The following is a 144,179-nucleotide window of genomic DNA, read 5'->3' as shown; positions in this document are numbered from 1 at the left end:
TGGCAATTTCCTTTCTGGCAGCAGGTGTTACCTGAGATGATGCACAGCCATGATTTAAAGGGCTGCTTTTTTCCTGGTGAACACTGAGATGTTCTTTTCTAACAGTGGTGGCCTGTTCAAATCCTGCAAGATTTGCAGCCTGTATGAGCATGAGTAGAATCTCTGCTATGTCCCTGCTTGCCAGTCTGAAGCGTAGTCTGGGTGGAGGCCATAAAGCCTCCCTGTCTTCTGAGATGGATTTTATATCAGTGCCTGGCTTCCCAGGATGGTTGAGTTTTCTGGCACATGCAGGTATGGATGTTGTCACAACCTTCTATAATACATTTCATAGTAGAAGTAAATTTTGTCATGGTGTATAGAATTTGTGTCGTGTGAAGAAATCATTATTGGAACTTGATGTCACCCAAAGACAGGCATCTGAGGTTCCAGAGTCCATGTTGCTTATTTCTAAGAAGCTCCTTATTGCTTTGGCCCTTTCTGTCTACTATGATAAATCTCATGAAGTGACTGAGTCAGCAGTTTGATTCCCATGGACCAAATCAGTGTGTCTCCCATGATCTTCCACACATCTGGGACTCCTTAGTTTCTGTAGACAGAACCATCAACAGAGCATGTGCATCAGTTCAAAAGGGCTTTCTAAAGGATCATAGAATGGTCTGTGTTGGAAAGGGCTTCGAAAATCATCTAGTTCCAAACCTCTGCTATGGGCAGTGTTGCCAGCCCCTGAATCAGGCACCAGCTCAGGCTGCCCAGCCTTGAACACCTCCAGGGATGGGGCATCCACAGCTTCTTTGGGCAGCCTGTGCCAGTACCTCACCACTCACTGAGTGAAAGACCTCCTCCTCACATCTAATCTAAATCTTCTCTCCTTTAGTTTAAAATCATTTCCCCTTGTTCTATCACTATCTATCCATGTAAAAGATTGATTTTTCTGCTGCATAAGGAGGAATCTCCCTTTAAGTATTGGAAGGCCACAATGAGGTGTCCCTGGAGCCTCTTCTTCTCTAGGCTGAACAAGCTCAGCTCCCTCAGCCTGTCTTCATAGGAAATGTGCTCCAGCTCTCTAATCATCTATGTGGCCTCGTTTGGATGAGTTTTTTTTTCATGGTCTTGTTTAATGATTTCTCTCTTCAGTGAGGACTCTTGGCAAATCGGAAATATGACCAAAGCAGAGAGCTGAACTGAGAACTGTGCAGCAAGTGTTATGTTTCAGCTGGAAAGATGTCCTTTTCTGGTAATCCTTGCCCTGTGCCTGCACATTGGTGTAGTTCAGGTTTTAGAAACAGGTGTGGATACTGCAGTATTGATTGATTTCAGGAACAGAACAGAAAGTCCTTCCTCAAGTGGAGGACTTGAAAGCTAGAAATTATTTTGCGCTTGGCTATGGGATGGATATTGCACCTTCTTAGAGCAATCAAGCAGGACAATGACTGCTTTGGAACTAACATCTCAGGCAAGACTTGCACATCCCCTCCATGATCAAAAGGGAATATGTTTGACTGTATTGATTCAGATTCTGCTTACTGACACCACAACAGCCATCAGAGAGCACCATAGTGGTTTCCCTGACAGAAAGTGGGGGCAGTGAACCACAGACTGGCAAGTGCAGGGTTGTAGGTGAATTTCTTTGTAGAACTGTAGAATCATGGAATATCCTGAGTTGGAAGGGAAACATAAGGATCATCAGGTCCCGCTGCTGGCTCCACACAGGACCACCCAAAAATCAGATCCTATGTCTGTGACTGTTGTGCAGACACTTCTTGAGGTCCAGCAGCTTGGGGCATGGGGAGCCTGTTCCAGGGTCTAACAACACTCTGGGGAAGAATCTTTTCCTAATATCAAATTTGATGCAGCTCCACATCATTCTCTTGGGTCCTGCTGCTGCCACCAGAAAGAGATCAGAGCCAGCTCCTCCATTCCCCCTCTTGAGAAAGCCAATTGCTAAAGCAAACACATTAGTGTGAACTGCTCCCTATCTCCACTGTAATAACTTTTGTGTAGCATTTCATTTCTGAGCCGCAGGAGCTCTGCTTTTGATTGTGGTGAGATTTGAGGTGCAACTGCTTCAAGTTTGTTGTTTTTAAGCATGTAAGCAAGACCTTGTTCAGTTTTACTCCACAGAATTCAGCTCTCTACTTCTGTGTATGATTAGACGTGCTCCACAGAGGAAAAAGTAAAAAAGGAGGCTTGGAAAAATTCTCCCTGTATTATAATAAAATAATATAATTATAATAAAACTTGGAAGAAATGTTTCTAGGGTCTCCAGCTATATGGTTAGTTCCAAGCCCAGCACAAAAGCCGTATCTTCCACTGGAACAGTGTGAAAAGTACTCATTTACTGTTCATTCAGTATGCAGTGAGACAGTGGAAGTTTTTATCCATGTGCATATTTTTTTTAATATTTTTTAATATACCAATGCATATTTCTTTAATGGGAAAAGAAGAATATTTGATTTGTTACTTTTCAAAATTTTAGGTTAAGATACACAAGATAGTGTCATGCTTATTCTGCAAGTGTTTTAAGGTAGGGAGTCAGTATCTGGGCCCAGATGGCTTCTTGAGAGAGGGGATGCCTCCTCTGGAAAAGCTTGTGTATTTCTGATGGATGTACCCCATGTCCACAAACACTCTGGAGTGCAATGGATGAAAACCTGGATGATCCTGGGAGTGGACTAGATGACTGTATCAGGAAAGAGGCTTTGGTACCTGGTAGCCAAACTTAAAGTGAGAACACTGCTTAAAATGGAAATCAAATGTTTTTCAAAATGCATATTCCTGGCAAATAAGTTGAAATTTATTGCCTTATTGCAGAGCAAGGCATTCACAGTGATTCTAAGGCAGTTACTATTGGCTTTTAAGCACTGCGACTGCCACTCTGTTGCCTTATAGCAGCAGGAATGAACCATTGAATGATGAAAACTGAATGTAAAAGTTGACGTACATCTATTGTGATTGGAATTCTGCTACAGAATTCCAAATAAAACAGTATTTTTAATTTGCTGCCTAGGGCTATTTTAGTATACCATGTAAGAGTTATGTCCACAAGGGAGAGAAGCTAGAGTAACTTGGGCTGTAAGCTTGATAATATGTAATTATACTTTTTTTCTGGTGTGACAGCAGGAGGTGGCTGGGTCAATATTCAGCATAGGTAACCATTTGTATGTCTGTGCACTAACAGCTAAATGTTTAGAAGTGTCTGATCTAAATTTGGCTGTTCAAACCCCTGATTTGTCCTCCTATCCTTTTACTCTGCTCTGTGTGTGTTCACATTAAGACATTTGTCAACACGGCATTTTCCCACTTTGGACTTCTCATTTTAGTCAAGATGAATGGTGCCTTTTCATTTCCTTTTTGCTCCCTCTGCCCCTTGACTTTACTTAATATACATTCTCTGAACCCAGCACTGAATACACACTTTCATCAGGGGCCTGGTCTATCTTACAGGGAGAGAACTAGGTTCTGCAGGCTGCCTGAAAATGAGTTTTTGTTTTGGTTGTTTGCTCCCTGTGGTCATGTGATTTCTTAAGACTGACTTTAATTCTGAATTGAGCAGCATCTTCCTTGACAAGTAGCCTCACAAGTTCAAAGCAACATGCTACAGACTAGCACTGGTATGGAGATCAGCATCTGGCAAGACTGGCTAAGTCTGTAGAAGAATAGCAAGAAAAGCGCATGCACAACCAGAAGGCCATTTATCTTGCTGGCAGTTCTCCTATATGCTCGCTCAAGCTTATTGTGACATGCCCTGGGGTCTCAGCCTAATAGCAGAAACGTTAAACCTTGGCATTAAGGGAATGGACTGTGTATCTTGGTTGGAAGGGTACCCAAGTGGTTTTATTATTTTCCCTCATGATATTTATGGTGAAGCAGCTGTAGATTTCTAGGAATGCATCTTATTTCATTTTCTTCTGAGAATTCTCTGTTATGAGAAATGCTGATTTGAAGAAGCTGAAATTTGCAGAAACAGGCAAACAGTAAATTTCTCTGAAATGTTTCCATTCCGTTTTTTTTTTCCCAAATGTTATAGGCATCTAGAATCTCACATTGTTATGGGAAATGAGGTGAAAACAAAGTTGAAGATCATTTTTATCTTTGGCAAGTAATACATTTGCATGGGGCTGAAGTGTCTAGGCAGAACTCAATATTGTATCAATTAGGGTTCTTAGTCGGGAACAGAGATACTTCCTTTAAATGCGTTAAGAGAAGAGGAACAGCCAGGAGGTGTTCATATAGTTCCTTCAGAATATTCTAGTAGGTATGAAATTCTCTTAAGAGGATCAAGTCTTGCTCCTGTTTTGTTAGAAAGAGGAGAAACTGGTATTCAGTGTCCCAGATGAGTACCTCCCCTGCTGGAACTACTGGTAAAAAGCCAAAGACTTCCCCTCCATCCCTTCTGATGTGGTGTGAAGTACACATGTGAAAAGTTCTCCTTTCTCATTTTTGGATTCCTACAGCTTGGATTCAAATGTGAAGTCTCATCCAAATTGATTCTGTCCACGTTTCTCCTGAAATTCAAAGTCTGTTTGAAGTGGATTTTTCCCAGTTTGAATACTGCTTCCTCAAGCAGCTGACACAACCCATTTCGATACAGCTCCTTGCAGGGTAGCTGAGCCCTGAGTAGGTGACAGAGAGGGAATGAGCCAGAGCTGCCTTAGAAAACTGTAGTTCTGCACTGCTGCCACGTCAGCTCTGAGCTTTACAAACAAAATGGAAATGAATCAGAACATGAATCAAAGTTATGATGTTCCTGATGCTGGTGGAAGAGGCAAGGCAGAGGCCTTTGGTGGTGGATTGGTGATGTGAGATTTTGTGTTTCATTGGTGTCCATCTACCCTTTTTAAGCATTCATAGCAGAATTTTTTTTCCCTGTCTGTGTGACTCTTTCCAAATACTTATTTCAGGTACTACATCTATGTGGGCTTTTGCAAATCTGTAAGAACTCTCTCTGTTCCTCTGGAGAGAAGCCAGCTTTGACCCAGCAGCTGTTTAGCCACATTAGCCTGTTGAAAACCTGGCCTGATCTCTCTGGCAGGATTTAAAAGCTCATGCTCAGGTTTTGCTAGCTGGCTTTCCATTATAAGAGTGGATTCCTGTGCAGATGGATCAAAATAGAGGCAGACTGAGCTTGCAGTTACTTGCAAAGTAAGGCTGACTTTATCCTGTGAATTTGCAGTATGAAATCCAACAAACTTAAATAGCATGCCATCCTTCATTGCTTATCCTGTTCTGGGGAGCCACTACCTTTTCTGAATATGAAGCATCAGGAGAAAACACCAAAGGGGAAACCAAGCAACATACTCAGTGTCTTCATATTCCATTTTGTGCTGGAACTGTTCCCTGTACTATCGTGCAAAAGATCAAACAGTTGTGTGCAATTTTAATTTGATCCATCTCGTTGCCAGCTGTGTTATGCCAATGTTTCAGTGCTCTGCTGAGTCAGCACTGCCGGAAGCAGCTTGTTCCTTATTGCCTGCTGGCAGGAAACATTGCAGCAGAAGGGTGGACCCCAAGCAGGGTGGCTGTTGGTCACTTGCAATGGGAGATAATGTCCTAAGGGGCATGAAACAACGTGGTTTGCTCAGCATGTAAAAAGCCCAAATCTCACGGCATTTTCCTCTAATCGCTAAGTCCACTGCAGAAGAGTAAGACATGTGACACTTAAAAATAGGATATACCCTGAACTATTGCAAATGCCATCTGTTCTCAAAGAAACAACTGGTAGAAAAAAATAACCTTGGGCTGAAACCTTGCATGATGTTGCCATTTAAAGTATGCGGGGTTGGCAATGACAATTTATTTCTTTATATTTTTGGAGGAGTGGAGGGGGTGCTGTCTGATGGTAACTGAAAGAAAACAGAGATGTGGAACCAGAGTGCATGTGTTACAGACATGCAGAGAAGACACGTTGTGAAGACCTGTTAAATGGCAAATCTGAAATCACAGCAACACTGGAAGGGACCCACGTACTTCTTAAAATCAGCTCAAGCAGATGACTGCAGTAATGTCTGCTCACCACCAGATGTTTTCTAAGGAGAATGTCTGTATTACTGGTCACAAACAGATAAATTAGAAGAAAATTGCATCTTTAAAGAAGTACCAGTTGGGCTCATTTCCCTGGTGATTGATATGCCTTCCTCACCCTTTCTGAATGGTGAAGATCAACCTAACCTCCCAGTTAAAAGCAAGCCAGCAGCCCAGAGAACCATGACCCCATCTCTTATACTGCTCCCAAACCATGTGCACAACTGCTGGCTGCGTGAGCTCGAGAAATGTCTCTTTGGGCTTTGACTGTTCCCAACTTCAGCTCTGTTTCTCCTGGCACTGTTAACTAGATTGAGGTGTGAGGCCACAGTAGTGCTATAAAGCCTGTATGTTGGCAGTTTTATATTGGCCAGAGAACTGAAAATGGGACACCTGCATTTCAGTGGGCTTACTCCTGCTCTGCACTGGTGTGAAAAACAGCAGACTTGTATCCAAGATACATGCCAAGAAACTGCGTAAAGTAAAGGGAATGAATCTCTTGGTGTTTTCTCTAACAGGGTAGTCATGTTCCAAGTGAGTGTCCTAATCCTGTCAGCCTCACTGTTTGTGCTAATCCCAAGTGGAACAGCATTGGTGAGGTAGGAAAAGGGCATTTTAATGAATAGGTTTGATGGTGATATTTCTAGTTCTTTTTACATCTCCCAGCCCAGGAATAGATGCAGTGATGTAACATTGCTATTTAGAATTTTTTCAAAGCATGTTTTGAGTTTGGTGTCTGTGGGGTTGATAATCTTGCTTGCAAGTGAGTGCACCTAAGGTAAAAGCTGTATGAGTGCATTTTCAGGCTCTGACAGTTGATCTGAATTTGGCTTGCCAAACTTCTGATCTTCTTACTTCAGTCTGAAAGCAGAGGATCAGAGTAGCGCTAATTTGTGTGTAGCCTTTGTGACAAGGAGCTAAGGGATGGGACAAAGTTTCTGTAGTGCAAGAGAGCAGAAAAATAACCTATTTGCCACTCTTTTGTCCTAGTCCCCCCCGAGGTTAAGATATTTTGGTAATTGCCCCAGGGAATGAATAATTATTTTGTGATGTTGCTACACCACATTCTGACACTCTGAATATGTGTCTTAATTGTACTGCAGCAAATGATTGTGCATTGCCCCACAGAGTGACAAAGCACTGTGACCTCGAGGGGAAATATGCCTGGAAGCATGAAAAGTGATGTGGCTGACTAGCTCACAGTGGGTGGGAAAACAAACTTCTCATTTCAAAAGTGACAACAAGGACAAAACAAACTCTATCTTATGGGAATATTTTTTTGTTGTTGTAAGTAGTTTCATACTGGAACAGTGCAGTCAGTTTACCTGCCCCAAGAGAAGGGTAATGTTGAGACCTGTTTAATGTAAAAATCACTGTTCTTGCAAGCCTAGAACCTAGAAATATGAGCTGTGTTGCATATGAATCAATTTTAGTTAACACTTTAATAATCTATCAATATTTCAAAAACAATCTGCTTTTGTCTACCAGCTTTTCTGTCTCTTGACAATGATGGTCTTGATCTTCCATGGCAGAAGTTCAGGATCTCTGTGAAGTTGAAGTAAAATCTTCTGTGTTCTGTTATGTCAGCTCAACCTAATTTCTCTCCAGCTGTCAAGCTTAATGCATTTTTAAGGCATGCTCCTACTTTAATGTACAGCTGAAGATGTGAGACATGAATATGTAAAAGTACATGTATGTTTACTGTACACATAATCTGTTCCTGGATTGGAAAAGTCTGCCACCTCCTTAATTTGGTAGAAGTTCAGCTCTGCTCTCAAGATAAATCTAATCAAGAAATGTATAGCTTTATGGGTCTTTACAAGGGGTTAAAAGAAAACTTTGATTTTAGGCAACATTAATTTTTGGACTAAAATGTATGAGTTGGCTCAGACTACATTCCCATCGCGAGTTTATATTTTGTATCCTATTACATTCTTCTCTGTGACTTCCACCTCATGTTAGCTATGCTGCCTAATATTTAAACAAGTTCATTAGTTACATCCGTGCTTTAAAAATATAAACTGTATTTTTCAGGCTATGGACCAACATGTTATAAAACCATCTGTGATATCAGTTGCTCAACTTATGCTCTCAGAAGAGCCTGTTTTACTCAAGGCAACTGCTCTGCACTTAGAGAAAAATTAAGATGGTCATTAAGTACCTCAATTCACTTTTGGATATTCCAGTGAGACTCCATTGTTACAGCTTTTATTGTACCTAACCCCGTAGGCTCGTTGTGAAAGTGGCAGGGTTATGTGCTCCTGTCATTCCTTCCAGTTATTCATGTGCCCCAGTGTGGAGTTAGGTAACTTCAAACACATAACCTTGAAAGCAGGTGATGAAAGTGGTGAATGAAAACTAAATGAAATTCCATAACCTGAGGCTTAGGCAAAATGTCCCTTTGGCTCTTCAGGTTAATATGATTGCCCAGGGAGGTTTCTTTTTCTTGAGTGTATTTCAGACATGCTTCTCCAGCTCTCAGCTCTGCTTGGCTGACCATTTTCAGCCCATCCTTCCTGTTCTGTACATAAATAAGTTAAACTGTTAGATATCAAATTTGGAATTTTCTTCTGCTATCAGAATGGTCTCTAAAGAGAGTAAGAATACTTCTAAGACGAAAAAAATATGTCTTTCTGGGTTGAATTTTGTAAACCATGCTGAAATTGCCATGCTGGGGGTTAACTAAAATTGTAGCTCTGTAAAATCCAGCACAGCTTACATAAAAGTGACCTTCTGTACTGCAGGAACACTTTGAATTGGAATGTTAAGGGTGATGAATCTTAGTTATGGAACTTTTCTCAATTTTAGGTATTTGATGAGTATTCCATGTCATGCAGGAGCAACAAAGGACTCCTTAAAGCAGCAACACTGAATAGTGCCAACTTGAGGCCAAAAATCTTTCATGCTTCCTCATTCCTTGTTCAACATGTGAGTTGTCTGCCATCAGCCACTGTGAGTGGTAGACAAGTAGGTATGTTTTGTGCAGAGAGGAGGGAAAAAACAATGCAGTTAGACTGTGAGCTCTTTAGGGTAATCTGTGAATGTACCTCTTGGCTAACGCAGCCCTCCGTTCACATTCTTCAGTTATGTTGTTTTTAGTGTCCAGAATGAGACGACTTTGGATTTGTTCAGGAAATCCAAGCGGTTTTGTAGCCTGGTTGGAGCAAAAGCAGTTGAAGCAGTGCAAATATGCTACAGCAGTTCCAGCAATACTGCAGACTGTGTAGAAATCTGGAACCATGCAGATGTACAGAGCCAGTGTACAGCACCTGTGCTGCTATTGACAGGTCTGCCTGTGGGTGTAGAACTCACAGTGTATAGATATATACGTTCTCTATAGATAGATACTTCTGGGACAGCTTTATCCTCGGTCCAGGCTTCCGAGTATGTGAGCATGAATAGCCACGGCCATCAACTATCAGTTTGTTTTCTCCTGTTTTAATTGCTGCAATAAAAATTAGTCAGTTACCACTGATCATGAACCAAGACTGACCATAAAGACCTATAGACGTAATTCTTATTTGAACATTTTTTCTATTCATTTGATGTGTTCCAATCAACTTTGCAAGAAGGCTACAATTGGTTTTGACATACATAAGAATAAGAAGCTGACTGTCAGGGTACTGAATCATTTATGACCGTAAATTTAATTACGGAACAGGTGACCACAGTACTCACCATTTCTTTAATGCACTTTGAGCAAAACAGTGTCTGAGAGTACATCCACATCAATAAGAGCTGACAGCCTCAGTTTCCCTGGGCACACTCTGAGAGCTATTTAATTTCCCAGTGCTTCATGTCCAACCCAACCATGTGGACCATTGTCAGTAAGGAGTTTGAGTTTGCAGCTGTCTGTGTATGTGAGTCATTTTGCACCTCCCTGTTAGCATGATAGTCTGTGTCTCTCTTGCAAAGCTGCTGTCAGTCACTCAGAAATGGCTAATTCTACCAGTGAAGCTTCCAACTGCCCAGAACACATCTTCTGTTCTTAAACTTAGCTTCTTGCAATTGTGGAAAATTCTAGTATCTTCATGCAAGCCGCTACTGACCATTACAGCCTGTGTAAGATGTGTTGAAACATAGGGTACAAACTGTCTGGTCATGTCCATGTTTCGCTGCTCACTTTCTCAACCATCTACTTACATCAGTTACTTTCTCAGAAGTCTTTATCAAGTTGTGTTTGTCAAGCAAGACTCTAGGCTCACTTCTGTACTTCTTGCTTTTCTAAGAAGTACCCATCTTCATGTAAAATTAATTTGTTTTTAGGTTGAGGTCTGTGTTCTCTGATTCTTTCTTATTTATTTATTTTTTTACTCAATTAGTATTTTTTACTGAGTACTCTCTTACTAGTAGAACACAAAAGTTAACATACTGATGTGAAACAGCTCTGTGCCAGGAATGGAATGGTCACTCTCTTCAAATTAGCATGATTGGTTTGTATTTTTGTAGAAGTATAGTGGAAAAATTTGTGAGCCTTACATCTTTCATTTCTTAAGATGCAAACTGCACCAAAAGCGTCGTCTCCTGCTTCCTCTGAAACTATAATAGCTACAAAGAGCACAATGATGCTATCTGATAGCATAAATTCTCAGCTATGTTTCTTCAATGCACTCATAAACATTAGCTGTGCATTTTCACCAGTGATGAAGAGCCTGAGTGCTGCACTCATAAAAATTTGTACTAGCAGAGGTGACCCACTATCACCACTGCTGAAACACACCTCCCACTGCCTTTCTGTGCTCACATCCAGAGTTTGGTCTCCATAAACATTCAGTAAGTGCCAGTGAATGTCAATGGATGCCATTTTTGCCACATGAAGGAATTCAGTGACACACTTTTGCTTCATCCACACTTCCATGTCAGATGCCATTCTATCAGACTGCCCTTCTGCTGCCATCTGTCACATGACAACAGCATGGAATGGAATACTGGTAGAAAGGTTTGTTCGTTCTCTACTGCTATACACCAACATCTGTGTCTGATGTCATGGGCCAACAGAATAAAATATGAGGTATTACTTCTGAAGCAGCCCTCATACATTTATTTTGTTTTGCTTTCTGTCACTTTAAAAATTTGCATTTCATAGTAGGTTCAGAGATTATCACGTGTGTGTATCAGCACCCATAGTAAGATGCAACTGCCTCTAACACAACTTTATCTGTGGCATAGTTGGGATTTTCAGATTTTGGTGGTGTAGCTTGTGGCTGAGTTACCAAGATAGCAGATTTCTTTGGAGTGGAGGTACGCTACAAGGTGCTGTGCTCAGTTGATGAGCTCTCTTGTTTTATGACCATGTGGGCACAAAGCATAACAGAAATTAAAAAGGTAAGGGAAAGATTTCCTCCTTCACTTACTGAGAGACTGTGGTGAAGTTGGCTGGTGCAGTTGCTCCCACAACTTCTGTAGTCACTCTTTAGGCATATGAATACCAATGATTCTGTAATTCTTAACAACATTCTGAAATTCCTTGCCAATATCATGCTAGTCATGAAACAACTGTTTTGAATAGTGTAATATTCTGCACACTGAGAGAAAAGGAATAGAATTAGAACTCTCCTTGTATTAAGTGCTGAAGTTGCCCAGGGTTCACAGAAGCAAATGAGAAGCTGAAAGTATTCCCTTGCTAAAGGGAATTAAAAAATCAAAGAGTGCTAGGACTCAGCTCATACTCAGGTATGCTTTTCCAAAATGTACAGTAGTTGTTTCAGCCAAAGTGTATAGTAGAAAAGCAGATTATGGATAAAAAATACTAATTTTTCAATCAAAACTTTTTTTCTAGTAAAAATCAATTTCCTTGAAATTTAGATTTTTTGATACAAATATTTTCTATTTAAAAAAAAAAAAAAAAGGTACAAAATACTTTAGTTATTTCTGCTCATCTTTTTCCTTTCCAGATCTGAATGAGGGAAATTATGTGCTCTGATGAAGAGTTGTGAATAGGACACTAGAATGAGATTGAATATGGTGTGGAAGCCCATCTCAGTAAAAGCGTAAGAAAAAATATATTACACTCAGCTCCTAGCCAGAAGATAATGTCTTTGTGTCTTTGCAGAGAACCCCTTTTTCAGCCTGTATCCTACAGTTTCAGATGTTAATAATGACTCTTCCATATTTCTGGCCAAGAAGAGGAAACATTAATTTTCTTACAGAGAACACACAGCAGTGACTGTAAATTACACGACACACTGGAAGCACAGCAGGAGGTGTTTCCTTCCTTGGACAGTTTAATACTGGGCCTGCATCCCATAATGTATTACCCATATTTAATTTGCATTTTGAGTAATATCATTGTGTCAAATAACAGTGGTGTGGAAGGTATACAGCAGTTCCTCCTGGACTGAGGGCTGGCAGGAGCTCAGGTCTGTGCTGGTGAGCCATCCCCTGTGGGCCGTTGCTTGTTCTCTGTAAGAGCAATGAGATCTAATGTTCAGGCTGAAATTTTCCAAGTCTTCCTAGAGATTTACCTGATGTTTTTAATGGGGTTTACGAGGATTAACTCCCTCTCAGCCTTGAAAATATGTACTCCATTGTCTCCTTTTACTCAGGGCTATGTCAGAAATTTTGAGAAGTTTCTTTTGCTTAACCTGATAACCTGAGGCTATCGTTTAGTGTGTGAGATGTTATCATTAGCAGTTCAGTGCTTGTTCTAAATAATCATAGTATCAGATCAAACACTCTGATGAGGCCCTTGGCCAGACCTCCTGGCTTCCGTCTAGGGGGAGAATGGCATGTTCAGCTGTGATGTCTGTTTTACTGGATATTCTTTTAGCAATTGTGTTTCACCCAGCAGTAGTGAACTGCAATAACTCCTACTTAATTGGGACAAATAAGATATTTGCATAATGAGAATATACTCAACTGAATCCAAGTCATTAAGTGGTGCTTAAGCACATATTATGAGGGCTGCTTGAAAATTAATGCCTCCTATTGTGCTGGCCCATGACATCAGAGGCAGATGTTGGTGGTTTGGAAGTAGAAGTTGAACCTTCCCACCAGTATTTCGTCACATTTTGTTGCCATGCAACAGATGGTAGTAGAGAGACAGTCTGACAAAACGGTGTCTGACATGGAAGGGTGTATGAAGCAAAGGGGTAGAATTAAATTCTTCCATGCAGCAGAAATGGCAACCACTGACATTTGTCAATGCTTGCTGAATACTTGTGAAGACTGAACAGTGGATGTGAGCACAGAAAGGCAGTGAGTGGTATGTTTCAGCAGTGGAGACAGTGCTGTGAAAAACAAGCCGCATTCTGGATGGCTGTGCACACTAGTCATACCATGAAATGAGGAGCGTCTTGATTGGCTTATCCTCAAAAATCAGTTGATTACAGCCAGGTAACTGTGTTTGGCTTCAACGTGTTGGAAACAATGGTGACAATGTTGGAATGTTGCAAAGTTTGTGCCAAGTAGTGCCATGAACGCTCGCAGAGAGCAGAAACAACGCTGTGTGCAAGTTTGTCAGGAGCTATTGATCCAATACAAGACTAAAGATGACATTTTCATGGATCACAGCAGTACCAGTGATGAGATGTTACGTCACCACTACAAGCCAGAGTCAAAACAGCAGTCCATGGAATGGCAACGAGTGAATTCTGCACTGAAAAAATGGTTCAAGGAATGGCCCTGAGAGTAAAGAGATGTGCACTGTCTTTTGGAGGTAGGAAAGCAGTGATCCTTCTGGATTTCCTGGGACCTCGACATACTATCAACTCTGGCCAGTACAGTGATGCTTTCTAAGCTGAAGGCTCAAACTTCTAGAGTCAGGCCAGAGGAGAAAACAACTTTTCTCTTGCAACATAACACTGGGCCCCAGACCAATGTGAAGACCATGGAGCACATTGCCAGTCTTGGCTGGACTGTCCCATCACACCCACTGTATAGTGTGGATTTGGTGCCTTCTGACTTCCATCTGTTCTGGCCGATGAAAGATGGACTGCATGGGCAACATTTTACTAGCAATGACATCACCATAGCAGTTGTGATACAGTGGGTTGCCTCTGCAGGTGCAAGTTTTTATGAGCACATCATACAGGCTCTTGTTCTTGCTGGTGAAAATGTATAGCTGATGGTGGTGACTATGTTGAAAAATAGTTTTTTGTAGCTGAGAATTTGCTCTATCAAACAGTATCATGGTGCTCTCTGTGGCTTTTGTAGTTTCCATGGAAATAAATAGGAGGCATTACTTTCAGAGAGACCTATTGATATATTATTGGAAACTTCCATGTAAGTATTAAATGAAGATGCATAGAAGCAAGTGTAAATTTTACTTGCTTTTTGTTCTGTTGTTTCTGTTTTATTTGGTATTATTTTGTTCTACATTCCGTTATCCCCTAGCAACTGCTTAGACAAGGTTTTTTAATATCCTTCTTTTTTACAGCTGCTAAAATGGAATAATTAACTGTTCATCAAGGTGATTCTGTTCAGATTATTTTAGTTTATTAGCAGGCAAAATACATCTTTTTCATGTACTATTTTACGTGTAGCATCTTCCTCCACGTGTGGTTCTTCTGAAAATTCTTATAAAAGCTGTAAAATTGTAGTGTCTCTGATCTCAGACACGTGATTACTGTTGGTATGAGCTCGAGCAGCATGCAGGTGAAGCAGAAGGATAGGTGCTGCCCCATGTTCAGACTATGGAACCAAAATCCAGCTTTTTACCAGGTGGGAGGGTGGGAACCTCAGTGCATGTGGAAAAAGGCACCAGAGAGTTGAGTTTTGGGGAAAAAAACCCTCAGAGAAGTGGAGCAGATACTGAAGCATTCTGTATTTTCTTGCAGAGCAGCTACAAAGGTTGGGACCTTCCCCACAGGTGCTTGTGCATTTTTAGGAGCTCAGCACCGTGCCAAAACCTTGGGGACTGGGAGAACGACTGAAAGATGAACTCAACGCTGTTACTGTTACTGGTTTGACTCCCATCTGAACTCTGCCAATGAAAGCTATATCATCCTGACAAGAAATCAGCTGCTGCCTGAAACCTCTGACTTTGAGGTAAGGACAAACCCACAAGCTCACACTGGTAAGAATAGGACTGGTGTGTAATCACAGTGTGTGACAAAACGGAGTCAAAAAAAGGTTACTGCAAAAAGTCTGACTTTGTCCAGACCTGTGATGTCTCTCAAGCATGAAAATTGCTAGCAAGATAACAAGTACTTTTGGTCACAAATATTTTCTCATTGACATTTAGGATCACATGCACTGATTGACCATGAATGAGAACCATGAGACATGGTTTAGAAGATTAGATGCACACTTAGAGGAAAAGAATCATAGAATATTAAGGTTGGAAAAAATCTCTAAGATCATCTAGTCCAACCATCCACCTACCACCAACATTGCTCACTAAACCACATCTACCCTTTTCTTGAACACTTCAAGGGTGGTGACTCCACCACTTCCCTGGGCAGTCTGTTCTAGTGCGTCACCCTTTCTGAAAGGAAATTCTTCCTAATATCCAACCTGAACCTCCTCTAGTGTAACTCAAGGCCAGTCCCTCTCATCCTCTTGCTCGTTACGTGGGAGAAGAGGTTGACCCCCACCTTGCCACTTCCTCCTTTCAGGCAATTAAAGAGAAATGTAAGGTCTCTCCTTGGCGTCCTCTTCTCCAGACTAAAAAATCTCAATTCACTTAGCCACTCCTCATAAGACTTGTGTTCAGCTGCTCTAGAGTCTCTTCCACCTTAGCTTCATTTTGAAGCCACATGTCTACAGCTCTCTGTCACTATGAAACATCTGTGGCATTTGGTTAATCTTACTGAATGAGGTAGCCTTTATACTGCCCTTGAAAGATATTGGTCTGGCTTTACAAAGAGAGAAATTGGTAGCTTTGATAGGTGGATTCAATTGTTTCATCCCGCTACGTCATTGAGGGCTTGTGAGTACCTACCCTTCTTTTACATGGTTCTGACACAAGAGGGAAAAAAAAAGATATGTCATACATCCTTGTGGCTGTCAAAACAGAGGTCGGTAATGTCTCTAATTTTATTTTTTTTGACATAATGCTATAAAGCCACCCCCAGCTTCAAAAGTAAAAAATAAACAAACACCAAAACAAAACAAACACAAAGAACCCCTAGTACTGAATTGGTGCTTTGCCATTTGTCTCCCTGCAGGTCAGGCTGGGTTTCCCTGAGGTCTTGGAGGTTGTGTGCAGAATGATTTTCCCAGCCTTGCTGCAGTGTGGTGGCTCAGCTGGCAGAGCATCCTGTTGCCATGGGGCAGCAAGCCAGGTCTGGGGATTTTCACACATATGTCTCCCTTCTCAGCCTGCACATTCATTTATACATGGAACCATGGCCAAGTGCTGCACAGCAGATGAATGTGGGGCTTTCTGGGAGGTGGTGGAGGAAGCTGAGGCATGGGTCTGTGTGCCTGCCAAAAGCCTGAGCTTCTCAGAGGGTTAGATTCTACACCTGTGGCTAATTAATTAATGAGGCCAATAAATGAATGACTTCCAGCACTGCTGTTCCTGCTATGCTGTGAGAAACAGTGGCTGGTTTCCTGCATTAGCTTGTTTTTTCCACGTTGTAATCTCTCTGCTGTGCTGCTCATACTAGGGACAGTGGCACGAGCACTGCTGGCAGTCAGTCTCCCAGTTAGCTGTGTTGTAAATGCGGTGTGGAGAGAAGTTTTTCTGAACACCTTAACTTCTTCCTGGGCAGGCTCCCTAAAATTGGGGAATTTATCTTGCTTAGCACATTCAGAATGTGGCACATAGCTTGAAAGGGAAACTCCTATTTCTCCTTGACTGGAAATCTCTTTAAAATCTCAGCACACCCACACACTGAAGGTCGGGCTCATTTGATGCATACCCAAGATCTCCCTGGGTGGTACAACACATTGCTGCATCTGCACAGTTTTTCTTTTAATCTGCTGTGCTGGACTTTTTGGCAGTGAGGCTATTGCAGTCACTCAGAAACACTTTATTTCTTTGAGAAACAGATAAAGGGTGAATTTTAAAAAAGGACATACTCCTTCTAAACAAGCATTGGGTTTGAGTCTTACTGTGAATTTGTAGCCTTTGCTGAAGACTGTTGATAATGTCAGATATATGAAGAGAGAGCTTTCTCTGTATGAAAAACACAAGCTATCTTCTAAATCAAATATGGAAAGCCTCAAATCCTTTTTAATTCCCATTTTGGTTATTCAGCCTGCTTAAAAAAAAATATGGCGTAATGCTGAAATACAGTAAAGGCAAATTATTTCGTAGCCACAATAATGAAGGACACTTTGCACTGTAATAATGTGATGATCTCTACTTAGTGGCATCGGTACCTTCAGGGCTGCTATCGCCTCTCTTAATAATACCTTCAAGAAATGGGTGCAGTACAAGTGAATGCCATCATTTTGGGAAATTTCTTAGTAATATTCTTTGCTGGAGAAAAATGGTCTTAGCACCTGATGTTCTGACTCACGCTCATGGCTTAGTTCTCCTTAATTCCACCTCTGTGTTGGTGTCTCTTTTGACACTGTTATCTGAGATAAATATGTTAAGAAGAGAGAAAAGGAAAATGCTAAGTGAAAATGGATAAAGTTCTTAAAACAAGAAAATAATGGAGAAAAGAGTTGTAGAGTACAGAAATGAACAGAGTGAATTCACCCTGTGTAAAAAAGTGATTCATTCTGAGGTTTTATGTGGTACCCAGGGTCCACTAGACTGACCACATGTCAGTTTTTCTCCCTTGGTCCTTTGCAAGTCAGAATGAAGTTGGCCAGTGAATTAAAGACTTAAAAGGAGCCAACTAAAATGAAGTGTAAACAAAAAGTGGTTTTGAAAAGAGCATTTTCTTTCCTTCATATTAGGATCTGTACCCAGAACTACTTCAGGTCAAACCACTCACAAATCCAGCTCTCATTCTCAAGGCATCTAATTACTAGAAATTGGTGATGTCAATTTCTACAGTTTGAAACTTTCTTGAAACCTGAGGCATTCCAAGGTCTTTGATTTAATCCTTTCCAAGAATCTCACTGTACTGGGAGTCTTTGAATCCTGTTTGTACTTAGAACTGATCAAATTTTAGGTATGTTGTTACCAAGCAAAGTAATGTAAGACCTGTAGGGCTGAAATACTCGTGAGGAAGACCTGCGGGAAAGTTCCTATTCTTCTGTTTTCTCATGTCCTGACTGAGTTCTCTGAAAACCAGCACATAGCTGCTGCTCTGCAAGTCAAGAAGTCTTGAGTTGGAAATGTGGACAACAATTTTGTCAGAATTTATATTTTCTTCTGAAATATTATTATTGTTTCAAGACTAATTCCATGTATTTGGATAACAGAGCTTGTTATTGATAACTTCTTGGTCATCTCTGCTATGAATAGTTTGTATAAAGAGTGCTGACCGTAACTGGAATACAGGTTAAAGTTCTAGGGGATTAAAGTTGCAGTGTTGGATCAGAATGCTTTTGGGACAAGATAAAAACAATGCCCTATGCTTAATCTATAGCACACCTTTGCAATCCCAGTATTATCTCTCCTCTAAAGACAAATAATAATTACTGTCCTTCTGAAACTCTTGTTTTTCCATGGCAGTACATCTGTAAGAAATGCAAGCCATGGAAGATCTGAATGTATCTTCAAACAATGCCATGCAGCATTGCCCTATGATTAGCCATGACTCGGTCACATCTGGTTTCTAACTCGTGTCTCAGATCTTTTAAAGATCTTGGCATCATAGCGGATGAAGGTTATGAATCATTTTGAGAGGATCATGATTAAAATAGAGAAGTTTTCTCTGAGGAGACAAATTTAAAAACATAAAGTTGATAAACAACAATAAGTAATCTGAATTATCTGAATATCTTGTCTTCTTGCATGAAGTGTAGTCAAGAGCATTTGCTGTTTTTCTAGAGTGGTATATCTAGGTTAGAAAGCAGTCCTAGGTCAATTCTTAGCCTGATGATAATGCATTAAAATCATAATGCTGACCATTTAAGTGCTTCTTCAGACTTCTTTTTTTGAGTATTTCTGACTTTAATGATAATAACAGCCACTTGAAGTTCACGTGAGGAAAATATGTCTATGTAATAGGTCAAATTTGAGTTCTCTTTCTAACATCTCATGTAAATACACCTCAGTCACTGGGTGAATTTACTATTATGACCTGTTAGTGAGAGCTCTGAATTATCCATAAAATGGTGCTGTTTAAGGCCAGCCTTGAAGAGCTAGGTCCCTGGCTGAGGAAATCATATTGTTAATGAAACTGCATCTTTTGGCCTTTTAGTGAAGGCAGTAACAGGCTTCAGAGATTAGGCAAAATATGCAACCTGTCACAACAGGCTGCACTGGTCTTTTTTTCACAGGACATGGTACTTCCAGGAGCAGAAGCAGTCCTTATGCAAAAGATTGACCCCAGTCACATTACGTGTGGGGCAACAGGCTGCTGGTGCTTGTGCAAGGATCAAGTCTCCTTACCTTCATAAGTCCCTCCTCCTGCTCTGTGTGCTACCTGGCTTTTGACCAGCTACCTTTCATAGCGAATCTGTTTCTTTCTCTAGCTCATACTTTTATTGTCAGCAGATTCTAGCAGATTCTTTTTGCTAGAATGTCTGTTTTCATGTCATTGCTTTCCTCCATGTTGTTACAAACTCTCAGCTCTAATGGTGTGCTGCATGTTGAAACCTTCTTACTTCTCTCTGTTAGTTCCAGGTGAAGTTGTGCCATAGGCTTTCATATTCTTGCACTTACAGAGCAGATCTTTAATTTGGCCCACCTTATGTTAGGGGACTTTTTTTTAGTAATGGCCTACATAGGCAAATTTGCAGAAGCATTTGACAGGGTGAGGTGAAAACATTTAATGCTCTTTTATGCAGCGTGTTGGACTATAGCTTTAAAAGAAAGAAAAAGGAAAGGAGAAGGAGGAAAGAAGAGGAGAGGGGAGAAGAGAGAAGAGGTTATTGTAAAATGCTTTACTTTCTATATATCTTCATATATTTACACTAAAGATCAGTCCAAAAATGCTCTTTTAAAAATTAATATTGAATTTGAAAGCTATCAAAAATCCCCGTTTTCCCTTTCTTTTTTTTTTCCTGCTCCCTCTGTTTTATACATGGACATGTGATAAAATGACTAACAGGAAAACAAACACAAACCTTTGTTATTTTCTCTTCCCCAACAGAACAGTGCACATTTTAAAAGAATTTCATTAAGATAGGGACAAATATATATATATGTGTGTATGTATATATATATATATATATATATATATATATAGTAGAACCAATATCCTTCCCCCAGTTCTTAATGAGAGAAGCCTTCAGTGGATAGTGAAAAAACTAAAAACTTTCAGTCCAGCTGCACAGGAGAGGATATTAACTGTGTCAGAATTATTTTATGGCATCCCATATATATAATAAAATTCTGCTTACAAGATCATGAGAAGAAATATTTTTATTGTCTAGAGATTTTTGTAAAAGCTTCATTTTATTTTTATTTTTATTTTTTTTGTTAATAAATTCTAAAGGATTGGGTAGCAGTAGCTTGGCAGTCTTCCCTAAAAATTGAATAGTTGAAGGAATAAAATTGATGCTATGGTTTCTTTCAACTTTTACTATTACTTTGCTTGGAGATTAACATATAAAAATTCCATCAGCTTCACTTGGCCTCACAATCTTTATCAATTCCTCAAGCATATTAAATTAACTTTGTTTTGGCACAAATTAGCTATTATCCAGTATTTTGTCTAAGTAGAACCTGATATTACTAAAAAACAAAACAAAACAACAAACTAATAATAAAAAGCCAACAAAACTCAAAGCAGAGATTGAAAACTTAAAACCTCGTTTCTTAGGAAATGAAATGCCAGTTCTGCAGAAACCTGTATTATTTCCAAGGCATTTGTTTACACTTCAAAGAAGGAGCTGAATATTTTGTGTTTCTTGGAAAAACAAAAATTGTTCTAGTTTCAAGAAAAGGCAATGGAAGTACTTAGATATGAAAGCGCCAAGCAACTCATTCTTCTTTTTTAGCATTGATTTGTTCATTATATATGTATTTACTTATATGCTATATCAAGATGTCCATATTATTAGATGTATGGCAATGGTGTGTCCTAAAAGAGCCTGGTTTGAGTCAAAACTCTGCACCCAGTTCTCCAGTGTACTTTTTTTCTCAGGATGAAACTCTATAAAGGCATCATGGGCTGGTTTGCGTTGCAGTCATCAGGGATAGAAGAAGGATCTTCAACTAATGGCATCTTCTGTGACCTAAGGGAGGAACTTATTAGATATGTGGACAAGCAGCATGGTGTTGAAAATGGTGTGATTATTCTAAAGTAAAAGGTGTTTCAATAATGTGCTAAAGAAGTACTCCGGCTTTTCCTACTATAGACTACCCATAAATCAGTCTTTTCTTATCTCAGTGTGTCTTTTGATATTTCTTTGTTCAGAACATTCTGCAGTTGGAAAATCACATGTACCTGCAACCCTCCAGAGGAGAAAGTGATTCAAAGGCTCTTCTTCGATTCTGATGGGAAGTGGGGAACCAGACTTCAGGTGCAAATTGGAGAGGGCTTTGGTGTCAGCAAGATGTCCTTTGAGGTAGCTGCAGCTCAAACAACTGTTGAAATGAGCAGAGCCAGAGTTTGACTAGAAGCTGAGAAAAAGAGTAGCTTGGGTCAGTTAATCTACCATATTACATGTGGGGGATCTATGATATGATACTATCTCTGCCTGCTCTGAAATAGTGAAAGTGAAGTGATAAAGTCTTTAAATGTAACCTTGACTGAACAATAGCTGTTGGGGTTTGCTCAGTGCTACTGCTATGGGACTTGGGAAACTACCTTTGGAGAATGATGGAAATAGTGAGATAAATACTCATGTAGCAGCTAACCGGAGGGATCTCTGGGGAGGGATCTTTGGGTATGGAAGGGGATGCCAAGTTGTTTAAGGATATGAAACATTTTCTGTCCAAATAGCAGCTGAATAGAGTTGGAGTCTTCAGCCTGTCGCATCAGAGATGGAGCACTGTGGCAGACATTGAAAACATCACGAGTCTGATCTGCAAATCAGCAAGTGACTCAAGATTCAATTCTTAAATAGCTTTTAGACATCCCAAAACCTGAAGAGGTTTCCTGTGCTTTATTCCAGTCCAAAGAGAATTTCAGTGCCAAAGTGGTAATGTTTTATACTCCACTGATGTGGCAGAAATGAGCAAAGTGAACTGTAATTATTAAGAGAGGAAATATCACATGAGTTTAAAACATTAAAAAAACAACAACAACAACAACCCTCACACTTTGCTGGAAATGATCTTGTCCATCTTTTTCCCCACTTTCATCACAAAGAAAATACATGTACTTGCAATATCCTTCCCCCAGTTCTTAGTGAGAGAAGCCTTCAGTGGATAGTGAAAAAACTAAAAACTTTCAGTCCAGCTGCACAGGAGAGGATATTAACTGTGTCAGAATTATTTTATGGCATCCCAGCAAGGGTACAAGGTTGAGATATTTTCTAGAAGATACCTCTGTGTTTTTCCTTTAACTTCCTCTGATTTCTGAGAATTCTGGCATAATTGCTCATTTCACAAATCTTGAGGTGTACCAGAAAAATCTGTTGCCCTGAAGTCAAGATTCAGCTGTGTTGTGTCATTGTAGAAGCCTGTTGTCATTTCTAGTCTTGGCAGGCTGGCTATCTGGCTTCAGTGAAGATAATCGGTGTGACCTCCAGTCCAGATCTGGAGATACAGGCAGAAAGGCCACAAGGTTAAACTGGACCATTTGAGATCAAATCTGAATATCATAAATACTTGTCTGTAGCTTCTCCCACAGATTTTGGAAATGTGATAGAAATTTCTGCTGAAATTTTCAGCTGAGCATAACCCAGGGAGCCATGCACAGTGATGGAGAGCTTGATCTTAAAAATAGACTTATTTTCTATTTCCTTCTATTGTATTTGATGGCACAGCACTTTGGACAGTGTGGCCAGGTAGCCGTGATTTTATTCATGTTTTAAGAGAAAGCACCAGCCAGATTTTTCCTCCAGAAGCAGTCATGCAGCTCAGAGGCTAGCATAAATCCCTTAACTAGTGATCTATATGAAATCATTCTTTTGCTACTGATGTTATTGGTCCTGTGCTGGTGACACATGTCTTTTCTTTGAATAAAGTGACTTAACTAATTCCAGACTCAGAATCAGAAGCTGAGCTCTCCATGCCCCCTGAAATGCTAGAGCTGTCATGATGAGTCTCAAAGAACCCCAGGGAGGAGGAAGAGAGAAGTTCTAAATAATTCAGCACTAAGGAAGTTGTCCTCTTATCTTAACATTTTCTTAGCACTCTAGAGTGAGCTCCATCTGTCTGACAAGTAGATGACTTCTAACTCTTGAAGATTCACATTTACTTTACTAATCATCTTGTAAATAAAATACAATTTATGTTTCCAGTGTGTGATAAAGGAGATATGTCTCTTATGAGACGTATTTGTCCTATGCCCACTTTTGAGAAATTAATCATATGTGGATTGAATTCACAAGGACTTTTCTCCTCAGGGAATAATGGACCCTTTCACAGTGAAATACAAACAGCTGGAATTACATTTGATTTTCATCAACTATATTTGAATGATCTTTCTTACCTTGGCAACAGTATCAGTGCTTCTTGTCAGTATTTCCAAAAGCAGTTTCTCATGTTGTGGTTTCATGGCTCTTTTAATTGCAAATTAGGCTAACCAGATTCTTATGCTGCTTTCATTTGGGGAAAAAAAAGAAAAAAAAATACCTCCTACAGAAATGTCCTTGAGAACTTACATAAGTGAGGGTTCCGTAAATATATAAGCCAAAAGATTTGATTTGGTTAAAGAGCTACAGAAAACTGAAGTTTTCAACAGTCCCATTTTCCCAAATTGCTAATGATGAGCTTTCAGTGTGAATCCAAAACTCTGCCATCCTTCCTTGGATTCCTTCATAGGCTAAGTATCAATCTGAAACTTCTCCCATTCAAGAGCCTTTACCTGTACTGACGTTGTGTCAGTGTTTTCCTTTTGGCAACAGTTCCATCCTCTTCTTGGGAATGGTCTTTTCTGTGCATTACAGTCCTATTGAAGGACTGTGTAAGAATCCACTAAAGACCTTTCATCCATGACCTTGTGGCCCTCAAGTAGGTGTTCAGGGGGGTGTTTTTTACATGAAAACATGCTTACTTTCATTTGGGAACTGCATGTTGCTATGGTTGGTGTAGGTTTATACATATTGTCTGGGCTGTGGCTTTGCCAGTCATACTGCTTGTAAGCCCTGTAAATCTTCCTGGAATGTACATCAGTAGATATAATCAAACAGTATTCTACGTATATTTGGGAAGTACATATTAGAACTGTTTTAATCTGTTCATAAGGACAGGAGCTTTAGTTAAAGCTCAATTTTTTTGAGTTAAAAGATGAACATAAAATCTCAGAAGAATTTAAATAAATGACACTAAATGAAAAGCCTCATAACTTTCCAGAGCTTAAAGTAGGTCCTTTCTGCTTCCTGGAAAAACAAAAAAATAATCCATATTCGTTGTAACAGAGCTCCTGTTTTGGTACTGGCAGAATAGAAGTTGTGATTCCGTCTAAACCAATGGGAATCATCTTCACATGGTAGCATGAGTCAAGGAATATATAATTAGAAGGTTCCTGCAGATCTGCAAGGGACTGTTGCTGGCCTCATTCCTCTCTGATTTACAAACATTTGCCTGAGAAAAGGAAGGAAAATTCCTTTTTTTATGACAAAATATTTTAGGAAAACATGTTTGGAGCAAATACTGCGCAAAATCTGCCCAGTTTATTTTCTGTCATTTTGTAACATTACCTTGTTGTCCTTTTTATCAACAGATGGTCGTGGATGTTGTGAAGGAAGGGTCTTACAGTTAGTGTTTTACTCTGGAAAAGCCCAGATGAATGGACTGCAGTCTCTTCCTTAGTAATTGTAATTTCTTTATAGGCTGTAGCTTCTTCAGGGGTAGTAATTTCTTCTATAACTTTTCTGTATACAGATCTCTGAAATGAATGGATATTTGTCTCTTATAACTTTTGTCTTAATATTTATGCTGTGACTTGGAATGAGAGCTCCAGAAGAGGGCAAGACGGTGTGTCTGGCCTTTGTTGTGCAGCCTTTTTGGCCAGTGAATCTCAGACCTTATAAGCTATGTAGACTGAAGTTTAATGCTGACTTGTCAGGAAAATTGTATCCTTCCTGCACCTTCTCATTCTCTCAAAGAAAATTCAGGAAGGGATGCAGGAATGGCGTGGAATGTGAGTAGGGAATGTTTGAAGAGCTCCAACAAGTGACTTAGATTTCATTGCCTTTTGGTGAAAACTGTCTGACTGCTGTTCCTAAGCTCGCCAGACCTTTTCTGTGAAATAATGGTAGAAGTTTTCTTACAGGAAATCCATTTTTCTGATGCCTGTTTGCACATCTACCTTTGTTTAAGCTTTGTTTCAGTATTAAGTGGTAAATCAAAATGTTTCACAGAATCAGATATTGATTCCATTGACGTTTTCTGTTTACATCTATTATAATCCAGTCAATTGTGCAAAAGTATAAAAGATAATGATTTTATCCAAACAGTCCAGTTAGGCTTTTTGAAATGCATTCAAATGAAATATTTACACAGGACTTTTACATGAAATATTTGTGAGTTTTGACTTTGAAAAGTGGTTTCAAAGGTGTAGATTTTTTATTTGTTTGTTTGTTTGCTTTTCTCAATTCAAAATCTAAATATTGACATCTTGAAACTGCATGACAGAAAATCCATCTTTTAATTACCTATATTTGTAACGAGGGAATTTCCTGGCTCTTTTTCATAACAACGTTGCTCCTTCCAGCTAAGTGACAAAATTCTGTTCTGCTTCTTACAGCATATAAGAAGTACAAGTTGCACGTGGCACTCTTCACTTCTCAGCCTATCATTACAACAGTGCTGTTGTTTTGCCTTTCAGTTGAATACATTTTAGTTCTAAATAAAATGAGTTACTCCATGGTGATACAGAAATATTTGTATAATGTAAATTTAATAATAATGAAATACTAAAACACAGAGCTGTGCAACTCTGTACACTTGTCCTCCACCATTAAATACTTAATTTCTACTTAATCTGAAACCTTCCAGGCCTCTCAAGAAGCCTCAAATATCCAGAGCAAGAGCGAGGAATGGAAATGCAGGGCTGCTGAGAAGGAGAAATAACGAACATTAAAACATCCTGCATGGCTTTTGTTTCTTTTGTTTTAGCTCATTTTCTATGATGTTCCTTGTAGTACTCCCCTCTCACTCCTTCCAAGACATGTGGAGTAGGTTAAGACATGGAGCGTGTTGTAGAAATCATTCCAAGAAGACAAAAGTGATACTCTAAAATTTTCCTTAGTTATTCCAGTTATTTATTTGTAATGTGCAGCTTACTAACTTTGTTGGCAATTGTTTTGGATGCCCTTCCAAATAGTTTACATTCCTGATGAGGAACAGAATCAGAAACCATAAACTAATTTCCTGTAAAATTTTCTGAGGCTCTCAGGGGCCACTACCTGATGCAGTGATAACCCTCTGAATTATGCTGTAATAGGAAGGTGACACTGAAGATTAAAACTTACTGTGAAAAAGAGAAGCAAAAAGGAAGATTGATGCTATCTACAACCCCAAGAAGTGTGCCTGAAGGGATTGGAAACCTCTCAGGATACAGCACCAAGAAATAAGTATCTTGAGAGGATTTTTAAAATTATTTTTTATTTTTAATTATGAATAACATATATGTAATCTTCAATGGATAGCCTACATTCTAGCAGATGTTATAACTGGAGAATGTTTGACTCTTACTTTCTTGACAATAGCCCATGACAATTCCTGCCTATACTTCTGGAATGGACGCTGCTGAAGGGGAGGCAGGGGACTCTGCTTTTCTTCCTGATTTAAATCTCCCTTACACACTTTGTTTTTAAGAGAGCTTTTCATGCAGATTGCACTGTCTCCTTGCATCTGGGTGGAAGACCAGGACTGTTTCTCAGGCTGCTTGTGCCTTGCTCTCCTAATCCTAAGAATGTCAAAAGGGCGTTCTTAGCTGCATCCATGTAACAGCATGTTGTGTAGACAAGCTGGAGAGATTGTTGACTTGAAGAATAACAAGAAATCCCCTTCCCTATCTATCCTAGTGGCTCACACACTGTAGTCCAGTAGAAAATTTGTTGTTCTTCCACATCAGGTGGGATCCTGTGACAGTCATGGAGCTCTTAGAGTAGGTCTAAGGAGGGCCACTAAGGTGATCAGAGGGCTGGAGCACCTCTCCTTTGAGGAAAAGTTGAGGGGACTGGGCTTGTTTAGCCTGGAAAAGAGAAGGTTCCAGGGAGACCTCATTGTGGCCTTCAGTGCTTGAAGGGAGCTTATAAACAGGATGGGGAACGGCTGTTTACGAGGGTGGACTGTGAAAGGACAAGGGGAAATGGTTTTAAACTGAGACAGGGAGGTTTAGGTTAGATATTAGGAAGTTTTTCACCCAGAGGGTGGTGATGCACTGGAACAGGTTGCCCAAGGAGGCTGTGGATGCCCCATCCCTGGAGGCACTGAACGCTGGGCTGGATGTGGCTCTGGGTAGCCTGGTCTGGTGGTTGGCAACCCTGCACACAGCAGGGGGGTTGGAACTCGATGATCATTGTGGCCCTATTCAACCCAGGCTGTTCTATGATTCTATTATATTAATGCATATGGTCAGTCTCTGCCTTTTCTTCTACTGTTGTCTTCCGCAGCATGTCAATGAGGTGCATGACAGTGGCCTTCCTTGTGCTCACTTTGAGTAATAGCATGATTTTCCTTGCTTATCTATGGTAAATTAGCCTGGTTTTCATTCATTATTTTAGTACTTTCTTTATTTCTGTCAGCATGGATAATCTGACAACATATTTTGGTGGTCTGTCGTACTGATTCTTTCTCATGTTTGCTCAGCCAGTAAGTATTTATTGATTTGTTTGGATTTTGTCACAACAGCAAGGGAAGAATATTTGGAACAGTATTTTGGACAATGTCTGTCTGAAAAGCTGCAAAAATTAGCAAGGGGAATTAAAAGACCTGGAATAACTTTTGAATCTGTTATGAGAACATATCCCAAACTGAAGGAATATCTGTTTAGTTAGATGTATAAAACCATGAAAGGAGCTTAAATTCTTTCATGTTTATAAGTAGGACTCACCACCAATAAAGGTATGCAGTCTCTGTGTGTTGCTTGGGTTGGACTCAAATGGAAAAATGTCTTCAAGTTCCCCTTTTACATGTTCAGTAAAAATAAGATTCCTATTGAAAATGAGGGGAGAGAGAAGAGTCAAGGAGAGGAGGAAAGAATATAGACTATAGAATGAGGCTTGAGAAAGGTGAATTCATTGACTTAAGAAGAAGATAATCTTTCCATTGGATGAAGATATATATATACACATGCTATATATAGGGCTTTGAAGATTGGAGTGTTAAAACTGAGGATCAATCTAGGTTTATCTCTTTTTATTAATATTATGTTTTTGTAAACATGTAGAGATTTCTTTCTTACAGTAGGCATGCCCTGTTACTTAGAAAATGATCAAGAAGGGATTCCCTGCATACAGAGAACAGTTACTTTCTAAAATCAAGGTTCACTTGGCAGGGAGAGGGAATCAACTAGTGCTGCAGTGACTTCCTGACTCTTAAAAAAAAATGAAATTGGAAGGGCACGATGAATAAAGAAAGAAATGTTCATAAATCCAAGGTGTCCTTGAGAAAAACAAGGCTTCTAAGGCTTAGAAGATAAAGCAGCAAGCTCCGAGACTCGTGGGGGCAGAAATAATGGCAAACAGGAAAAGAATTAAAAGGCTTCAATCGTTAGTAGTTTCAAAGGAACTGTTTTCTTTGTTTTCCTTAACTTAAATGGACACGGATGTGGATTCTGGAGAACTAGGCTTAACCTTCATGCAGAGTCTGAAAAGAAGTTAGAAATAAATATTTGGAGCTATTGACCTAAATGATAACCTTGCAATAAGCATGATTATGCACAGAACTGATTTCAGCCTTACAGACCAGTGCTGAATATGCACTTATGTTCCTTACAGCCTTCTGGTGGTATCAGAAATAACCAGCCCTCACCCATCAATTTGAAAGAGATAATGGAAAGGAGAGAACATCTGGGTTTCCAAAGGAGAGAAGCTCCTGATCAGTCAGCTGGTCTGTCTTTCAGATCTTTACTATCCATGTCTTAAGGGTGGTGCTCTGAAACTGTAGTAATCTGAATGTGTGCCTTCTCATCTCAGAACTTGCTGTCTAGTCTCCTGCTCTCTAATAAGTAATGCATTCCCACCTCTCTGGCAGATCTGAATACAGTGGGATGAAGGACCCTCTGAAGCTATCTGTCTCCATTTACTGCTGGAAAAGCACAAGCAAACTGAGTTATGGAGGCCATGCCATACTCCTAGGAAGCTGTGGTGAGAGAATACCCCTGCGATACCACTGCCTTCAGAAACCTAGCTATCCTAGCAGGCAGGGATACAGCTGTTGCAAGAGTTACTTAAGGAATCAGCAGAGAATGATATATGAATGGCCACCGCATCTCATTCCCTGGTGCAGCTGCCTGTGATGAACCCCAGGATGGGTCTTTACTTGCAGGAAAAGTTGTGGGTAAAGAGGAGACAGAGGTCTATGCAGACCGGGAGGATGGACAGAATGAGAAACTTCAAAATGAAGAGATGTCCAGAGAAATCAAAGAAAAAAGGTTCCAGCCTTACTTGAAGAAGATTTCTTCAAGCAGGGGAGTTTAGATATATCCGGCTGGGAGAGCCGTGTTTACATCTTGTATCAGGTCCTCAAAGTGACATAGTGAAATAGAGAAAAATGATAACAAAGATGTTTTCAAAATGACATGGCATTGAGATCTAGGATGTTGGTCTGAGGTTTGAAGTGCTGAGTAGCCCCAGGAGAAGGTAGGGGATCCGTGGCAGTAAGTTCATGCTCTCTTTACAAGGGTTTCATTATGGAGAGAGAACACTTCTTCATGGGAGAAGCAAAACTTGTCTAACCAGGTGTTTTGATACCCTGTTAAATTATTTCCTTTTCTTTTGCTCGTGATCTCCAGGCAGTTACCACATGGAACATGTTGTGCTGCCATTGGATTCATATTTTATCCTTGGATATGGGACATATAGAAATCCTATTGAATCCAACACACGTTCCAGAGGTTAGATATCAATCATGTTTTTTTTATCATTTATTATTGTAACTATTTCTGAGCATATCTACAAGCTGAGAGAGATATCTGTAGTTCTCAGTCAATGAGGTGGAATAGCCACAGGATTTTCACAGAATTCACTCTGTACTGAAATAGCCCAGTAGGAGGTTGTATTGTGGATGTAGTTTTCATCCTAATTTGTAAAGAGTCTCCCAGTATCTCTGATTGCTCTGGTCCAAAGCTGATACCTTGGGCCAGAACTCAAATGGCTGATGATCCAACATCAGCTGCATCCATGTGAGTAGAAAAAGTAGATGAAGGTAACTTGGGCACACTGATCCCTGAATGCTAATGAAAAGAAAAACATATTTGGCACCGCTACAAGTTGGAGACTCTTAGGATTTCAATATTGTGTCCTTTTTTATAGCAATAATAAATTTGTCAGTTATGTAGGGAAACATTTTACTGCATTCAGAGCCATTGCTCCAAATCCAGCGAGATAATGGCCAATAAAACTTTGAGCTAGGAGGTAGAGTTCTGCATTGCTAAAGCTTTCATTATGTATGGTTGTAGAGAATGTACACATATGGCAGAGTGTCTCATTGTTCTTTTGTTGTTTTATTATTTTGTCAGTATGAAGTGGCTGTGATTCAATCTATGAAATGCAAGTTTAGCTTCTATTGATCCTGCTGTCTTTGTATAGGTCCTTAGCAGCTTTGCAGAATGCTGTTAAGAGCAGTTAGATTTTATTTGCAGCTGAACCATACTGTACTATGTTCCCTATCAAAATACATCTCATCTCAGTTTGATTGTGCTTGATTTACTCTTTGTTTTGTAGAGGGTTGTAACTGAGAACCCCCAATGGCAGTCCCTGCTGTGGGCCCATAGGATACCATCTGTAGCATGACCAAACCAGACTGCTCTTGTTTTCACAGTGTCGACTGGATTCCATATTATCTACTCCAGCTTCCTGGATAGCACAGGTTCCCTTTACAACTTCGACAAATCCAGTAACTTCTTTGATTGGGAGAAATGCCAGAACCTTCAGTACTCTCTTGGATGCATGCAGACAGTGGGGAGGGATTAGACCTCTTTTTTTTCAATCTAAGTTGCTGCAGGCAAATGCGGCAGGGTGATTTTAAAGAAGAGAACTGAAATCAGATTCAGATTTATTTATTTTAAACCAGACCTTAAGGTTTAAAGGTTGTTTAAGGTTTAAAGATGCAGAGTTAATTCTTTCCTGATGCAAGGTGAAATGTTCAGTCACTATTCTCTTGTTGGAATTGCTTTAAGGTTTAAAGATGCAGATGCACAGATATAGTGAAGAAATTTATTGTATCTGGCTATCAGGTGCAGTCTAGTTAAGCATGGTTAATTTTATTTAACTAAAATATAGACCAGAATCACTTAATAACAGAACCAACTTTCATTCTTTCCCAACTAGCGAATTTGTAAACAATACAACATTATCATATATACCTCTAATTGTGTGTTACGGTTTCTACCGTAAGAATGAGCAAACATTTGCACCCTGGGGGAGCAGCATTCCCCTAAATATTTGGAGATTAGCTGCAAACAGCAAAAAGAGATCCAGATGGTTCCCTGATGTCCGCGTACTTTTGATAACCCAGCACTCTCTTTCTGCTCTGTGGACAAGAAACTGCTTTGTTTATCTCTGCTCCTTCTCCAGGACTGGCTGACAGACTACAAGCTACTTTTTCTAAGCAATTCACCACATTCTTTGCCAAAATTCTGGTAATTCCTCTCAGGCTAAGTGCAGTGAAACCTCATCTCATGTCTGAAGATTTTATGCTGGTCTCTAAAGCACTGGATGTTTCTTACGAACTGGTAGCAGAGCACTTGAATGGGAGCCTTGTTGGGGTGGGAGGACAGGAATCTGCAACAACTCACAGGAGGGAAGGGAGAGAGAGAGAGGGCCGCAGTAGAGGCATATGTCCTCCACAGTTTAGTGTGAGTTAATTCTTTCCTGATGCAAGGTGAAATGTTCAGTCACTATTCTCCTGTTGGAATTGCTTAGCCCATTGTTAATTTATATCTTAGGCATAAGAAACATTTTTGTGTTCAAATAAAAACATAAAGCCTCACTCTAGGGGCAATTAAAAATGAACAGACAAGGTAGTATAATGCTCTGAACAATTTTAAGGTTTTTTTTTTTACCTTTTTTTTTTTTTTTTTTAGAAAAATATGCTTGCAAATCTGTGTACCACTGCAGAGATGAGACTAAAGGGATTTCATCCATCAAACAGAATAATATAATGACTTTTGATCTCCACTAAAGTGGTGAGAGAATGGAAATAAGAAAGAAAAAAAAAAAGAAGGAAAAGAAGCAGTAGAGAAGGTAAGAAATAGTGTAGAACGTACTAGGAATTCCTTCAATATTTTACACTTCAAAATATGTGTGTTTGGGTTGTGAATTCCTTCACAATTGTTATAAGACCTACTGCAAAATGTGCAGAAATATGAGGGGCCTAAGGAGTTCATTTCTTTTTAGAGTGGAGGCTGCCAGTAGAGGAAACGTGGCAGAAAAGCCCCTTGGAATGCTTTGAGGACAAAGCAGCCACATAGAGCAAAGTTTTGGTGCCCATAGCTATCATTTATATGTTTTCAGGTAAGGTTCAAATGTCCAAAGACTGCCTGACATTGGAAAAGACGATGACACATTTTGTGCCAGAGGTATCACAGGTACCAGGACAAGCCTGATATAAATGGTAGTGAAGTGAAGCACTGGAGCAGGTTGCCCAGAGAGGTGGTGGATGCACTGTCTCTGGAGACTCAAGATCAGACTGGACAGGGCTCTGAGCAACCTGATGTAGCTGTAGCTGTCCCTGTTGTTTGCAGGGAAGTTGGACTAGATGGCCTTTAAAGGTCCCTTCCAGCTCAAAGCAATTCTATGGTTCTATGAAATGCAGTCTTCTGACCAAATCCAATTCATGTCAAACTTGTACTCCAAAGCATTCTTGTGATGTAGAGATGTATGAGAGGTATGTTTCTCTTGAAATAGTGCATTTTGGTTGTGTTATGGTAGGACTTTGTCATGGAAAATTAGTCCTGAGGAGAAAGTTCAACCATCTTTCCATCTGAAGGTAAGTGCAGTTATATCAGCATCATCTGTGATGGATGTATTGTAAACCCTTCTTAAAAATGGAAGTGCTGTATTGAGGCTTCAAAGATTAAATAAGCATTCACAAATATAGGAGTCAATAGCTGCAATTACTAGAATTAAGCCTGTTTTTAAGGAGCTGAAAAAATTAATCATCATTTAAAAATACCAGTGTGTGGGCTAATTAGCCAAGTTGCAAAGCTAATTCAAAATTAAGGTCTGGGGAAAGGTGAGATAATAAGTACCCTGGTTGTGGGGCTATGTTTGTTTGTTTGTTTGTTTAATTTAACAAAAAAATCTCCATATATTTTATGATACTGATTTGATTAAAGATATGTAAACATATTAATACTTTTCAGTGGAAGGGAATGAGAGAGGAAAGTACTCAGAATTTGAAGGCATTCAGTGAAGTGTTAGCACTAAGTTATTTTCTGCTTTCATTTCAAATGAGGTGGAGTTCAGTAGGTAGCATAGGACATAGGGGGAATGGTTTTAAACTGAGACAGGGGAGGTTTAGGTTAGATATGAGGGGAAAGTTTTTCACACAGGGGGTGGTGAAGCACTGGAACAGGTTGCCCAAGGAGGCTGTGGATGCTCCATCCCTGGGGGCATTCAAGGCCAGGCTGGATGTGGCTCTGGGCAGCCTGGTCTGCTGGTTGGCAACTCTGCATATAGCAGGGGGATTGAATCTATTGTGGTCTTTTTCAACCCAGGTCATTCTATGATTCTATGATACAGTTAGATAACTCCTCACTACTCTTCAACTTCTAACCTGCAGTGACTTGGAAGCCAGTAAGTTCCTGTCTAAAGATTTGCTAAAACTGCTACTGAAAATCTATATTTATTACTAACTTGAGTTTATCCAGTTTTAATATCTGACCAACTGTTTTATCTCTTTTGTGCTTACTATGGCCTTCTGTTAGCATCCTTTCTGTCCAAAATTGCTGAGGGATGTATGAGGAAAGTTATCTGTGAACTGTAGTTTTGGCTTCTGAACTGGGTCATGAGTTATTGTCTGAGAATTTGGTCCTTAAAACTGAGCTGTCAGCAGGAATCGTTGAAATCGCTAGGAAGTATACTATTAAAAAATTCAGTTTGTTTTTACCTGGATACTTTCTTACCAAGTTCCATAGGGATTTAAATCCAAGTCCAGTACAGCTAAAGGAGACCAGTGTTTTTGCCTCACTAAGGCTAGGATTTGAACACAAGTTACACTTTCTTTATAGTGCAGGCTTAGTTCTGTCATGTACCTTCTTTGCTCTCTGGTATTTTGCTCCAGAGCTAGTGTAGTTAAGGCTACATTGTTTTGAGCTAAGTGCATTCTTTACAGATATAAATGCCCTTTCTAAAAGAGGAAAAGAGAAGGATATTATGACTGACAGCTTAATCTGAGCTTTGCATCTAAGCAAAACTCCTTGTGCAAGGCAGGAAGTGAATTATATAGCTTCAGAAATAGAGCAGAAATCCACATTCTGCTTGCAAATGTACAGTTCACGGCTCCTGCAGGGGCTGTATCTCAGCCCCCTGCAACACAGGCAGCAATTTGGGTATGGAATAACATGCTAAAGCCATGTTCACAACAGCACTGTGTTACAGCAAGTAGGAAGCTTGTGATTGCTTGGAATATCTGTTGGAAAGTTGCCTAAGTGTAGTTTGCGTGGAAATGCAGCCAAATGCAGCAGAGCAGGAATTTGAAGGTTTGGTCTCATCCTTTGAAGCTGCAGTTAGATTGGGATTGGTGCATGCAAAGGGGAGTTCTTGCAAAATCCAGCACTTGCATCATGGGAAGTAGGACCTGGCACTTACTGCTAAAGAATCGTAGAATCACAGAATGGTTTGGGTTGGAAGAGCCGTTCAAGATAATCTAGTTCCAACCCCCTGCTATAGGTGTCCCTGCCTCTCTCTAGACCAGGTTGCTCAAAGCTTCATCCATCCTGGCCTTTAATGCCTCCAGGGATGGGACATCCACAACCTCTGTAGGCAGCCTGTTCAGTGTCTCACCACCCTCACAGCAAAGGGAGAAAGGGAGGCAAAGCATCCCTGGACAGTCTGGATTCTGTCCAGCACAGTTTGCTTTGCTGATGTGAAGCAAGCTGTGGGAAAACAGCCTGATAAAAGTAGGTTTGTAACTCTTAAAAACAGAATGGCCCCCAGGACGCTGCCATTTGCTATTCAGAGTGAATGAGACAAGAATAGAGTGTTCAGGGGCTAGGCTGATCCTCATCAGTACCTCATTATTTGCTATAGTTTTGGGGGTGATGGTGATGATGGTGCTCCCACCCTTTCTATGACAGAGCTGTGCAAGGATACACCTGCACTATAGACGGGAATAACTTGCTCTTGGCATTTCCAGTAGTAGAAGTTTTGAACTTGGTTTCTTACTGTGCATAACAGCTTTCACTGCCAACATCATCATTGACCAAGGTGTAAGTGAAGGTAGGGAGTTGACGTGTGCTATCCTCTCCTTAGAGAGAGGAATGCAGGCTCTGCAACCTCACAAAGAAAAAAGAAATATGAAACCCCATTGTTTTTTAGAAATCACATTCCTTGGGATTCACAGATACAACTACTATTAATGTTCAGAATGAGTGTGCACCTTCCTGGAAATGTAACCCTGGCAAGAAGAGGTTCCAACTGTACAGATTGATCCCAGAGGGATGGAGGGCAGTGGGGTTGGAATTGTTTTCTATTTACAAAACAAAGATTAAAGCTGTTAACGATAGGGGAATATCTCATGTTTTCATTTGTAGATGTTCTCAGAATTGTGTGTCGATTTCAAGAGATAGATGTATATGTTCAGTGGAAAGGATAAAAGACTATTTGCCTATGTTTTAATATGATGCTGTAATAAAATAACATTTTCCAGAGCCAATCATGACTTTAAGCCAGATAATGGCTAAAAATATTAAGGGAAGGATCACCACAGCAACAATCACTTTGCACTCCTTCTGCAGAGGAAGTGAAAAAACACTCAAATTTTGCCAACCTGAATAAATTACCCAGATCATCAGAACTGTAAGGAAAGCTGTACACAATCAGCTTTGCATCTTTGTGTGAGCACATGCACCTGTATTAACTGGGTTGCAGTACATTAAATACAAAGGGGAGAACTCCGAAAATACACATGAGATTTAAAAGTTACCTTGGTTGTATCATAGTTGATCAGAAGTTCCCCTGCCCGGCATGATTCTCACTGCAGTCCAGCTGCTGGGCTGGACTTTCCTGCCTGTGGTGGCCCAGAAGTGGGATGTGGCACACGAATGTTCTCTTGATCTTGCTCCAGTATGAAGCTGGAAAATGGAGCTGGTAAATGGCTAGTTTTCTTGCCCAGATTAGAGAGTACAAATGGAGTCTTACTCCCCTCTGGCAGCTGTTTGTATGTGCTGTGTGCTTGGTTTGCTTTGCCAAAGTGAATCGTCTCATTAGTCAGGGAATAAAGAACGGGAATGGACAGGTGGTGAGCAGGAGCAGTGCGGACACTGCTTGACTTCGAGCACCTTGTGCAGGAGGCAAAACTGAAAGCCTCCTCTCGAGAAGCTGCAGGTATGGCCAATGGAGGGAGGGTAGAATTTTTAGAGGCAGGCCAAAGCAAGGATATGAGTTAGTTGTGGTAGTAACGCCAAGATCTTTGGGAGTTTCAAAATGCATTAAAGACTCCAAAATGATGTTAGGGGAACCCAAAACCAGGGGGCTTTCAAGCACAGAAGGCAGGGTTAGGTCTGGGGTGCTGTATCTCTTTCCATGTCATCTCTCCTGCTGTCTGGGAGTCCATCTGTTTAGCTTTGTTGGCCCTGTAGTGAACCCTGGATTGTTGACTACCTACCATGCTGCCATCATTTTCTGGCTTGAGTTTCTAGCTAGAAGTATGCCTCAGGTTTTCTGGGGTCACATGTTTACAAGAAATGGTGTGTCATTAAACTTAGCCTATGTCTTTAGCCTTTTATACTGTCCAGTCTCATAGATGTTTTGCAAACAAGGTGCATACTGCTGCTGAACAAATTTAAGCTGACTGCTAGATGACTTTCTTTTCTTAATTCTTTTCTGTGTAGGTCAGTGCAGACTTGGGCTCAGCTAGAGGAGCTAATGAATGCCAGCTGTATCCTGGCCACATTTGGAGTATCTAATAAAAGGTGAGCCAGTTAGTACTGTAACATCAATGTCTGTGGTATAGAGTGACCAATGACTGCTGTATTCTGTTTTTCTGCTTTTTTAAACTGCAAACTTTAAAAGTTGCTTGGAAATTCATTAGGAGAACCCTATGGGCCAATCTACTCTTTAGTGTCTTCTATGTCATTTGCTATCTGCCACCTCACTGTTCCCACTGTGGCAGCCCTGGCAGCCTGCTGAGCTGCAGAGCCTTGCCACATGGCAAATACTTTGGGGCAGGGTTTTGTGCTGGCTCACAGTGACACTGAACCATTTGTAGTGGGAGAAAGCTAGCAGCAGCAGCTGGAGTTAATGAATCCTATATCACTCTGGAACAGGGTCAGGAACCCTTGGAGTTCAGGGTGTTTTCATTGAGGCCTGCTGCAATTTTGATGTATGAGTGACTCAAGGAGATGAAAGCACTTCTGGATGGGCTGAGGAATATGTATGCACTAGGAGTTTTTGTATTATCTTTAATTTGCTGCTTATACACTAGGATTTTTTCCCCTGTTTCTTTTTTAGCTTCACTTGTTTTTTTCTGAGTAAGAAAAGATATGAGTGGTGCGGACATTTAGATGAATGCCTACCATGATTCTGTTATTGCGTGCTGGATCTTTAAAAATGAAGTGCTCCCTAGGCTGTTGTCTAGGAGGGATTGCTATGCATCAGTGCAAGATGGCCCTTACAGTGAGTTACATGCTTGTTTCTCTCTTGTGTAGTTGTTATTTTCCCTTTGCTTGTTTGATTTAATTTAGAACGTAAGCCATTCTGGTTGTAGGCAATTTTGATTTAGGTGTTCACAAAATGGATCATGATTAGGTCTGTGGAAAAGATCACTGAGGAAATCCTGCAAGAATAGTACACTACTTCAACCACCACCCCACCAAAGCAAGGGCAGGATATCTCCTCTTGTAAGTCAAGTAAGTACCTACTTGACTTACCTGTCTGAAACACAGACTCTGGACTAGATGATAATCCACACTGGTTTTCTTTCACCTTCAAACTGCTTTCTTCTGAACTAACATACATAAAGAATTGTAGAATCATTTTGTTTAGAAAAGACTTTCAACTCATCCAGTTCCACTAAAAATGAAAGATTCAAATATTAGGGCCTTGTCTAGACCTATAGTAGATTAGATGCCTCTACTGAGTATGTATTTTTTGCCATGGAAGCTTGCTTGCATTACAGTATGGGAACGAGACTCAGCAGCCACTGAGCTGAACTCAGCCTCACAGAGTGCCTTCATGGAGGGCTATTTTATTCTCTCCGTTGTACCTTCCTGTAAAATGTGGTGAAAAAATCAATAATGAATAGGAAGTCCTTAATCTCCATGGATGTTTCTCCTTGCATGGTGTCAAAATCTGTTGGCTGTTGATTTTCTCTTATTTTACATATGATTAATTTACTTTGGAAGAAAAGGAAAAAGAAGGTGGCTCTTTGTGGTTGATTGACAATTTGGCAATGATTCTCAACTTGAGATGCTAGGATGCATCCCCAAGCCTGTCCTCAGCTCTCATGCTTTGTTCTGTGCTCGCAGCAGGGTCTTGGGAGAGCACAGCTGCTGCAGCTGCTTGTAGACCAAAAGGTGACCTTTTGAGTAGCTGAAGAATGATGCATTATTTAGTGCATTCCTGGCTAAAATGGAAATGAAATGATTTCGTGAGCAGAATGATTTGTTTGTTCTTTCACTTAGATGCACAATAAAAAAATAGTGTGCAAATCACTACTTGAGGTTTGTTCTGGGCAAAGCTTTTGATAGGACAGACGTAGCACTGGCTGATACTTAAAAGATCTGTGTTAGCCAAACACAATAAACTTTAGAGGCAGTAAGTTTGCAAAACTCAACTTTAGTTTAAATAATGTATAGGAGTGAAAGCTTCCTGGTGAAGCCTATGTCACTGGACTGTCAATTGATACTAGTAAGTATCATAACCAGCTGCTATTTCATGATGAAGTATTTTACTTCTTTCAATTAATCAAGAGTCTCTTGGAAGGTGCCAGTGTGGATCATTCATTATAAGAATGCGTAATGAATAGAATGTTTGTCATTTGCATAGACAGAGACTTCAACAACTTCCTCTCAGTGATCTTTGATAGCCAGGTAAATATGCACTCTGTATATTTGTTGAGGAATGGAGAGGAGAGAGGCAGATGGGATCATTTTTCAGTGTCTATAAATTTCCTGTGTGGTCTTCTAGACAGAATGAAAGAAGTTGAGTCTGGAGACTATCTTTCCTGCTGACGATGAATGAAGACTGCAGTATTCTCTGCTGCAGGTCCATCTGCTCTTGAACCTCTCTTAAAAAGATCTGTCTAACAATGTTTTTCCTTTGGAGTTTCCAGCACTACTTATGAAGACTTGAAAGCAGACTATTCATGTGCTATAGATACGAGAGCTGAATCATTAAGGTAACAAATTGTTTGAGAATGGACAGTTTTCTCTAAGCAGTGAACATATGGAGGGAACTTGGGGAAGATCCAGTGCTTTCCAGTGATTTCACTGAGCTCAACAAGCACTGAAATACATAGAATAGTGGAGAAATCTGCATAAACAGAAGTGCCCAGAAGACTGTGCTGTGACATTGAAGAGCTCAGTAGTGAAAATATCCCACGGAATAAAAGGTGTCTGCTTTTACAGAATTATTTTTATCAGGACAATATTAGATATGGTAAGAAAAATAAGCAGGATTCCTTAAGCATCAAACCAGTGTTTGATGTTGTCTTGGTTTTTACAATAAGCAGCATAAGATTACAAAAAATGATCACCTTCCTATTCGTGAGATAAACTGCCTTTAAAAACCCAGCTCTATTATTTCTAGGATTTCTATTATTTTTTTTTATTACTATCATTATACTATTATTATTTCTATTATTTCTAGGATCCAAGTTAATAGAATTGACCATGACTTCAGAAGCACAAACACATGATGAGTTTTCAAGACATTTACTTTGTAGAATTATAGGATCATGGAATTGTTTAGCTGAAACAGACTCTTAAAGGCCATCTGTATGGGAACTGCTGAGTAACGGCCTGAACCTCTGATTGACCACCTGAGGCGAGCCATGAGTCAGCCAGAGGAGCACAGGTGAAGGCAATTCTCCTGTGCTGCCGGAAGGGGGGGAGCCAGGCTCCACCCCTCCTGGACCTATTTAAGAGCTGGCTACCAGAGGGGAAGGATCTCTGCTGGAGATCACCCCTCTTGGTGTCTTCTGGTGAGCTCAGCCGAAGGGTAAGCTCTTCCACTAGTTCTCTTTTGTGATTGTTGTTTACTTTGCCTAATTCTCTTGATTATATTGTAATTATAACATCTTGATATCTATTGGTTATACAATTATATTGTAATTATAACATCTTGATTATACACCATCTCATCCAACTCTCTTTCAGTGAACAGGGTCACCTACAGCTACATCAGGTTGCTCAGAGCCCCATCCAACATGACTGTGAATGTCTCCAAGAACGGGGCATCTACCATCTCTCTGGGCAACCTGTTCCAGTGCTTCACCACTCCTATTGTAAAAAACTTCTTCCTTATAATCAATCTAAATCTCCCCTCTTTTAATTTGAAACCATTTCCCTTGTCCTATCACAACAGACCATGTTAAAGAGTTTCTTTCTTATAGCACTCCTTTAGATACTGAAAGGCTGCTATCAGGTCTCCTTGGAGCCTTCTCTTGTTAGTTTGAACAGCCTCAGCTCTCTCAGCCTGTCCTCACAAAGGAGTTGGTCTATCCTTTGTATCGTTTTTTTTGGCCCTACTTTGGAGAGGCTGGATGTCTCCCTCATCCAGGCCTCTCCTGTACTGAAGACTCCACATCTTGACCTGGTACTCCAGGAGAGATCTCACCAGGTCAAGGTCACCTCCCTTGACCTGCTGGCTGCACTTCTTTTGATGCAACCCAGGATATTGCCGGCTTTCTGAGCTATAGCAGCTCATTCCTGGCATATTCTTACTGAATTGAGGCCCTTATTTCCAACCACAGTGTTTGCTTGTCCTCTTGTACCGCCTTTCAAACCAGTCTTCTCTGAAGGATTCTGTCTGGGAGAAGATCTGAGCACAAGCTGGGAAGCATTTGCAGCAGGGAGCTCAAAGTTCTGTGGGATTTAGTTAAACAGCAAAGTGCAGGCTTCTACCATGAGTCATCTGGTGTAAAACTAGTGCTAAGTATTGTACATAATTAAGACAACATTATTACAGTGAGATTGCACTTCTTTTTTTGGCATGACTAGAGTCTTGAAAAAGTGCAATGTTTTCTGCCTTCAGAGCTGTGAAGAAGATGAAGAGTTCTTATGAGCGTTCATTCTAAAAGACAGCAAAGCAACAGTGATCTTAGTTTGTAATTTGCATTATTCCTGAAGCTATCCACACAGATTTCACTCTTCTTCATGAAAGACTGTGCTTTTCTGAGGGAAAAAAAACCACAAACCTGTAAGTAGTATTCATCAGATAAGGCTTGCAACAATGACATCTGTAGATATTCAAAGTTTTTGCTGTCTTTTGTACTCACAAATCACATATTTTATTTTGGGCCACATTTCTTTAAGAGGCATTGTTGGTATTTCAAGTAGCAGATACAAAAAGTCATATTTGCTATCATATGCAACAGAAAATCTTGGCAACAGTGGTGTCAGAGAGCCACAGATTCAAAGTTTGAACACTCACTGTCAGCAGGTATAGAAGTTTTAGTAAGCTATTGGCTCTATGAACAAGAAAAGTTATACAAGCAGCTCAGAATTTGGCCCAGCTTTTTCTTTCAGAGGTACAAAAATTAACTTCATTTCCTAATGTGCTGTTTGTGCATCATTTTCTCACACATCTCAAAGGGAGTATCCAAATGAGTCCCAGGGGCTGCAGAGTTTCAAGACGCGAGGAAAGCAGAGCACATGGGTCAAGACATCTGAGCCACAGACAGTGAGCTCCTCCTCTTTGTATAACTTGAACTGAACTCATGATAGGTCTGAAGATTAAGAATTCCAGAAGCCTTTCTGAGAAAGTGATTGTGTAATATAAAACTGATAGATCAATTCCAATTTTGTTGGCATTGCTGTTTTCTGGACGAGTTTCTAATCTATCAGTAAAGGAGTAAACACTCCTACCACAACAAACCATTGATGTTCCGAAAGGAAATCAAAGCAATGTAAGACTGTTGAAGAAGGTGACTTGAAAGAAAAAGAATGAAAGATTAGAACGCTGCTTTGATAGCTTTAAAATTTTGTGAAGATTGTATATGGGAGAGATGGGCCAGAGAATGCTCTGTAGCTGTAGGAGGAAAATCAAGGAGAACACAATTTGTTTTCAGGGCTTCATCCTAGCATGCATTCTTGCAGGCTCACAGCCTAAAACATAGACGAGGTTGATATGGTGGGGGCACATAGCCGACAGTGGAATCGTAGGAGAGGAGGATCAAGGCAAAAATGAAGAGTGTACCTATTGGCTGTGGTTATTATCTTGAATTTTGCACTACTTTGACAGAATTTACACAGCTTCTGGATAAGTGAGAGAATTACTGTGCAGACCTACTCCTTATAACAGTGTTACAACATCAGCTGAGCTGAGGGACCTTGCTGTGTGTGCTGGAGCTTCCTTCATGATGCAGTGCCTCTCAGCAGTTCTTTTATCTTTACTCCAACCGCAAGCTTGCTCTGAGCACAAAGACAAAAGTTATTTGTATTCCACTGTGTATGTTGACAGTATTTTTGTGGATGCAGCACAACACTTTAGAGACAGGTATGTGGAGAGTTTGGAAGGCATTAATTTTTTTTTTACGTTCTCCTTTCTCAAACCACACTGCAAAAGGTTACAGTGGGAATAGCAAAGGAAAAAACCTGCAGACTTCACAAAAATCAAAGCCTACAGCTTGTGCTGGATGGGTATATTTGGCACACATCTGTGATTATGAAATGACTTTTAAATTGCTTTTGAAATTCATCTGAATAATGATTCATTCTCTCAATTTCCTTTCTCCCCCCAGAACATCTGCCATTAACAAACCAACCAGTTGTGATGTTTTACAATCTGCATTTGAACTTACTTCTCAAAATGATGTACACTTCCTTATTTAAGCAATTATTTGGCTCATTAACACAAAGATATGGTCAGTCTTGGGACTGAAAGATGGATCAACAGCCCTATTTGGCAAACATATTTGAAATGAATCAAGAAACTGTTCCACTAGAGAATTGCCAAAGTGGTGGAAATGCAACAGCAACAGGCAGCTTAAGAGTTTCTGTACACACAGTTATTGTATATTGTTGATTTTGTTGAGGTGAGCGCATCACAGGATTTAGGTATATGTCTAAAGATGGCATTATACACTTGAACATGCTTCAGGTTTTTGTTGTTATGAATCTACATGCTACGTCTGTGTTTGTATTAACAGGAGAAGCTGTTCTACAAGACTTTGGGCATTTTAAAATGTGTTTTTGTTCTGAACTGGAACAGGAAGTTTTACCCTGAAATGAGATTGAAGAAATCTTTAATTCTAAACATCTTGTAATTGAGCATACTTGAAACATTGTGTTTCAGTAACACTGAAATGCTCTGTGAGATTAACATTGAAATATTGCATGTTCACATATGGTACAAAATTAATGAGAACCAACTGTCAACTAAGCATGCTGGGTCTGCCTGGGTTGTAAGTAACCCATCTCCTGGTTGCAGGAAGAGCTCTGATCTGAACTAGCTTCTCAACTGAGGTGCAGTTCTCTTTTAACACAGTCTAGCACTAACCCAAGGATAGCCATCTAAGACCTGTTCACACTCACCAGCTCTATGTAGGGACATCTACAGTGTTTTGCACCAGGTATCGGGTACGAGTGCCCCAGGGGCACAGAGCACAGATTTTATGTGTTTGTATTGTAGCTTGTTTTGGTCTACTCTTGGTTTTTCTGTTCTGGCCTGATCCAAGGTGACTTCACACTGTCCACAAGAATGATAGTATGGGCACAGCACAAACAGATGACCTCCATTTACATCTGGGACTGTGTGTGACAAGTCAGCCCCTCTGGAGATGAGTGTAAGGGACAGACTGAATTGCAATTACTGAGCTCAACCTTGTTTTAGCAGGGACTTTGAAGTTCTCTTCCCTCTGCTCCCCGGTCCTGCTGTGGACATCCTAACATCTCATATCTGGGGGACTTCACCCTGGCTGTAAACATACAAGTTGAAATAACCAAATCAAATCTAATTATGTTATGGTAATTTCTCACAAACTATTTTTTCAATTGATGATTTTCTTGCAAAAAGTTTCAATGTTGTGAAATCAGCATTTGGTGTAGGGAGACTGACATGCTGGAAAAAATTCAAACAGGTCTGGAAGTCTGTAGAAAGGATCACAGAATCACAGAATGGTTTAATTTTAAAGATCATTCAGTCCACCATCCCTGCCCTGCCATGGACAGGGACACCTTTCCCTGGATCAGGTTGCCCAAAGCCCTGTGGCTACCCTGACCTCAAACACTTGAATGGGTGGGACACCCACAGCTTCTTTGGGCTACATGTTCCAGTGTTGCGCCAGCCTCATAGTAAAAAACTGTCTTTCTTATCTCTATTCTAAATCTATTCTCTTCCAGTTTAAAATCATTACCTCTTGTCCTACCACAACAGACCCTTGTAAAAAGTCTCTCTCCATTTTTCTCTTCAGCCCTCTTTAAGTATTGAAATAGACTGCAATGATCTCTCTCTGGAGCCTTCTCTTCTCCAGGCTGGACAAGCCCAGCTTCCTCAGCCTGTCTTCTCGGGGAAAAATGTTCCAGCCTTCTGATCATTTTGTGTGTCCCGTGTCTGAACCTACTCCAACAGATTCCTGCCCCAGAGCTGGATGCAGTACTGCAGGTGGGATTTCTCAAGGGCAGAGTAGAGGGAGACAATCACCTCCTTCTCCCTGCTGGCCACCCCTCTTTTGATGCAGCCCAGGATACAGTTGGCCTTTTGGACTGCAAGTGCACACTGCTGGCTCATGTCCAGTATTTCATCTATCAAAACACCCAAGTCCTTCTCCATAGGTCTGATCTCTATCCATTCATGCTTTCAGGTGGTACTTTTACTGGAAACTGCCCTAACCCAACTGCAGCACTTTGTGCTTGGACATGATGAACATTATGAGATTGATATAGGCCCACTTTTCAAGCCTCTCTAGATCCTTCTGGGTAGCATCTCTTCCTTCTGTATCAGTTGCACCACTCAGCTTGGTGTCCTCTGCAAACTTGCTGATAATGCACCCAATCCCAAGGTGTTAATAAATATACTGAACAGTACCAGTCCCCATACAGATCCCTGAGGGATAGTGTTCATCTCTGATCTTCACCTGTCATCGACTACAATTCTCTGGATGTGGCCATCCAGCAAGTTTCTTACCCACTAAATAGTCAATCCATCAAATTATTTTCTTTCCAATATAGAGAAAAGAATCTTGTGTGGGATTATGTAAAAGGCCTTATAGAAGTCCATTTAAATGGCATTGGTTGCTCTTCCCTTGTCTACTTACGTAACCATGGTAGGAGGCCACCAAATTGCCAGGCACAATTTGCCCTTGGTAAAGCTATGTTGATAGTCTTGAATAATCTCCCTGTCTTCTGTATGCCTCAACATGATTTTCCTGAGCACAGAGGTGAGGCTGACTGTTCCTTTTTTAAAAACTGAAGTGATGTTTCCTATTCTCTTGTCACCGGGGACTTCACCTAATTGCCATGATGTCAAATATGATGGAGAATGGCTTTTGGCTACTACATCATCCAGCTCCCTCTGATATATCTGATCAGGCCGCAGAGACATACATATGGTTAGGTTCATCAGGTGATCTCAAATCCAGTCTTTAAGTATAGTGGGAGGAACTTACTATCCCAGTCCCTGCCTTGATCTTCAGAGGTTTGAGAGAAAAAGAAGGGAGAAATTTTGGTCCAACTCCTCAAATTCCTATCTCTTTTCTCAGTCTTGTTGCCTGACAGATCAAGTAGAGTTGGCCTTTAGGTCAAGAGCTTCACTTTAGGTAAATGGCATTGATTAGACGATGTGATACAGAGGGATTTGCTTTAGAAGAATCTTTCTCTTTGCCGTATACATATGATATGTATGGTGAATTTTTTTCAGAGAAACACTTTCCATGAAGAAGCTTTCCCTCCAAAAGTTCATAGCTTTGCTTTGATAACCTGTCCTTTCATTTGGGACTGAAATATTAATCTAAGTTCTGCAACCTTTGTGCCTCTATCATCTTCAGGCTCAGCTGGCCAAAGCAAGGAAGTAGTCCACCCCCATTTTTAAGAGATGTTTCTTCATTATTTAGGACCTCAGCTCTAGCAGAACATAAACCAGTAAACAAAGCTGGAGCCCCTGAAGATCATCTCTTATGAAATACCTCTTTGGCCTAGTTTGGCTATCTTTCTGTGAGATAATTAAGGCAACTCTGGTACAAAAACAGTGAAATGCTTTGAATTCAGATGTCAGTAGGAGTAGGAGTGGGAACCTGGATTGTATGCTCATAACAGCCAACGTGATTCTTTTTTTGTTGCAGTTACTACATGTACAGTTATGTTTATGTCTCAGGAAGAAAGATGCCTTCACATGAGTACAAAAAGATAAGTGTCTTTTCCAACCTTTAACTCATGAGCTGGCATGTGCTTCAGTGTAATCTGATACTTATTGTTGGAAATGTATTTTACATAATTGGCAGTGGCAGCCGCATAATCTGAGAGGGAAAAAAAAGTGTATTGAACTGTATACTATGTATCACTGTTAATGATTTTGAGTGGCATCTATAAAGGATAATGTAGCACTTGAAAGTTATGCTTCAAAACCTAGATAAAATTCTTTTCTTTTTTCATTTCTAAGCTGCATTTCTTCTCACCTCGTTGTAGACGTTGGCTGTATAGATGCTTACGGTGGGATCCATCACCTCAGGCTCCCTTTGCAGTCAGTACAAGAAACAGGCACTTTTAGGCCATGATTCATCTGACCTATTTACATGTGTGCTGTAGGAGGAGATGAATCACTGCCTAGACTGCATCTCTGTGGAGGATAAAGAAAACCTAAGATGGCCAGCTCAGACGTAGATGCTTATATGGATCTACAGATTGAATTTAAACTTGTGGTTTGGAACAGTATTTTTCAGAGAAGAGTTAAAATTTCTTAAGCCACATTTTCTTAGCAGAATGTGTGTATGAATATATGTATATATATAAAACAACCATATATATGTATATATATAACCACATATATATGTTTTTTTTGTTGTTTTTTTTTTTCCCTGCAACAGAAACATTTGCAACAATATCTTTTGAAAACTGGCCTTATATCCCCTGCTCCAAATGTTCCACCATCTGAAGATCTGCCATTTTGTCTCTCTCTGCCTCTGCCCCTCTTTCACACATACTGTCTTGTACACATGCTGTATTTCAGAGCTGGGCCTTCTGAACGTTCAGCATTAGTTCAAAATATACTCCTCTGTGAGTGGTAGCCAGAGCTGCTAAACACATAGAAATAAATGAGCTGGTTTTGGTTTTTAAAAAATCAAAAGCAAAATATGCGAACCAAACCACCAAATGAACAGTTCTGATATTTGCTTCTGTTTAAAAATAACATTTTTGTTCATATTTTCTGCTAGAGTCTGCTCTACTCTGCCTCCTTGGTAAGGCAAGGCATTATAGGGAGAGAGATATTGGTTTCTGGAAGACAAGTAACGATGTGGAAGGAAGAGGAAGACAGACTTGGTCATCTAAGAAAGAGTGCAAGTTTCCAAGTGAAACTCCAAGAAGAAAGAGGTAAAGGTGTATTATATGTAGATTACTGGTTTATGGGAATAAGAATTATTTCCTTCCAGGGATGGTTATGCATGTACATGTAGTACCATGTCCCAATGCATCTGAATTCACAACTAGACTGCAAATGGGCCCAAAGGTAATATTTGAGGGAGTAAAAAAAAGAAAAAAATTAAAAGAAGAAGAAGAAAAGTAAGAAAGGAATTCACTGTTTTGCAAAGCATTACAATGCTCAGCTGCTGCCAAGGAGTTCTCAGTGTAGCTAAAACAGTGGTAGGCAAAATACCCCTGCCATCCAGCCACTGGCACGCAGCACAGCAAACCATTTACATAAGCACCTGGCTGAGGAGTTTGCTTATGACAGATCTTCACAAACTCTTCTTTCTGTCTGTAAAGCTTTACTGACTCATGTTTTGTGGGGTTTTCCCCTTAAACTTGTATCTAGCATGGAGTAATGCTGACCCTCATGATAACAGAAAACTGAATTTGGGATAACCCTTCGCAGTGCAAACTTTCCAAACATTTAAGAGCTTTTCTGTGGTGATCATGAGGAAGGGCTGTCCATCATTCAAAGTCTGTTGTGATCAATGGGAAGAGCATCTACAACTGCAAAGGTCTTTAGCAAAAGCCACAAGCATTTGATGGCTGAGTAACAAGCATGGTCTCAGCCCTTTAGCAATGCAGGAGTTTCTTCATGAAGAAAGATTGCTCTTTCACCGGTCATTCCAGAACACCATTCATTAAATATAAGGCCCTACAGGAAAAACAGGCCTTTGTGTTCTCTGTGCCCCCTCCTGAATCAGCTCTGACGTCAGTAGTTTCAAACCATAGATGCTAAATTAAGGCCAGTGCAGTCTAATAGGCAAGGAAGGGCAAATGCTAAAAATTCAAGGTAATGAGAAAATACCTGGCATCTGGAGCTGTCATAAGCATGAATTTACATCACTCCCCACAAAATAAATAAATTACAGCCTATGAAATGTTACTCTCCCTGGATGCAAAGCTGCTGCCAAAAATTTTTCTCTCTGTGCTTTCTCAGTGATTGTCAGCTTCTGCCAAATGCTCCGAAGAGACCTGAAGGGGCACAAGGAGAGACATCTACAACTGCTGGCTTCTGAAGCATGAGGGCTGGGATCATTTGGCTGCATCCACTCACTGCCGTTCCCACTCTGACTGAAAGTTTTCCTCCTGGCTCTGACAGCACTGCAGCCACTTGGGGAAGCACATAACTGCCTCGGGAGATGGAGTTTCGTTTTTGTGTTGCAGGCCTCCAGCAGGCACGGCACCAAGGCAATATTTACTTCAGTTTCTGTAACGTCATCACAGCAGCTGCAGTTTTGGGAACTGAAGTACTGGCTGGAAGTAGAAGGAGAGGCACACCATGCAGAAATCAGAGTGGAAAAAAGGAGAATTGGCAGCCAGCCTCCTCCCCCAGAAAGCTCATTGTGTTCCTGGGTGTCAGGGGCATTGCTTGCCCAACAGATGGTTACCATAAGGACCATCTGCAGAGAAGAGAGTCCGTAGAAACTGCAGTTCAGGACAACAGCAAGACCAGATCTCTCCTGATGGGGTGCTGGCACACTTGGGGGAGCACAGCAGAAGAAGTACAGTGCCCTGGCCAGGTGGCTTTCTGTGCTGTTTGCCTAGCAGTCTGCTGCAGGAGATAAAGGAGTGTTTGGGGCCCTTTGACTCTGAGGTAGCATAGTAGCATAGCACAATGCTCATGTGCAGATAGTGAAGCTGGCTCCAAAACCTCTGCAGTCTGAGTCTCAGCAAGCAATCCTGGCAGTCCCCAGTTACGTTAGAGCTTAGTGAAACTGAAGAAAGTTGGTCTGTAGGTAAAATGCTTTCGTCAGGTACTGCTCCTGACACAGGTTGTTAATGATACACAAATTATCATGGGTAAGAGCAGAAGGTCAGTTGCCCTAAACAGAACTGATTGGAGCACAACACCTTAACTCTCCTGAATTGCACAGTTTCTCATGGAAAAGATCTTGTTTGTTGAGCTGGCAATGAGCTTTCCATGCTCTTGTGTCCCATAGTCTTAAGAAGGACTGCTGTGAGGCACCATGGAGAGAAAGCGTTGCTGTTTTCTACCTTGGAGTACTCTGAAAGTCAGCACCTCAAGCTGCAGTGCAGGCATCTTGAGATAGAGACACTATTAAGACTGACAACTTTGTGTCACTCAGAGAATCTCTTCCACTTTCTATGCTCTTGTACCATGAGAAGCTCTACTCTATATCACTAAGGACTGAAACTTCAATGCCTGAGTTGTTTCCTTAGCCCAAGAACTCTGAAATACTCCTGATAAGTGGTTCCTGATGAGAGGTGGGGGAAGGTAGGCAGGCAGAGGGAGGGGAAGCAAAGACGTGCCAGCAGTGGTGGCAGATCCTTGGAGATGGTGTGGGGAGGGCTTGGCAACCCTTTCAGCACTGTCCTATTGCAACAGGAGGGAGGAGGATATACAGAAGTTACTTAAAAGCCCTCAACTTTTTCAGGCTTCTATTACACATCAGAAAATCTGCAAGGGAGAAGACAAAATTTTTTTTTTTAAAAAAAAGACTATCTGAAAAGAAGGTACCCTTGCTAACTAGAAAACTTCCTTTAAGAGCTTACTACTACTAAATAATTGCTGTATTTTGAATTGATGTTTTCAGGAGCTTTGGGAAGAAGCTGTGTTCTCAGCCATGAATATTTTCTTAGATGGATGGTGTGGCTCTTTCGTTACTACGTGCTTTCACTGAAATAGATGTGAAAGCAGTTTTGACTAGCTCAAAGAGAAGTCTCTGATCAGCCTACATCTGAGATTTCCCTTAAGGTTGCTTGTGGGAGAGAAATAAGTGGATAAGTGCCTTTTTTTCTTTCTTTTTTTTCCGTCTCTCTTTCTCTCTCCTCAAAAGTGGGTTCTCTGTGTGTAGGAAATAGTCCTTTGGATATTGGGTGTTTGTGTGCATAGAGACAAAAAATACAGTATTTCAGTAATCATCTGCAGAATGTTGTGGGCTGTAGTATTTGAGATGATTGCAATATAACTTAGACTGTCGTTTTTATTAGAGAGAGGTGGTATGCAATGTACTTCCTAGGAATATAATTTGTTATTTAGGGTGCAATAATATTGTTTTAGAGGGTGGGAAAGATGGTAATTTTCCACCTTTTTACCAGAAATTCCCAAATGTTTTTAATGCCCTGCTTCTCCTAGACAAATACTTCTGTGTTAAGTTTTCCTTTCCTCCTTCCACCCCCCTTCTTCTCTTATTCATGTGTTTTGACAAACACAAAATGGCTTACAATCCTCAGAGAGCTGTACTCCATCATTAGACTGATGTTTTCTGCCTCTCAGTTTTTATTTATGTGAATCTAAAAATGTGTAGCTCGCTGGCACCCCACACTGTTTCCGGTTTCTCCCATCTTATATGTGCCACGCTGGCTCGTGTGTGCTTTTTCCTTGCACTTTTTCTTTCTTACGTGGTATTACAACGTCTCTAATACAGGATGTCTGAACCAACGAGCACCAACAGAGAGAAGAAACAACCTCCCCTGAATGGGCGAAGAGGCCTCCCATCAAACAACTCCAATGCTGAAGAAAATGATGTCCCTGAAATGGATGCTTTTGGTCCGATACCTCGAGGATTTAATCCAAAAGGTACAGTGTAAAGTTTAAGACATACGTCTGGTTTTGCTTCTAACCTTAGAGAGTGGTTTAAAGTTGAGAGTATTTTTTTTTCCAGTTTGATTACAATCACAGAGTAACTTTAGCAGGACTTCCTCGAGTCTTTAAGTTTGTGGCTGACTGTTCTCGGGCTGGGCTGGTTGAAAGCTCCACTTTGCAGGGGCGACAGAGGGGTGTCACTGAACATCTGGAGTGGGAGAACGCATATATAGATAGAGTTTCCTAACCAAAGTCATCAAAACTTGTCATTGCCCTCAGTAAAAATCCTGTCTCTGGTCGCTTTTTCCTAGCTCTGGACCAGCCCCTTTCCTTGAAGCAGCTGGTGGTGAAGCAGGGCAAGACACTGATCTGGGTTAAAAGCAGGCTTTTGGACAGGAGAAGTAGAATAGAAAGTTGAATTTAGTACTTTTTAGTTCCACTTCAGCCTGGCTCACCTGTTGGCTTCAGGAATGGGATGAAGGAAGTAGAAGCATCCCCTTTTATTGGCACTTCTTTATACAGGCTTAAACTGTGAATCTGCTGCAGAATGCTTTTACTAGATGGTCAACTCACTCATAAAAATGGCTGATAAACCCAATAATTCTCCTGTGGAAAGTGTTTTAATGGTTTGGTTGGAGAGACAAAATATAATTCTGGGGCAAGGAAAATCAGAGTGACTATATTTGGAATGAATCTGAAAAGCACAGACAAGATTTAGAGGAAAATGGAATTGGATCCTGAATGAGACACCAACACAATGATGGGGTTTTTTTTGTTTTTTTTTGGTTTTTTTTTTTTGCCTAAGATTAACAACAGAACCTGCTGCATGTAGCAACTCACAAATGTGAGATGTGATGATACTTAGTACTCATACGGAGCTTTTCATCTGGGGTTGAAAGAGTGTTTAATAAATGTGGATGAGCATTAACTGCTTCATTTTACACAGTAGAAAACAAGCAATGAGATTTTCGGTGACAAGCGCAGAGTCCTGTTGGAAATCGTTATTTCTGTAATCTTAATCATCTGCTTTGCCCATGTCCTCCCCTTTTATTACACACATGTTGCTTTAAAAAGCATTTCTTTAAAAAATGCCTGAGCAAACCAACTGGAATGTTAAGATGGTAGGAACTTTGCTTTAACTTTTTCAGACAACCCTGTAGCTCTGGGAAAAATATGAGTGTTTAAATTGTCAAAGGTAATATAATACAGGTCCTGACTGTGTATATTTTCAAATTCAGTACACCTGGTGCAGGATACCTTGGAGGGAATGCAGTCTGTAGCTAAAATGCATCAGTTCTGAAGGAAGGTTCCTATTAGCCTGTGGGGAAACCTCATTGCAGCCTTCCAGTACCTAAAGGGAGCCTACAGAGAGGAGGGGAGCCAACTCTTTACCAGGGTAGATAATGGCAGGATAAGAGGAAATGGTTTTATATTGAAAGAGGGAAGACTTAGGTTGGATATAAGGGGAAGTTCTTTACCAAGAGAGTGGTGAGGTGCTGGAACAGGCTGCCCAGAGAGGTTGAGGATGTCCCATCCCTGCAGGTGGTTGGGGCCCCGGGCAGCCTGGTCTAGTATTAGGTGTGGAGGTTGGTGGCCCTACATGCAGCGGGAGAGTTGGAGGTTGTTGATCTTTGAGGTCCCTTCCAACCCAAGCCATTCTATGATTCTATGAAGCACTTAATATCAGGCTCTGAATGAGTGTGGTGCTGGGAGACAAGAGCATCTCTGTTTTCTGAAGTGTAATGGGAACGGGAATGTGAGGTCAAATGAGTTGAGGCAGAAGGCTGCCTCATAAGGTGATGCTGCAGATGAGAAAACAGCCCTTGTCCAAAGCAGGAGTTTGTGTGGCCAAAGGATCAACTTGACTATGGGACTAGTATGGCTGAAAAAATAAATTTAATTATTACAGCAAAACTCTTATGGTACAGCTGGGTCAGCTCTGCTATACAGTTCTGCTCTGCAGTGCTTGTAGCAATAATATGCAAGGGTGACCTAGGTGGAGGAAAGGGAAGGGACGGTAGCAGCATTCCTGCCTCAGTGCACATCAGCTGTGATTTAAGCCTGTAACACCAGCTGATGTATATGTGTTCCCTGGATACTGTTTTGCGGTAGGATGTTTAAATCACCTGTCAGAGAATGTTAAATGTATATTACCAAATGTTTTCCACACACAACTCAGATTGGCACTTGTGTTTGGAAGCTGAGCCTACCAAGAGCAATTGCAGCACTGGGGTTGAAGTGAGAGCCTGCAGGCAGAGCAGGAGCAGCAGGGTACTGCAGGGTGAACATGGACTTTGCCATGGACTTCTTGCACCACCTTCATCCTCTTCTCCTTCACACTTCCATACTTGTGGGTTGTCCAAGCCTTTTGTAATGGTTTGTGTATTTCACTTCCACATCACCCTGAAAAAAAGCAGGCCAATGCTTTTATCCCTGCTTGTACAACTATGGTGCTTTCTAAGCTCTGTGGTAGGATGGGACATTTGCTGTAAACATCTAAATGTTGGTGTCTTCATCCGTGTCAGATGTTAACCAACACAGAGCTAGCCCAGCCGGACGTGAGAATACAGTTCTTACCAACAGGCAGTGAGTGTCTCTTCCAGGGTGTCTTTCTCAGCTCCAATGGCTGCGGCAAGCAGATCTCACCGGCCATAAGACATTACATGTCTGGCTCACAACATTTAGATGCCTATGTTTAAAGGACTTTGTCTTGAGCTGAATCCTGCCCTTGTTCTGTGCAGTGTAGGTGTCTACAGCTGAGCTACTCACCCTCGTTTCCCTTGACAGCCAATAGAGAGAAATAGGCATTTTTAGGCTGTGATTCATTTGACCTATTTTAGCTACTACTCTAGGATGAGGTAAACTCTGTGCTGAACGAGCTCTCTGCTGACACCCACTTCAACTGCACTGAATCACAGCCACATTAAAATTGGTGGAGACCGCAGGGACTGCTGCCTCCCCAGCCTGGTCAGCTGGCTGCCTGCTGCAGGCTTCCTTGGCAAGAAGCCTGTGTTTCTTTGTACACCTGTGCTGTGTCCTCCCCATGGCTCTTCCTAGCCACCTCATCTCCCCACACTGTTATAAGTGGGCCTGACGCACGCAGACGGCTCGGTGGGAGGACACAGCCTTGGGGCTCCGCAGCCTACAGGCTGCCCACATGGCCTCCTTTACTAAGCGTGGGGACTGCCAGGGAATCGTACATCCCCTGTTGGCAGAGACCATCACCTCCTTTAAAAACTCCTTGGTATGTAACCCGGAATCCTTTCTCTTTTGTCCTCCAAGAAAACCTGATGATTGCTGGTTATTTTTGGAATTGAAAAGCAGCACAAGACTGTGCTCGTTTATTCATTTCCAACCAAGGTTAACATAGAATCATAGGCTTGTAGCATGGCTTGGGTTAGAAGGGACCTTAAAAGCCACACAGTTCCAACCTCTTGCTGTGGGCAGGGCTGCCATCACCAGTGGAGGCTGCCCAGGGCCCCATCCAGCCTGGCCTTGAGCATCCAGGGGTGATGCACCACAACTTCTCTGGGCAGCTGATGCCACTGCCTCACTGCCCTTTGAGTAAAGAACTTCTTCTTATCATCTCACCTCAATTTCCACATTACAAAAGCTTTAAGAAAACATGAGTCTGCTAGCTCTTGCACAGGAAGCCTACTTGCACTAAATAGTGGATGAGGCTGTGACAAACCATCACATAGATCTGACTTCAAAGGAGACCCCTGATGTCCACCCATCCCTCACAAACAGACAGGCAGCAATGTGTGCAGCGCGTGGACCTTTTCTTTTGATTACTTCACCCTACCCTGGTGAAGATGTTTGTGTATCCTGTTACCCTGCTCACTTTTGTCCTCTCTAATTACCATTACTGTAATTAGCACAGGCTCAGTCACAGGTCATCTTCATCTGACGAGCTCAAAGAAGTTCATTTTAACACCGAGAGAGAAATGTGTTGTGTGCAGATGTGTATGATTGTGTTTTGACAGCAGCCTTGTAAAGTCCTGGGAAAAAAATGAAGCAAAAGCTGAACTGACACCCCAGAGTGGCTGAGCTTTGTAGTTCCTTGAAGGGGTTAACTTGCAAAGGAAGGGCAGGGTCTCTTGCCTTTTGTTTCAGAGCATGAGATGAAAACACAACAAATGTTCAAAAGAATTTTTATGCCTCCCTGGAAGCAGGGAGAAGCTGAGCCAAACTTACTGATGGTTAGATCTCTCACAGAGCTGTGATGTGCAGCTTTTACATGGGATGTTTCTAGCCTAAGAGAGATAGGGAGAGAAAACAGCAGAGGCTCTCCTGTGCTCTCTTTTTACAGCCCTCCAGGAAATTTCTGCCTTGCATAATTTAATTATGACCTTTGTCAGCATTCTTGTGAGTGTGTGTGGGTAAGTTTTGCAAGGAGGGAGGTGAAAACGCTCCCTATTTCATAGAGGCACATTGAGAAATTATTTCTGAGCAAAAAGCATTTGAAGTTTCACACAAGATCCATCTCTGTAGCTCCAGCCAACACTAAGGCCAGTGGGGATCTACAGAAGTTATTCCAGAAGCCTGGAGAATTGAGCACAGAGTTACAACAACACTGCCATGAAGTTTTACCTTGCCCAGAGCCTTCTTGCCTGCTGTGGCTTCCTGCCTGCAGGAGAAAGCTGCCTGCAGAGCTGTGTTCTGAGGTTCTGTGCAGTGGGCTGTGTTTAGCTGCCAGTGACTTGACTATCCGACTCATTTGCTGAGTGTATCACTCGTGCTCGCAGTGTACTCAGCAGCAGGCCAAATGAGCCACCATGTGAGGACACACAGCTCTGCCAGCTGCTGGAAGTGTGCTCCTCTTCCTGCCAGCCATGAGTTTGGCTCTGTATTTGTCACTATAAAATGCAGAAATTGGCTGGTTTCTGTCAGCACCTGGAACTGCAAGCTGAGAGCTGCAAATCAAGCTTTACTTCTCTGTCTCTCTCCTCATGGCAATAATGGGCCTCCTGGCAGAATTTTCATGATTATCTGTCCAAGCATGAAGGAGGAAGAATGATGTTTGGTTCAGTTCTGTATGATTGCTCACTGTTACAAGGAACTGGCTGTGAAGCTACTGGGTACAGCTTCAGTGTGTACAGGGACGGAGCTGTTGTGTGTGAAGGCTTCCACTGTGCAGTTTCTCAGCATGGTAGTCACATAGTTGGTGGTGACTGCAAGTGCCTTTGGCTATCCAAGTGCCACCACACGCTGGTCATGAGCTGAGCAAGCCAAATGCTGACAGCTATAACCCTTTAGATAGCCCTGATTTGAAGGGAGTGAGTTTGCTTGTGCATGTTATAGATACCCTCTGCTATTTGACTATGACTTTATACTGTAATTGCATACTATAATGTCATATTGAGTTTTCATAAAAGATACTAATAGCAGTGGAGGTGTTCTGAGAAGCTGAGTCTAGACATGTATAATACACCAAAGCCTTATTTAATACAGGCACCCAAGCTCACAGCTGAAAGCAAGATCATTAAAGCCTCTCAGGCTCTGCAGCACTTGGTAGCAGTCGTGCTTTACAAACATTAACGTATGTACTTAAGCATCAAAAAATCCCTCTGAATATGCATTTTACATGGAGCCACAGCTGTCAAAGACCCTGATTGTGCCCAGACCTGCAGAAAGCTGATGCAAAAGGAAGGACAGAGCACAGCTCTTCCTGGCATCATTCAGCTTTCCACCCGTTAGAACCTGCCCTTTTTGTCATTGCTTTCACCATTTGTGAGAACCTTATGTCCTCTGCAAAAGCAGCAAGTAGGTGAAGAAGTTTCAGCCCATAAAACCCTGCTCAGGCAGAAAGGTGCTAGCCCCAAACAGATCCAGCACACTCTTGCATTTCTTGATGGAGCAAAACTGGAGAGGGGAGGGACAGGGCTTCTAATGCTGATGATGTCCATAATGTGACTGCTTTCTGTTCATTGATGTGCCTCTGCAGATTACCTGCGTGTTGTGGATATTCATATGTTCAAAGAACCCAATGAGATCAACAAGCAGCAGCACCACACCGACAAGTACTACAATCCCAAGCTGATAGTGCGTCGAGGACAGCCTTTCCAAATCCAGATTGACTTCAGCCGACCCTATGAGCCAGAGAAAGACCAGATCTGGCTGGAGTATTTGATAGGTAAGCACCAGGCAAAGACTGTTTTCTTAGCGAGTAAGGTAGAAAAGTCTGACAAACAGGAGCACATCAGTACTTAACGGCTGGGTCTTTTCCTATTCTCATTGATAAACCATAAACCATAAACCATAAACACGCGCTTAAACAAAGCCAAATAAATGGTTTTCTAAACAGGGTCTGAATCCTTGAGAAGTCAACAAAATTACTTGTGAGAGAAGGAGCAATACTTGGAGATTTTTATTTAGCAAGAAGCTATATTTTATTGAGCTTTCAAGGTTATTTGCTTTATAGCATATGGCAATGCTGAGAGGTAGATGGAATGGGAAACACCTATCATTAGTGTTCAGGAGATGAAGGGAGGAGGAGTCCGTTGTTTGCGGTGGGAAAGATGACCATGAGCTGAGATAACAAAATGTTGGATACACAAGGGGAAAAAAAAATAAGCAGAGCGGAAGAAAAGAAGGCCTTATCACTTTGTAGCCTGCATTTAGAGCCAACCTGGTAGCAAGAGAAAAAAAATCAGAGATTTTAGCTTTGGACCAGAAGCTTACTCAGATTCACAATGGATTTACTGCAAAAAGAGCAGAGAAAGCATTTTTTCTTCTTACTGAGAGATCTTTGCCAGAGACCCAAATCCAAATCTACCTGTTGTCTTACTGACAGTACAGGACTAAAGGAAGACATGACCTGGATAGAGAAAGGGGAAAGGCTGTGTCTTCCCACTGTGCTCCAGAGATGACCCTCTATTCATCACAGTTCTGGGAAAGCCCTTTCATCTGGAATAATCTGGGAGTTTCTGTGTTAAGACATTGATGTTCTGTCTATAAACTCTCTAAAATAGATTTGAATTGATGTTTGCATTTATTTTCCTTAGAGAAGAGGCTTCAAAATTTGCAACATCAGTTTGTGTTTTTTTTTCCCACTGTTGAATTATAATGACGTGGACATTTATTAGATCTGTTGCCTTTTAAAGCTAGATGGGCATTTATCTCTTAAACATATATGCAAAGAAAAGGTTACTGTCTGCACATTTTTTTCCATGAGTCTCTTCTTTCTAATTTAAATTAAGGTTGGAAGGCATGTTATGACAGTCCAGTGAGTGATTGGCTGAACAGCCACAAGTGCCTTTAAAAATTTAATATGCATAAATATCATTAATTCTTTTGGGATTTAATTAAATTCAAGACTGTTCCCTTAATCTTTATATGTTTAAAACAAACAGCTGTAGCAGAAAAGAAGTGGAAAATGGAGCATTTGTTTTTTATTGCATTGTGTGCTGTTTGCATTTGTTTTAATCCGTTATTCTATATTGGAAGAAGAAATCTAACACTTCTTTAGACGATGCACAGACCACTTGAGACAAGCTACTTGTTTATTTTACCTGTTGCTCTTTCCTAACACATATTTGTCCATGGTTTTCACTTTGAAACTCTAAGCTAAAAACCCTTTCATTCTCAGCCATGGAGGGAGTAGAGTTAAACACAGCCTGAGCTAGGGGAGATTTTGCAGCAAACTCAGTTCTGAGTGATGATTTTGGAGTTAGACTTGGGTGTGTGGTTGTCTTGTCTTCCCCTTCCCATTCTTCACCACTACTGTCCTTTCTGTGAAATGGGAATAGTAATGCTGAAGTCTCATGTGTAGTGGCTGGAAAACAGCTGAAGGAAAAGAGTTGTATATACAGAATAGTATACAGTACTACTGTGCTCTCCTGCTTTCAAATGTCTGCTTCTGCGAGCACCACTACCTTCTTGCTAGAAGGAATGTAGCTCACAGAAGTCCAGCTGGGAACCGAAAAGTTCAGGCTCCTCTTCTATCCTCTTCTAGGGATCAGTTAATACTGGATGCTCCACATCCAGTTTCTTGTTATGCACATTTGGTGAAAAGAAAGCGCATGTATTCTTAGAGGCTAGTAACAAAGCAGAACAAAAACAGTCCACAATGGACGAGGTAATAAAGGGAGTTGCAATCACATCACGCAGAGACGGTCTGCTTGACTCTTGCTATTCTCATTCTAGTGGCAAGTCCAATATTTGGTGCCCTGGAGGAGAATTCTCTTATTTAGCAATGGGTATCAAATGCCAAAGGTTTCAGTGCTGAGCTTGCAGACGTTTGTCACAGAGAGATTTGGCACATTTACATCCAGTACTTTTTTTATGTTTGTCTGCCTGAGGAGTGGACATTCATCTCCTGTAATGCAAGGTGCCTGGAAACCCAGTCCAGAAACACTGCCTCTCCAGCAGAGGAAGGAAGCAGGCACCTCCAGGTGGCAGTTTAGCCCTGCTGTCTTAAAATGGGACAAATTCTCTGCTAGATTTTTTTTTGTCTTCCTCTGTTGACTCCACTTCATAGTCTAAGCTTTGACCTTAAGATGACTGAAGGCAGGAGAGTTGAATCTCACCCTTCAGTACTGTCAAGAAGGAGCTACACCTAAGGCATGGCTCAGGCATCAACCATACAACAAACACAACCTGATCTCAGAGAATCTTTTTGAACAGAAATCGCACTGATGCCTGCTGGGAAAGTACTGAGTAGGAGAGTCTGAAGTGATGGATATGATGAAATATTGGCAGACTGCTGCAAAATGACCTTTCCAAGGAGCTCCTTCCTTGCCCAAGCAGTGGATTTCAAACAGTGCAGCAGAACCATAGAATACCTGGGTTGGAGGGATCTCTGGAGGCCCCATGTCCAAGCCCTTGCTGCAAGTAGGTCTAGCCTGATCATGCTGCTCAGAGCCTTGACCTTGGAGCAAGTTTTGGCTGTTTCCAGGGTTAGGAAGATTACCCTGAGCAAATGCAAACTAGGCTGTCCATGAGACATGGGCTCTTCAGAGTGTTTCAAGTTGCCATAAAGTATAAAGAAAGTTTTGGGAGGGACAGCTAGATTGTGTCCCAGATAATTTGGCTGAGAAAACTCAAATTCTCTCTTTGCAGGGCTGTGCCTGCAGTGAGGGCTGTTTACACAAAGCTGTTTAGAAATGATTAGTCCCCAGCACTGGAAATTTCCCAGCATTGATGTTAATCCAACACAGAATTTTTATCCATTGAAGATTAATTGTGCTCTATTACAATCCTGCTACAATGATAATGTCCAGATCTTTTGTGTATGTAGAGCTATTCTATTTCCTTTACTCCCTGAAATTTCGTTTTACATCTCTTTTTTGTTCCTGGTTTTCTTCTTTTGAATCATTAAAAAGATGATTAGTGAAGCACATAGAGACTGCTTAATCCTTCTAATTGATAACGAGTCGAGGATACCTGGGATAAATGCTTCTCACGTCACGTGAAATCTGGTCTCAAACACTCACAAAGCATTCAGCATCTTTTGTTTTTTTAAATCTACAGTCCATTTGAGACTATTCACACACAGCCTACAGTCCATGGGATAAATTATATATATATAGAGAGAGAGAGTAGAAGTAAAATAATTCTATACATAATATATATATATATACACACACTTAAATATATGTAATTATAGAATTATTTTGTAAATATATATATATATATATACACATATTGAATTATTTTACTTCAATCTCTTGAAGGTCATTTTGAAGTCCTTCTGGGATCATTCCTTATGACTAAAGTCCTTAACAGACTGTTTTCCATAGGTAATCATTGGTGAAAATGGCTGGAATGCCAACGTGAATTATTATAATTCAATTTCTCACATAATGCTTCATTAAATTAGAACTGTACATATGTATGTACATATGTATGCCAAAGTGTGGGAAAAAGATTGAGTGTACCAAAAATCTACATGGAAAAATATCCATGTATAAAGATATTGTTCCTGTTCTTGTGCTGGACTTCAGCCCTTCTTCAGTACCTGTGTTTTGGGAGCTGGTTCATTACTTCATTTATTTCTTTTCTTGCAACCCACTTCCTGTCTTTAAGGAGAAGAAAGGTGAACATGACCTCTTAGGAAGAACTCATTTTAGTGGTGTGGGGATGAGATAAAAGAGCTGTCTGATTTGAAGTTTCAGTTTACTTGCACCCTTGAGGAGTCTGGAGGAACCAATGAATCCTTCATCCACCTGATTCCCCCTGGTTGCCACCCTCGTGGTGATGTGGGGTAGAGTTTGTGCTGCTGTTGGCTTTCCACTGTCTGAGCTCTCATACCAGGGGTAGCCAGGCTGGCATGACTGCTGTAAGGTTGCCCCAGTCACTGCTGCACTGGTAGTGATTTCACTCAAAAGCAGACATATGATTAGATAGGCCTTCAATCTTGCTTTAATAGCAGTTTCCTATATGTGGCTGTAAATTCTGGAATGGCTGATAAGTTTATATGGTACACCCTTACTCTAATGATATATTTCCCCACACCCTCATAAATTGTTGACTATTTGTATTTTACTTCAATGGTTTCATAAATCTATATATATGGGTCTAGTTCTAAATATTATTATGAAGCTTCTATTCATTGGCATACTTCTGAAGTGATCATAAATTTCAATCCTCTAGGCTACTGTCACCTTTCCACACGTGTGAATGTGTGGGCACCCACTGACCTGCCCTTCTGTACCTCTCAGGCCATAAATCATCAGCTTCTGGCCTGAGATGAGAGCAAATGTGTACTGCTCCCTTTACTGCAGTCTTCCTAGACCAGGTCCAGAGGAATAATTATAAACAATGAAAGCAACTAAGGACAAAAATATGTTAGACCTGATCCCATATGGCTTATTTAGTTGACATTAAATTCTAACCTATGATCAGAAGGGCATTTGAGTATGACTGAATAGCCAGGGATCCAATGCAGATTGCCTCAGAATCAGCAGCGCTCCATCTCCCTGCTTAATGAAAAGCTACAAAGAAATGAACAGTTACAGAAACCTATGATGATCTAAACAAGGAGACCAAGCCCACATGGTTTTCTATTTTCTCTGGAAGGTTCCATTTGGAGGAAGAAAGGGTAATTTATTAAGCCCCAGAACACATTTCCTAGAAATTAATTCTAGGGAGAGAAAAGACATGTTTGCCAACTCCTAACAAAGAAAAACAAAACTCTCCACTTGCTGAATAAAGGCACTGGGGTATTTATTCCCTTCTGGAATTCCTGCCCAGGCTCTAGAGGAGCAGAGAGAAGGGAGTTCCTCAAGATGCTCCATGAATTCTCTCTTTCAAAAGGTTCTTTTATTCTTCCTTTGCATCTCTATAGCAGCATCAAGTGGCGTTTAAAATTAGCTGTATTATTTAATGCTTTTAATAGCTAAGGCGCATGACTCAGATGTATGTTTTACAACTGTAAAGTACTCATAATATTCACTCCTGGGGCAGAGTGGTCAGATGTTAAGGATTTCTAACTGGAGCTACAAGCAAAAATTATTCGAAGATATTTGGGTTTCCTACATTTCCAAGTTTGTTCTGCTGCACTTCTGAAGGCAATGGGACTAAAGACACTGGGATTTTTAGGAAAAAAATGTTTCTCCTAGCTTGTTATGTTTGAGAACAGCTTCTCTCTCTCTTTTTCCCTTTTCCTTTGTTTTTCTCACTCTATTTTCTTGTGTTTTCTGTCCCTTTGCCTTCTTTCTCTTCTCTCTCTTTCTCTCTCTCTCTCTCTCACACACACACAGCATCTTTCTCTTCTCCTCCTCTCTTCTCCTCTTACATTCCTTCTTCTTGTTCTTCCTTACAGTGGCTCCAAGCTCCAATTTGTTTATCAACCTGTCGCAATTATTATTCTTCCAGGGCCAGCACTGAAATAGATTCTTTACCCTTTGTAAGAGTGTATCCAAACAAAAAAAAAATGAGCTTTTCGGGGGAATTGTTAATCTCACTCTGTATAATGTATTTCCCAAAGGGCAACAGATTCCTCAACTCTTTTAAAAAAAAACAATCTTCTAATGAGGGTTCCTAAAAAACCTACTGAGAAATAGCTTTGCTCACCTCCTTGTCTTTTGAGGTGCCCTACTTCCATCAGGAGGGAGAAGTACACTGATGTTAACTATATCTTTCAGCCCTTTGCTACCAACTTTTCCCTCCTTGCTTCCTGCAGGAAAAGAGCCACTGACTTGCATAGGGCTTGCACTCATCAGTCCCTCCATGTTGTGCTGACATCGTGGCACTAGCTCACTGATGGCCATCTAGGAGCTACCTCATGCACACACATGTAAAGCAATGCATGTGGTCCCTGGGGATCAAGGGAAATACTGAACTAGGTGGAGACAGGAACTTCCAGGTGGCTGGGAAGGGAGGAGGAAGAGTGGTACTTGAGCAAGCCATGGTCTTCAGTAAGTGACTAGGGAGTAAAAGCAGCAGGGGGACTTGGCAGACTTGGGGAACTGGGGGAGGAACACTTGTGTTTTGCTGACTGAACTTGCTGTACCTCTCTCTCGCTCTCCCTCTGTTGCTGTAAATCCCTCACGGAGGCAGCAGCGTTATCCAGAATTAAACACAACTGATGGGCCCAGGAGCTGACATGCTAAGGAGCTGAGGCATATGTTAAGAATAACTCATTTTGAGTGCATCTGTGTGTAGCCATAGTCTTGTGTTTTAAATATCTCTTTCTTCTACTGCTGCGTAAATAGATTTTGGCGAGTTTTAACAAACACTGCTCTCTTCTTTCTGCACCTATAGAGTGGGTGGGGGGATGGGAAGACTATTGCATACATGCCTGTATTCACACAAGCTTCAGTCATGGTGCATTCACTCACATACTTATTTACTTTTAAAGCCTTGTGATGTAGCAACGAGGAGAAAAGAGCATTGCTTCTTCAATAGTGATTACAGCTATGTTGCTCCACTTCCCATGTACCTGGAAACCCGGATGTAGAGCAGAGCTGAGCTGCATCTGAAGTGAATAGGAGCTTTAGGAGCTCAGCTTAGGTAGCTACAGAAACCAAGGTGAGATAAGAAAGAAGAGAAAAGAAGTGCCAAAAAGGCCTGTGCACCGTGCTGCAAGAAGAAATCAGCATGTTTGTACCATTACATTTTCTGTAACTGGGATTTCTATAGAAGCAAAACAGCCGTTTGGCAGTGTCATGGTCAGTGCTTAGCCCTGCACTGAAGTACAGAGTGCTGGAGGCTCCTGAAGGAGGGACGCTGGGAATTCTCTTCTGCCCTGCCGTTCCTGGAAGGCAGGGCATCATCAGCTACCATTTAGTACTATAACTCTTCTGGGATGTAACAAGAGCCTATAAAAAGGAGACTCTCTCTATGCCTGATGGCATCAGTGCAGTGGCCTCCAGGCTTTCTGAATATTCATCTGTTTGCTGTTAGAGAAGAGGAGGTGGGGACATCCCAGCAGCATGTCATGCAGCAACTTTGTCTTTCAGATATAAATTTGCTGTGAAATGTCCTCATGTGAGGGCCAGAGCCTCCTATACCCAAAGCACAAGTGAGCACTGGGGAATGAAGCAGCCACAGAGAACTGGCTGCATATCATGCCTCAAGCTGCCAGCTCCCAGAGCAAATCAGAGCATGAGGGATGCTGAGCCAGCTGATGCTGCTGGCAGAAACGCCCTCCTGTCAGCATAAAAAGAATTTATCTTCACTGTGTGGCTCCTGGTACTGATATGCACCCAAGCACACCCTCCTGCCTCTCTGCATGTTGAGTTAGCATGAGAGATCCTGCAGAGAGTGCTCTGCCAGGAGTTCACAGGCTTTTGGTAATGAGTTTTTAGATAACACTGAATCTTATTCCTTAGAGGCTCTCACCTGGAATGTGCAGTCACCATTGTGCATTATTCCTTCTGAGAAAGAGCTGACAACTCAGATATCCCAATTATAAGCCAGAATTGGCCATACTTCTCCACTGCAGCCAGAAATGTGTGCTCAAGATGCAGAGAGATTCAAACGGCCAAGCCATCTTGAGAAACATCCCTACAGTGTTGATAAACAAAGTATTGAATCTATGTAGGGATGCTTTTGCCAGCAACCTTAGCATGTGATGCCAAGTACACTCAGCTTCATAGTGCTCTAGTATCAAGGCACCAGATGTGTGTATGTGAGACTAGTGTGGTTGGTGCTGTCAGGTGCCTGGATGTGAGATTACAAATCAGCTCTACAAGCTCCTGTCAGAAGCAACAATTCTCCTGCTCTTCCGTTTGCATTTTGGTATTCATTTCAGAAAATGAAGGAAGTTGTCCTCTCTTCAAAGAAAATGTTGGAAATGCTTCACTGGGTGCTTTTGAGAGCCCTGACCATCATCCCTGCCTTCCTCCTGGATCAGAGACTTATGCAACTGTTAGCGAGCAGCCAAACCCTGACTGCCAAATCATGTTTGCTTGTATATTCTGTTTGTAACATCTGCAAATTGTCCTGACTTCTAGGATATTCCTTCCCTGGCATCCCTGCTAAGTCTGCAGGTATGTAGGCAATATCCCATGCAGGACAGTACAGTGGCCTGTCTTTCTGCATGCAGCTGTGGGGACTGGCATGGACGCTGGGATGAAAGAATGTTGCTTACTTCTCAGCAGCAGCTACAGGTGCTCCTTTGTCAAGCAGCAGATAGATAAAGGTATCTTGTGGCTTTGCATGAAAGAGAACCTTTGTTGTTTTGAATGGTAAATGGGATTTTAGACATTGAGTCTTCAGATACCAGAGATATAGTACCTTGCTAAGCCTGGTAAGAGGTGCAGGTTTCCATAAAGATGCATTGCAGAGGCCCCATGGCTTCTTTGGGAACCTGTATTGTTCTTATGGGCGGACTCACTGCAGAGGAGTTCTTCAGCTTCCTGATTTCCAGCACACATAAGACATGGTCATGTGGGAGCGGAGTCACAGTGCAGTGCGTTCTGTCCCTGGTAGGCTCCTACAGCAGGCAACCTTCAGTGAAAGTGACAGCATGGGTTCCTAAGCACGTAAAAATACTAATCTTTCTCTCCCTCCTTTTTGGAAGAGATGAGGAAGATATTTAAATAAAAGTAGCACTTGTTAGTGGTTTTAAGGGATATCAGTTCAATTACTTGATTTGCTCTGCAGCTTTGTTTGCATGAACTGCTTAAAAAACCCATGACAACTATTCCAAAACTAGAAACGAAACATCTACTGGGGAGACAAGCTGGGTCATACCCAGTTCTGCTACAAAGAACAAGAATGTGTTCAGCTCTCAGATCACAATTGTTAGCAGAGGAAATACTCTTATCTGTTACCTCTATAGGCTCTTCTCTGTAGACAGTCTTTCCTTTGAAGACTTATTTTTGAAGTGTCCAGTGCTTTATCTTCTGTTGTTTTCTATTGATTTTACTCTCTTATTCCAGTCCGTCTTTCTTCTGTAGGCCTCTTCTTTCAGTTGTATCCCTTGCTGATTTGAAGGGGTTTCATGGGTTAGAGCATCCCTGGCCTTTAGGGAAACTGGGATATTTATGTGCACTGAAAATCTGCAAGATGGAAGTTTTTGTGTTCTGAATAACCTGTTGGATGAAGCTCAGTAATCCCAAATATCTTAGAAACATGGGGGGTCATGGCAGATCACAAGCTTCACATTCAAAGTTAGAGTTGCCCTTTCCCAGAATGTGACAGCGTTCAGATCTGGGTCTATCTCTGCATCAGCTGTATAAAAATAAACAAACAGGAAAATCAGTGCCCTTGTGCATTACATTTTTAAGCTCTAAAATAGTAGGAATGAAAAATAGAGAAGTCTGTCTCTCCCTCTGTGCTTTTCCTTACGGTACCGGTGAATGAGAATAAAACTTTAAGCCTAAAATCTGAAATGAAAAACAGACTTGAGAATGACATAAGGAACTCAGCCTTCTCGCAAGCATTTTTTTTAATCTCTAGCACTGGTTGGATTCCAGTTATAATTTGACTCTACCTCAGGCTCAAAGGGTATAATCCTTCCCATCTATTTTGAATTCTAGCAGTGTACATGTTTACATTTAGTTTGTCTGTCTAGATGCTTTTTATGCTTGACAGAGTAAAACAAGTTTCTTTCAGTCATGATTTGTCTGACTGTAAGGCAAAATACGAGCAGTACTTTGAAGGTGTGTCATACTTTGGGGCCCACTGCTTGCACAGACCATTTAGCTACCCAGCCAAGGTATGTTCATCCAGACTCTGGGGATCCGGAGTTGGTTCCCACACCATCTACAAGGTTCCTGGGGAGTATCCATTGCATGGGCTGCCTGCTGGGAAGTGGTGTATGCCTTCTGTGGCAGCAGCACCAGCAACTAAGTACTGTTGAAAGCTCTACAGAAGGCAGGTGGTTCCTGCCCACTAACATTTGCCATCTCTGTAGGAAATACACAAAGGGACAGAAGACTGTTGGTAAATGAAGAGATGCTAAAGCTAGATGAACCACATCATGGAGTTATCCCCTTCTCTCTCCAGGTCGCTACCCACAACCAAACAAAGGCACCTACATCCCGATCCTCATAGGTGATGTGCTGAAACCTGGAGAGTGGGGAGCCAAGATTACCCACAAAGACAACAACTCCATTCGCCTGTCCATCATGTCCTCTGCTACCTGCATCATTGGGAAGTTTCGCCTTTACGTTGCCATCTGGACTCCCTATGGCATCATCAGAACACACAGGAACTCAGCAACTGACACTTACATATTGTTCAACCCCTGGTGCCAATGTAAGTAGTTTCTTATCAGTGTCAAAGACTCACAGTTTTCTCCACTGGGCTCATTGGTTTGTGAGAGGGTGTAGTCCAGGAAAGGGAACTTGTGCCAAGGTGGTTGGAGGCCAGTCTGTATGAATACAGAAAGGATATGTTTACATTTACCTAATTGCCCAGAGCTAAGTATTACACTCTTGAGGTTGCCTTATGAGTGGGGCTACAGGAGCATTCTGTAGTTTTATGAGGCTGAGTTTGTGTTTACCAACATAGCTGGCATGGCATTGCTCCATTTTTGGTATTAAATATATCCCAAGGCTTTGCTCTGGTTTTAATAAACATCAGTGTGAACCTTCTGCCTGCCGCCATGTTCCTTAAACAGATAAATCAGTACGGGCATGTTTTTTTCCCAGGATTTGGTGTGGGGTAGGATGTAGTGGCACCCCATTCACAACAGCTGAATTACATTGCTGGTTGCCACATTTTAGGATGGAGCATCTGCAGCCCAAAAGCCTGCTAAAACTCAATGGAAGCTGCTGTCCTGCACAGTTTGGATGCACTCAGTCTGCTGCAACATGATTGGTGGCACCTTGCTGTTACACAGGATTTGACCTTATAACTTACCCTTAGCAGTGACTAATTACCAGCAACCTTGTCCTCTTTGACGAACAGAACATTTTGCAAATTAGCCCTTTTTGTAATCCAGTGTGTTAAAGAACTTTTGTTTTTTAAATCTCCCTGGACCAAGGTAAAATCAGCCCTTCTGCTGACAGAATTGCTCTTTTACCCGATGAACTCAAAGTGTGGTTTTAAGGAGAAGGCAAGGAGGACTGGTGAGGCTAGGTTCACCAGCCTTCTGACAGGATTTAGCACCGTGTCTCAGCTTCTGATGCTTGTAAGGCTCCATATCTGGCACATGTACTGCAGTATATTTAGGTCACCAGCTAACTATACAGCCTCCTGCCATCCTTCCATCATCCTTCAATTTTTTACCAGAGGATTTTCATCAAATAACCCCATACCGAGTACGGGCCGTCTTACCATGTGATGAGTAAGATTAGCATTATTAATAGAGCCCATTATTCAGCCACGCTACTGTCAGTACGTAATTTGTGCTGACTTCATTACTTACCCCTGGTCCAAGGGAATATAAGCAGTGATTAGCTTATGCATTATTTAGGAAGATATATGTTAATGCTGAGTAAAGTGGAGTTAGTTAAGCAGGAAAGGGAAGGGCAGGGCCCAAGGCCTCACAACACCATGAGGGACTTTTGAAAGCAACGTAGAGTTGCATACCTTAGAGACACATGGTCAGTTTATTCTGGGAGTAAGAAGAGTGGGTAACAGAAAACAAGGGATCATTGGCAAAGCTAAATGAACTAATGTGACACCCTGGCGAACAGACAAAGCCTCTCAGTGTTTTTAAAGGCAACATCAACATGTGCCAGTTCCAGCACCGGAGGTGTGATTCTCCACCCCAAGGCAAGAGAATCCTTTGGGTGGAGTCCTGGTTTCTCAATAGCCAGATTGTTAGCCAACATCTCTTTAAACAGGAAAAAACCACAGAGGAAAATTTTAAGTCACCTCATGACAATTATGCAGCCAGTTGGGGCTGAGGGCAGTCATAAAATGTAGAAAAAATGTGGTGGGGGGAGATTGGCTGCCACAGCATGTGTGATGGGGACCACAGAAGCTGACTTGAGGATGAGGTGAGCAGTAAGAAGGGGAAAATCAATCCCTCATTCACATCTCCTACTCATATCTCTGTATGCCCATGACACATGGGTGCTTTGCACTCACTTCCTGAGCTGAATGGGATCGAAAGCCAGCAAAACAAAATCCACGGTGTGGGAGCTCACATGTAGAGCTCAGAACATGCAGCAGCATCCATCAAGAAGGCTAACAGAGATGTCTACTGCAAGAAGGCAAAAGAGAGACTCAGAGCAGCAAGGCTGTGCTGTGGGGGTCACCCGCAGAACATCATGTCCTTGTCCCCAGCTTACGTGTCCAGGTGTGCCACAATGGATTCAAGTCCTGACCCTTGCTAACTATTGTAGCTTTCTTTTTTTGTGCGCTTCATTTGGATGTGGATTTGCTTTCTTTCCCTCCTAAGCAGTTTGGACTAATTGGTTCCTGTGTCTGCCTTTTCTCCTTTGTGTTAGAAGAGCAAGGGCAGTATTTCTCCATGCTTTGTCCTCTGGCTGGGAAAGTTTGTGCAGTGGAATGACAAAAGGGTATAAAAACTCAGGCAGTTAAACAGCACAGAAAACAATAGTTTGAAAATCTCCTGGACTTGTTTGCTGGGTTAATAGTTAAGAAGCAGAGTCTGAGTAAAAAACCTCATTAAAAAGAGAGAAGGCTGGGGAATGAGTGAATGGGGATTGTTATCACAGGGAGCAGAGTGCAAGCTCCATCAGTGTCTAGTGCAGCTACCCAACTCATCATTTTAGAGAAACATCAATGTGTCTGTGAGCTTTTCTTTAAGACAGAGGCACTTATGCCCTTTCTTGTTACTTCTTTTTTCATTGTAATTCAGTTTTGACATAATTTCCCAGGCTGAGATGCGTTTTTTTTTTCTACTGTTTCAGAGCAAGTCTGCATGCTTTACCAGTTAAGCTACAGAGCAGCCTCTGTTCTTCGCTTCCAAAATCATCAGATGCTTTTATATGGTTAAGGCTTATCACCAAGAATACTTTACAGATGCAGACGTGGGGCCCTATCTTGCAAAGTGATGTGCTTCTGCCCCAAACATTTTGGAATTCAGCAAGCAAGTGGATTGGCATTTCAGATACTCATGTGAAATTTCCATTAGTTAATAAGCAAAGTAAAGCCTGCAAGGATAGGCAACATCTTCCCTTCAGCTGACATAACAGGGAAAAACAGACATGCTCTTGGGCACACAAAGCCCTCTTCAATTCTGAAACAGGAGATACAAATGGCAAGTCATTAAGGATAACTTATTTGAGTATAACTTGATTCTTAGCAATATCAGACTACATGAAAGTGGAGAATGGCTCCTTTGATCTAGGTACTGTGAGCTCCTCTCTCTGAGGAGGTGCTGAGCCAGCGACATTCTGCTTGGGAGCACTCAGTGTCTATCAGGAAAAGACTCTGCATGTCTCTTGTGGCTCTCCTAGGTGGAGATGCATAGCGTGTCTGTAAGTTGCAGACTCATGGGCTGAGAATTATGTTTCATTCACAGAAGCTTTCTGCAAAGTGTTTTAGATTAGAGCAATTAAATATGTTGCAGTCTTGGTGACTCAGTTGACCCTGCTACCCATGTCCTTCAAACATCCTGTTACAGTTTGAGGATTAGTAGCATGTGGTTGCCTTTGGACATCTCTAATATCACAGAATCATGGAATCATTAAGGTTGGAAAAGACCATTAACATCATCAAGCCTAACTGTTCACCCATCACTATCCATCATCAACATGCCTATTATACTGTCTCTAAAACATTAAATGTGATCAGGCATCCAAGTTTGACTCGGTAACATTTTCTGTTATTTGTAGCCATATATTAAATTTTATGTCTGCTACCGTAGATTCCAAAAAATTCACAAATTCAGAGCTTCGTATCTCTGCTACACTCACAGAGACAAGAACCAGCCATTGCACAGCATCATCCAAAGTGGAGTGGACTTCGTAGATACCTGTTTTAGCTCTCGCTGCAATGTGTTTGCCACAGTGGTGTTCTCCTCCCAGCAAGAGCTTGTCCAGGTTCCCATGCTAAAGGAAGGCCAGATCCTGAAGGCAAACCACCTTCATCCATCTGCAGGTTCTGCTGTGCTCAGCTGTCACTGTGTGCAGGAGAAGATGACATTTCCAGCTCCAGTGGTTGCTCTGCTAGGGCAGGAGTTTCCCAGGTGCATCAGTACCAGGAGGGGCCTCTCATGGCTATTCACTTTCCTAAAGGGACATAGCTTTTCTGTACTTCTTACTTCTTTCATAAGGAGTTTTTTTCACACAGAGGGTGGTGAAGCACTGGAACAGTTGCCCAAGGAGGCTGTGGATGCTCCATCCCTGGAGGCATTCGAGGCCAGGCTGGATGTGGCTCTGGGCAGCTTGGTCTGGTGGTTGATGACCCTGCATGTAGCAAGGGGTTGAAACTAGGTGATCATTGTGGTCGTTTTCAACCCAGGCCATTCTATGATTCTATGATTGCATGAGCTTTTGTACAGTGGGATTTCTCACCTGCACTACTGTCCTCACGTGGAATGTGTTTTCACCTTATCTATCTTCAAACAAAGAAGCGTAGAGGATTATTTGCTTCTTTGTAGCACTGCTAGCTAGGGTCTTAGTAATTTCCCAGGATAAAAGAAGTAAGTAGAAAAACCTTAAAATGCTAGAGAAAAAGAACAAACAAGCCTGGTGCTTTTTCTTGGAATTCTTCTGTTTGTCAGATGTGAAATTCTGCTTGCACCAAATAATTAGGAGTTGTACTATGTAGAGCATGCTTAGCATCAAAGTAGTCACAAATGCCTCGTATTTTCTTCTAAACAGTTCTCAAGGGTAGTGAGAGCTGTCAAAAATCAAAGCAGCTGGCTTTTATGTGGAACACAGAGGCCCGTTTTACTTTATCAAAAAATAGAAATAATTTAAAATAATTGACAGAGAAGTTAATCAATTTTCATCTGATTTAGCAAAGATCATGCAGTCTTGAAATAACGTAGGCATCTCAATTGATACCAACGAGATCAATATTGATATTTATAATCCCTCAAAGAAAACAACAGCTGTCAAGACGGCATGTGCACACACTCTGCTGAATGCATAACTGTACTGAAGCAGGTGTGAGTTGTACTCCTTGAAATGCATTTTCTGTATTGTTTGTATACACATGCTCCAATAAAACCCAGAGCTCAGTGAGTCAATACATGTAATTGCTCCATAAGCAAATCAGGCACATCCATCCTAATGACAAAGAGCCTTGTGTGATTTGCAACATCCACAACATTTTTGATGGGATGTTGTGCAGAACTTGCTTAGAGGTGGGAGGTGGACCTCAAGAAAGTCATGTAACATGGTGCTTCCAAAGTATGCATGTCACTGCTGGCATAAATGGCTGTAGCCTTTGGATCCACTGTCAGGTCTTAGCACTGTTTCTGTCACCTGGTATCCTCTCATTGTAAACTCATGATCTTCTGCTTTGTGCCTGGGTGCAGACTGACTTGGTTGTAGGGAGTGCCAGGCTTATGAACAGCCCTTGTTGCAACCCAGCCTTTAGAGGCCAGATATGTAGCACCCTGCCTCTGCACAGAGAGCCTCAGACCTGCCTGCCTCAGGGAAAGCCAGGCAAAATCTGCTGCTTTTCCATCTGCTCTGATTCTGATGTAGCTTGCTGAGCCTGTATGGCAACCTTGTCAAAAGCACAATGGAAAGCACTGATCTCTTCAAATGCAAAAAATCCTCCTTACATCCAATACCTGCTTGAATACCAGTGTGAAGCTCTTGATGTTATATATATATACATAATCCCTTCTGCATATGTAGATGTATTTATATCCATCTGAGAATAAAGATTCCAACAGAGTCAGGTGTACAGAATGGCAAAACTTTTCACCTACTTGAAGTCAGTGTGAGTTTTGCCATTGATTTTTCAGATTTTAGCTGTTTTTAGCTGAACTGCAGTTCTGTGGGTAAATGGAGAAGAAGCTCTTGAAGATGAGTTTTAGAAGGAAGTACAAATCTGATTTGAATTTCAACAAAATACAACAAATCAATAGGCTTTTAAAGTGAAATAATCCCATAGTAATTTGTAGTAAGATGCAGAAGAAAGCCTCTATGACAGTGGTAAGTGGCAGTTTTGCACTTGTTTATATCACACATTCACAGGTTACTGCTTCTCTTTAATTTGTTATCTGGTGCCACATTACTGATTTCCTGAAATTAATTAATTCCCAAACCATCACATGTTAAGTGGTGCCTCTTAGTCACAAAATACCATTATTGGCACAGGAAATAAATCCTCAACTGTTCTAACATCACAGAATTTCCCATCCATTTCATGTCTGCCATGAACATCTGAATAGTTTCATGTAGTTCAGGGTTATTTATATATATTAACTATGGGTTATTTAAGTATTTGAATCTTTGCAGGATGAGGATCCACTTATATTCTCTTGACTCATTAAGCAAATCTAGGATGTATGTTTAATATATGTTTTGATGAAGATGTCTTCCAAATACTTCCAGTTTTCATTTGGACAAACTGAGAGACCTGGGTCTGTTTGGTCTGGAGAAAAGAAGACTGAGGAGGGATTTTATCAGTGCTGATAAATATCTAAAGGGTGGGTGTCAAGTGGGTGGAGCAAGGCTCTCTTCAGTGATGCCCACTGGCAGGATTAAGGGCAATGGGTACAAACTGGAACGCAGGAAGTTCCATATGAACATGAGAAAGAACTTTACTTTGAGGGTGACAGAGCACTGGAACAGGCTGTCCACAGACGTTGTGGAGTCTCAGTCCATGAAGATATCCAGAACCCGCCTGAACACTTTCCCATGCAACCTACTGTGGGGAACTGCTTTAGCAGGGAGATTGAACTTGATGATCTCCAGAAGTCCCTTCCAACCCGTTTGATTTTGTGGTTCTGTGTTATTTTGTAATTTCATATTGGCTGGTCGGTCAAGCTACATCAGGGAGGAACACTGCAGTCAATAGCTTATGTACAGGAAAAGCAATCAAACTCTTCTGTTAATGCACTATAAAGGTGTATTCCAATTTTTGTAATGTGCTACAGATTTTTTCTTTAGATCTCTTGATTTGATCTGTTTTCTGTTAATCTTAATAGGCTAGAAATTGTTCTTTGATCTGTTTGTACAGATGCAGAATTGCATCACGGTGCCCCAACTTTTAAATTAGTGGTACAGAGTAATCATAAAACTCTTGATAAGATGTGACATTTTAATCATAGTTCTCAGATCTTGAGAAAACAGGCAGGATTTGTCAGCGTTTTTGCATCTTTCATGCTTTTAAGTTGTGTATCATATTTCTAACCGGGGTCACTATCTCCTCATGTTTGTATTCTCTTGAAGCAAGTGATGTTTTGTTTGATGGGTGATGGGCACATCTCATCCAATATGGCTGTAGTATATGCTAATTATTTTTATCTTCCCGATATAAAATCTAAATGGCAACGTTGATGTTTGTTTTGGATAAATTGATACAGTGGATGCCGTGTACCTGGATGACGAGAAGGAAAGGGAAGAATATGTCTTGAATGATGTTGGTATTGTTTTCCATGGAGACGTCAATGAAGTGAAATTCAGAAGCTGGAGTTACGGTCAGGTGAGCTATTTGGACCTTCTCTGACTGCTCCCAGTAGGACAGCAAATGAATTTAATCGACAGCAGACTGTGGTTGAGACTGTGGGCTCTGGAGTGCATTATTGGTCTCTACTTCAGAGTCACAAGGGGGTATAGTTTTTTAAAATTGTATGATATGGGTATATACCTAATCCAGAAAAGCAATGTTATAATAGCTAGTATTTAAAGATCTTGTTGTAGGGGCACATTTCAGATACTAAGAGGCTTCCTGTTGAAAGCTATAATCGTTAGCTGAGGTTTTCACTATGCAGCAGCGTTTCTGCTGCTGTGAACTGCTGCTTTAGAATCAGACTGATTTGGTGAAAGACAAGAAGCTTATTTATTTAGCAAGAGGTTGTATTCCCTTTTGACTCTTCTTTTCAGTTCTAGCAGAAGTGGAAGTAATTCTCATTTTTCCAGAAGTCAGCTTTTCTTAGGGTTCCTGTTACAAACAGAGGTTTGGTCCCAGAGTTTTACATTTCCTTACCACAGTGACAAAGGGGGGAACTTCTCCCTTTGCTGTCTGGACTTGACAACTTCAGCCCTCTGAAGATATGGAAAGCACAGTCCTGGCTGGCTGGTGTGTGGTAGTGATATGCCTTCAGCGTTATCTATCCCTTACTGCTTACATGTTTTATCTCAATCTGTTTGTATCACTAGACAGCCTGAAAGTCCCTGAGGGATGAAAGAGTTAAGTTGTTGTGTAAGAATGGGAAAATAGCTTTCAATAGCAACATCAAAATTAGCAAAGCTAATTTTCACTCAGGGGTATTCCAATGGGCAGTTATTGGACATGGTTCACCTTACATCCTGTTTTTTCACATCAGCACCACTAAGTATTGAAGTACTTCCTTCGTGCCACAGTGATGGATCCCTTCAGCACTCTGCACATCCCCAGCACAGCCTTGCAGAAGGAACCCTCTTGCTTTGCTTTCTGTCCCTCAGCTGAAGACTAACTCAAAGTTTAAGCTGGCTGGATTGCCACTGTGCTTGCACTAGAGAGCTCTTTGAATTGACATTGCTCTTGCCTCATTGTCTTTCCTCATTTAAGGATGCAATTCCATGTTTTTTCCCACAGCAGTGCTGCTTTAGGTAGCTCATGCCTTTGCACCTTTCCACTGGTTGTCTCAGCGCTGTGTTTGTGGGGTTTGAAAGAGATCCTGTCTAAGCTAAAAATAATCCTTAAATAAGGTGAGGGGGAAACAATTCCATAAACTGAGGTGCATCTGAGAGAGATAGGAAGAACCAGATCCTGAGTTCAAAGCTGGGTGTGCATTTAAGTTGACCAAAAATGCCCCCTCCTGGCCCTTCCTTCCCCCTGCAATGTTTATACAGCCGTGCAATGAATCAGACCAGAGAACTGACCTAGCTGAACAAGCAGCTCCTTTTTTTTTTTCTTCTTTTTTTTTTCTTTTTTTTTTCCTTGGGTTGTTATTCAGGCATGCTGTGCTCCTACATTTAGGATTCACTCTGTGACAGATGTAGGGGAGGGAGAGAGGAGAACGAGTGGCTGGAAATGGAAGATGTTGCTTCATCCAGCTGCTGGATTTATATCCTAAGACGCTGAATTTATGGACTATAGTGGTTTGGCCTGAGGTGCTTATATTCTGCAAATCCAGCACCTTCCTGACACAAACACCAACCTCCCTTGAGAAACTGCATTATTTATTTGGTTTTGCTAGGAGGCAGCTCTGTTCGGGAGGTTAAAGCTGTTCCACATCCCTTTGTCATACGCTTTTCCTTCCAGTGTTGTCTGGCACTGGAGAGCTTGATTTCCACCCTCGGTGGTGGTGCACATTTTGTTGCCCACATGACAGCTTAGTGTGGCAAGTGCATCAAAGCCAAGAGTTATCCCACAGCCCATCATTATTTTTGTGAGGGTGAAATGGACATCTTACATCTAAACACAATGGAGAAATATTCTTCTGGTTCAGAGTGATAGAGGATGGTTTCTCTGATGCTACCCTACCAATTCCCAGCCATTAAAACATAAGCTTTCCTCATTTTTAGCAATCTTTTATGTTAAAACTAGGAGCATTGACAGCTGAAATCTTTAACTGAAGGTTGTAAATTAAAAAGGAACATGCAGTTCAAAACTGGATTATTAGTGGAAGATCATTTTCACAGCTGCCCTCTTTAATGAGCAGCATCAACTTGAGAGGAGGAGAGGCAAGAAAAATGGACCCAGGAAGAAAATACAACAGGCCACTTGAAACATGGCTATAATGACTGAGGATTCAGGATGAGAATGTTCCTTGTAACATGACTGCAACTCCTTTCTTCTAAGGGTGTGCAAATTGCCAGTCACTCAGAAAAGCCCAAGGGAGATTGAGGAGAAATTTTGCTTTAGAAGAAAACTGGGCACATAGGAACTCTCCAGCTAAGAAATATTGGAAGCTATATTGGTGCTGTATTGATCTTTTAACTCTGCCTTTTTCTTTTTTCTTTTTTTTTTTTTGAGAAAAGTAAAATAAAGCAGGTGGGCATGGTGCTCTTGTTGTCATGTTGAGCTTAATCATGTCCACGTGAGCCCAAAGCACAAACAAAACTTTGTGGTATGTGCATTTCTTAAGGTTAGATCACTGCCTGTGACCGGCTATGGGAAACACAGACCTACTTCCACCAGTGCAAAAGGTGATGCAGCCCCTCTTACTTGGATTTAATTGGTTTGAAGTTTTTCTACTAGAAGAAGGTTAGCATCAAAGGGGAATGTCCACTGAAGGCCAGTCTCACTTAAATGCACTGCTCTATAATGCAATGCAAACCAGTGTCCAGGCAGAGCCTCTTTTCCTGTGTTTTCCCATGCCTTGTCTTCCTTCCACAGACTTTTCCAGGTGGCTTTGCCAATCCTTTGTCCTGAATTTGGGTTGTTCCCATTTCAGTCTGTGTCAAGCAGACAGTGCCAGTGCCTGGCCTACGTCTGCTGATCTGTCCTGGCTGCCTGCTTGTCTTGGCTGCTGTTTCGTTTGATATATCAAGGGTACTCAGCCTTATGTGTGCTATGTGTCTGTTCTGCTTCCCTCTAGATATTATTTTCATGCCACGATTGAAGGCAGGAAAGTAATTTAGTTTGATTTAATGTTTTTAAGAAGTAATGGAAAGCAAAACTGGCTTTAGCCCATGTTATGGTGCTTTGCATCCTACGCTGCTACATTAGCATAAGGCAGCTAGACTTTACAGCCTGTCCTGTGTCCCTCCTCCTATTAATCCAATTACTTCACAGTCATTTATATCATTTTGTAAATGCTAGGGTGAAAGACAGCAACTCCGATAGTAATTTCTTTCTTCTTTAGTCTTCCAGTATGTGCTGGCAAGATTGACAGTGTCTCATAAACTGTAGATAAGAGAGATTTAATTTGCAAGCTAAACTTCTTATTAAGTCAGCTCTTAGACGCTGCTGATGACTTGAAGAACAGAAAGCTCTTTTTGATCCTAGTGAAAGTGATAAATCATTAGCCAGGCCAAAAGAAGAGTGAACCTGAAGCAGGAAAGGGCCACTATGACAGCCCAGAGTTTATAGTGTCTGTCTGTTCTCCTTGGGAAGCAGAGTCTCCACAGCTCTGCCATTCACCTGACTTTGCTTACAGACATATCACTAGAGTAGAGTGGAGACCAATAGCATGCAATTATTCAACCTCCTGGAAATTATACAATACAAGGAGTAGGACATTTGGAGCCACTGACCGGCTTTCTTGCTTGCCTGAACACTGTGAATTCAGTTTTGCTCAAGAAGGCTACGTAATAACAAACTTCCAGAGAAAGTAATTCAATGCTGGATTGCATGAAAGAGATGAGAAACAGTATGAGGAGAGAGGATGCTTGCTGGGCTCATTTAGCTTGGCGAAGTGAAGGCTCCAAGGTGACTTCATTGCTGCCTTTCAGCATCTAAGAAGAGCTTATAAACAGAGGGGAGATCATTTTTTACCCTTTTTTTCTTTTTTGCCCAGAGAAGCTGTAGGTGTCCCATCCTTGGACATGTTCAAGGCCAGGTTGAATGGGGCCATGGGCAGCCTGAGCTGGATGGCAGTGCTGCCCGTGGCAGAGATTAGGACTGGGTGGGCTTTAAGTTCCCTACCAACCCAAGACATTTTATGATTCCATGATTCTTTTGAAAGGATAGATACTGTGGCAGTTTGCTGAGCAATGAGAGCCAAGCAGGCAAAAAAAAAAAAATGTTTCTTGAACAGAAAAAGTCTGAGAGTGAAGAAATAGAGAGGTGCTTCTCTTATATTTATGCCAGAGCTCAGCTGGTACCTATAAGGGAGAGGCCAAAGGAGGCATGGACTCTCTGAGGACGTTATCCCCATCTCTCCCATCTTTTTTGCAGCACTGACAGTTGTCTTGATTCTTCAGTGCTTCCTCCTCAGCTCTCTGGCCTCACCCTGCCTCTGCCTTTCCCATGCTACCAGGCCAGCAGCTTGGCATGGGCATTTGTTTGCCTTCTGCAGGATGCGAAACTCAGATCACCCTCATATGCTGAGGAGCCTTAAACCAGGCTGGAGGTGGTTTCAAAATCAATACAGCTCTAGTTGCAGCTGGGCACAAGAGCAAAAATCTTGTTAGCATGAACCATATCTCTAAGGATGCAAATGAAGGACATAAAGCTGAATATGGCAAGGGGACGAGCTGAATGGAGTTTCTGTTACAGCTTTGAATGCTAATATAATACTGTGTTTTCAATGAAACTGGAAGACTTTTTTTATAAATGTGTGTTTCCTTGTCCCCTACCATTTTCCAGGGGACAGAGATATTTTCCTTTGCTATGCAGTTTCTCCTAAGGAAAATGAAATACATCACAGGGCAAGTTCTGTGACAAATGGTTTCTGGTCTATTTAGGCACCTCTGCCCTCAATTCATTCCTGTGCTTGTTCATGCTGGATCGAAGAAACTGTACCTTTCCACTCTATTTTTGAAGAAGACTACTTTAGGTCACTTGGTATTTTTTATGTCTAAGTTTCAGAGACCAGGATTAATCCATCTCATTAGCTTTTGGCTTGTTAATTTTAAACATTTTACTATTTTAGTCTAAAATTTGAACTTCATATTATCTGTGGTAAATCATTTATTGGTCAACTTCTTAGCGTTGTGCTGAATGTATCAGAAAAGTTCTGAAATTAACAGGTCTGGAATCTGTGAAGGACATGAAGTCCTTAGCGAGCAGACTAGCTTATTGTAGTTATTATTATAATACCTTCCTATTATATACTTGTTAGCACTTAAAATTTTATGTCCTGTCAGAAAGGCTATGTTGTCATTTTAACCTTCTGGAAACCAGACTGAGTTTGAATTGAAAATGACGCTCTCTTTTCCCTTAAAGTGTCTCACATTTTTTTGCTACACGTGGGCAATTATTCTAGAAGAAAACTTGTATTTTATACATAGAACTTTGACCTGAGCAACTGATTTTGAAGCTGATCAGCTATTATAACAACAGTGAAAAATAACTTTGCCTTTGCTTTTCAGAATAAAGTGTGACTTAACTTGCCCTCTATTTCTCTCTTTCTTTCTTTTTATCTAGTTTGAAGAAAACATTCTGGATGCTTGCCTTTTCCTGATGGACAAGGCAGAACTGGAGTTGTCTGGGCGTGGAAACCCAATCAAAATCTGCCGTGTTGCCTCTGCAGTGGTATGCAATAGATGCCCAGGATGTGTCAGAAGTGGCTCTCTAATCAAAGTCAGGCTGGTTTAATGGCCTCTGTGCCCTCACATCCTCACTGTAGCAGGTGCCAGATCTTTTATCCATTCTGACCTCTGGGGTCTGGCACTTTATTTCATTCCACTAAAGGTGGAATCTTTATGTCGGTTCAGCATCCTGAGAGTGGGGCCTCATTGGCATGAAGGCCGCTTTTAAATGTTGCATTTTCATGCATGCTAGCATTTTGTATGACACTGTGCTTATTTTTTGCTAGCTGAGATTATTGAGAAGGCTATTTCTTTCATGGATGGTGGGGCACCATGATGGGTGAAATTTGGGATGAGGAACTGAGAGACTTTGAGATTTGCCTAACCTCAAAAGGGTCTTAAGACACTGCAAAGCTGGACAGATCTATGCCTTATTTTCAAGCTTCAGATGGCCTCCTTAAGCTGACACCATTTATGTGAGGTACCTTAGCTCCAGGAGAATGCAGTAGGAGATCTGAGCTCTTAAGTACAGGGCCCATATAGCTTTCCATACCCAGAATGGAAGTGCCCAAAATTTCCAGAAGCAAAGAGTAGAGAGAAGGCTTCCTGCATCTCAATTCCTTTCCGCTGGCAGGCATCAGGAGTCTTACTGTGTGTAACTGCAGCCCCATCTCCAATATTCAAACTGGAAGACTCATCCAGGATGAGTCCATGAGTCCACTCGTGTCTGCCTTTTGGAGGTCTGAACTGATACCTTCTAGTTCCCAGAACAGTATGCTGGTCATTGAGCTATTATCATTAGATGTTCTCCCAGGCCAGCTGCTAAAAGAGTCTCCACAAAACATGACCACTGAAGATGACCCACTTATTACAGCATTTACCCAGATTGTAGGAGAATTAACTCTTAGATAACATTGAAGCAGGATGTCTAGCCTCTCAGTTAGTGCCACATGATGAATTCTGCGTAACACAAAGTTAAGTAGGATAGCTTCAACAAGGAAGACTGAGATCACCTCTACTTCCCTATTTTGTTTTGGCCTTCTGATTATTTCTTTTACTCTAGACATTAGAAATGTGGCTTCAGACTTCTTGCAACAGAATGTGATTCCTTTACAATTGCTGCATTAATCACTGGTCTCTTAAATAGTCCCTCGTGCAGATTCCCTGGAAACCCTATGAGCAGAAGAACATAATGTTATGAACCCAAAATGGGCATATGTTTTGAGCCAGTCAGCCATTTTATGTAGGTGGAGACGTTTCCAGTTGGAAATGTGGGAGTCAGTGGATTTCAGGTATCTGAAGGATTAGGCCACAGCTGGGTTGGAGTTCTGGTCATCTGAAATCTGAACAGCAGTAAGAAGTAGACAAGAGCTACCGAGGCCTCACCTGAGTTCCTTACCCTCATTCCTGTTCAAGATGTTATGTTGTAGAGCTGAGCTTGTCTGGGGTGCTGCCCCCATGCTGTGATTTTTCTGAAGCTCGGAAAGCTCCAAAGCAAACAGAGTTGCCCCTCTTCTTCCACTCCTCACAACAAGCAGAGAGCCTGAAGATCGAAATGCTGTCCTGTCCTTGAAGTGCCTCTTTTCTTGGCATGTTTTCCACAACAGTGAGAGATGGGCACAACCCCTTAACCCTTTGGTTATGACTCTGAATACTTATCTCATTCAGTCCTAAGGTTCACAGGAAGTCGATTTTCTAATTATAAAACAGTAGTTAATCCAGCCAAAAGCTTTTAAATGAGAATTGTGATTTATTTGGCTGGCATGTAGCTGTTCCACATTAACATAATTAAAAGGTACAGAGCGAATGAGCTTTTTGCACAGCCTCAACTGGTTTGGTTCAAATTGCAGCTTGGAGATGTATTGCTCGTTAATGCCTATCAGTATAGCCATTAGTCAGCAAAACTCCATGCTCTGTGTAATCTTACCAAGGGAAAACCTGCACAGAATATTCCTTCTTATTTTCACATGTGCCGGACTGAAGAAATTAGTTTCCACTCTAAAAATAACAGTGGACTGATTCTTCTCTTTGTCCACTGTAAATTGGGAGTGATTGTATTAAAATATCTGGGCTGGTACAGGGAGAAAAACAGATAATGTTAGGAAGGAAGCTGATTTAACGTTTCTGAGGCTTGCTTATGAATTTAAAACTGATCGTGTTTATTAAAAATACATAGCAATGAGCACGTATAGTGTTAATAAAATGTACTAAAGTAGCAACATGATTGCTCATTGTGGTGATTTAATTTCACTATTATTTTAAAGTGCCTGACCTTGATTCAAAATTATTCAGTGATGGCGAATCCACCACGGCCCTTAGCAAGATTGTTCTGTTCATCTCCTACCTTCATAATTAAGCATTTCTGTGTTATTTCCAGCCTAAACTTAGCTATATTCAGTCTCTCTTGTCCTATCTTGGTCTGCTAGGTTAAAGATCTCTTTATAATTCAGCTTCTGACACCCCTAAAACTCATTTCCTTTGTCCACAGATCAATTCCAAGGATGATAATGGTGTTTTGGCTGGATCATGGGACAATCTCTATGCTTATGGAGTCCCACCTTCAGCCTGGACGGGAAGTGTGGACATCCTCTTGGAATATTACAGTTCTAAGCAACCAGTGCGATATGGACAGTGCTGGGTCTTTGCTGGTGTCTTCAACACATGTAAGTATCAGTGAGAAAAGCTTCATGCTGCTATACAATTCTTACATAGCAGAATGAGCTTTTAGGTTAAACTAGCTAAAATTGTTCCTGGCTCTGTGATGATCAGGAGTAAATGGTAGAGATACTTAAAAATGCATGGCCAAAATAGACTCAATAGCTGCACTTCCAGAATGATGTACTATTTATTTGTACAGAAAAATGTATTTATTGAATCACAGAGATTAAATTTGGGGTAAGTTAGTCTTTAGGTATGTTCTCTATTTCTGTTAGGAATGTGAGATGAACAAGGTACATAGTGTCTAAATATGCAACTTAAAACTATTACTCAATATGGGATATTGTGAAGGCAATTTTTTTTTTTACCTCAGAAAGGCTGAACATGCTACATGACAAGGGGTGTTTTTAGCAAGACTAATATGTACTGTCCCAGCACCTACCTACTCTGCATTTTAAACACTTCCTATGGAATTTTTGAGCCAGATCATTGAGAAAAATTCTGGCCTGTTTTATGAATTATCTGGCATTACAAGGTTAAATCTTAATAAGTTTGCTCAAACTAGAACAAATGTATTCCAATGCTGCAGCAAAGGAGACATTTCAGGTTTTGAAACTGAGTAGAGAAAGCAATGTTGGGTTGGTCTATTTTTTTTTAATTGTCTAGCACTTGCTAACAGCATCATCCCAAATGAATACTCCCTGAACACTGGAGCACACTAAGGTATAATAGTGGTAAAGAAAGACACTGTTAATGTAAAAAATACATTTATACAGACAGTGGGGACAAGACATTGGAAGCAGTGCATGTGTAAAAAGCTCTTTGCTGATATAGAGACAAACAGTTCCTTTGCTTATGGGAAAAGCCAATAGAGGAAAATAAAAGTGAGTCTGGCTTAAACATAGTGATCTCCCCTTGAGGCATTTACAGCTCATGTATTTAAGTGTCAGACTGGGGGGGCCCCAGATCAGCCTAGGACCAAAGGGATACAGCGGGCATTTTTGCAGGCTTGGACTCTACTTTGCATTAAGTACTTCTCAGTCACAGCTGAAGGTTGAAGCTTTGCTTCTTGTGTTTAAGATGTGAAAAGAAACTTGCAGAAAAACTGCCCATGAAACCTTCAGTTTTTCATCTCTCTGTTACATGTTACTGTCTTCAGAAATAGCATCATACTTTTCTCTACACTGTACTTTTGACAAAAATGAAGTAGATTAATCACCCATCTTCTGCAGCAAAAATGGAAGCTAAATAATTAACATGTTACAAGTCTAGGCATCCTTGGGCAGCCCTAGGTATCTTTGTATTTTCACTTTATTTTTGTCTGTCCCGTATACGTATATTTCATTCAATGCATAGTTTTCCTTCTGTCCAGGTAACAGAATTTTGTAACTCATTTTAGTTACCTGAGGTAGTTCAGGAGCTATTCAAAACAGTAGAGACCTCAGAAATAAAGCTCTATTCTGACCACCTATCCTTCTGCTGGCACACACTTCTCACAGCTCCAGGGGAGGATTCCATTTCAGGTTTCTCTGCTTCTCTTTCATATACCTGGAGAGTTTTGTGCTTTGATTTAAGGAGACTCTGGCAGGTACTCTATCCTTTGACATGTGAAATAGTTCATTTTATTTCTGGTGCCATGGGAATATCAATCCATCCAAAGAGCCTCAGAGATGTCTGCTTCCTTCTCTGCCCGAGGTCGTATGGTCTGTACTTGATACTCCTCCATCTCTGCACAACACAGTGAGTTCAGGAAGGCCCTTGCAAACGTTTCTTATAGATGCAGTTCATCATAGTGACTTTCAAAGGCCACTTTCTCTTGCTGACAGTGCCTCTTCTGTCTGTCCCTATATCCCAAACATACAGACGGCTTCTCCCATTTTCCCCCTGCCCTGGCCCAGGATCTCTGTTACGCGGTATTTTGCCTGTAGGCCTCTGTGAAACTGGGGCAACGCCGTGGAGGTCTGGAGCCTACTGTGTTAAATGGAGAGGCATATTTATCAAGGGCAAAATTAGATTCACTTTGCTGACTACTTTGGTCAAGCCAGAGACCTGGGACTTCATACTGTGAGGCTTACGGAACTATAAAGTTTGTTGAGCATTATGAAATTAAAACATTGTTCAGTGGCTAATCTGTTGCTTAGCCATTTACACGTCCAGCTGAGAGGACAGCAAAGGCCTAAACAAACATGCTGAACTTAAAGTATTGTTTTAAGTTGCAGTTTGCATTTTTTTTTTCAGCTGCCAATGTTTTATCACTGTGACCAGTCCAGCTTTCCAAGGTTACTATTTTGTAAACTCTGAATAGTCATCCATTAAAAATGCTAAAACGTTCTGAAAAATGCTCATTAATCTTGAAATTGTCAGACAAATTATTTTCAATGAGCCCTGATGGCTCATGTGGCGGATACCTGGGAGCGCGCTTGAATTAAGTTTAATCAATAGGTACATATGGTATTGGATGCATTCAGGTAATTTTTCATCCAGTAACTTGAAATGAATGTGCAGTGCTGCTCTGTATTGAGAGTCACAGTTGTGACACTAATGAATATACAAAACCAAGCAGTAGCAGAAAGGGTTTGTTCAACACTGCAGCATTGGAACTATTTAAAAATACAGTTGTTGACCAAAATGTTTCCCATCTGCAAAAAAAGTCCTCTGTTTTCTGCAGAACCATGCTGGCTGCTAAATCAGAACCCAGGATCTTTTTTTGAACAAAAGTCACAACATGTCATCTGGACAGGCTGAGATTATATGTCACCCTGTGTCTCTGCTCCCCTCTTGGACTGTGCTCCATGTCTACCAGCCAGGGTGCACCACAAATACAGAAGTTTAGTGACTCACAACTGCACTTCAGATATAGCCATAGCTTCCCCATGTGCCCCAACTTCACCTCTTGTCAACTGAGGGCAAGTGTTGTAGCTACGTTACAGTGGTTTGAAATTTAGGGGTAGGAAACATATTTTTTTTTATCACAGAACTGTAGGGGTTGGAAGGGACCTCCAGAGATCATCGAGTCCTCCTCTTTAAGATTCTTCATGAGAAGAGACCATTGACTCCAAAGTACTATTGCCTAGAAATCAGTACAAATTATGTAATGCATTTTGTTCAGACTCAAACTCTGATATTTCTTTTGCAAATAATGCAGTTTTCTCTCTTGCTAGCAATCAGATTCTGCGTTATTGTTTCCTTTCTCCAGACCCCATCTGACAGCATATTCCAAAACAGGGAAACTCCAAATCAACTAGGAGACATTTTACGTTCATCTTCATTTTAGTACAGTCTCTCTTAATTCTCCTGGCTTACTGATAATAGGAGTTCTAATGTATTTTGCATTCCATGGAACCTCAAAATTATTTTTCTTCATACCACATTTGATCTATTCCGTCCAGATTTGACCTGAAAAGCTGCCGTGTGGTCAGAATGCAAGAGTATTGGTAACTGGCCAATTAAGCAATTGTATCACTATATATATATATCTTGAATGTTCAGTCAAATTTGGGAACCAAACAAAATGTTTAACATATTCTATATAAAGAAAGATAGGAGAAATTATTTGGGCTGATTTGTCTGAGTTTTCCCATTTTACTCCTATTATTAATATTTTCCTTTACTCATCATGTTATCCATGAACACAGTCCTCATATTTCATTCCATTTCTATGTTTGACACAGTTCTGAGGTGCCTGGGGATACCTGCAAGACTCATTACCAATTATTCTTCTGCTCATGACAACAATGCCAATTTACAGTTGGACTTCTTTCTGGATGATGAAGGGCAGGTGGACAACAGATTGACCAAAGACTCTATTTGGTGAGTTTTCCTGGCAAATGACTTTAATATGCCAACTATATGCATAGTCAAAAACATAACAAGAAATGTATGTGTTTTATTTATTTCTCTTTTCAGTAAAGAATATTGCTAGCTTGCAGAAAACACAATGAACTGGTGATAGGATGATGAATTTGAAGTGCTTGTCATTTAAAGAGACAAGCTGTAGGAGATCTAAGAGATCACTACTAATATTACCATTCAGTAGTGTACATTTCAGTGCGCTGAAGAAGAGTTGACATGCATTTGTACTCCTTAGGGCCAGGTAGGTTCCCAGAATGAGAGAAGGTGGTAGATTGGGCACTTCCATCAGTTTTGATCCAAGTTCAAAGAGATACCTCAATATCTACGGAAAAGCAAACTTCTTGTTTTACTCCCACCTAATTCTTGCATTTGTAAGATGTTTTTTTATGTTTCGTACATGCAGTCAGTGTCATAAATGAGTGCTTTCCCAAATAATTCCTGTTTGGTTGAAAAAGAAGCAAGCCAAACTATTTGACGTTACTGAAATGCTATCACCAGATTTATAAAAAGAAATGTTCCTGTGAACAAGAAATGGACTACCTATTATTTTAGAGAAGACAGTCCTCTACCTTTCTCCTCGAACTCTTGCTGTCTCCTTTCTGACAAGAGAAGTGTAGCACATATTGATTATATGCTCTCTTCAGTAAAAATTATGTGAGGGTTATCGGGCCTCAAGCCTTTCCTCCTCAGAGTGAAGCAGTGAATGTGACCTCTGTATATATTGCTATATTCAGGAGATACTTGTCTTATTCAGTGTTAATATACTTGATTTGTGTCAATGATACCTTCACCTCATCAGCATAGCTACTCATCAGCTTGTTTCATTAACAACTTAATCCCTGGAAGTCTTTATATTAAAACTTTAATAAATCCATTCTGTGGTGGATGAAATGACTGAACCTGTTGCAGTAACCTCCTTATGTAATTTCCATAATCTGTTACCAAGATGCAATTTAAGGAAAGCAATTAGGTTCATTTACATCTGAAGCCTGTATCATAACATTACAGACAATAGGAGAGGCTGCAAGGTACCTCTGGAAGTCATCCAGTCCAGCTCCCTGCTAAAAGCACAGTCAGCTACAGCTGAATTTGCTCTATCGCCTTCCCAGGGATCAAAGTGAGACTGCTAATTTGGTTGTTCCCTGGATGTTGCTGCTTCTCTGTCTTGAAGAGAAGGATCATATTTGCTTTCTTAAATTCCTCAGGAGCCTTCCTCTGTCACCAAGACCTTTCAAAGGCAAATGTGAGTGGCCTAACAGTAACATCAGCCAGCTCCCCTCACTGCTCATAGGTCCATCCCATCAGGTCCACTGAACTTCTGTGTGGCCACAGAATTTGTTCGCTGCCATGTTTCAGACTCTTCACCATCTTATCTCTTCTTCTACACTTCTCTTAAGCTGACCCATGAATCAGCTCTCACTCAGTTTTGACATTTCCTTGTACTTTCCTATCTTTTCCTTTCCCAACTGTTTCCCATGGCTTCTGAAATCAGTTCCATATTTTTCCATTCTTTTAGGGCAGAGACATCATCTGAAGTCATCCTTGCTCTATTGAAATCCGTACTCAACTTCACAACAGCATTTCCTCCTGCCTTCCGTCTTTTCTTTGGCTTGATTACTTTTTGAACTGCCTTGTTTATCCCTTTTATCCTCCTGATGCATTTATTAGTACATGGTGCACATCACCCTTTGGGCATAAGTTAATATATGTTCCATACCCTTTTTATTTCTCCTCTGTGTCCTTTCTCTTCATTACTTTGTAACACTCCGTGGTAGCCCACATGCAGACTTTATATGGCTTGTGTCTTAACCTTGATTTTATTTTTTGAAGTCTTTTGTTACTTTCTGTTTTTTGTTTTGTTTTATTTGCTTTAAGAGGACAAGCTCAAGGTACCTATAATGATTTTTTAAATGTATTTCTCACTTTTATTTATAATCTCTTGCAAAGTGGTAACAAAGCTATTTTTCTTTGTTAATATATCATTTCTATTGCCTCGTACTGCTGAAGCTGATCTGTTTTCAGGTTTTAAATACCCTCAGACTTCAGGAATACTTGCAGCCTGGATTTTTAGTCCAATCAATCTCTGAGTGCGTGGCTCCTTGTGAATGCTATCTGACATTTATTTTTATTAAAGAGCTTTTTCCCCCTTGAGATAGGAAACAGCAACAACAACAAAACACGTAGACAAAATTACACAGACTTCGCAAAAAGTTATTTTTATAAAACTGGCCAGATTTGGGACCCATCAGTACTGCTTCTGTCCCCTTACTTTGTTCTCCTTGTCTTTCTTAATGATGATATAAAGACACTTAAGGAATACTGCTCTTGGATGGGAATCAAGACTACTCCTACTGTGAAGTCCAAGCAGAGTGGTGTCAGTGCCTCAGCAGGACTTGCTTGGAGTCACCCATACCCATGTGGGTTCACCCGTGTTCTGTAAATTGAGCCCTTCCAAGACCTCTGCTCACCCATTCACTTCCTGCTCACTTTTCTCTCTGTGTTATCAGTGTCTCTCTCAAACTTCATGCCCAGGATTATTTGCTAATGAAAGAGCAGCAACTGTTTTCGGCATGTGCCTGCCTCATAAGCAATACCAAGTACCCTTCTTAAATTGTCTTCCAGGCATAATATCTACCTGGTCATCTTTTATTAATTTCCCCATTGCTTTGTTTAGTCTATTCGTAATTATCTCTGTAAATATTTAATGGTCACTACATTGATCTGTGTAGCCATTCTTGCTTTCTGTAATGTCGCAGGCTTGCTGTAGAATACAAGAAGTACAGATTCAATTTAAGAAATTGTGGCTGCAGAGCGAGCTCCTCAGTTGTGCTCACTTCTTCTAGAGCAAATTTTCTGCCGCTTTTTGGAGAGGGAAATGTTCTCCTCATCCTCCTTTCCTTGACACTCATGTGCCTTACGAACAACATATTTCTTTTCACTCACATTCAATGTCTTGATGTGCATTTGTTATTTGTGTGGCAGCAGACCTAGAGAAGTTGCTGTCCTGATGTGCTCAACACTACATAAATAAAAAACAGTGAGAAAAGTCCTGTCTCCTGGAGTGAACAGAGAAAAGTAAGATGCCGCATTATCTAATTACGGATTCGAAGCCGAGCTGCCATTTCCCCGTTGTTATCCCTTCTTTGATTTTATCATCTTTCCCTCCTGCCTGCTTTTCAGATTATTCTTTTTCGGAACACAAAGTCAATGACACATCTGAGTTTGATTCAAAGTGGACTTTCAGGGTAGGTATTGTCTCTCTCAGCTTTCAAAAGCCCACCTGCCGTAAAGTGCTCCCCCATCCTCAGGTAGCCCTCAGGTGAGCTCTGTTAGCATGATTCAGCATTGACTACTCTCAGCAGCATCAAAAATTCTCTGAGTGTGCGTCATTTTCCTTGAATAATTCCTTTTTCTGTGGTGGTGCTTCATTAACACTCCTAACTGACAAGTTTTACCCTGATCCAAGCTTTCATTTCCACTTTGAAACGTCTTGTTAGACAAGCCTCAGATCCTTCCGACTCTGCTATGTGGCTGGTTTTCACCTATTATTAATGAAATGGTCAGAGATTAACAGTCCCCATTCCTGTTGCTAATATCACTGTGTGTGCTAAGGGCTATATCAGCAGCTACGCTGATGTAATTTTATTCATTTCTACTGTAGGATATGTATAATTTGAAAGCAAAACTGCCTCTTCTCTACTCTTTCTTTCTCTTTTTTTTTTTTCTTTTTCTTTCAGTAATGAAATTCAAATGCTTTGCTGTCTTTATGTACAACTCCCATCCTACATGGCCTTTCTTCTTTGCTTGTGCTCTCCCTGGAGCACAGGTAACACTGCAGGAATAAAGTCACAAGATCCATCTTGCCTACCCATCAATGCCTTGCAGTATGAGGCCTGCCCCAAAAGTAATGCCTCCTATTTTATTATGTTGGCCCATGACATCAGATGTAGATGTCAGTGATGTGACAGTGGAGGCTGGACCTTTTCCACAATATTCCATTATATTTTGCTGCCGTGTGACAGATGGCAGCAGAGTAGTAGTCTGACAAATTGATGTCTGACGTGGAAATGGACAGGAAGAGAAGATTTGGAATTGAATTCCTCCATGTAAAAAAAAGTAAAAAACGAATGCACCATTGACATTCATCAATGCTTGCTGAATGTTTATAGATACCAAACAGTGGATGTGAGCACAGTGAGGTGTGTTTCTGCAGGGGCAACAGTGAAAGACAAGGCACATTCTGGATGGCAATGCACAACTGTCACACCACAAAATGAAGAGCTCCTGTTCATCAGTGGTGAAAATGCTCATCTAGTGGTGATGACTGTGTTGAAAAATAGTGGTTTGTAGCTGAGAATTCGCTCTACTAAATAGTGTGATTGTGCTCATTGTATCTGTTGTAGTTTCCATGGAAATAAACAGGAGGCATTACTTTTAGAGCAACCTGTCTCTTTTTGCTGCACATCCAACTAAATAAAGGCATTTCAAGTCTAAGCACATAGATTAATCTTTCTGATAAATTCATCTTCCAGTGATACTGTCCTATCCCTAAGGCATCACCTGTTCTAGGAGTGGTCATTAGTGGATTTCATGGAAAATTGTACCTTCTTGTAGTGTAACCTCCCTCACTGGTCTGAGAGACAAGAAATTCCCAATAAAGATAGTCTTACAAAGCCTGTCTTTTTCTCAACCAACATGGAAACCAGCTGAGCATAATTTTTTCAGCCACGAAAACAAAGCTACACACTATATTCTTGAATTGATCCTGAAAGAGAGGTACCAAAGCTTCAATTTTACTAGTTACAAAGCATACCAAGTTTCAGTGGCTTGAAGAATATTCAAAGCTTGCATTTGTAGGCATATTAAATTGGAGATGTCTTCCACTGATGGAAAGGATTGTAGCCACCCTGACGTCCATCTTTAAGGACATCAGACTGGAAAGAGATTGTAATGTGGGTAACTCTCCATATACCCCAACAGTCTACAAGCACTGGAATCTTTTCTTAGTTATATTTGCATTCAGCACACAGTAGAAGAATAAAATCTTCTTCAACTTGCAGGCAGAGATCTATAATGACAGACTGTGGCCTTCAGATGTTAACTGATAGTCATCAAACCAATAGACTTAAAATCTATTCTTTAAAAAGAGCAGACATTTTCACCCTAAATTGACAGGTGTTGTTATTGGAGTAATGACAAGTCACAGATTTGTTGTGGTATTTCTGCTTCTTTCCAAGAATTTAGTATTCTGATCTCATCTCCTTTCTAAGGAACTATCATTGCTGGAATGAAGCTTGGATGACCAGACCTGATCTTCCTGTTGGTTTTGGAGGATGGCAGGCTGTTGATGGTACACCCCAAGAGACCAGTGATGGTAATACTGCTTGAAGTCTTCCTTAGCTCTCTTTGCAGTGCTTGAGGGTTGTTGTTGTTGTTGTTTTTTTTTATAAATGAATAGACTGTAGCTAAGCCAGTGTCAGCACTTGGACTGTGAAAACCCCCTACACCAGATAACCACACTCATTTGTGCTCAGGGCCTTCTCCTGAGTTGTTCTGAGCTCCAAAATAAGTCCTTGTTTCAACACCGCTCATGGCATATGTGCACAAAATCCTGCATGAAGATGGTCTTATGAGAAATGTAGTTCCACTGCCAAAGGATGGCTTCCAAATTTTTGAAGAACCTGTACAGGAGCCTGATCAAATGAATTCCCTTTCATTATGTATCAGCCGTTCAGTACAGCCCTTGTTAAACTGCCTGAGCTGCAGGCAGGAGAGAAAACATGAAAAACCACTGCTGTTTCTTCCCAGTCTTTAATTTTGCAATTCTTGAAATACATTTTTCAGCAGATTTGCAGTGATATCTTTCTCAGTTTAGCTGATCTCGCCCGAAACTACCATATGCTTTAACCAAAACTAACCTTAACTGCATTTTCAACCAGTTGAGACATTCAGTGGGTTTCATGATACCATTAAGTTACCAAGTCATTAGGTAGTTTCATGCTTGAGTCTTTGTTGTTTGGGGGACAGCACAGAAATGAAGCTTTGAATTTCTCACTTAGGTGTCCTGGTAAACTACTGAAAAGCTTCACCAAACCCAAGGATTATTTCTCTCCTTATCTCTTTTCCCCACAGGTATGTACAGGTGTGGCCCAGCATCAGTTCTAGCCATTAAGCATGGTCATGTTTGCTTCCAATTTGATGCTCCTTTTGTCTATGCTGAGGTATGTTCCTGAAAAATTTTTGTCCATTGAGCGTTATCTGTGGGACAGTAGCTGAGACAGAAGAAAGGGCTCCACTGCAGTTTGTAGATTAAGAAGTTATTTGACATACTCACTGCATCAAAGACTAATCTCATTATTATATTTTGGCATGCAAGCCAGTAGGTGTGGTATGGCTCTAATAGGTGATATGGATTTCTCTCATCTCAGCTCACCAATATAGAAAGCAGAAAAAGTTGTTCAGATCAAATTTCAGTATGTGGTCATCCAGATTCCAGCTATGCTGGCAAATGAGTCACCAGCTCTAGCTACTCATTCTTGTTAGCTGTGACCTCCTCCTCAGGTAGCCAGCAAACCTGGTTATGTTAAGGCTTCATTGCTTATTTCAGTCAAAATTAATGTTGTGATTTTAAAGACATCATGTTCCTTCGGGCTGCTTTGGGTCAGGGAGTGCTCACATGGGCAGTCTGACTGACAGATCTGAGAAGGTTGTATCTCCATGAGGAACTAGGGAGCCTGGCCCCAGGCTTACCCCACCAGAGTTGTGCCCAGGACTGCAGCAGCTGTAGAGCAAGTCTTGCTCAAATTGAGTTGTATATAGCTTAGCACAGAAGAGAATAAGTACATTTTATCTATGAAACACTCTCCTCTGGAATAAATCTTTTGATGTGAGGAATGTGTAATCCTGCTCCCCAAGTCTAAATGATATTTCTGTAGCTTACTCAGGTTTACTCTGACTGATGTTCTGGGGTTGCATATAGTAAAATGCATCTAGTAATTATTGTAGAGTATGTCTAATTTTAAACATGGTATTTCAGTATAAATAGTAGGACTTCAAATCAATGCAGGGAGAGTAGCCCCACAGAAAGAGATCTGGGGGTTCTGATTGACAGCAAACAAAATGTGAGCCAGCAGTGTGCCCTTGCAGCCCAAAGGGCCAATCATCCCTGGGGTGCATCTGGCCCAGCACTGCCATTGGGCAAAGGAAGGGGTTGTCCTGCTGTGCTCCATACTATGCTTTCACACCTTTAGCACTTGGGACAGATCTGAGTACCACAACATAAGGAGGGCATCAAACTGTTAGAGAGCATTCAAAGATGGTGAAGGGTCTAGAGGAAAAGGTGTATGAAGAGCGGCTAAGGTGCCTTGGTTTGTTCAGTCCAGAGCAGAGGAGGCTGAGGAGAGACCTCGTGGCAGCCTCGTTGGATTTGAATGTTGGATGGTCCTATGAGGAGCCAGGAGTATGGAGCCAGGAGCTGGACTTGATGATCATTGTGGGCCCCTTCCAACTCAAGACATTCTCTGATTCTGTGATTCTATTATGTGATTGTTTTGAGAGGACTTACAATGGCTTCCTTTGCTCTCTTTACTTCCATATATCTCAATCCTTTCTCATTTGATTTTATAGGTGAATAGTGATGTTATTTACTCAAGAATGGGAAAAAATGGATCCCAAGTGATAGAAAAAATTGACACAACCCATATTGGGAAGCTGATTGTGACCAAGGGAGTTGGAAGTGATGATATGGTAGACATTACTGAGAACTACAAATTCCAAGAAGGTAACCTGAAAAAGAATGGGACCATGCCAACATAGGTTTGCCTGAATCAGATCTTGAACTGTGAACTTACAGACTTCTGGCACTTTTTCCACTACATGGAAAGCTGCCAACATGCCCTCTGGAACTCTCTCATTTCTAGCTCCACCAGCCTTGCAGATGTCTTGATAGGAACACAAACTGTTTGCTACTAGAAATGCTTCATACTGAGTAAGCTGTGGTCAAAACAAAGAACCATCATGGAATAACTTGAAGCATACAGAGCGATTCAAAGGTTTCTATACAGTTGTTTAGGCATTTCTTATCCAGGCCTGAGAAGGACAGATGTTTGCAAAGAGTAAATCAGTGTAGCTTCATTACTATTAACTAAGCTATATTAATTTGTTGGGTATACCTTCAATCTTCAAGACCATCTCAAATGGAAGTTGTAAAGATTCAATATTAACTTAGCCACATGAAAGTTCACAGTTCTCATCCATTAATTTCAAGTGCTACGAATTGTGAAACAGGCACTTCTGTGAGTGGGCTAATGCAGTATTCCTGGTTCTCTTATTAATTTGATTTTCTTTTATTTTTAGGCTCAGCAGAAGAAAGACTGGCTTTGGAGACAGCTGTAATGTATGGTGTTAAAAAGCAAACTGCACAACCGAGCACATATCAGCCACAAAAGGATGTTGAGATGGATCTCCAAGTGCAAAAGGCAGTTCTTGGCAGTGACTTTAAAGTCACTATAATATTCAGGAACAAGAGCCGCAACTCCTACACTGCTACTACATACCTTTCAGGCAACATAGTGTTTTATACTGGTGTCACAAAGAGTGAATTCAAGAAGCATTCTTTCAGTGCAAAACTGGATCCTCTTTCGTGTAAGAGTCACGTGGTTGTTTTCAAACCTACTAACCTTATTTCTTTGTGTCATTAACTGTCATCAACATCTCTAACCATGGAGAGAGCCAATTCTAGTAGCTAAAACTGAGGTACTCTACTGGGTATCAAGAAGCCCCGATTCCATGATCATTTAGAGCTGAGGCAGTTTTCTTCAGGCTGTTGCTCCCTGCATAATGCTCTCCTTCACTGGGCTGCGTGACTGATTGATTCCAAGTACAAATCTGGCTTTGGAGGATTGAGTGTTTCAGGCTTTGTGTATTTAAAGTGATCTAAAAAGTGCACCTATAGCTAGACTATTCTACTATGCAGCAGGGGCACTTGTCAGCTGAGGATGCACTCTGAAGGTGACTTATCTTCCTTGTGTAGTGTTTGCTTTTCCCAGTGCTTTCTGGACTGTGGTGGGGAGATCATTCCTCCACCTGTTCATGAGAAAAATTGTTCTGAGCGTCCTAGCTCACACTGCTGAGGGCAGGAATTCACACTTCCCAAAGTAGGGAAGAGGGATGTTCTCTTTTTTTTTATTTTGGTCTTAACTGACCTATGTCCTTTTGGCCACAGCAGCCCCATTTGGAAAGCAGTCAGAAAGTGCTGAGGATCTGCCATTCTCCAGTTCTATGGAGCAAGCTGGTTGCATAGCCCTGGTTTCTCCAGCAGCAAGTGTCTTCAAATCACTTGTTTTTCTGGCAGGCCTGTGCGCTTAGTTCAGTGAGTCCAGATCAGGAAAAATAATGAAAACATGCTCTGAAGCAAGCTAAATCTGAGTCTTAGACTCTTCTTGAGTTCCCTACTGAGACAGTAAGGAACAATGATTTTGCCTTCTTGATGCTGCTACTAGGAAAAGCAATTTCTGCTGAGTACAGTGGGAGTGGCAGGATGTTGTAAGCCCATAGGATGGATCTGGTGCTTGATCACAGCAATTCTGGTTGACATCTGAGCATTCTCACCTGTCTTCTCTGTCTTGTCCCAGTTCAAGAGGCACTGTGAGTCTTCTCAAAGAGGCCAGGTTTCCTTTCAATGAGAAACCTCTGCGGAATCACGGTTCTGTGATTCTGTGATACTGTGTCTTGAAGCAACCCTTATGCTTTCTTCCTCACTTTATTTATTTACTATTAATATTTACTAAAACTGCGTATTTTGATTTGGAGCTGATTAATCTCCATAAACTAGGTGTCCATTTACAAGGATCTGCATTGTGAAAATCATTGAAAATTCCACCTCCAGGCTATAACAGAGCTCTGACAGCTGTTTTCTAACTCCTCCAAATCATTTGCAAGGACTTTGGATATGGACTGCCTGGGTTGCACTGAATTGTTCTGATGTTCTGTTCATCAGAACCTATCAAAACACAGTGTGAGGTTTGAAATTTCATTGCATGAGTTATTAAATATTTTATCTGAAATACTGCAAAACTTCTGGAGATTTGGGTAAGCACGGTAAAAAGATCAATTTCAACTGCTTAGTCTAAATTCCACACTACTTCTCTAACAGGGAATTCAGCCATATCATAGGAGATGTGTAAATATCGATTATACTTCTTGCCTGTGCTTCGTGCTTGCTTTCAGGACTTACAGTGAAGTTAAATTCTCTTGCACTAAAGGTATACATAAGTTATTATCACCCCAAATATGGCTTCTCTAATGTTTTGAGGTTCGTCTATCTCCTCTGCTCAAGAAGTGAAATGAATAGGTAATGTTTTAAGCATCACTAAGCTTTATTGTTCATTTTTTCTAAGTAAATTGTTTCTGAAAAGCTTCTTGAAACTGCCTTGTAAGCTCTAAATTGACCGCTGGTGAGTGAGCACAGACTGGAGAAAGGCACCTAAGAGAATGGAACATGCATTTTCATTTTATTTTATGTGTATACAAAAAGTGTGTGTCCTTACTGCTGCCTCTGGCCAAGGCAACATGTTTTAAGGTATTACCACTTTTCAACGTGGAAATTAGCTCACCATTTAACTACAATCACCAGCTCACGGAGCTCTTTGTCCAACAACAGGTCAAAAAAAAAACCCCAAAACCCCATAACTCTCACAAGTTATGTCTTCTCTGAAGGTACTACATAAAACCTGAACATAAATCCTTTTGCCTTTTCCTTGCAAAAGAGTACACATGCAGGCAGGAATCATGTCTGAGCAGATGGGCAGTGTGAAGGGAGGCAGCTGTGTGAGCACAGTCTGTCAGAGGTGTGTGGTAAAGGGATACCTCCTGAGGCCCTCAAGCACAATTTGTAGGCTTCATTCATGCCAGTAAGTGTATACGTATCTGGAGGTAATACAACACTACAGTATAATAAAGAAGTGTCAAAAGCATTCTTCCAGACTGTGATATTAAAAGAATAAAGCAAACTAAGTATTCAACCAGGAAGTGAATGAATGCATGATTTTCAGGGTAATGATTAAAGGAATTGTGTGGGTTGAAAACATCTTTGAGGATTTGAATAGCTTAAACCTTTCAGAGCCTTCAAAGGTGCTCTGTATTCAGTTATATTTAGTTTTCTTCTTCCTTTTTCTTTTTCTTTTCTTTTTTTTTTTGGAAAGGCTGTAAGGCAGCTTGATTTTGTGTCTCCCTTGGCTTTCCCGGGTGCTGAAAGTGGTACTGGCAACTTACCAGCACAGCCAGTGCTAAGGAAATGGAAGTCTATTATTCTTTCTTTTCCCTGCAGTGATTAAATTTAAACAGAAAAATTCTTCTCTCCTTCCACTATAAAGCAAATTCTACTGAGATTGTAACTAATTTATTTATTTGTTTACTTATTTGTTTACCTTGCATGGATGAGAAATGCCTTGCCTCATTTATAATTTACAATTTGGGGCATTATGGGAATTTCTTTTAAAAGAGATGCAAAGTGAGACGGAGCTGAGGAGAACATCAAGTAAATTTGAAGCTGGCCTGGTAAATCCAGCTCAGGTGGTTACCGAGGAAATTAATCCGAAACCAAATCAGGAACCTGGTTTTGATATGAGCAGATCACAAGTGTGAAAAGGGGTGAATGCGTTTAACCAATTGAGTTCAATTATCTCAGTGTACCATGTCACAAATGTGATACAAATGATGGATAACAATAATAATTATAGTTAGCAGATGGGAGATCTTGATATGTTTACTTGGGTCATACTGAACTTTTTTAAAGGCAAGATCTCCAGATCTATATATTCTGCTTGGTCAGTTAGCAGATCTGCCTGTCTGCATCACATTCTCACACCACTGTTGGTCTGGGAATTGCAGTTCAATATGGTTACATTAATGATTCCCTGCATCTCAACCATCTAGCCCAGGGGGACTTGTTCCTTCCGATAATTATTGTCAGGAAGCACATGAAGGCTCTCTGGAGGGCATGCTGGAGACAGGAGGAGTCATTTGCTAAATGTTGCATGCAAGCCCATTACAGGACAAAGGCAGATATCCAGACATGTCCTGGGGAGCAGGCAGTCTCCCAGGTAGCCTGCAAACGCCTAAACATCTGCTCTGGTGGCTTCCTTGGTGGCATCTCTCTGCAGGGAAGAGAAGCAGAGAAAGCTTGGGAATAAAGGGGAAAAAGCAAAGATTTACAAGGGCAGCACTCAGGACTTGTTTTAACCTTTGTGTCAACCAGCTACTTACTGCCAGTGTTGCTTCTCACTTATTTTGTGATAGTGTCTGGGAACCTTCAATAGTGTCCTGGGCCTGCAGTGACAGGCAGAGGCAGAGGCTATGCACAGACCCAGGCATTACCTCAAGGAGCTCTCAACTTAAATGCAAAGAGAACAAAACATGAGAGCAAATAATGACGTGAAGGAAGAAAGGTAGTTTGGGCAATAGGAGAAAGTCATTCTTTGGTGCTGGGTCACCTTTCTCCAAGGTATTCATGTAATCATTGAACATGATGAGAGAGTTCAGATGCATTTTTTCTTTTCTGTTTCTCCCCTCAGCTAGTGCTTTCGATGTTATGATCACATCAGCTGAGTATCTCAGTGACCTGCTGGACCAAGCCTCTTTTCACTTCTTTGTGACAGCACGGATCAATGAAACAGGGAAGGTTCTGGCTATGCAGAAGGCAATGGTCCTGGAAATTCCCACCCTGAAAATCAAGGTATCTCAGGACTGTGAAGGAGATAAGTGATCATCACTGTGTGTGGGCTGTTTGTTGACTTCTGGGACAGTGAGCTGTGCATGTGTGCACGTTAAACCTCTGGTCTAACATGAACCTTATAAACAGATACCCCTTGGAGTGTATGAGAATGTATATATCTGTTACATATTGCACTGAGCAGCCTACACTCAAGTCTGCATTACCTGTAGAAGAGAGCTAGAGTGATCTCAGCGGAGGAAGGAGAGGAAAAGATGTGAGAAAACAGGAGAAGCTCAAAGGGTGAAAGAGAAATTATTTGCTCAAGTCACTCAAGTCTTCGAGTACTTCAAAAGTATTCTATTTAAAGCAGTGTGATACAGAGACCTCTTGCTGAAAAACAGAATAATGCTATTGCTAAGGTGAATTTGCTTGGAAAGTTTCTTCACTTTTTATGGAAGCTTCTTCCAAACATGGATGGGTGGTCTGCCTTTGGAATGGTACTTTCAAAGTAATGCTTTGCTGCTGTCCTATGAGGGTACTGTCAGTAGGGTTTTAAACATTTCTGCAGTTGGAGGCATGGTACATCTGAAACTAGAAGTGCAGTGACTGATAGGACATGGACTCTATGCTGTATTGCAAAGACTGTTTCAGAAATGGTCTGATAAGAATATTACTATTTTCAAACTGAATTTTTTTTTAATTGAGTATTCCAGAGACAAGATAGACAAAATAGGTATTTGAAGTAGTGTTTATCTAAAAAGCAGAGCTCTTTCAATTCAATATTTGAACAGAACATCTTACACAGGATCCTCTGTTTCAGCTTCGAAACATTTATCCTCCCTGCTCTTAGGATGATTAGTATATGGGATTTGCTGTTGCCCAATAACCACATCTTCTAGTAAAACTGAGTTTGTCTCCTCTCTACTTCTTTTTAATATGTAAATACAAGAAGAAAATTTAATAGCTGATTTTTTTTTAAAGTATGCTTGTATGTGCATGTATACGTATGTATTTTTTAGGAAAATTTGCTGTATTGCTTTTTTAAGAAACCTGAGGAAGCTATCTCCCTCGTTTTCGTCAGATTTCTTCATTGAACATGTTTGTCAAACTGGAGTTCTTAATGGGAAAGTAAAGGAGAAGAATGAAAAGATTCTTTCCTTTCACATCTTTGGATACACCTTTGATCTTTCTCTGGTTGTCTAAGGAGACTGTCAGAGTTAACAGTAGAGGAAATTACATTTTATTCTAATTTAGCTTGACACCAGATTACAGAAGTAATCTTGGCAAATACAGGTCACAATCTCAGTTACATGTGTGGGAATTCAGGACAATTTTTAATTCCCTCATGTATCAATGATCTTCAAGCATCTAAATGGGCAATTGAAATAAGGAGGACATAAGTCCCTTAATTGGGCTAGAGCTTCTGAATATGCCACTTTTTTTGCTAATTCAGGTGGCTAAATGCTAATCAAGCACTTAGCTGTAAGCGTCTCATCTGTTATCCCAGTCAATATATTGGTATTTGTCATGGAGTGATCCCTTAGACCAGAGTCTTTCCAACTTTTTATAACTGCAAGACTCCTTAACTATTTGCAGGAGGACCGCAGACTCCATCATAGCATTTTAGTTTTACTTAGAAGTTACTTCTTTTTTTTAGCTACCTTTCTCAATGCCCTTTCAAATCTTTTGTGGACCCGCTAGCATCTACCAGTTGTAAAATGAAAATCCTGCTGGAGCCAGGCACGTCAGGGCTGGCAGGGAGCCTGGGGAGAGGGTAGAATAAGGGAGAATGCCTGTGTTTATCCAGTTTCTCCCCCACTTGGACCTCAGGTCCAGGACAGTGCAAGCAGATTTCTACTTTTCCTATAGAAATGAGGAATTTCTACCTGTTGATCCATCATGGGTAAAAAAAAAATGGGTAGAAAAATCTGTAATGGTAGAGTCTATGGGCCCATCAAACTGTTTTCCTCTGGCTAGACGCTCTCTGCTTTGTGTTCTTTTGCTACATGCTCCATTTCCCCCTCTCTCTTTCCTTACAGGTACTGTATATTTAACTGTATGGATTTCACTGTGGGGCATTTTATTGTTATGTGCTTGCAAAGCTTGATCCTTACTTTGTTCTGCAGACTAAAGGCGAGATGGTCGTTGATAGAGAAATGTCTGTGGTTGTGGAGTTCACCAACCCTCTGAAACAAACCCTGGAGAACGTCACACTCCGCCTTGAGGGCCCCGGTGTGCTGAGGACAATGAAAAAGGAGTTCAGGTATGGAAGTAAACAAAATGGCCTCCTTCTTGCTCATGGGATGCAGCTCACAAGAGACTCCTAACTAATGCAGTGCTGAGTAATTCAGACACTCTCTTTACTTTAAAAATCAGTACATAGGGGAGCTGTAGGTCTCTACCTATAAGTCAGGAGTTACGTTGTCCTTTGTGCAAAGGGGGACTGTGATTACATTTCATCTGTTCAGCACCAGTGTTGGAGAACTGTGTTGTGGCTGGAGGTAGCTGCTAATGCAGATAAAGTTTACTCTTTCACTGCATTACAGAATTCTTAGTGCTTGACAATAGCACCTACAAGTCGCTATCACTGGAAGACAGATTTATCAGACACGTGAGGTATTTACTGCCCCTCACTCAGTGTGTGCAAATCAACTCCAGTGGTGCTCTTCAAAAAGGGCTTTTCTTCACTCATGTTAGTCATGCTTATAGAAGATGTTCAGATATCTCAGATGATCTTTACAAACTTAATGTCAAGACACAAAATGTGTGCTGTTTGCAGTAGAGCCTGCTGAGATAGCTGTGGTGGGTACACAAGCAATTCTTCCTCAGCTGTGGAAAAGGAGAGGCTTCAGTGGCTTTCATTATACACAGTTGTGCTTCACACTGACATGGGAGTGCTTCTACATGAGCAAGTACTTTTCTAAACCCTCTTTCCATTTGAGTTCAGTGTTATAAGATTGTCATTAACCAGGTTCCAGGATATATAACTGGGATCCTTGGAATATTTTGCAGTCAATGCTTATTCTTGGACAACCTAAGTGATGCTATCTATCATTACCTGTGCCAATCATCTCCAGGTCTGTGCAAAAGGAGTTTGAAAAATTGCCTGTGCTTCAGCAGCTGCGTAATTTGTCAGTATTATCTGCAGCCAGTAGGGGAGGTCTGAGCCTGATGGCACCTGGGCCAGGGATAAAGAGATCAAAACCAGTCTCTAGAGTGGAGCTGGACAGAAAAATGGCTGTGAAAGGGCATCCTACTGTGCTTGCTTTGTGCACGTGGTATGTCACAGATGCTGCTGAACATGACTCAGCACAGTCCACAGGAGTTACGCAAGTTGCAGCAGTATCCCTCCTTGCTGCACAGCTGTTCCAGCCCCCCTGTCATTCTGCATCCTTTGTGTTCCAAGAGAATGCAGTGGGCTGTTCTCACCTTCAAGGATGCAGAACTTGTTGTCAGGTACATCAAAGGCACAGAAGTTAGGGAGAAGCATGACTCACAGAACAGACGTCATTTTCCCTCAAGTCACCATGTTTTCCCCTTTGCAGTAGTGCCCTTGGCATCATTTAAAAATGGAAATGGATCAGCTTAGTCATTTTAAAATCTGTGATTTAACTTCTCTTAGATGAATGAAGGCTGCAGGTTATACACACAGAGGACGGAGCAGGGAGCAGTTGTAGTTTATTTAAATAATAATCACATTTGCCTCCATGCATTCAGAGTGATAAATGGCTCCTGTGTGTGATGGCTCAGCATATTACACAGAACCATTCATCACTGAATTCTCTCTCAGGAAAATCGGATTGGGGTGGCTTTACTATACTTGCTAAGGGAATTAAACCTTTTCTGGGCCTTCCCTCTCCTTCCACTTTTTCCATATCCATCAGCAACTGTCACAAATGGGACTTGCCTTTAGCAATTGTTTGTGGGGATGAGACTTTTGACCTCAAGGTATTTTTAACATAGCTTTTTTATATCATATTGGTCACTCCACAAAACCGATACGTGTGATCCAGTTGATACAACATTATTATGAGTATGAAGTCGCATGGCAGCTTCTCCCTTCATTGTTCACGAGTCATATTTTGCTATTAGCTGGAGGCAGATGGAGAACATTACTTATGGAAAAGCCTTTGGCAGCAGCAGTGCCTACATGGGGCATAGTCATTGCACAACAGATGAAAATTAACCAGGCATTGATGGATATCATTAAAAGGATTTTAGCCAAGCACACATTCACACTAGCTTGTAAGTCACTTAGGTTGTTTCTACATATCAGAGCTCGGCTAGCATTAGCATTTGTAGAGGGAAGTAAGTTGTTTTATTAGTCGGACAGTAGAGAAACAGGAAAAAGTGGGTCTGGTTTCCCAACACAGCTGTTGTCTTCCTGCAAATATATGTACATATATATGCAGAGATAATAGCAGTATAAATCAGAGATGATAGCACTGTGTCTTCTCACTGGGGCACTGTGAAGAAGTGGTCTGAGAACCTTCATCCTCAGAGAATCTGTCCCCCATGTGCACATGAAAGTAGACCGAACCTTGCTGCACGGGAGTCTGGTATAAAATCTTCATCACTTTCTGTACAGATCATCCCTTGCAGATCATTCACATAGCTTCCAAAATAAAAATAGCATTTAACCTTGTGCAGCAATTGAAGTCATCGCTTTATGATGCTGCCATTTTAGTGGGCATTTGATAAAGCAGCTGAGGGGAACAGAACATCTCTCATTAAGAACAAAGATAAAAAGAAGGAAGGCACTCACTAGAATCAGTCTGCACGTGCTCACACTAAAAATGTGAGCTTCCTCTACTGCTGCTTTTCTGAAACTGGGTACCTAAGACTGTATGTGCAAAATGTAATGCAGTGTCATGTAGAAATATCCAAGCTAACTGCTAAGGAGCTAGAATGGCTTATTCTAGCAGAGACAGACTTACACTAAAACAGTAATCAGGTGGGAGAATCCTCAGCTACCTCATTTAATGTTAGTAAGGTTTCTTGTCTTGTCACAACTTGTGCTAAGCCTGGGCAGCCAGACTGTGCTGATTCTGGCACAGGAGGTGACATCTGTATGGGAACTGTTGAGTCACAGCCGGAACAACTGCTGGATCACCTGAGGCAAGGACTGAGCTATGGCAGCACAGGTGAAGGCAATTCAGCTGTGTGACCGGAAGGGCTGAAGCCTGGTTGCACCTCTCCTAGATCCCATTTGAGGGCTGACTGCCACCTAGGGAAGGGTCTCTTTCTGGAGATCCTTCCTCTGTGGAGTCTTTCCTGCAAACCTAGATCTTCAGATGCAGGTGGGCGTTCCTTCCCTGTTTGTTTCTTTTCCCATTTTTACCACGATACTCCTTCCAGCTATAGCATCAACTGTAACATCTAATAGCTAAATCCTACCAGATGAGAGTTTGCAACGCTGAATAAAGTTTAAGCTTGCTTTATTCAGCTATTTACAGAGTACCATACCCATGTGAGATGTGAGTGCTGTCTCAATTCATAGTCTTCTTAGTGCCAAGAAAAATAACTTTCATAAAATAGTCCTCACTCTGCCACCTCCTCCTTTGGTTCCCTTAACACAGCTATATCTTGACATCCCCCTAACATAATTAATCAATATCAGCCTTCAGAGTCTGTACACAGAAGGTAGTGAAGGAATTGAGAAAATGCGTATCAATTTTCAGGGCTCTCTGTGCATGTTAATTGAAAATTGGAAGCAGTGCAGAGTATGTTTGGTTTCTACTATGGGTTATGAGTAGTCACACATAACATAAAAGAGTAAAAGTAACAGCAGGACTCCAAAAAATGCTGTCATCTGAAATGTGGCTTGGTGAGGGGATCTCCCAATGTTACGTCTGTGACAGAGGGTCTCAGCAGCTCATCAGTGCTCTGCCAGGCTCTCATGGGAATAGCCAGAGGTTATTTAACTATTCAATGAATCACCGAATGTGGCCTACAGTACACATGTGAAAAGGAAATACAGAGTGGAAAAAATACATGTTGGCTACAAAAAAATTCATTCTGAAAGCAGTCATGAGAGGAAGTGGCAGGAGACAAAGGAAACCTGATTCATTTTGGAAATTTAGAATCAGCCTCGAGGAAGGGCTCGAAAAGGTTTTGACAGAGCTAGTGCTGAGAGGAATGGGAAGTGGAGGAAATAATTTGTAGGACACTGAAGAGAATGGGTGAAACATAAAAAGATCAGGACATGTTATACTGTCCACCTTCCGTTTCTCTGGTTCTTGATCAGGTTGAGAGTGTTGTGTGACTGATGACTATACTGTTACTTTTCTTTTTTCCTACAGGCAAATCCCAGCAATGTCTACCTTGATCTGGGAAGTGAAATGTATCCCAAAACGACCAGGGTTACGAAAGCTGATTGCAAGCCTGAATTGTGATGCTTTGAGGCACGTGTATGGTGAGCTGAATATCCAGATTCAGAAACCATGAGGCAAGATGCCATCTTCATCCTTTCATTTTGTTCTCATGTTTCAAAATACCACATTAGAGGAGAAAAAAGAGACAGTGGTAGAAGTCTGCTTTTTGTTATTTTTATCATCCTTGGTTTCACTAGATTCAGTAAGGAAAAGTAAATGGCGACACAGGGGATAGCATAAAAAGAAATCTGTATGGTGAATTATTCAAAATTAGATACACGTAATCAAAGGCAATTCTAGGCCATATTATTGCTGTAGTTCACTTGTATTTATGGTCTTTTGCAGTAGTGCTGCAAGGGAATCTGAAAGGCTCCATTCACCAAAGTAGTCTGAACTTTAGTTTTAATTAAGGCCTGATATTTCACTGAAAAGAAAAAAGGAAGAACCCAGTGTTATAAATTCTTAGAGTGAATTACACAACCTTATGGTAGATCGTTCAGGCTGCAATAAAAACAGGTATTTCTAGCTAACAGGACTGCTTTATCTTACAGTGTTATAATTTTAGTTAATGGAGAGCACGTTTTGCTGGAAGCACTTATTAAGGTGTGGTATCTCCCAAATATTCCCAGCTCTCACTTCTCACTTGCCACTTCACTGTGCTTTTTCTCCTGGTTTTTTTTTTTTAATGTGTCTCTGCACCCATTCATAGTCACTCTTTTGCTTCATACTATTCCTTTTGTTTGACTGATTGAAAATTCATAGCTTTTCATGCTGCTTCTCAGAGTCTTGCATTTTCTGGTCACATCTCTTGCATATGGTATGTTCTCCATTCTTTTCTGCCTCTTCTTCTCTCCCCATTTCTCGTGTGTGTATGTTCTGGGAAGCTCACTGCCCAAAGCATTCCAGGCTCTGCCACCTGGCACATGGGGCAAAGGAAAGTGGAGTGAGGAGTAGCCAGCCCACAAACCTAACAAACATCCCATGTGAACTGTGCCCAAGAGTCCCCAAGAAATCATGGCCTGGGAAGGCTGAGGGACAGAAGCTCAGCTTACAGGAATGAGCATGCATCCTGACGTTCAAAAACTCTGCAAGCTGGTCAGTTTACTGCCTTGCTTGCAGCATGTTCCTCTGTGGGTGCCATGACGCCTCCTAAGGCCTTGATCTTCCCCTGAAGTCTTTCTAGCCTGAAGAGTGCTCTGAGTCTGTGGTTCACACTCCGCTTTGTAGAATCATTCTGAGCTGTGGACTCCCACGTGGTAGGGAAGCAAGCTGTGTGTGTGTGGTAACTTCTCATCCCTCCTGAACTCTTTCTCAGGACCTTTTTCCTTGTGAAGCAAAAATGCACATGCTGCAGTCCCATACCCAGCTGTGGTCACTCTCTGCTAGCCACAGTGGATAAGAGCATATCCAATATGCAAGGCACAGGTGAGATAAGTGTTTCCCAAGAGGTTAAAAGGAACCTTGTGCTCATAAAACACTGTGACTTTACTGTGCCAGGTCATTTTGTGGTCTCATTAGTGAGAGAGCAGGGGAGACAATTTACCTTCTGCTCCCCTTCTTGCTGCATATGGCTTCCTGCAAAACTGGTGACCAGTTGTTAAAAATAAGAAAGCCCAGGAGGGGAGAAATGCAGGTTGCCCTTTTGCTGAAGTATGTGGAGCAAAGCAGAGATTCACACCACCTCACCTGTTCAGTGAATAACCATGGATTCAGGAACACCAAACCCTTTGGAGCTTTTGCTTCAGACATGGTGACACTCTCATTTTGTACAGCTTATGGGGACTGCACTGTGTACTCTGCAATGTCAAAATCTCCTGGAGAAGTCCTCTGGGGCACAAGGGACAGAACAGTATGTTGTAAATGCACAGTGACCATCCCTGTTAAGTGATTCAGCAGTTTTAATGGAGTGTACATCATCTAATACAATTATCCACTTTTTGCTCTTGTCTATAAACCTGCTTTCCATGCTAATCTTTTATTACTACAATGTAATAGGAATTTACAATAAAGTATATCTGACTGCGCTCACATTGTGTGTCCTATATTTTGATCAATTGCTTCTTCTATGTTGCAGCACTACAGACACCACTTGCTGCATCTTAAGTAAAGCTGAAAAATTTGCCTCTTGGCCATACTGATAAAGGTGCCTTCTGGTACTGAGGAAGAAGTCTTGCCTTTATTTCAGAGAAAAAAAAAGGGGGATGGGGGGGTGGGGGAAGCACATTTACTTACAAAGAAAAACAAAAGCAAACAGTCAAACAACCTGTCTACCTAATGTGTTGGAGAACATAGCTGTGCTAGCAAAGAGAATCACTGGTTTCTCCTGGAAATTTCAAATGCTTTCATATGTCAGAGCCCATTAAGAGACCTATGTTCTCCTAATGAAATCTTACCTGCATCCCACTCCTGTAGTGTCTTTCTCTCAGGTAAATATTCTAAGGCATTTTACTATCACCCATTAAACTGAGTTGTAATCACAGAGAAGTAGGAAATAATTTACTAGATACTTTGCAGAGGGATATATGGGAGCAAAGATGGGTTCAGTGATGGTTGTGAAGGCAGCCAGGGTTATCAGCAGCTCTTGGCAGTGCTGTACAGAGCTGCTTACAGAAACTTAAGGACAGAATAGGAATGGTCTCTAGGATTTCAAGTGCTCATCCTGCTGTGTATGGATTGTTGAACAAGAAAACCTGGACTGGAGATGCAGGGAGTGCTCTGATAATACCATATATTTGCATAGAAAATTATAATCAGGCTTTTTGCTTCTCACCCTGTGATGTATCCAAGGTCATTGGAGCATGTGTACTAATAACATCCTACATATTGTTCTTCATTGGCTCACAGAACCACAGTGGATCTGAATTTGTTGTATGGGATGCATTTTATTCACATTAGCTACTAGTTTGTTCTCCTTCGTCATCTGTGCACAGGTACTCATGTTGTACTTCTGTGATGGCCAGTAGTTAACCACTGGAAGATTATTTGCTGCCTGGGGCCTCCAACATCATCCTGTTGGCTTCTATTATCATCTTATGTAGTGAGCGTTACATTTTAGGCTCAGAAGTAGTTTATTCTCCACAGAATGGCTACCTCTTTTTCCTGTCTAATAGTTACTGAATGTACATGTAAAAATAAACATTTCATCATATAATAGTAGAAAGCAAAGCAGAAGCTAAAACAAAATCAGTAATAATCATCAGGTCATTAGATAATTGCTCTTACAGCTAAACAAATCACAGACAAATCCTGACAAGTCCCAATGCCCATGTTGTTAGCTTATCAGCAAGCTGTGACCTTTCACAAGCAATGACAGCATCTTATTTGTGGAAAAGAATCAGAAAATGTGACTAAGCGTTGGCTTATGACTAGTTCTGCCAGTGATAATTAGTTTGAACTGAAAATAATTAATAAAGTACTCTGCTGAATGGGTGACAGCTTCCTTCCACCCTTTTCTCTTTCCAGGGCCTTATATACAGACCTTTTATGTCTACCTTTGAATTTCTTGAAGACTGTTGGTGTTGGCTGCTGAGTGGTTGTGTGATGGAGGAAGATGACTAGGTTAAAATTGGATGGGAAATGTACTTGAACTTGTTCAAGGCAAAATTAATAGCCCTATTCTGAAAGAGGAAAGTCAAAGCATGCCATGAGTATTGTTTTCATTTGTTTTGCAGCTGGCCTGATAGCTGGTACCAAGCAGGGACACAGAAGGTTTATTAGAGAAATATACATTGGAGTAGCACCTTTAGTGCAAGATAGTGCCAGAAAGAGGCTAGGGGGTTTTGGTGTATAGATGAGACAGTTTGACTCTTGCTTAATGGCATGATTGAAAAGATTTGAGATGAATATTGAAGAAAGTAAACAAGGCCTACATGCTAAACAGGGAAAATATGGCCAAAAGTTATTCAGAATTGAGATTCCTGGGGGATCATGGTGGGCAATGAGGGAGAAAGCTGTAAGAGAAAGGCCCCAAGGTTGTTTCCCTAAGGACATAGAAGTGACAGGAGCTTGTGGCAGTGGTGGCAGAAGGCAAGCCTCCTGGTGGCCACTGGAGCAAGGACTACCAGCATGGGATTTTGTCCCCTCCTCAGATAAATCTGCATGCCCATGGCCAGGCTCAGGAGCAAGCTTGACTGCAAGGCTGGCAAATCACATGGGTACGGGAAACCCAGAATGTGGCTTGGAGTCTCAAGTTTTGGCTAACACACAGCTCTTGTTAAGGCCTGAGGTATGCGGGGAGCAGTGCCACTAGGTCAAAGCAAGAGCAACGCATGGGCAGGGCGTGATGGAAAGGAAGATCTAAAGGTCACTATGTAGCCACCAGCACCTGCAGTTTGCTGTCTCCTGCTGCCATAGTCCTGTATTAATTTTTGTCCTGTATTAATTTTTGGGCAGTTCTTCAGAATCCACTTCATTATGGAAACGATGCAGACCGAACTTTCATGCTGGAAGGTATAAATACACCAGGTTTCCCAAAAAGCTTTTGAAGCAGATTCAGCAGCAGCTGGACTGCTGAGGGTTTGTCCTTCTGCTGGGATACAGGGGATGCTTGCACTGTTGTCCTGTAAATTTGAGAGATCCAAATGGACCGTGACACACCTGAATGTGGGAAGTAAGAAACTTCTGGCATAGTAAAAACTGCAGCAGCAGTGACTGGCATTGCAGATACAGGTGTTCTGCTTATGCTGAGGTAGCATCCTGATAGGGCACAAATGCATTTTTATCTCTGCATGTTTTGTACCTTTAGTACCACCAGCAGATGTGATGAAAGATCTCACATTTGCTTTGAACCTAGTTCTCTTACCTCTTTTAACACTGCATAGCTCTGGTAATGAAAGAGTCAGGGAAAACCCAATTCTCCAGCATGCTGTCTGTAACTTTATAGACCTGTCTATGACTTCTCCCAGCTGACAAATCTTTTTCAGACTTAGGAGGTCTGCCTTGGTCACTTTCCTCATGGAAACTATTCATACCTCTGTTTGTTCTTGTATCTCTCCTCTGTACCTCTTCCAGTATCATGTCATTTTAAGTACCATTAAAAAAACAGAACAGCTGTTTTAAACATCTGTATTTTGAAAGGAAGTGCTAATGAGTGAATAGCTTACCTGTACAGGGAGACTGTTGGTCTACTGGGACCCAGGTTCATTAGGAAGACAGCCAGGAGATCAGCATCTGTGACAACCACATGGCCAAGGTCTACATATGTGATTCAGTCTGATGGTGTTGAAGCCTTTAATATTTTCCTGTGTAGATGCACTGGTACAGAAGTACCACCACTGCTCACTCCATAGGAGGCCCAGGAAAGTGTACTCCGTAAGCAACAGTCAAAATGCACCTTCAGATGTCATAGTGTTAAAGAAAAGTTTCCATTCTCCCACAAGTCCAGTTTCTAATCAACAGGACATGCTGGTGCTGTCCTGTGGTGTAACACATTTTAGTACAGCTTGATCATTGAGGGCATCTTTACAGTAATCTGGCTGTATGTGTGCATGTGACTGTACAGGATGCAGCTGTTGGGAACTTGCCTCCTGTTAACCAAATACAATGTGCACCAGTGCTGATGTGAACTGGCTCCAAATCCCACTGGCAGCTGTAGAAGTTCAGCCTGCTGTTTGCTTAAAGTACCACTAAGTTTGTTGGGTTTGTTGTCCTTCATGTAGCAATCAACTTGAGCTAATTTAGGTAGTTATGAAGATGGAGTTTCAAAGCCCCTGCTGCCTAAACAGTTTAGTTTATAGGAAACATTTTCATATAGTAAGATAAGCTTTGCAGAGAGCCATTATAAACCCCAGAGTGACATGCTGGTGAATTATCTTCTGTCTTTCAGCTGGTTAAGTAAGGTAGTCCCAGTTTTTTACATTACAAAACAATGTATTCCAAACAGCCAGCTCCAGAAGAGCTTTTAAGTAATAAACCTTATTCCCAAAGCTATGTTGGTCTCATCAACATTACTAGTGCCCAATGAAAAAAAAATGCCCTTGTGTTCAGAGATGCTTAGCACTGGGGAAGTGCCATCATCAAACTGCAAATTAACTTGTATCCAACTGTGGTTACAACTGAAAGCGTGAAGTTAGGCAAATGAGAAAAGCCATCATTTAAGGAAAAAAAAAAAAAAAAGGAAAGAAAAAAGCACATTTCACACTGTGAAGGGTCAGGACTGTAAGAAAGTAGATTTGAAGTGTCATATCACTGTCTTTCTAGTGAAGTTGTAGCATCAGAATGCCATTGTAAGACATCCCTTTTCTGAGAGGGACAGAGCATGTAGTTTGTTCTGCCTTTTGTTAGTCTGACCTCTATAAATCCAGTGAGCCAATGGACCAGGTACAGACATGGCACTCATCTCTGCAGCACTTTGACACCTTATACACACAAGATACCAGCTTCTTCTCTCTGCATCGTGTCTCCCACTGCTCTCTCCATCCCTGTTCTGTATCTTCAACATGGCCCTGGCTACTTCGCTACTAATAGGTAAGCAGAGGCCTGTTTGGGATCTCCCATAACAGACTGTATAATTTCTGCTTCTGATCTGGTATTATTATGGTGTCAGAGAAACTGATGAGAACTCAACGGGTACCTGCTGACCAGAGTGCTACTGCAAGGTTCACTTAGTGGGTTGGTTTGTCAAATAGGATGCTGTTTGATCAGATCTTGAATCAGATCTTGTGCAATTACAAAAGACAGCTGTGTATAGGATTTGCAGAAAGAATGAGTTAAGATCTCATGGAAAAATCTGAGTATGAAGAGGAGAAGTGTTCCATTTCACTGATCTACCTTGGTCACAGTGCTCACATGTTGATCTCCTGCTGTCCCAAATAGCCTGATGTTATTAACACTCGACAGAAACACAATTACCAGTGCTTTTTCCAAGCTGAACTGCAAGCTTTGGGAAAGATATTCTCCCTGCTCCTAACAACCCAGAGCAGTGGTAATCTCCCAGCTGGACAGCTGGCAGGTCTTGCACTGATGGAGGAGGTCTGGGTACGGGCTGGTCCCATCATGTCCACGTCACCCAGCAGCCTTCTGGATTCCCTGCTGCCTTGGAGGTATGACACACAGGCCAAGCATAGGAACTGAAGGGCTTTGAAAAAAGTAGTATTTAAAAGGGGGTTTCAATCAATGCAGATCGTTCAGGCTGTAGGTCTTCTTATTTACACCAAATTCATGCCCAGAAAAGAGATGCTGAAAAACAAGCCAGAAACTAAAGCAGGGAGAATTATCCCTTACTTCACAGTCAGACCTTATTCACATCATCACTTCTGCAGTACATAAACTTGTGAACAACTTTTTCCAAAGATGTTTCAACAAATATATATTAAAAATAAGGTTTGTCAGTTACATATGTTAACTGTTTTACATGCAGCCCAAGACAACTCTTCTTCACTCAGTGCAACCCTGACAAGCCCGTAGGTTGGACTACCACAGGCTAAAATGATGGCCCTGATGGGCCACGAGTTGTCTGTTCAGACATAAGCTAAATGTGCAATCTTTCCAATATTGTAGCAGCTGAATTCCCCCTGGTTTTGCCTGTTTTGTGCATGGCTGCAGTTTTGAGTTGGCAGGTCCAAGCATGTAAAGAGCAGCTGAGCAGTTTTCCTGTCCTAGGTACTCACCTATGTTTTCTGGGTCTACGTAGGACAAATCAGCAGATCTTAAAGTCAAGTGCTCAGAAGCAGGAGTGCACGGCTGATCTTTAGCCACCCAGTTTGCAGTGCTGTTGTGACATCTGTATATACCAATCCACACACCTTTTCTTTTTCTTTTCTTTTTTTTTTTCATTTATTTTTCCCCACAGAAGTAGTCTTTCCATTGTCCAGAATGACTGGAGCAGGAAGGAGTATGGGAAAGTGAGTGCAGCTCTTGCCTGCTGCCTTCCCATCCCATCTCCTGCAGGAGTGGGAGAAAATGTAGTAGGCAGGGGACAAGATTAGCAGAACAAGATGAAGGCAATGACTGTTTAGGCTGCGTGCTCCTTCTGGCACCATGCTCCTCTAGCAGTGGGCTGGTGACTCCAGCTGGGATGACTGATGAGGTGTTTGTGGCTCTGGATGACAGATTGCAGGCACGGGGTTCCTGTTTGCAGAGGCAGCGTACTCATCACTGTGGGAGAAGTTAATGAGGGTCACATGCTGCATCCATAAAGCGCAACAGGAAATCTAACTCCACAAGAATACACCGTTAATGGAGCATCCTGGTTTTGGAGGTAACTTCTGACTTCTCACCACTCTGTGGGATGCAGAACATACAGGGAAGGTGTGGTCATGAATACCTGTGAAGTGTTTGGACTCTTTGGAGAGCAGTGCAACAGAAAGCCAGTGAACAAAGGTTGACTGCCCTCTGAGCAGTGTTTGAAGAGCCAGCAGGTGGAGGAGCACAGAAAGTCGGAGCTTGTGGTGCTCCCCCCCCCTCCCCAGTTCTTGACCTTGCTGAATTTAGGGCAGAAATTTCAAAGATTTTGCAATGCCCACAAACAGCAGAAGGAGGGATTTTCACAGAGATGAGAGAGGCAGAATTCCTGGTTGAGGCATGGGGTATCTGTGAGCACTTTTCTGGGAGTGAGATCCTCCTTTTAGCCTTGAACATCTGCGGCAGCATGCATGCAGAGTAGGTTGTCAGCATGAGTAGCTGTGGGGTATCCCGTTCTGCTTGGATGGGGTAACAGTGGCTTGAAACAGTGGGCTATTGCAATAACTAACTTCGCAAGAACTTCACCATCAAGTTCTTATTTTTTATTTTATTGATTTACTCATAGATTTTTATGTATCCAGATGGTTGTGACACAGGTGACATTTTTGTGACATTTTTCTCTTTCAGTAGGATCAGGGTTTTAAGACCAATCCCAGCCTGGTGAGCTACAGAAAGTCATCAGTGGCAGGGCAGCTAACTCATGCAGTCTGGATGTGCATATGTAATGGAGTCCAGAGGCAGTCAGTCCCTCAACCCCACAGCAAACTGGCTGGATTGGGGCTGGGCTGCTACAAAAAGCCAGACTGAAGCCTGGGTTTGAAAGTTGCTAAGGCTGGGATGCAACTGAACTAAGTTTGGCAAATCCATGTGCCAGCTGAGATCAGAAAATCTGTTTCTGTCACTTGGCCATAAAAACCCACCATGGAAATCAGGGAAGAGAGAGAGATTGGGCTTTGGTCTTCCCTGTCCATCTCCTGAAAATAAAAATGAAGAAACATCTGAGAATACCAAATGATTAAAACATGTTATTGACTGTCTTCTTTCTCTTTTATTTCTTCAGCTTTATGAATTTTGAGATACATTGTCAATGTATGTCTAGGTTACAGTAGTTCTCATTCCCTTTTGTGATAGAAAATTGCAAAAACTAGAAAATAAAAATTGCAAATCCAAAATGCTGATTGTTGGGCATCCTCATTCTCTGTTTTCTGATGTTTCTCTGGTGTTGCAGCTGCCATTCTTGCTAGTGTGGATCAGTGTTTTTCAGCGGGGACAAAGTGAGCCACAGCCTCCAGGAAGTGTCCTTTGCAGAGTGGTACAAGGCTGTTTATGAAAGGTACTGAGTAAAATGTGCTCAGCTCCAGTTGGCTTCAATGAAAGTACTTGGCCCTTCTCAGGACAAGATACATTTATAAGAGCGTATATAAGAGCATTTATAATGTGCCAGATTCTAAAAGAAATGCTGTTAACTAAGTTTTGTTGCATCATAAGGATGTGTGAATGCAACATCAAAAGCAGCCGTGGCATTAGAGTTGGAGCAGCTTACAGCAGGTCTTGGTCTGGCTCTATGCTCTTTATTGACTAAGAAGTACCATCTGATTACAGCAGACATCCGCTTTTAATTAGACAAAATTAGATGCTTATTCCCTAAATGAGTCTTTGATAAAATTGGTTTAATGCTAGTGCAAACACTGAGCTCAGCATGCTGAGTTGTCATATTTGTCTCAGAAATTTGAGTATCTCAAATTATCTTGGCTTGTCACAATAGGAGTGAAACATCTTCATACTCCAGCCAAGTTTTCTTCCTCTATCAGAGATCAAAATTTTTACTTCTGTGTCAGCCATGGAAACACCTTTTCTCCCTTGACACATTTGTACATCCCCTGAATTGTCATGCTGCACTGAAGGCTGCTCTGGAGTGGCTCAGAGTGATCTGTAGCAACGTGCTGGCACAACTCTTTCAGCACTCTGCAAGATCGTCCAGTAAGATTTGATGCCTTTCATTCAAAATTAGCCACAGCCATACCTTCATTAAATCTTATTTCCTTCTATTGCAACAGCCTTGATGATTTTCTACAGCCTTTGTCAGTCACTTTAGTTAACGTTGATTGTTAGGAATTACCAATAGTTTTTCCTTTAAACTGATACATTGATTTTGAAATGTTAACGCATACAGGGATTGCTGACATAAAAATGGTCAAAGGTACCTCTGGAGAACATCTGGTCCAAACCCTTCTGTTCAAGTGGGGTCGCCTAGGACATGTCTATGCCCTGTGTTTCTTCATCTTTCATGAACAAGTGAAGGGTTATTCAACTGCTATTGATAGGAATTTATCTAATTGAACACATGGCAATGGTCAGGCCAGGTCTTCATGTGAGCAGCACCAGGATCCAATCAGTAACAGCAGGGTTCAATTTATTCTGTTAATTCCAGTCTATACCATAGGTTTTGCTGATCATTCTTCCTCTTTTATTACAGTGCACATGTTGCAGAGGTTTCTGTCCAGTCTCTCCTTGCAGTCCCAGAGGGACGCTAAGATACCCCTTGCATGAGAGTTGTCACCTGGGATGGAGCACTTTGGGATCACTGCTGATTTGCTGAATTCCCTGTGCTAGTGAATGTGATGTACAGACTGCTTGCCAGTGTTTGCAAGACCTGTTTATGTTTTAAAAATAACTTTTTAAAAAACAATTCTCCTCTACATTCTCCCCTAAGCCAGACAATTCATTTATGTCCTTAGTTATATATTGCTTTTCCTCATGCTTTCCTAATAATGGCAATGATATTTTTCTGAGAAAAACACCATGAGTATTAACCATTCCTCTTCTCCCACACCTTGTTTCCTCATTGGGATCATAATTCTCTGCAATATATTCCTTGAATTCTTTTGGAAATGTTAATAAAATGTAGTTCTTTATATCCAGTGGTCTGCAAACGTAAACAGTTGAGATTTTCAAACCTGAATCGTGACTTTGCAAGTTCCATCTGAGATACTACAAGAAAGCTAGTTGGTTTTTGGGTGGTTTTTTTGTTTGTTTGTTTGTTTGTTTGTTTTTTTCTGGAAAATGTTTCTCTGCCTTCTAAAAATAAGGTTTGCTCCTCTGGTTCGAGTCGGATGCCCATAACAAGTGACCAAGAAAATGGATGCCTGTGAAAAGGTAATCAAGTAGCTTCTAGCCACTGGCCTAAACACAGAGTCTTGTGTCCAGCGTGACATGCAGGACACACCTGCAGCAGTCTCCACCAACTCTGTGCCCCTGGACTCATTGCTGCATCATAGAATCACGGGATCACAGAATCATTAAGGTTGGAAAAGACTTCTAAGATTATCTAGTCCAACCAGCAATATTGCCCACTAAACTGTGGTTGTTTGTACAAGATCTACACATTTCTTGAACATCACCAGGGACAGTAACTCAACCAGCTCCCTGGGCAACCTGTTATAGTGCCTCACCATTCTTTCTAAGAAATTTTTCCTAATATCCAATCTAAACCCTTCTTGGCACAACTGAAGACCATTACCTCTAGTCCTATCACTAGTTATCTAGGACAAGAGGCCGACCCTTACCTCACCACAACCTCCTGTCAGGGAGCAGAAGAGAGCAATAACATCTCTCAAATAAACAATCCCAGGTCCGTCAGCCACTCCTCATCAGATTTGTGCTCCAGACCCCTCACCGGCTTCACTGCCTTTCTCTGCGCACCCACCACGGCCTCAAAGTCTTGTAATGAAAGGCCCAAAACTGAGCACAGTACTCAAGGTGCACCCTCATCAGGGCTGAGTACAGAGGGACCATCACCTCTCTGCTCCTGCTGGCTACATAGTTTCTGATAGAAGCCAGGATGCCATTGGCTTTCTTGGACACCTGGGCACACTGCTGGCTCACGTTCAGCTGAGCATCAACCAACACCCCCAGGTCCTTTTGCTTTTCCCACTCTTCCAGCCATTCTGCCCCAAGGCTGAAGTATTGCCAGGGATTGTTGTGGTCAGAGTGCAGGACCCAGCAATTGGACTTCATCCATTGGCCTCAGCCCAGAGATCCAACCTGTCTAGATCACTTTGTAGGGCCTTCCCTGGCAGAATGACACTTCTTCCCAGCTTGGCGTCATCTGCAAATTTACTGAGAGTGCACTCAATGCCCTTGTCCAGGTCATCAATAAAGATTTTGATCGAGACAGGCCCCAGTACCCACCCCTGGAGAATACCACTCGTGTTCCCACACCATTTAGCATTTAACTCCATTTGCCACCACTGTCCGGGCCTGGCTCTTCAGCCAGTTCTTTACTCAGCAAAGAATGTACCTGTTCAAGTCACAGGCTGCCAGCTTCTGCAGAAGGATACTGTGACAGACAGTGCCAAAGGCTTTGCTGAATTCTAGGTAGACTATGCCAACAGTCTTTCCCTCATCCACCAGACAGGTCACTCGATCATAGAAAGAGATCAAGTTCAAGATAGTCCTGTAGTTCCCCAAATCGTCCTTTTGACCCTTCTTGTAGATGGGAGTCACGCTGGCAAGTCTCCAGACCTCTGGAACCTCTCTGGTTGACCAGGAACATTGAAAGATGATGCAAAATGTCTTGGCTATCACCTCTGCCATCTCCCTTGGGTGGATCTCATCTGGCCCATGGACTTGTGGCACTGAGGTGGAGTAGTAGTTTTTAAGTGTTTCCACCTGAATCATGGGGGGGTTTATTCTGCTCCTCACCCAAGACTTCCAGATGAAGGATTAGAGTACCCCAAGGATAAGTGGTCTGACTTTTAAAGACAGATGCAAAGAAGGCATTGAGAAGCTCAACCTTATCCTCAGTGGTCAAGTTCCCTGCCACATCCAGTAAAGGATGGAGATTGTCCTTAGCTCTCCTCTTAATGTTAACATATTTGTAAAAATGTTTTTTCATTCTTTTACTACTGTGGCCTGGTTGAGTTCAAGTTGGGCTTTTGCCTTTCTAATTTTCCCCGTGCATATCCTGGCTAGCAACTTCTCTGTACTCTCCCTGAGTTGCCCATCCCTTCTTCCACAGGAGGTAGACTTTTCCTTCCAGAAGCCACCACATGTACCTTCTCTATCTCTTGTACAGAGCCTTTAACACTGAACTTCCAGTGTCGGTCAACCAGTCAGTCAGGTTCCCAGGCAGATGGTCAGTCAGTGAAAAGAATTTATATTTCCAGCCCCACTTTGCAGAACACAAGAGCTCTGGAAGAAGCTTGCTCATAGCCATGCATTGAAATCTCAGATCTGCAAGTAGCAGGTGAAGTGGATGCTCTAACCTCCCAGGTGCCTTCTTCTGTCCTCAAGTCCAGACTGGGGAACTGTTGTCTTGCCCAGAACCCTCCTTCTTTTCAAACACTGTTAGTCAGATTTCCTGGGAATGCAGGGCTTCACACAAGCCAGCTGGCATGCTTTTAAAAAAAGAAATGTCCACAGGCCATATGATATGAATCTGCAGGCTGTGCCTGACCTTTAGCCTTGGATTTCAAATCCCTACTTCAGACTTTGAACGTATGGAACAAAGGCATAAAGAGTAAGCAGAGCATCCAACATAAGTATGCATTGCCTGAAGCAGAGAGTGGGGCTTTCCTCACAGTGTGGTTTGTTTTGGTTTGGCTCCCCAACCCATTGATATTGTGCTTCTGCTTGCTGGCAGAAGCAGGACTCTTCTCTCTCAGAAAGTGAAAGACCTTAGGCACTGTGCAGAAGCATGACAGCTTCATGCTGTCTCTATTGCTTGGGAAGTTGTTTAGTATATGAAGTTTGACAGGTAGCAGTCAGTTACGATGTTGGGGCTGAAAATCAGTGCAAGGAGGTCCTCAGTCCAAGATATCACCCAAAATAAGGGTGGATATCTTTAGACTCTCCATGCAGCCTGAGCAGGATGAGAGAAAGGAAAATGCCACAACAGAGCTGTGAGAGACTGTCCTATAGATCAACTATAGGGCAGATCCCACATCTTCAGGCAAAAAGGGACAACAGTTTCTGGAAAGGAGTGTGGATTTAGATTTGCCAGGAAAGGTTCAGGTAGGATATTAGGAAAAATTTATTCTCAGAAAGAGCAGTGAAGCAGTGGCACAGGCTGCCCAGGGAGGAGGTAGAGCAGCTGTTCCTTGGAGGTGTCCAAGAAACATATAGATGTGGCATTGAGAGGCATGGTTAGTCGGCATGGTGGGGATGGGGTTGTCAGTTGGGCTAGATGATCTTAGAGGTCTTCCCCTACCTTAACGATCCTATGATTCTATGAAAGCAGCCATAGTCTGGGAGAACTGAGAATTGCCTTGTTAAGGTCTTCTGAATAGGCAGGACACAGTTTCTGTTGGGTGCTTTGGCCCCGACTGGTGAACAGATCTATTGTTTGGACCCTGATACAGCTCTAGCGTGGGAACTGTTCCCATGCAAGCAAAGAAACACACCTGTACCACAGTGGTTTTAAAGCAGGTGTCCTGTGGGAGTGGATGCTTCACAAATGAGCTTTTCCTAGGCTGTTTTAATAAATCAAGAAAGAAAGCATATTCTGACCAGCAAATCCTTGTTATTATTTCAGCTAACTGCGAACTATGCTACTATTTTGGCTCAGCCACCTGCTCGCTAAAGCTTAGTTTGTTGCTAAGTGTCAAAATACCCTAAATCAGAAGTGGTGTCTCAGCTAGCAACCAAGCAGCAGTAGCACTAATGAGTCTGCAGCATGACTTACATGCAGGATCTCATTGCCTGCTACTAGAAGAGGAGCAACTGTAGAGACAAATAGGTCTGCATAAACACAGACATAAAAATCTAGCACTATTCTGGTCATCTTTCTGTCATTGTTCAGAACGTCTATTCAGGAAAATCAGAACATTTCAGCATCATATAGCTGAGTTACTGAAACTTTATAGTCATGCTATGGGGGAAGTCCTAACTTAAGTCAGTATTGTTCAGATATATTGCAGAGATCATCGTTTGATTTTGCAAAGGTGTTTGTACTGGAAATTAGTATTTTGACACAGCAAAGGCAGAAGTAATTTTGAAGCATTTAACTTAAAGCATTAAAATCAGCCAGTCAGAGCCTGGCTATCAGAGTGCTTGGCTTGTGGCAGCATGTTTCTTTGTTCCTGTTTGATTCACACACTTTGGCTCTGAGTACGCTCTGGTCAACAAAGATGGGTTGCAGAGATCATGAACGTTACTGAGAAAGTGTTCCTACATGGAAGCAGATGAGGCTTCAAACATTCAAATACTCATCAGCAGTGACTCAGAGACTGGAAAATATTAACTCATAATAACACAAACCATGAGGCCAATATTCCTGGTTGCAGTTTGAAGCCTGGAATGGCTGGGGGCTCATTACAGAAATGAGCCATGGAGGGCCAGCACTACTGAACAGTGGGGATGATTGGGTGCATGGAACATTGGTGAGCTCTCACCTCAGCTTCTTTCCATGTGGCAATGTTTCCACTTGGTAATGTTCACCGAAAAAAAGTGGCATTCAGCCTTGACCTTTGTTATTTGAAGACACAGATGAAGAACTGGAAAAAGAAGTGGATAATAATCCCTTTCCCTTTCTTTTCCTTTTAAACCAATAATCTGGGCCCAGCAGGTTGCTAAGCAGTGCAGGCCTGCCTTTCCTGCTCTCTCAGCAGTCCAGTGGGATCCATCAGTACCTCCAGCTGTGCCATGCTGGGAGCCCTCACTGCCAAGTCAGTGCCCAGCAGAGAGGAAGTTTCAGGCACTTACAACTAATGAGCCCCACTTGGAGATGCTGAAAAACACGCCAGGATCAGGGCAGGAGGGGCAGAAGCCCTCAGCCTGGGGAGAAGAGAGCAGGGGATGGTAACCTGCAGCATCCAGTCAACTTGTTGGTACTTAGGTAGAGGAAAGTTGCACGTGCCAGGGCATGTGGTACTTCAGTTGTAAAAGTACACCTAGCCCTGGCTCGGCAAAGCATGAGGGCACTTGCTAGAGGTAAAGCCATCATGTAAATGACAACAGGTGATGAATGTTCATCATGCCAGATGTGCACTTAAGAAAGACTGACTCATAGGAGGGAAACCTGACATCTCCAATAATGACTCTATTATTTGCCTGCAAAAAAGAAAAGGAGAAACAAAGAGAAAGGGGAAAAGGAAAGAGGCGAAGAAAAAAAAAAAAAAAGAGAAAAGGAGAAGAAATAAAAGAAGAGGGAAAGGAAAAATGAAAGTGAAAAGGAGGATGAAATCCTTTGCAGTGAAAAAGCAGTTTTGAGCTCTGGAAACAGTGGGAGTTTCATCTGAGAGTGGCTTTTGTGGAGACTCTCGCAGTCTGAGATTCCCCTTAAGGGAATAAAAAGAAAGCTTACACGTTGTTTTTTAAATTCATTAATGGTGGTGGGAGTAAGCCACACATCAGTATTGTGCTCATCCTTTGCAGAAAGGAAAGAGGGAATTCATAGCCTGGCAAATTAAAGCCTGGATTCAGCTTGTCTTCAAGTTTAGGTACCAAATAAACAAACAAAAATACTAGTAAAGCTGTGGAGGAGGGGAAAAAAGGAAAGAGGAGAGAAATCTTGCATCACTCTACTAGTAAAACCACTGCCTTGCATGGGGAACCAATACTGATGAATGTAAGAAAACCCTCCAGGAGAAGTCCTGTTCCTGCTGACATCAACTACACTGCTGCTTTGGACTTTAATCATACCACATGTCATGGTTTCTGTTGTAAAAGAAATACATGAAAATTCGTGTATAAATCTCCCTGTAAAAAGATAGGTGAAGAGTATTGGGGGCCTAATCCTCCTTCCTTTTTAAAACAGGACAATTTGCCCTGCAGCAGCACAGCTAAGTACATTTTTGGCATGGTGCTCAGAAAGATAGCCTCATATATAGGCACTAGTGAAAGAATATTAACAATGCCAAGTGTCTTTTCCATAAAATGCCTTACTGTAAGGATGGGAAGCTAGATAAAATGCCTCTTTTTTCCAGCACCATGTGATGTATAGTATAAAGGTATTTAAAACAGCTATGATTGGATACAGTGTATACTGGAAAAGTCCTGAAAGGGCTTTGAGTCTGTATTGCAAGCAGGCTTTCACTTCAAGTCAAAAGATCTTTTCTCTGAAGCAGATCCCTGAAACCAGAGTTGCTCACTCTGTGAGGCTGTGGCTGATCAGCAGATGAAGCAGCAGTTCCTCCATCACCACTCTGCTTCACATATTGAAGTCCTGCCCCCGTGTCAGACCCACAACACCCTTCTGTGTTCTGGTGAGGAGCTGGAGAAAGTGCACAGACTTTCTCAGCAGAGTACCATTCATTCATAACGAATGAAATCATCACTACTATAGACATAACTGGAGACTGTAGCATCAAGCAGAAAAGCAACTGCCTAAATTTTCATGAAATGAGATATTGGTCTTCAAAGCATGAATGGAAAAAGAATCAGAAATGCGCTTAGGATGATGAGTCATGGATTTAAAGGGATGCTGCCAGGTGCATATTTCTTTTCAGTCTTCCTCATTCTTTCACCAGAGCAGCAGCTTGTCATGCTACACCTATGGATACTGTCAGAGCTAGATCCTTCACTTGTGAATGCCAGCTGAGCACCCCAAGAAAACATTCCCTGTTTTACTGTTCCCAACATGCAGAGAGCATTCCTGCATGTTGGCAGTTGTTGCCTTTCAAGAACTCCTCTCCTGACATGAGCTTGGAGTGAAGGAGGGAAGGATTGGACTGAAGTCCAAGAAAACAAAGTACATGAAAAGATAACTAGGTTTGCAGAAGCACCCATAAGAATGTAAATACAGTAATTCACACACTCATCTAATCATTGATGGCGGCCAAGTGGAGGAGTGAAACTGCTCCGTTTCCTGCCTGTTTTTTCATGGAAGTATCCATATGAAGCAGACTTTTGAAAGTTTTGGCTGGGGAGAGGCATCTTTGGACATTCCAATCAGTAAACAGTAACAACTTTCTAAAGGCAATGCAGCATGAGACCCCCTAACATCAGAGTAATGAGAAAGAAAGCTGTGAGTTAACAGCTCCTTTGTGACAAGCACAGAGATATTCAGAAATGCCTCAACATCCACACAGGCCTTCTGAATAAACAAGTTTCATTATTTTAGAGTTCTGTGTCAATTTATGGGAAAGGATGTTTTACATCCTTTGCATGAGTTACAGTGCCATTATGTTTCTGCAAAACAGTGCACACAATAGCATGAACATCCAGCTATGTCCAGTTCAGCAAAAGATCCATGGATTCATGGAACAATACTGGTGTTATGAGTCACAGTGTAGAGCAATATAGCAGGGTATGGAGACCGAAGACTTTGCGACTTTATGCACAAATACTGTAATGTGCTGCACATCCCTTGGAATCATGTTCACCAAGGATCTACTGACTTCTCCTTCTGCTTGCAGTATCAGGCTTCCTGTTACCTTGGCACTGGTTGGGTGACGGGCCTGGATGATCTCAGAAATACTATTCTCCATCCTTGCATGAAGTCCACTGTGAAGTAGGCAACACAAAAATACACAAAAGGCATCATGATTGCGACCAGTATGACCAATGCATGTGCAAGAACTGCATACATCCATCAGTGATGTCCCAGTGGCAGCAGAGCAACCTTGCACATCTAAATATCACTGGGCCACTTTTGGGACATATGCTCCTACAGATGAAAGGTGATAAAATTACTGAACATTAGGATGGCGTGGCAGATGTCCCATCTATCTCCTGGAACAGTGATTCACAGACATCTAAGGAATACATACTGCTAATGCAGAATATATGATGCTTTCTACTGTCACTTTCCCTAGGATTCAACTATTTTTACTCAAGGCTTTTCTGAGCTAGAGGTGGTTTTGATGTACACTTAGTAACTTTCAATATTACTAGATGCTTCCCTTAATCTCTTAAGAGCTCATGTAAATCATAAGGAACTTCAGTTTCCTTTGGCAAAGAGTCTGCCAGTTGTTGTCCCAGAGTGGCTGCTGTGTGAAGACCTGCCTCTGTAGGCTTGACTGATTCCCACCTGCTTCATTTGGTGCTTTCTCACATCTCACAGATGAGCTGTGCAGGATGCATTTGAAGGCATGGTGGACCCCTAACACCAGGCAGAGACCACCCAGTTGCTGCATGCTGATGCAGCAGTAGCAGTGGGCATGCTGAATATTGGGCAGCTTCTAATTGGTATAGCATGGGACACGGTCCTCTTCAGTAGGCATACCTTAGGAAATATTGGTGGTAGGTGGGCAGTTGGACTAGATCATATTGGAGATCTTTTCCAACCTTGGTAATTCTATGATTCTGTGATCTTGGGGTGTGCAGTGTGAATGCTGGTGAGGTATGCAACTCACTGCAGTGAAGACACAGTCATCTCAGCAGCAGTACTGGGTAGAGCAGTGTTGAGATAGTTATGTCAGTGGTTGTAGCCATTTAGTACTCCATACCCTGCCTGCTGACAGCCATGCTTTATTACATTATTGTTTGTCACCAATTTAGACAGCAGCCCCCTTCATGTTCAGTATTTGACAATGCCATGTTGCAGGCTTTTTGCTAGGGGGCAGGTGGGGTTGCATGGGAGACTGGATGGTGACTCAGCATAGATTACAGGCCAAGGGAAAGGGAAAAGCATTTAAAACTACTGGCAAAGCACAGCCTTCCCCTTTTCCTCAGGCTCTGTTTTCCTTCTAGCTCCCTAATAAAAGTATTAATCTAAAAAAAAAAAAATGCAGTAAATAAACCTTCCACATCAACATGCAAAACAATCTTTGCTCACAAGCTTCAAGATGTCATCAGCTCGTGGAGCCTGTCAGCAGGTCAGCATTGCAACTGAAATTTATTAATGGGGCTGACAAGGTTGTGCCAGTCCGCCTGCGCCAGCAGCAAATCACAAGGTTCCTAATTCAGAACTTCCTATTAACAGCAGTCCCTGCTCCTTGTTTTTATTTGTAGGACTGATTGAGGGCACTGTAAGTCTGAAAGTGAGCAGCCCAAGGACTTGAGTTAAAGTCTGGGGGTCAGGCTCAGAGGAGCACAGCTTTATAAGTATGTGCGCTTCCTGTGATTCCCCTGGTTTACTGTGATAGGAGCTCTGATAAAAAGAGCATGCAAGCTAATACACAAGAGAACTAGGTTGCCTGTGAGTTACTGGTATTCTTATGCTCCATTGCCTCTAGAGAGCGGTGCTCTTGGAAATACACAGCTGTCTTGTAGACCTTATCAGATAAAAGGCAGTTTGCTTAAAAAAAAAAAAAAAGAAGAAGAAGAAGAAAGAAAAAAAAAAAAGAAATAAAAAAGAAATAAAATTGCTTTATTTATTGAATTCGGGTGCTTTGTACCAGATGACTCATTGTCACACTGCTTTGCCCTTTTCTCACTAAACTGGAATCGTGTGGCACATTACTTTTATCCATTGTGGCTTGTTGATAAGATGAAAGGAAAAAATTCAAACTTGAAGATGTTGATATCCCAGCAAAGATCAGGAGCGATTTTACATTTTTCCCTGTGGTCAGCCTGTTAGCTTTCGGAACTGCTTAGCATTAGTGGCCTTAGACTGAACATTTAAATATTTTACAGACTGCTTTGCATGGGTTCTGGGACCCTCAAGATGCGGAAATGAAGGTCATTTGAAATCATCAGCTCTGCCGGCTGGATTTTAGCCAGTAATACTTCCATAAATATCTTCCTTGGGTATGATATCAAAAATCAGACAAATTACAGTTTTGCTCGTTGTTTCCAAGAGACTGATCTAACTCCAGGAAGCTGGCGAGAGCATTCTTTGTTTTTATTGGGAATTGGATCAAGCTTCAGCACACAATGGACCAGCTATTCGTTTAGCGTGAAGTCAACAGAGCACAACTGGCTAAGTAAAGATGTGCCAATTTACAGCATATGTGGACCTGGCAACATACTGCTCCTTAACAGCTGAAAAAAACACTGAATCCACAGTCACAGGTGGATATCAAGATTTTGGTGTCAATGCATTCAGACTTGAGCAGTTTTGGGGCAGCAGGGTGGAAAGTAACAAAAAACAAGTGAGCTGTTTTTTCTTCACTAATATTTTTTCCTGAGTTATTCTTTATTAAGTGTGGAAAATCCCAAATATTTCTGTATAAATATTTCAGTGTGCACTAATACAAAAAGAGCACAGCGGAGACAGACCTCTGAGTAGAGCACATCCCCCAGCTTTTAGACAAGATGCAGTAATATGAATGTGTTTGGCAGACAAATTTAGGCGGACAAACAGGACAAACTCTTTGTTATTTGTACTAGAGAATTTCTAGATCCTGTTGAATCACTTTATTCTATTTTTATTAAGTTAGAAAAAATACAGAAAGATTAATTTGTATAGAAATAAGATGGAAGATTAAGATGGAAGCACTACTTTATTACATATAGCTACTTTCCTTACAAAAAAAAACAAAACAAAACAAAAAAAAAAACCATCAACAAAACAAATTCCTTTGATTTAATAGGCCCATTATAATAATTTTTGATCACATTAAATAATGACACAGTGCTTATGAGGTAACGTTCACCCAAGAGATATCAACACCAGTGGACATTTTGGCTCAGAAGAGCCACTGCATCTAACGGACGGCAGGATTTTATGTAGGTAGAATTGGGATAAAGAAAATTGATTTTTAACCAACCATGAGTACCGCAGAAAGAAATTACCGCACTTCTTAAGGGAACAGAAGTTCAGTTGCCCCCGTGGGAAGAGATCTGGACTTCATTTCTCAATGAAGCTGAATTTCACCAAGACTCAGTAATTAAACCGCATTCTTTAACAGTCAGGATATTTGCAGCCAAATGAATGTTTCTTCCTACTTAATTGATAGGAAGGCACATTTGCATTCAATGCTCGCCAGGGCTGAATTATAGCCGCACTGTGCCGTTGTCTACTCAGGCCAAAGACCATGGAGATGAATCTCAGTGCTCAGTAGATGTCACAAGTCAAGTCCCACCACCTCCACTCGTGCCAAGAGATTGCCTTTGTTTTTCAAACAGGGCCATTAATTGCACTGGGCCCTACTTGACACTGACTACACTTGTAAACCGAAGAGAAATTTTGAGTTAGGAACGGCAACTCCTTCAAGGTTATAGTTTCACAGGCAACATATCTGTATTAATCTGCAATGATGCATGTTGAAGAAAACATTTATCTTGGGCTCTGAGCCAATATGATCTCAGTTATTAGGGCCTCACAGGGAATGGACCACTGTTGCACAACTGTATGCCACAGGGGCATTATGAAGAGCTAGAAGGGTGCCAGAGATATTTGAGAGTGCTTGTGATATACCCGTAATTTACACCATTTCACAGATGTTCCAAAGTCAGTCTCTAAGACACTTGTTTCCCGCAGGTGTTTGGAAATAACAAAGGAGCACTGGATCTACCTCATTGTCACCACTTCCAGCCCTCTAAGCTATGGATGTCCAGCCTTTGGTCTTGCCTGGGTCACACTGAGTGAGGAGGAATTGTCTGGGACTGCACGTAAAATATGTAATATAGTTAATGTAGACAAATAATAAAACTTAGTTTTTTAATATATTTGTATTGAAACAATAAAAAAAAAACAGGAGCAAGAAAAACAAGTGTAATATTTGACTTTGACCAAAAATGCATGTCTTCACAGGGACACACACGTATAAGTAGGTTGAAATATGTAATCGTGTTTTACTTGCCAAGTGGCATAATGTGAGCAGCAGCAGCTGGGACACCACTGGGAGATAGATTATAACTGCGTGGCCCTCACTGCTTATATTGGGGTGCTGGCAGAGCCTGGCTTAATCAGGTTTATTCCTGGATCCTTCTGTTTCCTGGTTCCTGGACCTTCAGGTTTGCCTGGGCCACCTTCAGTGAAAAGGAGTTGCCTTGGGCCACAATTAAAGTATATAATAGAATTAACGCATATAAATAACAAATCTTATTTTTAATATTTATTTATTTATTAAAATATAATAAAAGAACAATTTAATCATAAAACAAGTGAGATGTTCGACCAGATTTTAATGAAACTAATGCATCAGACTGGTTCAATAGCAGTAGTTGCAATTAGTGAGCTCTCAAGGTTTTTTTTCAGAGACTTTTGATGAAATTTTACTCTTCCTGTTCTTCATCTTTGAAAACAGTCGTTCACAAATATATCTACTGCCAAGCAATGATGACATGAATAAGGTGTGATTGTGAAATGAGGGATATTTCCCTCTGGTAAGAGAAGTCTTATAAATGTCTAATAGAGAGACAAGATCAATTTTTTGACTGAATATCTGATTGCAGCACAATCTATTTCATTTGAAAATTTGCAGGTCGTGTATTTATGTCGATTGAAAATGGAGTCACAGTAAAACCAATAGAATCAACGAATTTCTCAGCATTTTTGAAACCTATTCTCAAATTCCTGTATCAGAACAGAAAGCACAACTTCGTATTTTTTGCTGTTCACAGGACCGTGTTTAGGCAGTGTATCACAACGCACACAAGTATCAGCCATCATTTGAGTCAGCACTGCACAGCGCCCTCCTTGTGCCCTGGTTTCAGTGCAGACAGTGCCAATTGCACACCACTGTTTGGTTGTTGTGAGCAATGGGTGTTTGCCCAGGGCCAGGCCAGGCCAGTCTGTACGGCAGAGGCGCCACCATGATGGCACAGGGCAGAGGGCAGCCACAGGACAGACCGCACACGGCCCATGGTCCATGAGTGGGACATGCCTGCTCTAAGCTGTCACCAGTGGCCTTCTGGAAAAAGAAGAAGCTGATCCCAGCGGAGACACTGGCTGTAAGGCCAAGCAGGAATCCCCGCGTGCCACCCATGGCAATCAGAGCTTGCACTGCTTTCCCAGTGCAAACCTTGCTCACACCATTGACACCTGGTCATCCCACCAGGATGTCACAAGTCTTAAGGAGAGAAAGGAAGAGAGGTCAGACAGAAATGGCTAGTAAAATGATTGAATCGGAACCAAGAAATAGAAGAGGAAGGAAAGGAGTAACAAAGGACGTGAGTTGGTTATTAAGACATTACAGTACATCAGTAGAGAAGAGAATATCTGTGTCAGGGAAGAATTACATTTGCTCATTCCTTTCTAAATTAAGACTTGCAAACCAAAGCAAAGAAAATAATTGGCAGAAACAAGATGAAGGTGCAAAACAGGAGGCACAGCACCTAGTAACAAGGAAGAGGGACCTCTGTCAGCCTGCAGGGAAATGGAAGGGGAAGAGAGAAAGGGGAGAGCAGATGCTGCTTTCTGGCAGCTTGAATGAGGGGTGATGTCAGGAAGGATGCAAGATTTTTAGGATTTTATTACCCACACCAACCTCTTTTTTTCACATTCCATGGTCATTTTGACTGGAGAAAAGAGTGAAAATGGATATCTTGCTGCTTGTGTGAGAGGACAGCAAGGCAGCAGCCAGCAGAAGAACTCTAATGGGTCCCAGCTGGAAACTGAGAGACAGCAGTGGGCACAGAAATACCAAGTGCTCTCCCAGAGCTTGTGTACAAGCAGCATTTGTTCCTCACCTTCCCAAGACGCTTTGAAAACTAGAAACATTGATAAAGTATTTTCTGTGAGATAAATAAAAAGGCTACTCTCCAAATGAGTAACTTCAAGGAAAAGAACTCTTGACAGCCATGCATGAGACTGTTCCATGAAAACCTTGATTTATTACAAAATTATTAGCAGGAATGGTAATTTTTTATATTGCTTCAGAAATTTTCTGAGCTATGTAAGAGGGTCTGCAGGTCCCATAGACCTTTCCGCCCTGTGTTCGCAGTTAGAGCAGTAAATAAAGGACATTATGAGGAGAAGCTGACTTTGCAATCCCTGAGGGAAAGGAAGATTAAGTCTTAGCCGAGCAGTGGATAAAAAGCACCACCGTGACACCTTCTGGACCGATGGCTCCAACAGCCACCAAGTAGACCTGTCAATGAGAGATGACACTGCTAACTTATAGCTGCAAATTCAGACAAAAAACAAACAAACAAACAAAAGAAAAAGCAGAGACAAAACGTGCAAATGTGAAGCGGACTTTCAAAGACAGCACAAATTAGACAACATCTGCCTGGGCTCGCCAGTGTTCTGAATTCATGTGAGTCAGAAAATTCTGAATAAATGGACTGGTTACACTGATGGGATGAAGCCAGAATGCTTTTTGGAGGAACGTTATTTCAAGGCCAGGGAAAAGCATGGTGTGGCTTACTCCAAGAAGCAAGCATCGTCATCCTAGCTCCTTCTCCTAGCAGTCCTCAACTCATAACTGCTTCAGGTTGGCAGCATTATCTGCAGCAGCAGCTACAATATGGCATTTTGATTCCTGCAGCCACTCTCCCTCTTTTATGTCATTTTCATTCACTGTTCTATTTCTCTTCTTTTATATATTGGGTTTTGTGCTTATTAACTAATAACCACATTACCTAAGACAAAGACATCTTTTACCATGTGTGATACAAACTACTAAAAGAAATATCCTGAGCAGTGAAACACAGTTAGCGGCTTGGCAGATTCTGGAGCAGCTGTTATAAATCTGTGTATGGCCAGATAGGTTGCTAGAAAAAACAGCAGTGTTGAAGACACTATCCTCCATTATGAGATTTGCTGCTTTTTACTCACTTTGAATGTGACTTGCATGCTGTCTTTTAAAAAGGGCAATCAGAATGATGAGTTACTCCATAGGTCAAGAAAGTTTCCCAACTCTTCCTTTCCCTTAAAGCAAGACCACCCTTAAAATCATCATCAATATAGCATAATTAAAATTTCTGCCTCCCATTAGTGAGAGGAGCATGGAAAAGGATGTTGATACAATAAAATGTACTGCTTTATATTTCAAGTGTTTCAACCCCATGTCCGTCTTCTTGTATCTTTAATAAGAAGTTGAAAAGATGGTGGCTGTTACTATGAAAGCAACCCACTCATTACTTACCATAAAACCCTGAATCAAAGCTGACTGTTTAATCTTGTAGCAGTAAACCCAAACCTTTACATGAGATGTAAATCTTATTCCTTCTTTAGCTCAAGATAGTGCTTTGTCATCAACGTGTAAGCATCAAAAGGCAAAATTTAGCCTGGAGTATCTCTTCTTTTATGATCTTCCAGAAAATATTACTTTTCTATCCCCCAAGGCCATCCAGATATCCTGAAGAAATTAGAGACAAAGTTAGAGCAATTCTCAGCTTGAGGGATTAAATCAGCTTGCTGGAAACCCAGGATCAAGGAAGAGTATTTCCTTCCCAACTCTCTGAGCTGCTGGTGGGCTCAGATCTGGGGCAGGAATGAGCCACTACCCAAGTCCTTAATTACAACTCCTTAAAGATAGTGTATGTGTTGTCTACTGCGTTGCTGTCTGCTTGCAGCACTCAGTTGCAAAAGTCCATACTAGTTTATGTCCTAAGCTTATCAAGAGTAATTTAGATCACACTAATTTAAATCTCGCTTTAAAAAAACATGCACCTCTGCGTGCCTTGGCTTTGCATGATTTTCTTCCCTTTGAGGAAGAGCAGTAAGTTAACAATTCAGCAGGTGCAAATTTTTCTTACTGTCTGAAATATCAGAATGCATTTCAAAAAAATTACTTCTGCCTAATTTTCCTCAGACCTGAAGAAGAGTGCACCATTTTGTAACCCCCACCAGTTCAGTAGCTCCTCAAAGGAATTCTCTCCATCTTTCCATGTTCAGTCACTTTCTCAGGAAGAGATTTCAGACTAGTAATACTAATGGCTCTGTGCCTAGCAATTCCACACAGTCCTCTACAGTAGAGGATCTGGAACAAGATATGCAAGAGAGAATTTGGTTTGGGTCAGGACTTATTTGTTGTTGTTTTTTCAGTTGATTAGTTGGTTGGTTGATTGGTTGGTTGGTTATTTGGCAAATACTATCATAGCTTCAGAATTTTCTTATGTTTGTGAAACTCTTCCTAGTTTATTACATTGCTGCCTTCTGAATTTGTGTATCTAAGGTACTTTTACCCTTGTGCAATTTGCAGAGCTCATCACAGTAATTGTTTGACCTTTCTTGTAATGAAGTGAGCATTCTGCTGTTTGCACTGCTGACCTTTTTCTGCATAACACTTTGAGATCTATGGCAAGAAAACACATTCTTGGAAGAGTTATCGAGGAGCTTTGACTCAAATAGGCATCAGCACTAAATTCTCTAGAGGCCAGGATGGAGGATATCTCACATGGATCCCTGTGAAAGGTAGCCGATGTGCTGTTCTGGTCCAGTTAGCTCTGAAAGGAATTAAGGAGCATAGTGGGCCTTGCTGCTGTAAGGAATGTAATTGGGTAAGGGAAACTGGAGACACTTCCTGAGGAAACTACAGGTGTTAAAAAGCAATGAATAAGTCATAGATACAGTCTCAGTTTTCATCCTTATTGATTGTAAAATACTGATATTGAAATGATTGAAATTTCTTGACCTGAAGGATTTGTGAGCGGTGGTTAAGGATCTTCTTCAAGAGAGATGGCTAAATCAACCTGGACCACAGGCTGCACACTGTAGACATTGAGAAGCCGCTAGAGTGTGGCTGGAGATGATTTATAAAGTGTGCCTTGGTGAAGCATATACCTGTGAACAGGAATAGTAAGAGAACTGGGAGCTGAAAGGAAGAAAACATCCTATGTATAGCAAGAAAAGCACAGGATAAAAAGGGAGTAAGTAAATAAAGAGCATTATTTTTAAGTAAATTTCTGTCTGGAGAAGAAAAAAAAAAAAAAATAGAGTCATTGATGAGAAAAACAGAAACATTATTTCCCAGTGGTGTTTTCTTACTGTTGAATGAGAAACAGGATGTTTTCCACAGTGTATATATGTGAGAGAACATGAGAGAAATAACCAGCTCCCTCAACCATTCCTTTAACAGGCTGAAATCTGAGTCGAAGCATGTAACAAAAAGAAGGGTGATATTCAAGGAGACCTGGATTTTAAAGCCCAGGAGTTTTAAGGGCAAGAAATGCCAGGTTAAAATGTAGGCCAGATGCAGAATTGGAGGAGGCCCTGATGAGCAGGACGTGGGCTAGGATTTGAGAAATGTGGTGGTACTTCAAAGGTACGTTCCCTTTCACTGTTCTGAGTTTTAGTTCCACCTCTGCAAAATAGTTTTTTCCTACCTACAAATAAGAATTGAGAAATAGTAATTTATTACACCTTGGTTATACTGGTGCTGTTTACCGTATATCAATCAAGTAATGAGTTACTTAACAACTGATGCATTTCTGATGTTTCATATGATGCTTGAAAGACTGTTCTTCTGACCCAAATCCAGATGAACACTGTTAGCACAGCACTGATTATCCAGCACTTCAGATGAAGAACAGTGCAAGGAATTATAAGGTTTGGAATTCTGGACCAAATATTCACCCTACTTTCCTCCTGGTGTCACAAAACGACTGGTGTCCAAAGCTGTCACCAAAACGAGTGTGCCACATAAAAGATACATCTCAAGAAACTGCCTTTTCCCAAGATCCAACAAAGAAATAAATAAATGATCAAATAAATAAACCCACCAAGTTAGAAAACAGATAATCAGATAAACAGATAAGTGGTAGCCTTTGGAAGCTGGCAACTAGACAACAGTTGAATAACAAGAAAAAAAGGCCAGCTACGTTTTAGTGTTATCTGAGACTTTTCCTCTTGGATAGCACATGCAAATCTGAAAGTTTCCTACCACTCACTGCTCTGGAGTCTGAATATATTGGTGATGCCAGACCTGAGGCACAATTGAACTGCTGGGAGTGCGGCCACCCAGGCAGGCACTGAGATGGAACAGGCCTTAAGTCTGTGTCATACTGCCAAGTCATCTCCAGCCCAGCTCTGTGCTGTATTGAGGGCTTCTAGGAACAGATATGGCAATCAGTAGGCTGTATAATTAAACCGTTTAGATAGTATAATAGATAAACCGTAGAATTATGTAATTAAATCTGATCTGCAAACTATGAGCTACAGCATGCATGTGACTTTGACAGAAAGAACAGGAAAGTCACTCCCTTCTCGATTATGTATTGAAACCTTCTGTCCCCCAGAAACACCTGGAGATCCTTCATGCTTTGTTAAGGTTTGAGGAGAAGGTTTGAGGAGAAGGTTTGAGCCTCAGCAGCCCTTCCTGGGTCCCATTGTGCCACCAGCAGTAACACTGAAAAGATTCACACTCCCCCCATGCTTCTCATCTGCCATAGTCCCATCATGGGACTCAGCCATCAGTGGCTACTTCTGCAACACATCTGGCAACAGCAGCCTTACAACAACATCCAGCAACTTGTTTAACGATAAAATACAGAAAGAAGTGAGATAAAGAAACCATTGTGGATCTTCTAGGAAGCCACCTTTCCCTAATTTGTCTAAGGTTTTCTTTCCATTCATAAAATCCTTTCACAGACAGAAGAGGATTTCGCAGTCTGCTTTGCCTGATCTGGTATTAAATGGGGAGGTTGGTGGCCCTGCATGTGGCAGGGGGTTGGAGATTCATGATCCTTGAGGTCCCTTCCAACCCTGGCCATTCTGTGATTCTGTGATTCTGTGATTTGCTTGTAAAGACACAGCATCTTAGCCAAAATTGACTTCATGTTTAACTAACAGTACATGTTGCTACTGTCATGTAGCAGATTAAAAACAGAGGGATATGTTAAAATGATTACACTGCAGATTTTGTAAAATTAAACAATGCCCTTGTTAAAACAATGCCCTTGTTAAAATATTTATAGGATGATAATTTTTCACCTTAAAAGTTACCACATTCAAAGTGTTTTCAGATTGAAGACTTTAAAATGAAATTTAAAAACTGAAAATCCTATATGAGCAGTAAACCCTATTCTCAGTTTTCAGGCTCACATCTCTCAGATTCCTTGTCAGATTAACCTCAGACTTTACACGCAAAAAATATCCTCCTCTGGCTTGGAAAAATACTTAAAAATTGCAAGGAGAAAGCAGCTTTCTTGCAGAAAGTCAGAAAAGGATGAGGTTTAGTATGTAAAGCTAGACAGAATCTTAACGGTGGAATCACTGGAGGCTGCATAATATATGAAACATTTTTTGTTTTAAGCTCTGTACCTCATAGTTTCACTGTATTGTATTCACAAACTGCCAGACTGATAGACATCTTATTGTTTTTCCCTGAGATTTTTTCTGTTTCGAAGTCTTCTTTTGACAAATGGCAGAATCCAACACCATTAGGACTGTAACAGGTGAACACTTGTCTCACTTTCTAGACATATGGCACAGCTCCATACAGACACAGTGAGCCACAACCACTTCTATAGAATCATATCAGAGAATCATAGCATGCTTTGGGCTGGAAGGGATCTTGCAGCCCATCCACTTCCGACCCCTGCTGTGAGCTGGGCTGCCACCCATTAGATTAGGCTGCCCATGGATCCATCCAACTCAGCTTTCAGTGCCCCTATACATGGGGTATACACAACTCCTCTGGGCAACCTGTTACAGCTATAAGCTGTGGCAAGTTGCTCTACTTCTGTTTCACAAAGAAGAGCCAGTAATATGTGAATAATGTCCTGGTGCTTCTGGTCTTGGCTGAGTTCTTCAATCCATCCAGCTGGCTAGATGCTTCCCTTCATTGGGCCAGCAGGTGTATTTCATGTTCATTTTGCATCTCAAGATGAGCTCCTTCTGTGCTGGTGCAGGCTTAGAGAAGATGGTCATGGCCTTTCCTCCCAGACTAACAGGTGAGTTTACAAAATGGGGACATTTAGCAGGGAAGATGTATCAAAGCTTGTCCAAGCTGTTCACAGCCATGCCAACCCAAAATATTGCTATTCCCCTTGAGTTTCATTTCTCTGGCCAGCCAGCTCAGCCTCAGCTTTCAGAAACAGCGATGCATTTCCCCCATTACACAGAGTGCTTGAGCTCTGGTAACTTCATTATATGTATCACATTGCAACACAGCACGCTGCTTTAGTTCTCGTATAACGTTCAGTGCTTTCATCAATTATATGGGTTACAGAAGAGTCTGATCCTGCCCGAAACCTGATACATGCTCACTACCCATTTAATTGCTCCTTGGGAAGCAATGAAAATGTCAAGCTGCAGGAGGCAGGTGAGAGAAACGTCTTGTGCTAACTCTGTAGACAGCCAGGTCTTAAGACCAGCCCCAGCACCAGTGCTGGTGGCAGCAGAGCCCAGCTGATCACAGCCCCAAAATGCTGTTTTGGTAATCAGAAACACAGTGTGTTGATGCAGATGCATTCACTCCCCTTGGAGTCCCTGGAAGCTGCCGGTGAGAGGAGGCTTTTTCCACAGCACTCAGGGGATTGCTCCACTCCTGTTTCTAACATGAGATCAAATTGATCTGGTACCCAGCACCTGCTGTTGGAGATAGATGCGTGTGAAAGATAGAAGCTGATCGTACTGCAATATATGGCTGCTCTAGCTACTGCCACACCTCTAAACTTCCCTTAGCCCTTCCCTCCACTGCTTAGCCAGGCAAGCTCAGTGGAAGCATTCCCCTGAAAAGCAGAATAAACTCCATTGCAGGAAAGCCAGCTGTGACACTGGAGCTGGGATTTGGGCACCGAGGCTGCTAACACTAATCTGCGAGAGCGTTTCCCAGATAGCATCATAATCTAATTTCTCAGCATTCCAGGGGTGGTGGGGAAAGACTAACACATACACGCTTCTGAGAGAGAATAAACGCCTGAATATGTTCACTGCTATGTTTAGCAGGTTGTATAGGAAATCACTATCTATTCAAACATGTAATTAAGTGTTAACATGTCTGCCTAACAAAGCAAGAAAAATAGCATCAATTCAGTAATGGAAGCACAGAATGCTTTTCTGCCTTGTTTGCCTGCAAGCCAGAGGCAGCTTATGCAACTTTATCTGTCTAAGTTTAAATAAATAAATAAATACAATATAAAATGACCTTTTAGGAGCCCTTCAGCAGCTTGGCAACTATGCCATCCTGGTTCTCTCTACAATCGGATAAACTCAAGAGCAATGTTATTTCTTGACCAAGGTACGATTTCTCACATAACCTGATTCCTTGTGCTCCTGAAACTCATACTGCACAGCAATGCTTTTCCCTAATGGCAATTCAAAGCCTGGAGAGCTTCTCTTTTTTTACCCTATTTTGAAATAAGTACATGCTAATTATAGAACAAAAATAAAAATGCCCATTTACTGTGCTGTGCAGTTCTGCTGCTTGGCATGGGCAGAGGGTTCAGTGCAATGCTTCTGTGAGCAATGGGGAGGTCTGTAAAGGAAAAATCAATGCCATTTCTTGTTCAATTAAGTTCATTGTGATTCAGAACCACCTCCTCACACTGCAGAGCCTGCAAGAGATCAGTGCTGCAATCACTACCTTTTAGCAGCTTGCTTTCTCCGTCTGGACCCACACAAGCCACTCGCTGGCAGGGTATCATGCTTTGCTCTGGGAAAAAGAAAGAAAAGGGGAAAAAATGTCCTTATGGGACCCTCCAAAATACTCTGTCATAAATCATGGGTCTTCAGGTGGTCGTGTCAGAGGGGGAGAGAGGGCAGCTTCCTCAGTGAGTCATTTTGTTTAGATGTCACACTACTGCTGTCTTTTTACCCTTCAATGGAAAGTTTGCTCTCCTTGCTGCCTCACTGAGAAATATCTGCAATACATATTTTGCTGCCTGGTCTGTCTTGGGCTAAGCAGTGTGCTAGCCTGGCTCAAAGTCTTTTGGAAGTCAGCAGAAAGATGCTGACAGACTCCACCAAACTACAGATCAGACACTTGTGTGCCCAGGAATTGGAGCTCAGCAGCCACAGCTACCCAGAGTTCATGGTTTTTTAGGGCCATCCGTTACAGCTTAGCTATGCTACAGCAATTGAGGGAAACAAATAACTGGATAGATAAAATGAGTTTGCAGTAGCTTGGAGCAACTACAGCCTTTTTACACAGGTTTTTCTGACACCCACGCTGTGCCTGCTGTGGATGCTGAGCAGCATCGGGGTGCAGGATGCTCCCTCAGCACAGCACCCAGCCTGCTCAGCACCTCTGAGGGAGGTAGCCAGAATGCTTGTGAGCATGTCTCACTCTAGTGACAGGACAGACAAACTGCAGCAGCCTGCCTCATGGCTGCCTCCAGCTCCCCAGCTTGTTGCAGGCTCTTCTTGGGGGCTCAGTCTCTAATTATGGGGGCACCGCAGAGCAAACAGCTCGTTACAAAGCCAAAGGGAGGAATGATGAGGGGTGCCACAGGCAAAGAACAACGTGAGAAAGGTCTGGCTCCTTAATGTTACGAGGCAAAGACCTTGGTGCTCACATACGTGGTTTTAATGCTAGATGCATGTTAGCTAATGGAAATGGGTAAGTGATGCATGAAAGACCTCAGTCCACAGCCGTCCATATCAATTTCCAGTCTCTTTATTGCAGTGCTGGGTCATGCTGTCGAGCTGTTCCTGTATCCAAGAACAGCAGTGGTAGAACTGCTCTTGACCCTTCCAGCTGCAGTTACCTGCATTGCATCCAACATGTGACAATGGTATTTGGGTTAATGGGGCCAGCTGTGGCACATGCAAGACAAACGTGGCCCAAAAGCAGGCTCTGAAGAAGGACAATTTTCAGTAGTCTTGTACTCAGCCCAGAATTTAGTTCCTAGAAGAAACTTCCCACTGAGATTCATGCAACAGCTCCAACCTTCCTTAGTTTCCAGTGTCATAAGTATGTTCCCAAAGATAAGAGTGGAGAAGGAGGGCAATGAGTAAGTTTCATATGAGCTGCATCTCTGCAGATCGGATTGGATGCAACTACAGACTTATCCTGCTTCTCCTTGTCTCAGAGTCCTTTTCACCTTTGTATACTTCCTTCCTCCCAGATTTCATCGTTCCTAGGAAAGTGAGATCTCACTTGGAGTTCTTGCCATGTGTGTGACTAGCAGACATCTGTCCTGCCAATGTTTTCATCAGCCCATAATTAATTAATACACCATTTTCCCCCTACCTCATCAGTCCCCCCTGGTTTCCCAGAAACTTCAGTTTTGATGATAAGAGACTGAAGAGGAGACACTGGAAATGTAGAAGTATCTTCCCACATCAGCTGGAAATCTGATCTGACTTGTTCTCTAAATATGTATTTATGGTTGTTTTTCATATTTTTCTAGAACGAATCATATTGACTGTTATGAAGAAAACACAGAGTGATCTTTCATTTATCGAAGTCCTCCTGTAACTGAAGGTTAATAGCTCCTGTGGCAGTAGATACTCCATAAATCAATGCAAGAAACATGTGGATCAGAATATCACCCCACTGAGGAACATCCCATCTTACTGCAGCCTATGGAAACTGCAGTGCTGACCTCCATATGCTAGCATCCTTTGGGGCTAGCTACTGGTGCACACTAAGGATAAAAGCCCTGGGTAAGCAGCATGTGGGTTCTGGTACAGGCGTTGCCATTCCAGGCTCAGAGCTTGGCTATGAACCAAGACCCAGAGCTGGGATACCAACATATCCAACCAAACAGAAATTATCTTAATGCCATGGGAGTGCATCAAGGTTATTCCCTGGTGTCTTGTATCCAGATGTCAGAGAGCAATCAGCAGCTCTGGCATGATAAATACAGCTCACATAAACCTGCCAGTTCCTTTTGCAGTCTGGATTTCACCGCAGCCCCAAGCTTGGATGCCAGGAAATCTAAGGATATCACCCTGTTTGCAGCCATTTTCCAGGCCTACTTCCCTCCAGCCTATGATAAGAAGTACACTGTCTGGCCTTGTCAGGAAGATTTTTGCTTCTTGAAGGAAAACGTTAGCTGCAAAGATGCGACGGATTGATGCTTCTTCCTTTTAAGACTGCTTTACCAGAGCCATCCTACTCTTTGAAACATCCACAGGCACCTCAAGCAAATCACGTGTCCCCAACATAATTGTAGTGGGTGTGCACTCCATCTGGATGGAGAATGCAGGCTCACGCAGCCCTCCACAGCCTGCCAGGCTCACAGCAGTGCCGTGCCACAGCCCAGCACACAGGGGTCGTGCCTGCAAGATGCAGAATTTAGGGTGCCCTCCTAAAAACATCTCTCTGACGAGCACGCTTACATGCAGTCACTGCTATTTCTGGAGCAGATAGTGCTTTCCTTACCAGATTGGCTGACCACAAACTGATCATGGTCAAGTGACATCTCGTGTTTTTTAACACTGTTTTTCAGAAGGGAAATGTACTGCAAAGTAAACACGGAGGCAGAGCTCTTCTGAAGGCCCAGCAGAGGCTGCAGCCTTGTTCTCCTCTCTGAATATCCCAAGAGCAGAGATGGAAGAGAGCCTTGTTCCAAACACTTTTTAAGCTTACGTCAAATCACCCCTTTCTGTTGCAGATAGTTTACAAATACCTTTAGTAGCATTTTTAAAGATTTGGTACCCAGCAATTGCACTCCTTTCACACCCACTCAACTCTATGCTTTTTTTATTCCCCAGTTTTGTATTTTGGACCACAGCCACAGTTTATACTTTCAGAAATATATTGTTGCAGACATCAAGCCACACTTCTGTGGTGAACTGTGAACACTATTTTAGTGCTAATTTCTAAGCAGATGTGGGGCAGACTCTGGTCTCAGTTGCATAATGTGTCCATCCCGTTTAGTAAATGCCAGACCAATCCAGACAGTAACAAACCAGGTCCCTAACAAAAAGATCCTCCCAGAAGAGCTCCAGAAGGCTGGCCATTGCCAGAAGGTATTCCTTTAATCCCACCTGTCACATTTTCAGTGTGTTCTCATTATTTTCCTTCTTACAGAAAGTCTTGGAGGATCACGCTGTGTACAGCTATCCATCTATCAGCTAGGTTTGGGATTTGATTGCATTTTCTGGCTGGACACTTTTCTCTAGGAAACTCATCAGATGAGGAATGGTAAGGACCGCAGCACTGTCCTTCTGTCCATCTGAAAGCTGAGAAATTACACAGAGATCATCTCCTCCACCGAGACCAGCTCTCACTGGTTGATCTGGGGGGAGAGTAAAGGAAAGCATCACCTCCCAGCAGAGGCGATGCTGCTGCAGGATATGGCACACCCAGAGGAGGGACTTTCAAACCACTGTGAGCACTGAGCCCTCCCCCAGCCTGAGTTGGTGCTCAGCATAAAGCAGTGTGCAGACTGACGGCATCAGAGATTCAGCTTTTATCTCCATTACTAGCCTGCAACCACACACTAAAGAACCCACGGCGCGAGCTCTGTTTGAAGGGACGTTTTGCATAGAAAAGGGGATGAAGGGAAGGGAAACGCAGCAATGCAGCTGGCTTCACATGGGAAAGCAGATCTCTTTGCTCATCCTCTGCGACATCGAGCCAGCTGCCTCTATGTAGGCTCAGCCATGGCAAACCACATGAGAAGCACATCCATGGCACACAGGGTTCCCATGAGGCAGGTGGTTCTAGCAGAGTGGAGCTGGCGTGAGGAAACCAGAGCAAGCCCACACAGATAGGCACCTTGTCTAGATTGCCAGGGGCTCCAGTCCTGCTGGCAGTGATGGATACAGCAAAGGTCACATGAGCCACATTAATCTCTTCCTGGTTGAGCACTGTGTCCAGAGAAGGGCAATGAGGCTGGTGAAGGGACTAGGGCACAAATTTTATGGGGAATGGCTGAGGGAATTGGAATTGATTAGTCTGGAGGTGGCTCAGGGAAGATAGTCTTTATCACTCTCCACAACTCCCTGAAAGGAGGTTGTGGTGGGGTGGGGGTCAGCCTCTTCTCCCAGGTAACTGGCAATAATATGAGAGATAATGGCCTTAAGTTGTGCTAGGGAAGGTTCAGGTTGCCTATTAGGAAACACATCTTCTCAGAAAGAAGTAGTGAGACACTGGAACAACTTGTTATCCAGGGAGCTGGTGGATTTAGTGTCACTGAAGGTGTTCAAGAACTGTGAGAGACACAGCTAGTGGGCATGGTGGTGATGAGTTGGTGGTTGAACTTAGTGGTTGGATCATAGAGGTTATTTTCCAACCTTATGATTCTATAATTCTGTGATTGTAAACTGCCCTAAGAAGTTCACTACGTAGGTCGTGTAATGTCCAAGCTGTGTTCTATGCAAGCTCCTTGGAGTCAGTTCAACCTGCAACTTGAAAATACAGCATTTCTGTCCTCAGAAAAAGGAGCAGAAAAAGACATAGCAGA

General features: G+C 41.6%; 1 protein-coding gene across 3 annotated transcripts; it reads left to right on the top strand.

The window, feature by feature from the left end:
• Positions 1-37,317: 37,317 nt before the first annotated feature.
• Positions 37,318-109,002, top strand: F13A1 (coagulation factor XIII A chain). 3 transcript variants are annotated; one of them, XM_052697868.1, is made up of 16 exons: positions 37,318-37,400; positions 48,017-48,173; positions 51,662-51,813; positions 57,767-57,955; positions 68,221-68,472; positions 75,626-75,744; positions 81,280-81,387; positions 83,872-84,046; positions 87,713-87,851; positions 93,164-93,267; positions 94,026-94,114; positions 95,520-95,673; positions 96,249-96,536; positions 100,466-100,626; positions 102,732-102,868; positions 106,908-109,002. In XM_052697868.1, the coding sequence occupies exons 1-16, from the start codon at positions 37,358-37,360 to the stop codon at positions 107,050-107,052; spliced, it is 2,412 nt and encodes an 803-aa protein (XP_052553828.1). In that variant the 5' UTR covers positions 37,318-37,357; the 3' UTR covers positions 107,053-109,002. The 3 variants fall into 3 exon arrangements, with proteins under 3 accessions (XP_052553828.1, XP_052553826.1, XP_052553827.1); XM_052697866.1 differs by lacking the exons at positions 37,318-37,400; positions 48,017-48,173 and adding an exon at positions 50,521-50,747; XM_052697867.1 differs by lacking the exons at positions 37,318-37,400; positions 48,017-48,173 and having other exon boundaries at positions 50,772-51,813.
• The last annotated feature ends 35,177 nt before the right edge of the window (positions 109,003-144,179 follow it).

Source organism: Tympanuchus pallidicinctus, unplaced genomic scaffold (genome assembly GCF_026119805.1).
Source record: "Tympanuchus pallidicinctus isolate F22 unplaced genomic scaffold, pur_lepc_1.0 scaffold31, whole genome shotgun sequence".
In the NCBI taxonomy this organism is placed as follows: Eukaryota; Metazoa; Chordata; class Aves; order Galliformes; family Phasianidae; genus Tympanuchus; species Tympanuchus pallidicinctus.
Note: the sequence above shows the minus strand (reverse complement) of the source record. Positions and strands in the feature narration are given on the sequence as shown.

Coding starts and splice junctions, on each gene's coding strand:
- F13A1 (XM_052697868.1), top strand. CDS start 37,358: ATGCCAGCTGTATCCTGGCCACATTTGGAGTATCTAATAAAAG. Junction 75,745..81,279: donor GAAGCTGGAGTTACGGTCAG/GTGAGCTATTTG, acceptor CTTTTTATCTAG/TTTGAAGAAAACATTCTGGA. Junction 94,115..95,519: donor CTCCTTTTGTCTATGCTGAG/GTATGTTCCTGA, acceptor TTGATTTTATAG/GTGAATAGTGATGTTATTTA.